Source organism: Ananas comosus, linkage group 3 (genome assembly GCF_001540865.1).
Source record: "Ananas comosus cultivar F153 linkage group 3, ASM154086v1, whole genome shotgun sequence".
Taxonomy (NCBI): Eukaryota; Viridiplantae; Streptophyta; class Magnoliopsida; order Poales; family Bromeliaceae; genus Ananas; species Ananas comosus.
The window spans coordinates 263452-400883 of NC_033623.1; the positions used below are offsets into that span (position 1 = coordinate 263452).

At 37.1% G+C, this 137432-nt stretch overlaps 22 protein-coding genes and 1 long non-coding RNA gene across 35 annotated transcripts; 12 read left to right on the forward strand and 11 right to left on the reverse strand.

The window, feature by feature from the left end:
* Positions 36–1188, forward strand: LOC109708233 (protein SHI RELATED SEQUENCE 1-like). Its single transcript, XM_020229882.1, has 2 exons — positions 36–364; positions 599–1188. The coding sequence occupies exons 1-2, from the start codon at positions 223–225 to the stop codon at positions 958–960; spliced, it is 504 nt and encodes a 167-aa protein (XP_020085471.1). The 5' UTR covers positions 36–222; the 3' UTR covers positions 961–1188.
* Positions 6300–10123, forward strand: LOC109707900 (heat shock protein 83-like). The gene is made up of 4 exons (XM_020229430.1): positions 6300–6603; positions 6724–6865; positions 7440–7720; positions 8274–10123. Exons 1-4 carry the CDS (start codon positions 6466–6468, stop codon positions 9825–9827), a joined length of 2115 nt encoding a protein of 704 aa, XP_020085019.1. The 5' UTR covers positions 6300–6465; the 3' UTR covers positions 9828–10123.
* On the forward strand, positions 10470–14121 carry LOC109707429 (F-box/FBD/LRR-repeat protein At5g22700-like). Of its 2 annotated transcripts, XM_020228671.1 has the most exons (4): positions 10470–11448; positions 11521–11683; positions 13219–13389; positions 13740–14121. In XM_020228671.1, exons 1-4 carry the CDS (start codon positions 10679–10681, stop codon positions 13905–13907), a joined length of 1272 nt encoding a protein of 423 aa, XP_020084260.1. In that variant the 5' UTR covers positions 10470–10678; the 3' UTR covers positions 13908–14121. The 2 variants fall into 2 exon arrangements, with proteins under 2 accessions (XP_020084260.1, XP_020084259.1); XM_020228670.1 differs by having other exon boundaries at positions 10470–11683.
* On the reverse strand, positions 14643–15686 carry LOC109707430. Its single transcript, XM_020228673.1, has one exon. The coding sequence runs from the start codon at positions 15463–15465 to the stop codon at positions 14899–14901; it is 567 nt and encodes a 188-aa protein (XP_020084262.1). The 5' UTR covers positions 15466–15686; the 3' UTR covers positions 14643–14898.
* Positions 15830–19379, forward strand: LOC109707428 (aspartic proteinase CDR1-like). Its single transcript, XM_020228669.1, has 2 exons — positions 15830–18056; positions 18489–19379. Exons 1-2 carry the CDS (start codon positions 17509–17511, stop codon positions 19312–19314), a joined length of 1374 nt encoding a protein of 457 aa, XP_020084258.1. The 5' UTR covers positions 15830–17508; the 3' UTR covers positions 19315–19379.
* LOC109708000 lies at positions 23561–30747 on the reverse strand. Of its 2 annotated transcripts, none has more exons than XR_002215630.1 (2): positions 24163–30747; positions 23561–23832 (listed from the first exon to the last, which is right to left on the reverse strand). It is a non-coding gene; the product is annotated as an uncharacterized LOC109708000 (long non-coding RNA). The 2 variants fall into 2 exon arrangements; XR_002215631.1 differs by having other exon boundaries at positions 23561–23855.
* Positions 39726–41034, reverse strand: LOC109707635 (probable CCR4-associated factor 1 homolog 7). Its single transcript, XM_020229055.1, has one exon. The coding sequence runs from the start codon at positions 40715–40717 to the stop codon at positions 39887–39889; it is 831 nt and encodes a 276-aa protein (XP_020084644.1). The 5' UTR covers positions 40718–41034; the 3' UTR covers positions 39726–39886.
* On the reverse strand, positions 48363–49821 carry LOC109707633 (protein RTF2 homolog). Its single transcript, XM_020229054.1, has one exon. It carries the CDS (start codon positions 49729–49731, stop codon positions 48688–48690), a length of 1044 nt encoding a protein of 347 aa, XP_020084643.1. The 5' UTR covers positions 49732–49821; the 3' UTR covers positions 48363–48687.
* LOC109707656 (DEAD-box ATP-dependent RNA helicase 1-like) lies at positions 50125–54894 on the forward strand. Its single transcript, XM_020229099.1, has 10 exons — positions 50125–50350; positions 50868–51102; positions 51401–51655; positions 52090–52241; positions 52346–52523; positions 52696–52883; positions 53251–53455; positions 53720–53825; positions 53951–54076; positions 54365–54894. The coding sequence occupies exons 1-9, from the start codon at positions 50241–50243 to the stop codon at positions 54061–54063; spliced, it is 1542 nt and encodes a 513-aa protein (XP_020084688.1). The 5' UTR covers positions 50125–50240; the 3' UTR covers positions 54064–54076; positions 54365–54894.
* On the reverse strand, positions 55088–61105 carry LOC109707655 (gamma-tubulin complex component 2-like). Its single transcript, XM_020229097.1, has 21 exons — positions 60962–61105; positions 60806–60864; positions 60685–60730; positions 60467–60601; positions 60241–60372; positions 59632–59715; positions 59447–59545; positions 59145–59236; positions 58702–58774; positions 58464–58616; positions 58238–58357; positions 58102–58155; positions 57725–57808; positions 57544–57618; positions 57054–57176; positions 56836–56961; positions 56375–56482; positions 56232–56294; positions 56065–56139; positions 55701–55903; positions 55088–55590 (listed from the first exon to the last, which is right to left on the reverse strand). The coding sequence occupies exons 1-21, from the start codon at positions 61028–61030 to the stop codon at positions 55464–55466; spliced, it is 2100 nt and encodes a 699-aa protein (XP_020084686.1). The 5' UTR covers positions 61031–61105; the 3' UTR covers positions 55088–55463.
* Positions 62084–63273, forward strand: LOC109707111 (aspartic proteinase nepenthesin-2-like). Its single transcript, XM_020228202.1, has one exon. The coding sequence runs from the start codon at positions 62178–62180 to the stop codon at positions 63036–63038; it is 861 nt and encodes a 286-aa protein (XP_020083791.1). The 5' UTR covers positions 62084–62177; the 3' UTR covers positions 63039–63273.
* LOC109707386 (aspartic proteinase nepenthesin-2-like) lies at positions 64751–66799 on the forward strand. Its single transcript, XM_020228620.1, has 2 exons — positions 64751–65286; positions 65577–66799. Exons 1-2 carry the CDS (start codon positions 64751–64753, stop codon positions 66400–66402), a joined length of 1362 nt encoding a protein of 453 aa, XP_020084209.1. The 3' UTR covers positions 66403–66799.
* LOC109707387 (aspartic proteinase nepenthesin-2-like) lies at positions 68877–70323 on the forward strand. The gene is made up of 2 exons (XM_020228621.1): positions 68877–69076; positions 69489–70323. The coding sequence occupies exons 1-2, from the start codon at positions 68877–68879 to the stop codon at positions 70321–70323; spliced, it is 1035 nt and encodes a 344-aa protein (XP_020084210.1).
* On the forward strand, positions 71989–73660 carry LOC109707392 (aspartic proteinase nepenthesin-2-like). Its single transcript, XM_020228628.1, has 2 exons — positions 71989–72518; positions 72835–73660. Exons 1-2 carry the CDS (start codon positions 71989–71991, stop codon positions 73658–73660), a joined length of 1356 nt encoding a protein of 451 aa, XP_020084217.1.
* On the reverse strand, positions 74178–79301 carry LOC109707110 (probable alkaline/neutral invertase F). The gene is made up of 6 exons (XM_020228200.1): positions 79076–79301; positions 77284–77749; positions 76206–76637; positions 75326–75884; positions 74419–74726; positions 74178–74310 (listed from the first exon to the last, which is right to left on the reverse strand). The coding sequence occupies exons 2-5, from the start codon at positions 77701–77703 to the stop codon at positions 74437–74439; spliced, it is 1701 nt and encodes a 566-aa protein (XP_020083789.1). The 5' UTR covers positions 77704–77749; positions 79076–79301; the 3' UTR covers positions 74178–74310; positions 74419–74436.
* On the reverse strand, positions 80789–83700 carry LOC109707094 (ATP sulfurylase 2-like). 2 transcript variants are annotated; one of them, XM_020228176.1, is made up of 5 exons: positions 83012–83696; positions 82011–82416; positions 81631–81891; positions 81231–81317; positions 80789–81135 (listed from the first exon to the last, which is right to left on the reverse strand). In XM_020228176.1, exons 1-5 carry the CDS (start codon positions 83617–83619, stop codon positions 80998–81000), a joined length of 1500 nt encoding a protein of 499 aa, XP_020083765.1. In that variant the 5' UTR covers positions 83620–83696; the 3' UTR covers positions 80789–80997. The 2 variants fall into 2 exon arrangements, with proteins under 2 accessions (XP_020083765.1, XP_020083766.1); XM_020228177.1 differs by lacking the exon at positions 80789–81135 and adding an exon at positions 81443–81474 and having other exon boundaries at positions 83012–83700.
* On the forward strand, positions 93981–96941 carry LOC109707960 (cytokinin riboside 5'-monophosphate phosphoribohydrolase LOG1-like). Its single transcript, XM_020229505.1, has 7 exons — positions 93981–94305; positions 94664–94761; positions 94835–94865; positions 95299–95398; positions 96032–96102; positions 96333–96476; positions 96748–96941. The coding sequence occupies exons 1-7, from the start codon at positions 94123–94125 to the stop codon at positions 96838–96840; spliced, it is 720 nt and encodes a 239-aa protein (XP_020085094.1). The 5' UTR covers positions 93981–94122; the 3' UTR covers positions 96841–96941.
* LOC109707393 (caldesmon-like) lies at positions 101172–105164 on the reverse strand. The gene is made up of 4 exons (XM_020228629.1): positions 105080–105164; positions 103046–103504; positions 102219–102628; positions 101172–101565 (listed from the first exon to the last, which is right to left on the reverse strand). Exons 2-4 carry the CDS (start codon positions 103493–103495, stop codon positions 101391–101393), a joined length of 1035 nt encoding a protein of 344 aa, XP_020084218.1. The 5' UTR covers positions 103496–103504; positions 105080–105164; the 3' UTR covers positions 101172–101390.
* LOC109708109 (putative HVA22-like protein g) lies at positions 107241–111494 on the forward strand. 3 transcript variants are annotated; one of them, XM_020229710.1, is made up of 7 exons: positions 107241–107462; positions 107796–107853; positions 108382–108480; positions 108599–108655; positions 109038–109101; positions 109172–109393; positions 110625–111494. In XM_020229710.1, exons 2-7 carry the CDS (start codon positions 107822–107824, stop codon positions 110994–110996), a joined length of 846 nt encoding a protein of 281 aa, XP_020085299.1. In that variant the 5' UTR covers positions 107241–107462; positions 107796–107821; the 3' UTR covers positions 110997–111494. The 3 variants fall into 3 exon arrangements, with proteins under 3 accessions (XP_020085299.1, XP_020085298.1, XP_020085300.1); XM_020229709.1 differs by having other exon boundaries at positions 107802–107853; XM_020229711.1 differs by having other exon boundaries at positions 107242–107462; positions 107802–107853; positions 109175–109393.
* LOC109707995 (dirigent protein 1-like) lies at positions 112034–112790 on the reverse strand. Its single transcript, XM_020229549.1, has one exon. The coding sequence runs from the start codon at positions 112775–112777 to the stop codon at positions 112229–112231; it is 549 nt and encodes a 182-aa protein (XP_020085138.1). The 5' UTR covers positions 112778–112790; the 3' UTR covers positions 112034–112228.
* LOC109708302 (transcription factor E2FB-like) lies at positions 114217–120503 on the reverse strand. Of its 7 annotated transcripts, none has more exons than XM_020229988.1 (14): positions 120185–120503; positions 118780–118972; positions 118202–118258; positions 118030–118115; positions 117820–117908; positions 117682–117736; positions 117071–117132; positions 116652–116702; positions 116519–116567; positions 116347–116412; positions 116190–116266; positions 115330–115555; positions 115178–115245; positions 114217–114445 (listed from the first exon to the last, which is right to left on the reverse strand). In XM_020229988.1, exons 1-13 carry the CDS (start codon positions 120401–120403, stop codon positions 115180–115182), a joined length of 1296 nt encoding a protein of 431 aa, XP_020085577.1. In that variant the 5' UTR covers positions 120404–120503; the 3' UTR covers positions 114217–114445; positions 115178–115179. The 7 variants fall into 7 exon arrangements, with proteins under 7 accessions (XP_020085577.1, XP_020085576.1, XP_020085578.1 ...); XM_020229987.1 differs by having other exon boundaries at positions 114217–114448; XM_020229989.1 differs by having other exon boundaries at positions 114217–114454.
* On the forward strand, positions 122056–125869 carry LOC109707764 (protein FAR1-RELATED SEQUENCE 5-like). Its single transcript, XM_020229298.1, has 3 exons — positions 122056–122210; positions 122367–122513; positions 123218–125869. The coding sequence occupies exon 3, from the start codon at positions 123223–123225 to the stop codon at positions 125566–125568; it is 2346 nt and encodes a 781-aa protein (XP_020084887.1). The 5' UTR covers positions 122056–122210; positions 122367–122513; positions 123218–123222; the 3' UTR covers positions 125569–125869.
* On the reverse strand, positions 127972–132606 carry LOC109708285 (tRNA (adenine(58)-N(1))-methyltransferase non-catalytic subunit trm6). 2 transcript variants are annotated; one of them, XM_020229959.1, is made up of 13 exons: positions 132325–132606; positions 132120–132247; positions 131857–131977; positions 131546–131627; positions 131401–131471; positions 130861–130902; positions 130191–130315; positions 129886–129979; positions 129284–129417; positions 129087–129192; positions 128905–129010; positions 128503–128589; positions 127972–128371 (listed from the first exon to the last, which is right to left on the reverse strand). In XM_020229959.1, exons 1-13 carry the CDS (start codon positions 132489–132491, stop codon positions 128261–128263), a joined length of 1374 nt encoding a protein of 457 aa, XP_020085548.1. In that variant the 5' UTR covers positions 132492–132606; the 3' UTR covers positions 127972–128260. The 2 variants fall into 2 exon arrangements, with proteins under 2 accessions (XP_020085548.1, XP_020085549.1); XM_020229960.1 differs by lacking the exon at positions 129886–129979 and having other exon boundaries at positions 129284–129346.

Consider the following 137432-nt stretch of genomic DNA (forward strand, 5'->3'; position numbering starts at 1 on the left):
TCGTCGTCGTCGTTCTCCATTAGCAATCTCTTCCCCTCCTACGCTCCTCCTACTACTAGTAATAGTACTGGTTCTAGTAGTGGTGGCGAGGGAGAGGGATTGTCGTCCTACGTGGACTGCACCCTGTCGCTGGGGACGCCCTCGACGCGCCACGCTGGCGCGGGCCCGGGCTTTGGTGGGCCCGGCCCGGCCCAGCCCCCGTCGAGCTTACAATGGGACGTAATGGGCCGGCCCAATAAGCAACAGTGCTGTGGCGGCGGCGGTGGCAGCGGCGGTGTCGACTCCTCCAAACGGGCGCGCGAGCTGTGCGCTGCGCGTCCCACCGCCATCGTCACCGCCACCGCCACCGCCCTCGCCTCATCGGGTATACCACTATACACATATCTCTAATTTTCCTAAAAATGCGTTTAGAATTATAAAACTTAAAAAACTTCAGTAGGGAGCTCCCCAGTAAGAAACGAGTGCGTATCATTGTTGTTGCAATATTGTTATAATTATTGTTGTTATCTAAAGATTACTCTTTTTTAATTTGTTATGTAATTGATCGATCATGACTATGGGCATTGGAATGTATGCATGTGAATTGCTATATATATAGGTGGAGGAGGGACGGTGGCGGGGAGTTTTCCGTCGGAGGTGAGCTCGGCCGCAGTGTTCCGATGCATACGGGTGAGCCCGATGGACGAGGCGGACGACGAGTTCGCATACCAGACGGCGGTGAACATCGGAGGCCACGTCTTCAAAGGCATACTCTACGACCACGGGCCCGACTCCCACCAATATGGAGGCGAGCCCTCCTCGTCGCCCGCTGCCGCCAACGCAGCCGCCGCACTCGCCATGAGTAGCTCTGCGGCAGCAATGGCTTCGGCCGGGTTGTTGGATCCTTCTGCGGTGTACCCGGCCCCGATAAGCGCATTCATGGCTGGTACTCAGTTCTTTCCTCAGCACCCTAGGCCTTAGGAAGTGTCAAAATAATATTAACATATAATGTTGCATCAAGCAACATGAAGTAGTATATTGAACCACTGGAAAACTAGGGTTCCTCCTTGGCTTTTGATTTCAACTGATCAATTAAATTAACGTGCATCTACCTTTCCACTGCTTATTTTCTCTTCCTTTCGAGTTAAGTTGATCATGATCAAAGAGCGCTCCTAGCTCGCTGAAATGTCGCATAAATTATTGGATCAAGCAATCAAATTTCTTGTCTATGAATTCAATCTAACAAACTATATAATGCAGTGTAGTTTCTCTTGTCATTTGCTTTTCTTCTTTAAGACTCCTTATTTTCTTTCTTTTTTTTTTCAATTTTAGTCGATCGATGATCAAACTGTTTGAAATGTAGCATTAATTATTGGATCAAGCATTCAAATTTCTTGGCTAAGAATTCAATCTAACACACTAATGAAGTGTAGCATCTCTATCTCTTGCTTTTCTTCTTTTAAGACTTTTTTGCAAGCTAGTTAGGCATGCAAGTTTGAAAAGGGCTCAACTTGGTAAGGAGTTAGGCAAAAAAAGACTAAGAAAAGGAAAGCAAGAGGTTGGTTTGTTTAATTTGTTTGACATATATATATATATATATATATATATATATATATATATATATATATACACATGTATGTATGCATGTATGTATGTATGTATGTATGTATGCATGCATGCATACTTTTTGTGATCTTATGTTAAATTATTATAAGCCTTTTCTCTACCAAGTCTTCTTTTTCTTCTCATTTGAACTTCATTAGTACTCCATGCATGGCATTGAGAAAGGAACCCAAGGAAATAAAATATACTCTACAAAGCCTTGAATTTCTCTCCCCTCTACTTGTAGTATTGTTTCTTTTCTTCCATGTATATATGTATACACTGTTATCCTTTTTTGAGGTTTAGTGTAGGAGATGCATATTTTATGGGGTGGGCTATTATGTTTCTTGCTTGGGATTGATGGATGTGACCCCACAAATCGTTTGCTCTGCGTGTTTTGAGGCTGAATATTGGGAGAAGGAAAGGAATTAATGTAAGAATATAGAATGGTTGAGAAAGGATAAGAGTGCTAGATTTGGTGATTTCTTTCTCTCATTAGTCTCTCACCAATCCCAACATTAATGTAGAATAGAAGAGTGCTAATGGTTTAATATTAACCTCTCTCTCTCTCTCTCTCTCTCTATTTCTCTCTCTCTCTCTCTCTCTCTCTCTCTATAACACACAAAATGAGAAAATGCTTCTCTGGTGAACAGTTATATATATATATATGTTTACTAGAGATGACTTATATGTATATATAGTTGGTGTGTTTCTCATTAGTTTTCCTAGCTAGTAGGTGTAAACTAATGTGCTGAAAACATGTAAACACTAATTATAGCTGTGAACTGGAAAAAAGTCTATGGCTAGAGTGCAGCAACTTACATAGGGCAGCAGGAAAGTAATGCACTACTCCAGAGTCCATTTTTAGATGAGAAAGTTATTGTTACTTTTGTAATTCCTCTATGGACTTAGTTAATAGAAGGGACAATAAAAATGAAATGGCCTTAAGAAATGTGCTTAATGAACTGAAATTTATTGATCATATACATTAATATATAATCATATGAAAATGTTTCAGCAGTATGCAGTGATTACCAGTGCAAATAGTAGTAATATTTGCATTTCATTGGTGCTCTTTTTGTTAACTGATTTGTTATCTCCACAAAATATATAACTATTAGCTAATAAGTAGTTCAATCAACTCATTCTAGCAATGAAACTTCGAGCTTGTCCTCAAATTTTACGTAAAAAATGTGTCTTCTGGGTACACACACACACACGCAGATCTAATAAAGAAGGAATTACTGTTAGTTTATTCATTTGTTTTGCAATTTTAGGTCAAAATTTCTCAGCTATACTAAATCTAGCTAGCAAATATTGCCCACGAACTACATTGTGAGATCTTAATTGTCATTTTTTCTCTTTTTTGTTAGCTACTGTTTCTATATTCCGGGACTACTTTGCGAAATATTGCTCTTGAATTTGTTCTCCATAATAAGCTTCTAGCTAGATTTTGCAGAAACCGATTAAAGAACTTACAAGCCAAAATAAATTCAATACTAATGGAAAATATTATGGAGACTGATTTACAGGATTATGATCACTCTTATGGGATTAACTTTGAGTGGCCATTGGTGTTACTTTTTTGGTCTGAAATATTAAATTGTGTTAGTATTTATTTCTTCAATCTGACCTGCTTTGTATTGCGGCATCACAAAATGTACTTAGAGAGAGAAACTGAATTAAAATTTGTTCGGTATTGATGATAAGTTTCTTTCATAATCCTATTGGTTTTTTTGGCTTATGTGTTTTTATAACCTTTTTTGTGACTTTTCACGGTATGCAAGCGTTAGGGGAGAAAATAAGTTTTATATGTTTACATGCATTTAAAGTTGTGATTTTATGCTTTTTTTTCTTTTTCTCTTTCTCATATGTATATGTCATGATCTTCTTCTTCAGTAATCTAGTATACAATAACTTGCTGATGGAAGTTCGAGTTTATAGCCATTAGCTAGGGATGATCATATATACAAAATGCATATAGTATAAGGCGCACTGCGCTTTCATTACTAAGCAATTCATGTTTAATGTTTTTATCAATTATTTGCTCTAGGATCGAAATAATATTGTGTAGCATTTTCTTCTCTCCAAATTATTTCAGTAATGCATTAGTGAAATGATATGCTAGACCTTTTTTAACCCATTACCAAAATGAAATGGTTCTGAAATAATTAATGTGTAATATTTTCTTTGCTCTTGCACTCTACGGGTGCATTAATGAAGCATATGTGTGTGTGCGCGCGCGCGTGCGTGTTCTTGCATGAAATCAACACATAAACAGATTGAAGGAAAAAATAAAAAATAAAAAAACCATTTAGAAGGCGAAAAAATCAAGACCACAACTACTGAGAATTTCTCAATGCAATGCCATTTAATTAATTCTAGTACTCTTAATGTAATAAAAAAAAAAAAACATGTATTCAAACATTAAGCAAGTTCTATGATACAATACACGATTTTCCACAAAATGGTGCTAACTAATATAGATAAACTCCGAATATCATATATCTATTGGAACTCATGCAACTTTATAGGCTAAGAGTGTAGTTTTGCGCCAAACTATATATATATTTTCATCATTGACTTCTCAAATTTTTATTTCATATGAGCATATTCGCACATAAATTTCTACTAACAACGTGACAAACTTATGAAAACTTATGATAAAAGAAAGTTAAACAACCATGATCAACATTATTATATATTCATGCACGATTCATGCATATTAATGTATTGGGTGATTGCTGGTTTTGTTTTCGACCCGGTTGTGGGGTTTAGGAAGTCTCAGTATCCAAAACCAAAACTGATATAGTATAAATTTTATCCGCGTATCATAAGTTAGATATAATTAAAATTTTAAACTCATATTACCTTATTTTCTTAGGATGCTAATAAATTATAACAAAATGTGGAATATATAGTTATATACTAGCTAGCTAGGATTATAATTACTTTGATATATGGGTTGAGGGTTTATGGCTTAGCGTTTAGGGTTCTTAATTGCTGTAATAGCTTTATATATATTTCAAACTAAAATTTAAATAAAAATATATCAATCTGCAATTAATATATATATCAATCTCCTCTCTTCTATGGAACAAATTAATTCTACTGATAGATCTTAAGATATCTTTTTAATTTGAAGGTGAATTAAAAAAAAAAAAAACTTTTCCTTGGAGTCTTGATCATTTGAGTTCTCTGAGTGTATACGTTGAAGCACTGGATATTTACTAAATGTTAGAACTATAAACTCGCAAAATTCAAAAAATTCAACCACATTAATCTAGCTTTCTTAGTTTAGTTTATGGGCATTTTAACTCATGTAGTAGCTTAGAGAATTGTACTGAGTAGGCTAAATTAAGTTTAAAATTCTCATTGTGTTTCCTTTGGTGGAACTGATACTTGTGAACAATATTAATTAAGAAGTTACAATTTATATGATTAATTAATTACAAGGAATAAGCATGTAAATAGGAAATAACTTATTAATACTTATATTTCAGTGCCTAATATATTTTGGGCTCCCAATATTCAAAGTGGCAATAGATAGCTTGGTATTTCATTAATTTGTTATTTATCTTCGCATATTGCTTCCATAAGTATTTCAGTATTAGTCAACTGAATCTGATGTAATTACTATATTTAACAAAATAAGAAAAAGAAAGACCTGGACTCATCTGACCTCTAGTTTGATTTTAAAAGTGCCATTTTAAACTTTGAAACTTTTTATAATTTTCAATTACATGTTAAATCACTTTCATGTGCAATGAATAGCATTATTTAATATTTTCAAATAGTCCTATATATATAGTTCAATTAATGTTCAAGATATTATATGCATGCAATACGACTAAAATTCAGATGTTAGCATCCTTATGTTACGTGACGTTTGGTATTGAAGACCATCTAAAGCTATTACGTAAAACAGAGTTGGCGCAAATTGTATATAGCAATGTGAACCATAACCGACCGTCCCTAGAACAAGTGGCAAAGGACTTGGTGGTTGATACCCGAGACCTAAGTTTGAATCCTAGTTAATTCACATTTTTAGCTAAGTTTATTTCTAAATAAAATAAATGAAGCGGATAGCATGCTACCTTTCTCTCTCTCTCAAAAAAAAAAGCAATGTGAACCATATAAAATATATGGTAATTAACCGACTCATGGAAATTAAACACGCACAATGTACGTACATTATATTAAGTACGAAAACAAACGAAATATTTTTTTTTCATCATACTTATGCACCGGATGTAACGCAATCTCCTCACATGCATTCCCAAAAGAAGTCAAAGAGAACTAGAGTCGAAAGTCGAGTCAACTTTAACTTGTCTCAACCTAATTCAAAATGGACTCAAACTCGGAGGTTGCACCCATTTGGGCCCAATTTGGAAATAAAATGAATTGGGCCTAATAACCCTTTTATTATTTGGGCTAGGCTTTAACGATTATACTTGGTGGGCTGGGCCTCCATAGACTTGGTCCACCGCATCATTTACAGGTCACGTGGCTTCTAAATCTCTTTCTGCTTTGTTATTGGCTGGTGCAATAGACCAGGTCCACGTAATTACAAGGTAGTTTTCCCGCCATCCACAACCTCGGAAGCTTCGGGAGATTCGAAATAAACTTATAATGGTCCCGGACTCCCGGAACTCTCTCGAATAACCCCGACTCCCCTGTTGCGCGACGAAGCCCCTAGAAGCTCCCGGAGCCCCATTCCCCTTCCCCGCGCGCGTCCGCTATAAATACTCGCCCACTCTTCGTCTCCCTCCTCGCTTGCGTTCTCGAAACCCTAATCACGCTCTCTCTACGCTCTCGCGTGCGATTCCCGATTCTCGTCTTCTGATTCCTCTGTGAGATCGCGCGATCGTTCGTGCTCCAACAATGGCGGATGTGGCGATGGGGGAGACGGAGACGTTCGCTTTCCAGGCGGAGATCAACCAGCTCCTCAGCCTCATCATCAACACCTTCTACTCCAACAAGGAGATCTTCCTCCGCGAGCTCATCAGCAACGCATCTGATGTGAGTGTTTTTTGATCGATTTTTTGTTGGGGGGGGATTTTTAAGTGGTTTTTGATGAGAATTTGGATCGGGGGATCTGGATTCGGGGGGTGCTGATGCATGCTTGCGTGTCGTTTGTAGGCGTTGGATAAGATCCGATTCGAGAGCCTCACTGATAAGAGCAAGCTCGATGCGCAACCGGAGTTGTTCATCAGAATCGTACCGGATAAGGTGAACAAGACACTATCAGTGATCGATAGCGGCATCGGCATGACCAAGGCTGGTAAGATAGATCAATCACGCTCTCTCTCTGTTTCTTTTCCTACTAGTTTGGATCATGCTTCTATCGTTCGATTTGGGAGATATGATTGCTATGAAGCTGGCATTGTCCGATTTGATGATCTTAGTTGAAAATTTATGTGATTAGTTTTTGTGATTGGTTTTTGTTTCTAGTTGCAATTTTGTTGTTCATCTGACGCAATTAGATGAGCATGTGTTGATTATATACATTCTGTAATATCTCATCTCTGTATCATGTTGCTACATCTGAATTCTGCTTGTTTATTCTCCTTGAAGATTAAAAAGAAAAGTTTAATGAATCTGTTATACTGAACAAGAATCTTACAGATAAATTGAGTGCAATCTAGAACTATTTGATGTTAAGAAGCACAATATGGTGGTACAGAATTAAGGAACTTATTGGAAACATTAGAAAGGCAGCTTTTACTCGACTCTGATTGTGTGAATAATGAATCGATCTGTAGGGGAGGGAATGACATATCTTTGCTGGTTATCTAGAATGAGATTGAGATTTATTGTACACTTCCTGATGCTGATTTTTTCCCTTTTGTCTTCAGATCTTGTGAACAATTTGGGTACCATTGCAAGATCCGGCACCAAGGAGTTCATGGAGGCACTCCAGGCTGGGGCTGATGTGAGCATGATTGGCCAGTTTGGTGTCGGTTTCTATTCTGCGTACTTGGTTGCCGAGAAGGTCATCGTGACCACAAAGCACAATGATGATGAGCAATACATCTGGGAGTCCCAGGCTGGTGGTTCCTTCACTGTTACTAGAGACACCTCTGGCGAGCAGCTTGGCAGGGGAACCAAGATCACCCTCTACCTCAAGGAAGATCAGGTAAGGTCATTTTGATAAATCGTTTCTTTTCATGTGTGCATTCAATTAAGACATTTAATTTTAGGCGCAGAGCTCTACGAGTTTGAATTTTGACATGTAGCCCTTTGAAATTGCATAAAATTGTCTGTAGTGTATGTATCCATGAAAATTCAATTTTTGCTAGGTTTCATGCAGAAGGGTTTGTCTAAACATGCTGCATATTCTGAAACTCTCTTTCCCTTAAAACTTCGATTTCATATATGCCTTGTGAGTATATTTAAAATTTCTGTAAATGCCTGCTAAAACTTGAAAGCCAATGATATGCTGGATGCTCCTGTTTTACATGCATTTTCATATTATGAACTGTGTTTCAGACGTTTCGATATTTGTAGGTAACTGTTGTTTAACAAGAAAAAACTTGAATTAATTATTGGTGAATTATGTGGAATGGAGTATTATGTTTCGTTCATATATATTAACAAAACTAAAATTTTATTAGAAGCTATACTCTTTAATAACTATTAATGAAAGTTTAGAGAAAGGAAGTGCTAGTGGTGATCTGAATTGTGTGCAGCTGGAATATTTGGAGGAGAGGAGGTTGAAGGATCTTGTAAAGAAGCACTCTGAATTCATCAGCTACCCAATCTATCTCTGGACTGAGAAGACTACTGAAAAGGAAATTAGCGATGATGAAGATGAGGAAGGATCCAAGAAGAAGGAAGAAGAGGGAGATGTAGAAGAGGTCGATGAGGAGAAAGAGACTAAATCCAAGAAGAAGAAGGTCAAGGAAGTCACCCACGAGTGGCAACTCATCAACAAGCAGAAGCCCATCTGGCTTCGGAAGCCTGAAGAAATCACCAAGGAAGAGTATGCTTCCTTCTACAAGAGCTTGACCAATGACTGGGAGGATCACTTGGCCGTGAAACACTTCTCGGTCGAGGGCCAGCTTGAGTTTAAAGCCATTCTTTTCGTCCCGAGAAGGGCTCCTTTCGACCTTTTCGACACGAGGAAGAAGCTTAACAACATTAAGCTCTACGTTCGGAGAGTCTTCATCATGGACAACTGCGAGGAGCTTATGCCTGAGTATCTTGGATTTGTGAAGGGAGTGGTTGATTCTGATGATCTGCCGCTTAACATTTCCCGTGAAATGCTCCAACAGAACAAGATCCTCAAAGTGATGAGGAAGAACCTCGTGAAGAAGTGCATCGAGATGTTCTTCGAGATCGCAGAGAATAAAGAGGACTACAACAAATTCTATGAAGCCTTCTCGAAGAACTTGAAATTGGGTATTCATGAGGATAGCCAGAACAGGGCGAAATTGGCTGATCTCCTCAGATACTACTCAACAAAGAGCGGCGACGAAATGACGAGCCTCAAAGACTATGTGACCAGAATGAAAGAAGGGCAAAAGGATATCTACTACATCACAGGAGAGAGCAAGAAGGCGGTAGAGAACTCCCCCTTCCTCGAAAGGCTAAAGAAGAAGGGATATGAGGTTCTCTTCATGGTGGACGCAATCGATGAATATGCTGTTGGGCAGCTGAAGGAGTACGATGGGAAGAAGCTCGTTTCGGCAACCAAGGAAGGGCTTAAGCTCGAGGAGACAGAAGAGGAGAAGAAGAAAAGGGAAGAGAAAAAAGCTGCTTTCGAGAGCTTATGCAAGACCATGAAGGAAATTTTGGGGGATAAGGTCGAAAAGGTGGTGGTTTCTGATAGAATTGTGGATTCTCCTTGTTGTTTAGTCACCGGAGAGTACGGATGGACAGCTAACATGGAAAGGATCATGAAGGCCCAAGCTTTGAGGGACAGTAGCATGAGCTCTTACATGTCGAGCAAGAAAACTATGGAAATCAACCCCGAGAATGGTATCATGGAGGAGTTGAGGAAGCGGGCAGAGGCCGACAAGAATGACAAGTCTGTGAAGGATTTGGTGATGCTCTTATACGAGACGGCATTACTGACTTCGGGGTTTAGTTTGGACGACCCAAACACATTCGCTGGGAGGATTCACAGGATGTTGAAATTAGGGTTGAACATTGATGAGGATGGGGCTGGCGACGAGGATGCCGACATGCCGCCATTGGAGGACGACGGCAACGAGGAGAGCAAGATGGAGGAGGTTGATTGAAATGACAATTATGCTCGTTTGCAAATACAAGTGTCTTTCTTGTCTCTTCTCTTTCGGTCCATTTGTGTCTCTCTCTCTCTCATCTTGTAGTTGCTGTGTGGGGAGGTTAACATATCTCTTACTTTGTATGTAGTGTCTTGGTCGTGTTATATGAGCAACTGCAGCAAAACTGTTAGTCCTGTTACGAAGCGTGCGTAGTGTGTCGTACTTTTGTGTTACTATACTTAGTGTTATAATGGAACAAGAACATTCTGTGTTCTAAGTCAGTATTCTTTTTGTGTTTTTTTCTCCTCCAATTTTAGTTAAAATTTGCTGTTGATTGCATTTTGAGTCTTTTCACATGGTCTTGGAAGTGTTTAGGCAAGTCATTCAGTTTCATTGCTCTTGGGAGAAAAAGGGAAAAGGTGAAAAAAAAAAAAAATGTTTCTCTATTTTTCTAATTGAATAGAAGAAGCTCTTTTATGCTAAGAAATTACATTCTACAAACAACAAATGATATGACCAAATTTATTTAGATTCTAAAGAGTGAAATTTATTTAATAGGATGATGATACAATTTTAAAATTGTTAGAATTATTGACAATTTATTAACAGTTTCATGTATTTGAGAAACTTATTATCTCCACCAGGCGTACCTGAAACCACGAACAAACGCGCACTCGCATAGTTAATGGATTATAAATTTTGATTTGTGAGATTTTTTTTATCACGTAGGGCTAGGTGCATGGTGTAGAGGGCATATTCCTCTACACATACACCCTAAGCAATCCTCATTTTCACAAGCCCATCTCGTTTGTTCGAGCGCCAATTTTTATGCTCCAAAACAATATGCTTCGTCTCCCTCCATCGCCATGTCGTCGTCCCCAGACCCCACCATCCTCCACTCCGAAACCCTAACCCTACCTCCTCCCCCGTTCATGGCGGACGACGCCACCTCCACCACCGCCACCATCTCGTGGCCGGAGAAGGAGAAGACGACGGCGACGACGGCGACGGAGGAGAAGAAGAGGGATCGTCTCGCGGAGCTCCCGGAGCATCTCCTGCTCCGCATCGTCTCCTTCCTCCCCACCCACGTCGCCGTGCGCCTCTCCCTCCTCGCCCGTCGCTTCCGCGGCCTCTGGGCCTCCTCCCCTTCCCTCTACCTCGATCGCTCCTCCCTCCGCCGCACCCCCCGCTTCGTCCTCCTCGCCGATCGCTTCCTCTCCCTCCGCGACCGCTCTGCGCCGCTCCGGCGCCTCCGCCTCTGCTCCGACTACTCCGCGCGCCACCTCCTCGACCCCCTCGACCCGATCTCCTGGCTCGTCCGCTCCCGCCCCCTCGGCCTCCGCCACCTCCACCTCGACCTCCACCACGAAACCCTAATCTATCTCCTCCCATTCATCCTCGACTTCGAAACCCTAGAGTCCCTCTCCCTCTCCACCTTCTCCAACCCCTATGGCGACAAGGGCATCGTTCTCCCCGACACTATCCGGCTAGATCGCCTAAGAAGGCTCAGCCTTTACCTCCTGCTTGAGCCCCTCTCCCTCTCGCGGCTCGTCGCCAGCGCCCCGGTGCTTGAGGATCTCAATCTGAGGGACGTGAGGGCGAAGCAGGTGGATCTGAATGCTCCCAATCTTAAAAGGTTGAATCTTAATTCGCATTGGCTCCTTGAGGTGCGATTGTGGTGTCCTAAGCTCGAGCTCCTGCGATGCAGCCTCTCGGGGCCGTTGGCGAAGTATGAGGGGTTCATGCCCTCGCTCCGGAGGGCGCGTGTCACATTGTCGGATCTTACGGCCGAGGATGCTGCTGCTGTAGGATGTGTGATTCAGAGTGTTGCCAATGTGTCTGAGCTTAAAATTCGCGTCTCCGCTTGTTGGGTAATCTTCGGACGCTTACATTATCTTGTGATTTTCATCCCAGAAGTAGTGAGAAATATTCCAAAAGAAAACATCTGTTCTAGGCATAATCTCGACTGTGTTTAGCAAGTGAGGATAGCTCCTGAATAATGACTTTAGTGCCCAACCATGAAGTGGGGATATCTAACGCTACCCACAAAGTTCATTTGGTTCATTGACAATTTCTAGGGGAGCAACGTTTCTATTCTCGAGTCATATCACTATTTAAGAAACAATATCAGTTTTGTGTTTGGTTTTTCATAATAGGGACAGCTTTTTTAATTGTAGGAGTAACTAAAGTAGGCGATAACTCGATTCTCGAGTTGGATTTAGTAGTTGTTTAGTGTTTCCTTGGAGGATAGAGTGAGAACAGTGGTATCCTATTTTTCCTTTAATTTTATAGCTCCTTTAGATGCTGATTATTCTTCCCAAGAGTAGGAATTCCACTCAAGATTTATGGCCCAGAATGTTAGTGAGAAGAGCCACCCATGAATCGTTGTAATCATTCTGTATTTCCGGCTGCTAATAAACGGCTGAATGCATACTTTTTCCAGCTTCCTGGAGGTTTCGATAGTACTTCTAATGATTGAGCCAAATTTCATGCATGGTTGTTTACTGAAATAAGGAAGTTGATTTATAGGCTAAGAATCTGTTGCAGTAATCTTGTGGTTTAGTAGACATTCTTTCCATAATGTCTGTTAGTAGTCTCTTGATTGAGAGATTTGCCTTGGTACAGAACCCTTATTTCTTATGCAAATTTTAGCTCTGTGAGATGTTATTTGAAAATATTTTGTTTTTGTTTGTTCTCTGGGCATCGGGAGATTAGCTATCTTGATGTGAACTTTAAGACAGCGTAAGTCGAAGTCTGCATCTTCCCTGTCCGTTTGATACTAAAATCCTGTAATATATGTTAGTCCAATGTATTATATCTTATTCTCACTTATTTCAAAATGTTGCGGAGTAGAAGAACAACATAACAAACAAAAGAATTGAAAGATGACTAGCTCTAGATCAATTTGATGAGACTTTGTGAAATATAGCTCTAGAGCAATAGATGGCTTGCATTTGTATTCTCTTGATTTGCTTTGACAACTTCGTTGTTCTTTAGTTGGTGTTTTGGCCTAACGCCTTGATAAGCTATCATTTGATGGTATCATGCGTTTGGCATGATATATTGTTTTTTCTGTCTAAGCTCTGTAATTTTTTTTTTTTCCTTTGGTTGTGTAGATTGTGTAAAGCGAGTTTGGCTGTCATGCCCTGTGTCTATCCTATAGAGGAAATAGGTACATCAGGTGTAAGCCACCTACTCATAAATTCTTCACAGGGCACACAATAATGTTTAAATTGAAAATTTCCAACGTCTCAAATAAACAATAGTAGTTTAGCACATCCTGCTTATGTTTACTATTATTATTAATATTATTGTTATTTAAAATTTTCATGTATTTCTATCTGCATGTTTCATTGGTGAAAGGATGCCTCTAATTGTGTATAATCTTTTGCATGAAAACATTTAGAGACAGTTACTTCCGGTTCGCCTCTTGGTAGACGAAGAAAGGAGCCTTCCGACTTTTCCTAATCTGAGAAGTTTGTTTGTCTACACATCCTTTCATGAGATAAATATCAGAGACATGATTACTTTGCTTGATCATTCGCCGGTTCTCGATTCTCTCGACTTGTGCCACTCGGTAATGGCACTTAAACTTCAATCCTTCTCTTGTAGAATATTGAGTTTCTACATTATGTGCCTTGTTGTTTGGCCCCGGCTCTGGAACTGCTGTATTCAAGAAGGTAGAAGTTTGTGATGTTTGGCTGACGGATAGTCCAGAGCCGTTGCTGTTACAAGAAGCTAAGATGAGCTTTTGGAGCCCAAAGAGCAGAAACTCCGGTACGAAGTTTCTGCTTCTGCTGGGAGAAAGCTGTGAAGGACAATTTTCAAGAAAAAGCTATCGGTGCTCTTTTGAGACAGCAGTTTTGCAGAAGCGCTCCGTGTAGGCCGCAATGCTTTCAAACTAATTTTTACTCTCTTGTCTTTCAGTCTCCGTATATCAATGATAAGAAGAAGAAGGCAAAAGACTGGCAATCGAAGCTGCCTCGAAATTCTTCTGGCAATTATCAAACTGCATGCTTCACCGATCTTCGAGTAAAGAAGAGGAGGACTGAGGCTGTGAAGCTGCTGTCGAAGAGATTGAAGATAAAAGAGTAACCGTAAATCCGTAAATGCTATAATAACAGAGAGCTTTTGTGAATCCGCTCAACCTCTTTTTGTGATGTTTTCGAGTTTCTTGCGACTCGTTTTGCTGCATATTATCTAATTTATCTCTACATTAGTGTTTTTTCTTGAGTATCTTTTTGATTGCTCAATGAGCCAAAGGACTTTCGGAACTCATTAATCGGATTATTGGTTTTGTGTGCCTCTAGCCTGTTTGGATTCTTCGATATAGCAGCAAGTACACCACTTCATGAGATCTTTTTGTGTTGTAAATGTTTCAGGTTGTGCAGTAGATTGGGCGCGACCACAAAAGAGCACAATTTTCTGGGTAAGGTTTCTTGTACTCTAATCTATCTAATGAGGTTCCTTTCTCAGGCTATTATTCAGCACCTAGCTTTTGTCTCTTATTATTTGTAGTATAATACTAGTAATTTCTTTTTTCTAGGCTTGGATTGGAATTGAACATTGAGCATGCAAAAATCATGACTCTGGTAGAAATTTCACCTCTCTCTCCTTGTTTTTTGCTTCTTCTTTTGTTTGTCCCTACAGTAGAATATGACTCCATCAATTGCAGCAATACTGTCATATTTCTTAGTTGTTATTAGCACTTCAACCATTCCAATAACATCATTGCCATATGAGTGATACACTATTGGATTAGTTGGTTAAGTTAATTAGATTAGATTGTTGAATTTGATTGCAGCAATTTAAAAAATTTGGGCTAAAAAATTCGTAATAATAAATAAAATTAGAGTACTAAAAATTGAGGACAGACAGAACACCTTGTACAATTTAGCCAGCAATAAAAATAAATAAAACACATTACTGCAGTGGATGATGATAAGCAAGGAAGCATCTGTCGTTCCCATTACCAACATAATAATAATAATAGTAAATAGTAAATAGTAAATAGTAAATAAACAAACACGTAATGATGAGTCCATTCGAGCGTGGTGCGGAGGAGGGGTGATGGGGGGGAAGGGGGCTAGTGGGTGAAGGCGTAGAAGACGGTGGAGACGTAGACGGCGAGGGCGACGGAGACGAGGGCGATGAGGGCGGCGGCGGAGCGGACGGCGGGGGGGGCGCCGCAGGAGAGGAGGCCGAGGCGGATCTGGATGACGTCGACCATGGAGAGGAGGAGGAAGACGCAGCCGAGGACGGAGCCGCCGGCGGAGGCGAGCATCCCGAGGCGGAGCAGGCGGGCGTCGATGCGCGCGCGGAAGGCGTCGTGGGGGTCGTTGGCGTTGATGAGGTTCAGCGCCAGCTTCAGCCCCTGCGCCACCAGGCTCGAGAACAGGAAGAAGCTGAACGACACCACCTCGAACGCCAGCAGGTTCCGCGCCACGTCCGCACCCGCGCTGCACCCTCCCCCTTGCCCTGGGCTCGGCGGCCCCGTCAGGGACAGCCCCACGAACACCGCCACCGTGAACAGCGAGTTCACGTTCACCACCCCGTCCAGCGCCGTCACGTGGATGCTCGTCGTCGTCGTCGTCGTCGCCATGGACCCGGAGTGCTCGGGGGGCTTGGGGGAGCTGTGGTCCTCGTCCTCCATGCGTGTACTAGTAGTAGTGCATGATCTCTCGATCGATCGATCGAGAGAGATTTGGGGAAAGTGATGGATTAAGAGAGAGAGAGAGAGAGAGAGAGAGAGAGAGTCTGGAGAGATTTGGGGGAGGAGACGCGTGACGAAGGGGGGAGAAATTAATTAATTATTAATTAGGGTCGTACAGCTCTCCGTAAATATAGTAAATTACAGATATATATTTCTTTAAAGTTGAACTTTTATAAATTATTTTTGTAAAAATTTTAATATTTTTAGATATGTCCATGTCCTTAGAATTCATTAGAAAAATTTAGTTAACCATAGGTTAAATATTTTATTTGAATTAATTTTTAATATTTTTATCCCTCTTGTGTTATACTGTTATAATTTTTAGAGGGACATATTTGTGATGGTAAAATTGAAAAAATAAGCAGTTTTCTAACAGTTCTCTAATGGTAACAAATTAGAAAGATATAACTGAAAATATTAGGATTTTTGTAAAAATAATTTATAAATATTGAATTTTATAGAAATATATCTGTAAGTCATTATGTTTGCAAGAATTTGTATGCAATTAACCCTATTAAGTAAAAAAAAAAGAAAAAAAAAAAAGAATGGGATTGGAGAGGGTAAAAGTGGGAAGGGGTGATGATATGATAGGCTAAGAGCTTGCTTGAGCTTGATGGATAAAAAAAAATAGAGTTAAGACCAGCCCCCAACTATTAAGGAAATTAGAAACTCATCCTTTTGAGTAGCTTAGCTTTCCATTTAGGAAATTTGGAAGGTCCCTGTGGGGCCGTTTCAAAATTCACTATAGTTGAGGGGGTCTCCCTCTCTACATTTTTTTTGTCTTAGGAATCAAATTAAATCATGTGAATTTGGGACGCGTCGTAGTTTAGGTGAGAAAGTCACGGATAGATGTGGACGCGGGCGGTGGGTTAGGGATGACCTCTTTAGTAGGAAATTAATTAAATTAATTTATACTTTATTTTACGTAGTAACCCATAATAATAATAATAATAATAATAATAATAGCTTATATAAGGTGAGAACGACATGAAAGACAAAACAAATATAATTTCTTATCGGGTAAGGCTCCGTTTGGGATAGTATGGAAATTGTATCATACACAATTTAAAAAAATGTATAAAATAATAATTAATTTATTTTTATAAAACAAGATTATATTGTCGGTACCTAAGATATATGTTTTATGGTCATACAAAAAAAAAACAAAAAAAAAACGGAGAAGTAAAATTCTGAATATTTTTATTCCAATTTCGTTTTATTTTATAGTGTTGGGTGTAACTTGTCACAGAACAGTTGGATCATGTAGTTGGGAACAAATTGTATGCGAACAACTTTGCGTTATAAAATATAATTGAAAAAAAATTAAATCGCGTCAATCGAAAACATTCATGTTAGGGGTCTATTTCAAAATTGGCTATAGCTATCGATTGTCCCTAACGCAAGTGGCTACGGATTTAGTGGTTGGCATCCGAGATTCTAAGTTCAAAACCTAGTTGATTCATATTTTTAGCTAAATTTATTTCTAAATGAAATAAACAAAGCGAGTAGTATATTACTTATCTCTCAAAAAAAAAAAAAAAAAGTCTATAGCTGTAGGTCTTGCTAATTTTTTTCCCCACTATTGGTAATAAATGTGCGAAATTTGTTGGTGCACATAGATTGGCATCAGAAGAAAGAAAATAGAAGATCATAGGATCACTTATGTGGCAGATGAATTTTTCAAGTGTGTATGTGTTTATATTATACATATATATATGGGACATGACTTTTAAAATTTCAAGCATGCAGTATCCAATATTTGAGTAGCCCAGAATCTTGTAAAATTATATTCAGGACCACTGATTGGTTACCTATCCACCACATTGCTTTAATCCAAAGAGAGAATCCTTTTGCTCTTTACAAAAGCTAGTTTACTTATTATACATCCCCCAGGGTCTTCACTCACCATTTCTCACTTCCTAAGTTCTTTCAAACTCTCCAACCATAAAAACTCTCTCTCTCTCTCTCTCTCTCATCAACACTATGGCTCAAATGATCCATGGCTTCATCACCCTTTTTGCCTTATCCCTTCTAGTAGTAGCCCTCACAATGAGCCCTACCTTTGCTGAACAACCCGGCAAAAGCGAAGGCGAAGGCGAGGGCGAGGGCGAGGGCCTCACTCTTGAGCTCATTCACAGATACTCCATTCGCTCCCCGTTGTACTCTCCCAACCTCACAACGGTCGAAATGATCAAACAGCTCGTCGAGATTTCCGACCGCCGATACTTTGAGATCGCAATGTCGCTGGCCCACGGGTCTCGCCTGATGGGGGTGCGGCCGATCGTGGCACACGATAAGTGGCTGTACATGGTGAAGCTCGGCATTGGGAATCCGCCGACCTTCACGCGCTTGCACCTTGACACGGGAAGCAACATAATGTGGACACAGTGCGCACCATGTCGGAGTTACTTCCCGCAGCTCCCGCCATTGTACTGGCCGGCCAAGTCGAGAACGTACCGCACACTACCCTGCGACCACCGCCTTTGTGCCGGGTACCCGTGCATCAACAACAAGTGCCACTACGAGATGAAGTACGCTGCCCTACTAAGATTCTCCTTGATCTCTCCGTAAACTTATATCTGAGCGGTTATTTACTGTGTGGTAATGTTTGTTTGGTTTGGTTTGGTTTTCGAAGCTGCTCTTCTGTTCCAAAAGCTGAAGCATTAGACGAACAAAGAGACCACGGTGATAAGAAGTCAAAATTATTTTTCTAGTCTTTGAAAACAATACCAGTTATCCGGCGCAAAAAAGCTCATTTTATGTTGTTGACATAGAAGAACAATTGCTTCTCAAAATGAGAAAAACTTGTACAATAAGATAGGCCGAATGGGCACCCACTACTGGTCTAGTCTATTTTTTCAAATTAAAGTTTCTACTTTTGACTTTAATATAAAGTTATTTAGTAAGCTATTTGTGAAGAAATGATAGATAAGAGTGTGCGTCATCTGATTCGTTCTTGTCAGGTTCTTTGACGGCACCTACACCAAAGGGATTATAGCGGCCGAGCGTTTCACGTTCGCGTCCAACCTCGGCGGCCGCTCCGAGGCTGTCGACGGCGTGGGCTTCGGTTGCTCCAAAGAGAGCAGCTCAGACATGTACCCTAGAACCCAGGCAGTCAGCGGGATTCTCGGCTTGGGTTCCGACGTACGGTCCTTCCTGATGCAGCTCGGAGACCGAGCGAAGGGCCGCTTCTCGTATTGCTTGGTCCCCCTAGAACACACCGGCCAGAGCTATCTTCGATTCGGTACTGACGTCGAGCGAATAAAACATGCGCAAACCACGCCCATCCTACCGAAGCACGAGCTCGAAGTGTATTCTCTTGAGCTGAAGGATCTCAGCGTCGACGGTCGTTTGCTTCGTTTGCCGCCAGATACTTTCAAGGTAAACCGCAATGGCACCGGCGGTTGCATCATAGACTCGGGTTTATCGGTCACTTTCATGATCGGAGAGGCGTTCGATGCTTTGGTTCATTCTTTGGAGGAGTATTTTCAAAACTATGATCTTCGAAAGATCGAGGATCCGAGGGACACGGGCTTGGAACTGTGCTACAAGAAGCCGAGGGGCTTCTCGTCTTACCCGACGGTCGGGTTTCACCTCCGAGGGGCCGTTTTTCGGCCGAAGGCCAAGAGTGTCTTCTTGATCGACGAGGCGCTGGGCACGTTCTGCTTGTTTGTGAGGAAAGGGGAGTTTACGCTCCTCGCGGCCGTTCTGCAGCAGAACTTTCGGATGGTGTTCGATGTTCGAAAGCGCAAGCTAACTTTCGCCGAAGAGAATTGTGCGCGAGATTGAGAGAGTGAACGGTTGCAAAACTTTATAATGAGCTCTAATAAAAGGTAAATGATGTTTCATTCTAATGTGAAGTTTGGAATGAAAACATGTTCATTCAACATCACATTAACTAAGAAGCTTTTTAGACGCGGAAATTAGGCTTGAACATCCTTAATGAGCCCCACAAGTGAAAAAGAACATCTTCAATTATTATCTGATCCATTAATAGAGACTTATTTAAAGTGAAATCTATAGTTTAAATGGAGCTTTTACAAAGTAGTTTGTTAATGCACCTCTCTCTCTAGATATATATATACGAGAATTGTGGTACTAATTGCTTTTAAAATTCTTACACCGCGTAAATTATTGCAAATATCTTGTTTAAAATCCAAAAGTATCCTATAAGAATGCTTATTGAGTGTCCTTTACATTAGTTTCCACCCTAAACTATTTCCAATAGCCTATCACCTAGCACTGCTCCAATGAGTGATCTTAATTGTGTTTTATATGATCTTTTAAGGAGCCAAAATTAAATTTTTTGTTTTAAATTATATAAGAAAATTTTTATATCGAATAAATTATTCTTGAATAAGTTATTTTAACATCCAAACAGGATGATATGGTTAGGCATCAATTTCATTTGATTTCTCAGAAGCAAGCAACAAAGTAAAGGGCCTCTTTTCCTCGGCTTTCATTTAATTTGATTTCAGTTATTTTAGCCAGCTAAATTAGAAAATTTCTTCAAATTAACCATTTTATCAGCTCACTGATAGTTAATTCTAAATTTGGATTTTAAATTGAAAATTTTAGATAATTTTTGATGGCATGAGTTTTTTAAATTAATTTATTTATAAATTTGATTGGTTTCTAAGTATATTACCTTTTATATGTGTTTCACAATATACAATTTTTGTTTTTTTGTGCACACCCAAAATTTAAAATTTTGTCTTGATTCATATGTAGATCCCTGAATCAAACTCACAATTTAAATTTAATTTTGAATTTATTATTAAATTTAAATAATTGTTGATATGGTGAGCCTACTATTAAACCACCCTATTTGCACCCGGTGCACGCGGTACGCTCACCGCTGTGTAATCGTGACCTCGAATTTTTTTCCCCACCAATCCACAACAAAATTTATTTTGGGGCGAATCGGCCCATGTTGTCAAGGCGGTGAGCTCACCGGGAGTGACCAGATCCACACTAGCCCGGTCCGGCTCGGCTCGGCCGGCCCGGCCCGGACCGGAACGGCTAAAAGTTCGGGCCGAGCCCGTGCTGGCCTAGTGTGTTTTTTTAGGTTTTAAATATTTTTTTTCCTTTAAAAAACTAAAAAAAGATTATAAGCAGATTTTTTTAACTATAAAAAAAAAGGCTATTATGGTTTAAAATAATTAAAAATTAAATAAAAGGTTAGAAAAGTTATAAATATTTCAAAAATTATTTAGAAGGAATATAAAAAAATTAAATTGAAAATTTATCTGATTAAAATTAAAAAAAAATTTAAAAATATTTGGATAGTTTTAAAATAAAAACTATATATATATAGAGTAGGGCTACTATACTCTTATGAGCATTGGGCCCTTCATACTCATAAGTTGTTTTCGATGATGGGGCTCTCGAATCGACAATCCATTACGTTAAATATGATCTAGAGTATTTGAAACTTCTAAAAAATAAATTTCGTAATTTTTGGAAATCATAATAAAGTCCATCAAACGGGCATAAAATGAACGGTCAAAATCGAACGACGTCCTAAAAATAGATGATCGGATGCTTCAATTTAAGATCGGAGTTATTGATCATTATCTAGATAGTGAATAGAATTTTCTATCAAAAATTCAACCTATTCCAATTCTTTTATATGGTTAAACTAGCAAGTATTCTATACCGGCCGTTAAAAATTGTCAATTTTGTGAGCTTTTGATCGTAAGGTAAATGATATCGAAAAATTATGAAATTTGATTTCTAGAAGTTTTAAATGCTCTAGATAATGTTTAACTGTATGGATCGTCGATTCGGAAGCTCTATCATCGAAAACAACTTATGAGTACGAGAGCGATCTTACTCATAAGAGTATAGTAGCCGGACTCTCTCTCTCTCTCTCTCTCTCTATATATATATATATATATATATATGGTTAAATGCATTCATGCACTTGCAAATATAGTGAATTGCAAATATATCTCTATAAAGTTCAACTTTCATATGTTGTGTCTATAAAAATTTCTAATATTTTCAAATATATCCATCTGATTTGTTACCGTTATTTATGTTTTAAGTGAAATATCAATTTTACCATCACAAATATATTCCTCCAAAAATTACAATAGTATAATATAAGAGAGTCAAAAATGTCAAGTTATTTCATAAATTAACTAGAGTTAAGCATTTAATCTATGATTAATTAGAGTTTTCTAACGAATTCTAATGGTAGGGATATATTTGAAAATATTAGGATTTTTGTAGGGACAATATATAAAAATTAAATTTTGTAATGATATATTTGTAATTTACTAGCTTGCAGGGACATGTTTATATTTATTAGCATTGAGTTCTATATGTTAATTAATATTTATTTAGTTGCTAATACATTTTTAAAAATTTAGCAAATATAAATAAATATGTATAGGTCGGAGTTAATAATCTTTTACCTAGATAATAAATATAATTTTCTACTACAAATTTAATTAATTATGATTCTTTTACACCGTTAAACTAGCAATAAGGCTGGTTAAACTAACAAGTATTCAATATCAAAAAATTATAACTAATCGTCCCTAATGCAAGTGCCAAAAGGCTTGATAATTAGTACCCGAGGTCCTTAGTTCTAAACGAAATGGGTAACATGTTACCCATCTCTCAAAAAAAAATCAAAAAATTATAAAATTTAAATTTTTCAAATTTTAAATATTCTAAATCATGTTTAACAATATCTACCGTTATTCAAAAGTTCTATCGGGAAAAATAATTTATGAATACAATGAGGATCCTATTCATCAAAGTATATATGCACAAACCTCTGATTGGTTAGCTATCCTCAAATAGATTTCCTTTGGACCTAGTTTACACACACCCTCATTGGTTAGCTATCCTCAAATAGATTCCTTTTTTCCTCTTAAAAGGAGGAATTCTACACTGTCGTACTTGCACCACATCGTCAATAACAAATCAATCACATTTCTTTTTTTCAAACAAAAGTACAATAAAAATATTTTTTTACAATCATGATGAGACATATACCCCTAAAAGAAGACATTTGATTGGTTTGTTACGCTACGTCACTAATATACCCATTGCATTCTAAAATTTTTCCTTAAAAGGACCTATATATATATATATATATATATATATATATATATATATATATATATATGATTGATTTATTATTGATGTTCTGGTAGAACTGTAACATAATAGACTCATCAAGATACAACTAGCTCCACATTATCACCTCTCAAGATCAAGTACATGCATATTACACTATGCTCAGTCTGAGAAAAGAGGGAAATGGGCCAGATTCATAAAATAAGCAAAGCCAAATCAACAAACTAGAGGCCAAAATGCGGAGGAAAACAAAAAGGCCACCTAGGTACTTTTACTAAACAAGAAGTTTAGTTCAACGTAACACTGGGAAAAAATATATATATATTCGGTGAAAAAAAATTTTCGTGGAACAAAAATTTTACATTGGTTCGTAGAAAAGAAAAAATAGTTTTCCAACAATGTTTGTTTGGTTGAAAGGAAAACATGTAGAAAAAACCATTTATATAATATATGTTTCCTATATAGCGTAGAAATAGTATTATACATTTTATTTTATACACATACTATACACATTACTATTACACTGTTGGTGGGAGATCCACAAGAAAAAAAAAATTATTTGTGCACCTCTCGCACACCCATGAACTCACACAACCAGCTTCAAAAGACCACCAATTTATTTCGTACTCCCAATTTAACTACCCAAATTTTAAATTTTAAACAACTGCTGTATACAAAATGGAATAGACATATATTTATAAAAAAATGTTAGATGAAAATAGTGTACATATATGAATACACCAAGTATACAATAATCTCTAGTATTTGTAGGTGCACTTGGTTCAGACATTTGGTTTCTTAGTGGGTGGACCGCATGATCTTTTAATTGCCGTGCACATATACACACCGGTGTTTTTATTTATTTATTTATTTATTTTTTGCAGCAAGAGCTTTTCGTTTTCCACAATACCGCCAAAACGTTTTCCACAATTCCACGAAGTTTTGGCGGAAAACAAAAAGGCCCAGTTATAATAATATGTAAAAAAGTTTTACAAGGAAAACAATTTTACAGCTCAACAAACGAACGAAAACAAATTTTCAGACTGAAAGGAGTTTTCTGACCATTTTTACGAGTAATCAAACACACCCTAAACGAAAATACAGGGGGTATAAACTGAGAATCACCTCATATTTGCCACACTAGATTCAAACACCTCAGCAATCACCATGTTCAAGTGCTTGACCAAAGGCAACAATAACCACAGCAGTTGCCTGCACAGCAACAAGCCATCCAACTGTGGATTAAAATGTGTCGATTTAGTACCCCGTGATTTTATTTCTCTTTTTATTATCCCCCTCTGCTAGATTTTTCGTTAAATCAATAACAAAATTAAAACTAAAAAGTACTTAAATAAATATTCAATAAACCTAGATAGGATATCTAAAGCTTTTTATATATAATTTAACAAAATATTAACAGAGGAGCTGGCGAAAAAAAATAAAAATAAAAATAAAACCACAAGAAACTAAATTGATACATTTTAAAACACAAAATACTAAGTGTAGAAGTGCGAAACTGCAGGAATGATATTTGAAGTTTACCCTATATAAAATCCAGCATACTTTGCATTACTGCTCGCAATATAAGCAACTCAACCAGCAGGTAGCTCACAGCTGACGAGCATAGCAGCCGGCATCACAAAATTTTCATGAGAAAGGGGGGAAAAAATCTACTTTGTAACAATCACACCATAGAGGATCGATAACAATCAAATCAAAACTTCAAAATCAATCAATTCACACCAAGAAAGATAAATAGAAGAAACAGAACAATTGCAATATGTCTTCCAGTTGATAGAAACACAAATGGGGGACGAAAAAAGATCGATGGAGGCTCAGATTTAACGCCGAAAGTAAAATAAATCATATACGCCAGTCTACCAATGGTGAAGTCGCTGCAGGGGTTGCCTGCACGGTGGAAGGCCATCCAACTGCCCAGCGAACATCGCCAAAGAAACAAGCATATCATTGGGTTGTAAACAAATGTGGTGCACCGGATGCAAGAAATATATATATATACACACATATTCAAAGAAAAAGAAAAAAAAAAAAAAGATGAAGAGAGATAATGCATTGCATGTAGCAATTCCAAAAACTACAGATGTTTAGTAGCATTTATCGACTCTGTGATGTGGCGTTTATCATCATTGCCTCCAGAAAGGAAAAGAACAAAAAAAATTGACGAAACCATGCCATTTGGAAGACCCCCTGCTAAAAAGAGTTAGGCATTAAAGAAAGAGAAACATATTCCTACAAAATCATACCACTGCAAAATCTGTAAATTCACATATACTTACTTTGCCCCAGGTGACGAAAAAAGTGCAATTAGATATATGAAACAGTAACTTCTAATTCACCAAATTGAAAATATGCCATACCAGGGAGGAAAATTGAAGTTTATTCAAATAAAAAAATCAATAAATCAAAAGAAAACAAATACAAACCAATAAACAAATAGAATTGAGGAAAAAACATAAAGATAAAGCCACGCTTCAAATTAGTACCTTGATTTCCTTGGAAAAGGGAGAGCAAAGAAGAACAGAGGAAGGGTTTAGGGTTTAGTGTTTACTTTTTAGCTCTCGGATGCCTAGTGTTTAGCAGTGGTAGGTGGAATCATATTGACCCAAGGGCTGAAAAGTTAATAGCAAACAGCCTTCACTTACTATCAACACTATTTCAGATAAACAACACACACACACACACACACACACACAGAGTCCGGCTACAATACTATCAATAGCACCAAGCACTTGGTGCTATCAGGTTTTCCGCTATTAGATCTACCTCTTTAACCATTTCCACCCTTTAGATCATACTATTCCACCAACCACTCAATAAACCCAAGGATCACAATCATGCTAACCGCACATTCGCACATCCCTTTATCCAAGGGGCCGAAAACCTAATAGCACCAATGACTTGGTGCTATTAATAGTATTCTAGCCTAGTTCTATATATATATATATATATACATAGAGAGAGAGAGAGAGAGAGTTACAATATTATTGATAATAGCAAGTTGTTGCTACTATCAATTTTGTGGCCCTTGTATCTATGCATAATGTTGAGAGAGAGAGAGAGAGAGAGAGAGAGAGAGAGAGCGAGACAACAGTCTAACACCACGCCCAAGGGTAGAGAAAACAAGTCATGGGCTGGCAAACAGCAATTGAAGGACTTCTGGAGCATGTCACAAAGATGTCGTGCGTCATTGCCATCATCTTGCACAAAATACCAGTCCAGGTAATATGAGAGAGAGAGAGAGAGAGAGAGAGAGAGAGTGATCATCCGACAAGAGTAACAGATATGGCAGTCTCCTCCATCTCAGGCCAACAACAAGGCATCATTTGTCTCAAGAATAAGGCGAGTAAGGTAAAAATGCATGGAGACCCTCCAAACTGACGCTGCGATTTCCCTGCACCACAGCCCCACGTGTGGATAAATCCTGGGAAGAGCTTCTCTTGCTGAGAAAAATCCCGTAGGCTCTTACGCTGTATCATTATTATTATTATTATTATTGAAAGAAACTTTTGCTCAGTTTCGGTTGTAAAGAATCAGTGAAATTAAGGGGGAAAAATAGAGACCTAATTTTGAAGTTCAACAATATAAAATGATCATCAAAGAATTCACAAGAAACAAATACAAATTAATAAACTGGTAATATCAAGAACAAAAGTTAAAGAATAAGAAAAGCTTCAAATAATAACTTCATTGTCTCAGCAAAAGGAGAGGAAAGAAGAACTGAAGTACAAGTCAAAAACCAATTTGTGTTACAAAGCCAATATCAACATACTAAGAAAATAAATGCAATGAACCAAACCAAAACCCCAAAATAAAATAGAAAAAAGAAAAGCAAACAAGCAAGATGTTTTTATATGGTGAAAGCATACAGACCTTCAATAAACTATTGATCATTTTGAGTTGACTGTCCAATCTTTTAAATTTTGATTTTGCTACCCAACATTTCAATTTGTTTAATTCGAGTCAATCAACAGCACTTCAACTTTAAAATTTGAATGCGTCTTTTATTTTTGCAGGTTTAGCTAGCATACTTCATGCAATTCTCGCGACTATACATTCATTAAAGTAATTAGCTTAAATTTTGAAGTCAAAATATAGTTGACTGACTCAAATCAAACATATTGAAAGGCTAAATAGCAAAATCAAAATTTTGAAAGATTTTGAAAGATTGGGTAGCCAATTCAAAATGGCGCATAATTTAGGCAAGTTCTATACATTTTAACCTTTTCATATAAGAGGGATGAAAAGATCAACCGAGGCTCAGACTTGGTGCAAAGAAACCCACATATATTCCACCCTTATAAATACAATGTAGCTGCAGCAATGGCCTGCAAAACAGAAGGCCATCCAGCTGCCCTGCCAACATCAATAAAGAAAGAATTGACAAGTAAATGGATGACATGGTACATTAAGAGCAGGAAACAATTTTCTGACAGAAGAAAAAGATAAAGAGAGAGAGAGAGAGAGAGAGAGAGAGAGAGAGAGAGAGTCATCACCATTGAAGAGCAGATGCATATTGATAGCATTCTAATCCAGCCAGCAAACATCTAGAGACATGTTTAATTGGAGTTAGCCCACTTAGGCCAGAAGATGTGATTTTCACGAGGCAAAAGGGACAAAATAGTTAAAGAATTATACGTTAAAACATACAGAGACCCCCTCAACTATAGGAGAAATTATTGCATGGAACGCAGTCAATAGACCAGTATTTCCGAAAGTCAATACCCACAACATTTGCAGCCGCGAGGATGTGATCACCTTCATTGCCTCACGGAAAGCAATATACACATACATACAAAACATATACACAAATGGCAGAATTGCCTCTGCAAACTTGAAAAATTACAGAGTTTTATCTTTGACCTCGTTTTCTCAGATACCCCTGCTTTGAGGGTTTATTGAAAAGAATTTGGATTGTTAGAAGGGTACATTTCAGCATACATGTTTTTGAGGGCTATATATGAAAGTAGGAATGTGCTCAGAAGTATATAGGCAATTGTCCCTAAACAAATATACACATATAGGTATAAATATAGATAAATGTAGAGAGAGAGAGAGAGAGAGAGAGAGAGAGAAGAACAAGAACAAGAACAAGAACAAGAACAGAGGGCATTAAGCCGACGGTTAATTCTTTTCGTCGGCCTCAATTATCTCCCTTCGAGCCGAAGGGCTGTCTCGCATCTACTAAGGCGGAGCATTATTTAGAGTACCTCAGAAAGTCACCAGAAACTCGGCTAACAAGTCAAACAATCATATTATCAGTGCCACATATATATAACTCTATTGGAATAAAGTTGCACTGCACAATGTGTACAGAACTCTTCATTTGAGAGAGAGTACTGCTACAGGTCACAAAGAGAGTTGCCCTTACAGGCAGTTGTTTTTTGGCCTATAATATGTGGACATGTAAGAGGTCCATCGAATAAGTACCGAACCATTTCCGAAGTTCATAAATAAGTACCAAAGTGTCACGCGTCTCATAGTTTGAGGACCAAAAGTGTAATTTACCCTTCATTAAACTATTCAATGTGAAAAGGGGGAATCAAATGGAAAAATGGAAAACGAAAAAAAAAAAAAATCAGAGGAAAAACACAACCGAATAATAGAGCAAAATAGAAGAGAAATGTTTTCAACTCCACAAGAAAATTGTAGCACAGGAAGACAAGAAAAGGAGGGGCAGAAGTTCCTCGTCTCCCTTATCACAACTAAAACCTGTGCTGCCAAAGTTGTTAAAGAAGTAACAGAGGAAAGAAAGGTATCTCTATAGCCTCAATCATATTAACTTGGTTTTTCCATATAGTATGTCTGATTGTGCAATCCACACAATCATCATCATGTGCGCTGCTTAGGCATATACGAAGGTTGTATGTCATAGTCTTCATGACCATTCCCTAAGGCTAAGTAGTTTGGGCACGAGTAAGAGGCACATTATTAAATACTAGAGAAAGAGAGGAGAGGAAAAGAGAGACTCAATTGAAACTCGGGAAACAGTTTAAGGACCTCAATACACCAATTAGAAGATTAGGGACTCACTTGAAACTTCGTTGAAACTTCGGTAAAAGGTTAGGAAAGTCCTATGAGATTTACCCCTCAGAAAATTACGAAAAGCTATCTTGAGATTGTTTGAGAGAGAGAGAGAGAGAGCCAGCCCGGAAGAACAGCAGCTCCTACCAAAACCAAAATGAAACTTGACTCGAAGTTTGAGAACTAACAATGCAATTTCCCTCCTAGACAGTAGCTGCAGCTGTTGCCTGCATAGCAGCAGGCCATCCAGTTGCCCCGCCTACTCCTGTCTAAGATATTAAGAACAACAGGTATATATGAGTCCAGGTAATAACTGAGAGAGAGAGAGAGAGAGAGAGAGAGAGAGAGAGAGAGAGAAACTGAAAGAGCAGCTGCTTACTTACCAGGACCAAAATGAAACTTCGGCCAAAAGTTCAAGGACCAACAGTGCAATTTATGCCTTAAGAAAGAGAGTATAGACTTCAATGTTTTCTTTTAAAAACAAAAAATTAATAGAAAAAAGGGTGGGAGGAGAAGAAAATGGACGCTTGTTTGCCAAAATAAACCCCCATGGCTGTCTTTATCAGCAGAAATATAACCAAGACCACCTCTTAGCAAGTAGTTGCAGGTGTTGCCTGCACAGCACCAGGCCATCCACAAGCCCTGTTAACACGGTTGATGTAGTGCACCAGGTGGAAGCAACAAATTTCTTGTAAAGAGTATTCTCTGTCACAGTTATTCCAAATAGAATTGGTATTCGACAGCTAATCCGTTTGACATGATGCCAGGTAACCATTTCTCCCTGAGAGAAAGACCAGGCGAATAAATAGAGGGAGAGGGTCATCGGCCCAGAAGAGCAACAGCTAGTTTGAGGACCAAAATGAAACTTGACTAAAAGTTCAAGAACTCGTAATGTTGATAGAAAAACAATGGAGGTGCAAAAGATTAACGGAGGCTCAGATTTAACACCAAAGGAAAAATTAATCATATACACCAGTCTAACACTGGAGATGTAGCTGCAGCCATTGCCTGCACGGTTGAAGGCCATCCAGCTGCCCAGCCAACATCACCAAAGAAACAAGCATTTCATTGGGTCGTAAACAAATGTGGTGAGCCGGGTGCAAGAAATAGATGTATATATATATATATATATGAATGTGTGTGTGTGTACATGCACACATATGGAAAGAAAAAGAAAGAAAGAAAGAAAGAGAATGGCATTGCATGAGAATAGCATATCTTCTCACAAAATTGCAGTGATGCGGTGTTTATCATCATCGCCTCCAAGAAGGAAAAGAAAGAAAAAAAATTTGTAAGAAAGCATATTTTGTATATAATGTAACAAAATGTTAACGGGGGAGCTGGCAAAAAGAGAAAAATGGAACCACAAGATACTAAATTAATACACTTTAAACCACATAGTACCAAAGTGAGAAAGTGTGAAACCACAGGGATGGTATTTGAAGTTTACCCAAATGAGTAACACATGACAGAAAGAGAATTTATATAGATGTATATATTTATAGTGGGGCTAAAATACTATTGATAGTAGCAAAGTGGTGGCTGCGACCAACTTTTGACCCTTGGATCAATAGGGTCTAGGGTCCAGAGTTTAGGGTTTAGTGGTTGCTACTATTGATAGTAGCTCAACTTTAAACCACATAGTACCAAAGTGAGAAAGTGCGAAACCACAGGGATGGTATTTGAAGTTTACCCAAAAGAGTAACACATAACAGAAAGAAAATTTGTATAGATGTATATATTTATAGTGGGGCGAAAATACTATTGATAGTAGCAAAGTGGTGGCAGCGACCAACTTTTTGACCCTTGGATCAATAGGGTCTAGGGTCCAGAGTTTAGGGTTCAGTGGTTGCTACTATTGATAGTAGCTCAACTATACATGCACATATATATATATATATATATATATATATAGTCGATCTTGGCTGCTTTCAAAAGTGGAGCATGCACTATTCATGTGCTTCAACTCTAGCCCCAATAATATATATATATATATATATATATATATATATATATATATATAGTAGGCTACTATACTATTAATAGCACCAACTCATTGGTGCTATTAGGTTTTCGGCCCTTGAATGAAGGGATGTGCAGTTAGGATGACAATGTCCCCTAGGGTTGAGAGGGTGGTTGGTTGAATAGTATGATCTAACAGATGGGGTAGATCTAACGGCCAAAAACTTAGTAGCACCAAGCGCTTGGTGCTATTGATAGCATAGTAGCCGGACTCTCTCTCTCTCTCTCTCTCTCTCTCTCTCTCTCTCTCTCTCTACATATATATATAGCAAAATCAAATCTATACATATGTACCACTGAAAAATATTTAACTTCACATATACATTTAGTGCCCTGGGTCCACAAAACGTGAAATTAGAAATATGAATCAGTAACTTCCCTTTCACCAATTTATTTATTTATCTACTTATTTTTTGAGTTACGCAATCAGATACAAATATATAATAAATAGAAGAGCGATGCTACCTCTAGAACCACCTTTTGGTTGTAATAAAACCCTTCGATCACACTGAGAGACACTTCCGAAAATGAAGATGAATGTTCGCATATATATATATATATATATATATATATATATATATATATATATATATATATATATATATCCCTGCAGAGTGCGGAACTGCACAAATACCCTTGCAGACTTCTCGTAACAAGCTGCTAAATACAGCAGTCGCTCAGGTTTGGATCAAGGGAATTGGAAAGAAAACAAGAAGAGAAGAACCGCTTAAAGTAACCAAAAAAAAATCAAAGCAAAAGGAAACAAATACAAACCAACAATCAAATAGAAGTGAGAAAAAAAAAAAGAAGATAAAGCTAAGCTTCAAAGAAGTACCTTGGTTTCATTGGAAAAGGGAAAGCAAAGAAGAACAAAAGGGAGGGTCAGATTCGCAGCAATATCGCTCTAACAGCGACGAAAGACAAGCCTTACACTGCAGAAAACAAGGGCAGTATTTTGGCAACAAGTAGCAATACTCTTTTGGCAAAACACCTTCCCAGCTGCACACTTATGGCATGCGTCACAGTCTGACAGGTTTGGTCTACAGACGATACGGTGTATCAAGTTCAAGAATAGAGAAGACATGTAATGGGACAGGCAAACAGCAACTGAAGGACTTTCCGCAGAAAGTCACAATCATGTGGAATTCATTGCCATCACCTTGCACAAAATACCAGTCCAGGCAGTATGAGAGGGAGAGAGAGAGATATTATTTGCAGGGAGCTGTATGAAATTAACCCATATATATATATATATATATATATAGAGAGAGAGAGAGAGAGAGAGAGAGAGAGAGAGAGAGAGAGAGAGAGAGAGTCATCAGCCTAAAAGAGTAGCAGAAATGCCGGTCTACTTCCTCTCTGGCCAAAAACCAGGTAGAATTTGTTCTAGAATAAGGCAATTTAGGTAAAAATGCATGGAGACCCCCTTTACCGGGGCTGCAATTCACCTATCCTCAAGCCCCAGGGGTGGAGAAATTCTGAAAAAGCCCCTCAACTATGGCCATGTCGCAAAGTCTTTTTTTTCAACTTGCCAAAAATGGCCAAAAGGGTAACAGCAGCAACAATAACGATACGGACATGTTCCCTGCCTTTAGTTTTTGAAAAAACTTCTGCTCTCTTCTGCATGTAAAGAATCCATAAAATTACAAAGGTAAGTAAAAATAGAAAATTCTATTTCTAAAGTTTAAGAAAGGCCAATTTGCATAAAAAATCCACCAGTTTTGAGATTTTGCAAGTTCGGTCCCTCTTTTGAGAGAGAGAGAGAGAGAGAGTCATCAGCCTACACGAGTTGCAGAAATTGCAAACTACTTCCTCTCTGGCCAACAACCAGGCAACATTTGGTTAGAGGACAAAGCAATTCAGGCGAAAATGTACAGAGAGCCGCTAAAGTGGCAATGCAATTTCCCTGCCCTGCAGCCCCAGGCATGGAGGAATCCTGGGAAAAAGCCCCTCAACTAAAGTCATGTTAAAAGAAGACCTTTGTTTTTCTTTTCCTGCAGAAAATGGCCAAAGGGAACACATTTGCTCTCTTTTTTTCTCTTTTGTCCTCTTCTTCTTCTTCTTTCTAAGAGAAATCCAGTAGGCACCTTGAATTTTTTTTTTTTTTTTTTTTGCGGATTAACTTTTGCTCAGTTTCAGTGGTAAAGAACCAGTGAATGCAACAAGAGAGAGCAAAAAGTGCAAAAGATTGACGGAGGCTCAGATTTAACACCAAAGGAAAAATTAATCATATACACCAGTCTAACACTGGAGATGTAGCTGCAGCCATTGCCTGCAAGTTGAAGGCCATCCAGCTGCCCAGCCAACATCGCCAAAGAATCAAGCATTTCATTGGGTAGTAAACAAATGTGGTGAACCAGGTCCAAGAAATAGATGTGTATATATATATATATATATATGAACGTGTGTGCGTACATGCACACATATGGAAAGAGAAAAATAATGGCATTGCATGAGAATAGCACATCTTCTCACAAAATTGCAGTGATGCGGTGTTTATCATCATCGCCTCCAAGAAGGAAAAGAAGGGAAAAAATATTTTGAAGAAAGCATATTTTGTATATAATTTAACGAAATGTTAACGGAGGAGCAGGCGAAAAGAGAAAAATGAAACCACAGGATACTAACTTAATACACTTTAATCCACAGGGTTACTAAAGTGAGAAAGTGCGAAACCATAGGGGTGGTATTTGAAGTTTACCCAAAAGAGTAACACATAAGAGAAAGAGAATTCATATAGATGTATAAATTTATTGTGGGGCTAAAATACTATTGATAGTAGCAAAGTGGCGGCCGCGACCAAGTTTTTGACCCATGGATCAATAGGGTCTAGGGTCCAGAGTTTAGGTTTAGTGGTTGCTACTATTGATTGTAGCTCAACTTTACATTCGCATATATATATATATATAGTCGATCACACTGAAGGACTTTCCGCAGAAAGTCACAATCATGTAGCATTCATCACCATCACCTTGCACAAAATACCAGTCCGGGCAATATGATATATATATATATATATATAGAGAGAGAGAGAGAGAGAGAGAGAGAGAGAGTCATCAGCCTACAAGAGTAGCCGAAATGCAGGTCCACTTCCTCTCTGGCCAACAACCAGGCAGAATTTGGTTCTAGAATAAGGCAATTTAGGTAAAAATGCATGGAGACCCCCTTTACCGAGGCTGCAATTCACCTATCCTCGAGCCCCAGGGGTGGAGAAATTCTGAAAATAAGCCCCTCAACTTAGTCCATGTCGCAAAGTCTTTTTTTTTAACTTGCCAAAAATGGGGAAAAGGGTAACGGCTGCGACGATAACGATATGAACATGTTGCCTGCCTTTTAGTTTTTGAAAGAAACTTTTGCTCTCTTCTGCATGTAAAGAATCCATAAAATTACAAAGGTAATTAAAAATAGAAAAGTCTATTTCTAGAGTTGAAGAAAGGCCAATTTGCATAAAAAATCCACCAGTTTTGCGATTTTGCAAGTTCCGTCCCTCATTTTGAGAGAGAGAGAGAGAGAGAGAGAGAGAGAGACATCGGCCTGCAAGAGTTGCAGAAATGGCAAACTACTTCCTCTCTGGCCAACAACCAGGCAGCATTTGGTTCAAGGACAAAGCCATTCAGGCGAAAATGTACAGAGAGCCGCTAAAGTGGCAATGCAATTTCCCTGCCCTGCAGCCCCAGGCAAGGAGGAATCCTGGGAACAAGCCCCTCAACTAAGGTCATGTTGAAAGAAGGCCTTTGTTTTTCTTTTCCTGCAGAAAATGGCCAAAGGGGACACATTTGCTCTCTTTCTTTTTCTTTTTTTTTCTTTTGTCCTCTTCTTCTTCTTCTTCTTCTTTCTAAGAGAAATCCAGCAGGCACCTTGGATTTGTTTTTTTTTTTTTTTTTTGAGGGAAAGAAACTTTTGCTCTGTTTCAGTGGAAAAGAACCAGTGAATGCAACAAGAGAGAGTGGAAAGAAAAAAAAAACCTAATTTCAAAGTTCGAAAAACAAAATGATCATCAAAGAATTCACAAGAAACAAATACAAATTGATAAAATGGTAAAATGGTAATACCAAGAACAAAACGATAACGAATATATGACGAGCTTCCAATAATACCTTCGATTTTCTCAGCAAAAGGGAAGGAAAGAAAACAAAAGCAATGCTCAGATTACCTGGACAAAATGACTATTTTAATGGCCGATGTGGCATGTTCGTAAGTTCAACGATGTAGAACAAAAGCAACGCTCAAAGTAATGCCATCCCTTTTCCCTCACCAAATAAATAGTGAAGAAGAAATTTATCCAACAGAATTGATTTATTGATACTCAAAAAGCTCCAAAAAATAGGGAAAGTATGATTCAAATACTAAATTGTTCATCCAACAATTTGAGTTGAAAAGTCAAAATCAAAATTTTAAGAAAAAATATATGCAATAAATCAAACTGAAACCCCCCAAATAAAACAGAAAAAAGAACAGCAAGTGAGAAAGATGTTAAAGGTAGAGAGATGAAAAGATCAACAGAGATTCCACTCTCGTAACGACTGTGTAGCTGCAGCAAGCCTGCCCAACAGCAGGCCACCCAGCTGCCATGCCAACATCAGTAGAGAGAGAATTGAGCCGTAAATGGAAAATTTGAAGTTTCCGTTTTCCGCTGTTTTTCGGCGGAGAACGAAAACTCTCTGGAGGATGATGGTCTCTTACCCTCTTTATATATATATATATATATATATATATATATATAGAACTAGGCAAGAATACTATTAATAGCACCAAGTTATAGGTACTATCAGTTTTTCGGCTCTTCGATGAAGGATGTGCGGTTATAATGACAGTGATCCCTCTAGAGTTTAGTGAGTGGTTGGTAGAACAATATGATCTAAGGAGTGGAACTAGTCGAAGGGATAGATCTAATGGAGAAAAATTTGGTAACATCAAGTGTTTGGTGCTATTGATAGCACTGTAGCGGGCCTCATATTTATATATTATATCCATGTTATTATATATTATAGAACTAGGCTGGAATACATATAGATGATGATGATGATGATGATTATACTAATATATATAGATATAAATATTAATTATATAAATATAATATGATAATTATTTATATAAATAATGATACATAATATAACAGAACAAAAATATTTAAAATTATTTTTCATTCAAATTTTTTCTTTCAATCAAACAAGCATTGGAAAGCTCCTTTTTTCCCCTACAAATAAAACGTTAAAGAGCGTTTTTTTTTCCATCGAAATTTCTTTTCCACCGAAAATTATCTTTCACAGTTTTACGTTGAACCAAACGGACCCTAAATGGAAAATGAGCTATAAACCACAGGGGAGCAAAAAAGAGTAAAACTTTTGGAATCACGGAGTGGCAAAGTAAAAATGAGCTAAAACACGGGGGGCAATTTGAAGTTTACCCTTTCTTTTTTCATGATCCATTGGGGAAAAAAGAAAATGAATGAAAATTTTTGAAGGATATGTTCATTGTGATGAGGAAAAGAAAGAATAGTGCAACGCTTACATACAATTTCCACAGGATGCGATCCGATTGGCTCGGTCCACGGATGGCGCGGTGGACCAGGTCTAGGATTTGGCTTCAAACCCCTCCCGGTGCGCCGCGGCGGCGCTAGGCCCTCCGGCCACCGCACCCACCGAGGATACTAGGGTTCATAGCAGTAGCTTGTTGCCTCATAGTCGGCGTCGTATGCGGACGCGCGATGAGGTGGACGAGGCGAGGGGTCGCATGGAGACCACGCTCCTCCTCCGCCATTGTTGCGAAAATAGAGAGAGAGAGAGAGAGAGAGAGAGAGAGAGAGAGAGATGAGATGAGATGAGGGATCGCATGGAGAACACGCTCCTCCTCCGCCATTGCTGCTCAAATAGCGAGCGAGAGAGAGAGAGAACGCGCTACCTCCGAATTAGGGTTTCTGGGGAAGAAGAAGACGACGAAGAAGACAAAGAGGTGGGCGTAGGGCTCGTTGGTTTTATTTAGTGTTTTCATGGCGAATCAAAGCCGTTGGATGGGTAACGGAGGGCCGTGATCAAGAATCTAGAATAATCCGACTACACGAATTTCCAAAATTGCCCTTCCCCTCTTTCTCGCTCGTCGTTGTTCGTGCGTGATCAGAAAAGTTACATTGACGGAAATGCCCCTCCTCTCTTCCCCTTTCTTCATCATTGCCCCCAACCGCCTCGGAAATCGTGAAGTGTCAGATTTAATGCTGTACAGTTGCCAATTAATTTTAAACGATTGAGTTAACCATTCATTAAATTAAAATCATAAATAATTTTGTTAAAAATAATGAATTTAAATTATTTAAAGAGCTTAAAATATTATCATCCAATCTGCGAAGTTTTGGCAACCGAAGGAAAAGAAAATGAATGGAGTTCTACAATTGGAAAAAAAAAAAAAAGAAACAGAAAAACAAACAATAGCAACAAATACCTAATAAAGAGGAAATTGAAATAACCAAGTCTTGCAGATACGAAAACAACATCAGCGAAGCGAAAACATGCATGCAATAAAAATAAGGAATCCGAATAACACCAAACAGCAGTGAAAGCCGCTAAATAGTGCGGTCGCCGTGAAGTGAAACACACAAAAAAAAAGAAAAAAAAAGGAAAAATCATGAATATAAAAAAACCCAATACTGCACCAGAAACATCAGATGTTGCAGTACATGAGCCAACTTCTAGACAGGATTCTTTAGTAGCAGCTACATCCACATTCAATGATGCTCATAGACTTATAACAGGCATATAATATGAAGCTATCAGAAGAAGCACTTTGGGCATAAGCCCATGGAAGCAGAAGCAGCAAATACATGATTTTATCCACATGCGAACAAATCTCGAAGGCGAGTACGTATGATAATTACCTCTGCGAAGAAAAGAAGAAAAAATTCAATACCAGCTCACTAGCAAAGTACCATTTTGGCATCAGAAGCAATTGAACTTGCAATTGAGACATCAAATTGTCAGATTTGTCGTCATCCTCTCTTCATTCCAGTAGTCTCACAACAATAAGTGCACAACTTGAAGACAGAAGAAAAACATATTACCAGCCAGAATGTCAACCAAACATCACCTCTCTCTTTAGTCGCAGCGTCAAAGTTCTACCGAAGCAACACCAGGTAATAAAGGGGTGACTTGCGATAAAACTTGCAAGTGATATTAGTAGTTAAATAAACTAAACACACATTAAGGCTTGCACAACTCAGGAGCTATCCTCTAGGAAAGTCTTTAGACAAGGATTAGTTTGCGTACGGAAAAAAGATGATGAAAGCATAATTTAGTGTTGCATCTCCTTTATACTTTACAGTTAAGCAAAAGAACCAAACGAAGCTCAATGTCGAACACTGTAAAAGAACCAAACGAAGCTCAATGTCAAACACTGAATTAATAAGTAACTGATATAGTTACCAGCAGCAGTAGCATCTCCATTAAATGAAAAATCATGCGAAAGTTTTAAATGATACGAAAAGCTCTTGACAAAGATCTATCTCTCACTGGCATGCACAACACAGGTAACAAACATGATGCTCCAAAGTATCAAACTCTCGATAACCTCTTAATAACCATTTCATCTTCAGATCCTTCCCTAAGTGGCTCTTCAAACAGTTACACTTGCAGCAATATTAGATCCTCAATTAAATAGAAAACCATGTAACAGTATCAGGAATTCTATCAACAAAGAAGTTGTCATAGTCCACGGCATAAAAATGAAGCATGACACTTTGAGGACATCACTCTTCATGTTTTCTAGCAAAGTGTACATAACATACTCCCATCCAACTAGCCTAATAATAGTAATCACTGATTGGAATGAGATCCAGGTAATTCAGAATCACTCGCTCCATCTAGTCACTCCTCTTTCAGATTTTCCCGCAGAGACGCACCCACCAATACTTCAATAAATAAGCACGAAAGGGACCATATGTTCAAACATTACAATCAGATATAAGTATGGTTACTCTCACAGAAGACGGACTCCGACCTTCTTCCTAGAATCAAAAACAAGAATCCCAATAAACTAAAAAAAAAACAAAAGAACCCTGAACAACAGAACAAAAGTAACACAGGTTGAGAAGCAAAGTTATACCTTTCTTGCCATTTCAAGCTTGAAATCTATATTTTACAATTAATGCGGCTTAATACTTTGCGATATGCAGCTCTTCCTACGTTGCCTTATTTGGTGACTAAGGAACTTAACGTAGAGAATAACACTAACATTGATAAATCTAGAGTCATCCATTTTTTGATGCAATTGGGAGAAGGTAGACGCCCTCTTGCTTTGCTTAAGATACGCATAAGCACACAAGGATAAAAGTATTGGTCCGAGAATTTAAGATGAGCAACAACAAATTTAAACATGAAATTCTGATGAAATAAAAAATGGATAGCTTCCAAAAGAATCTTAAACTATGAAAGTAAAGATACAACATATTCAGCTGAAACTAAGGAATTCAGTGTGGCACTGTCTCAGAACAGTACCTGGCATTCTATGTCAGGATGCGGAAAAGTAACAGCGAAAGATACAAACATAAAATGCATTCGCCAAGAATTCAAATAACTTAAGCCCGGTTGAAGTACAGCAGAACAACATAAAATTTTTCACTTGGTAAAAAGAAAAAACAATGCAAATTAATCACACACATGCATAATGATGAAAAGCATCAAACAGAGAAAGAGAACATACTTAAAAGTGAAGAAACATAAGCACTCATCATTGCTCTCAAAAAACAAGAAAAAACAAAGACACTCATCATTTACGACCCTAAACAATTGGTTATCCTAAATCCTAAAACAAAAAAAAGCTAAAAAGCTTATTTAAAGAGATCAAATAGAATGAAGTAACAAACTTACCTATAAGGTATACCACTCTGTAAAAGGAAAATATCTGTATGAAATGTTTAACTAATTTATAGTGGCACTAGTGTATTATCTAAACTTAACCAGAATATCCTAGAGAATTGTCATAAAACTCGAACAATTGAACTCGTGAGGATTAATACCTAATTCAGCCCAATAAGAAGTAGACCATAGAATCAATTAAAGCCAATGCCTTTGCGCATCTAATTAACATATCTAAAGCAAATTGCACCAAAACGAACAAATCGACACGGAAATGAGAAATATATTTTCACCAAACAGACTATCTTTTCATTAATTCATATTTTATTAGAATAAAGTTTTCTCCTTTTTTTCCCCACTCAATGAGTGTTCAACCCATTCTCCACACCGAGACCATACAACACGCCGGCGTACTTTTCGGTGGAGCCGTTGAAGAACGACTCCTTCAACTTCCTGAAGGTACAGGACGTGAGCAAGCTATCGGACCCGGCCTGGTGGCAGATCCCGACGCGCTCGACTTCGAGCAATTCGGCGAGCTTGTTGAGGCCCCCGTGGAGGCTGTTGCAGAACTTCATGAGGTGCTTGATGTCGTAGACCATGGGGAAGTAGATCTTGATGAGGGCGAAGAAGCCGGCCTGGGTGTCGGGGAGGTTCTGGCAAGTGAGGAGCTTGAGGAGGTAGCCGAAGTCGTAGCCGCTGTGGAAGGTGACCCAGTGGACGGAGTCGTTGAGCACGATGCCGGACGACATGAGCAGCTCGGCGAAGCGGTGGGCGTCGATGCCCTTCTCGTTGTTCTTCTTGAAGTCGATGCCGCTCTGGCGGAGGAGCTCGATGGAGTCGGAGGCGTAGACGTCGCGGTGGGCGTCGAACTCGCGGAAATTGAACTGCCAGACGCAGCCGCGGCCGGTGCCGCAGGTGGGGAGGTTGCCGGCGGCGTCGGAGAAGGTGAGGCCGAGCTGGATGAGCTTGAGCAGGTCGACGTTGGCCTTGAGGGTGGCGTAGTTGAAGTCGGAGTTGGTCTTGAAGCTCCCCAGGGGGCGGAGGACGATCCCGGGGAACTCCGTGTCCATCGCCACGTACGGGAACTCGTCGACGATGTCGCGGATCAGGGCGAACTCCGACTCGAGGTTCTCGCCCCACACCTCGCGGATCTGCACCGTCTCGTTCTTCGGCAGGATCGCGCTCGACATCTCCGGACCATCCAAAACCTCGCGGAAACCCTAGGAATCGGGGACGGAGAGCACGGATCTAGCGCGGGCGAGGGGGGATTCGGGCACGATCGGCGTGGATCTGGGGAGAGGAAACTAGGGTTTGTGGGGATTTTGAAGGGGGGATGCGCGGGGTCAAAGGGGGTGGGCGATGATGAGGATGCGGAGAACGTCGTCGTCGTTCCCCTGAGCTAGGGTTTACTCGTTTTCAAAATCGCATCGGCGTCGGCGAGAGGAAGGTGAAGCGAAGAAGAGTCGAAAGAGCGATAAAGAGAGAGAGGTGAAATGACGAGGATTGGGGCGGCGAGGAATTAGAAGAGGAGAAGGGGAGGTAAAATTGCGCGGATAAGCCCCTGTACTATTCCTTTATATCAACTCCCTCCCTGGAATTTTCACTTTTTTGTCCCCACTCAAAAACACATGTCCCCACTCAAAAACACAAATAATCGCTATATGTCTTTACACCTCTCGTCCTCTGTTTTGAATTGTGATAAAATTGCGCTACATACGATAAAAAAAAAGAATAAAATTTTAATACTGACTGTTCTCGACGCGAGACTATCATATTTACTATTTTATCACATAAATTAGCACGAATTTCAAAGCAGCTGAACAGTGAATGTGATCGTCTTTCATATTAGTGGGACAATTCTTATCAAAATTTTGTTCAGTCAGATATATGATATTTATTTTGGTACGTAATATTATATTCGGTGTATTGCAATGAGTCGATTACGATATGTAATATATAACTGCATTAAGTGTTAGACTGATTTCAATACCAAATGGGTCGTTAATATTAAAAAAGCGCCAACAATGTTAGATCGAAAGGAGTCGGGATGATAGCATGTGGAAATATAATTTTTTGGTTTCAATAAGACAACAGAAATTACATATTAATAAAAAAAATATGATATGCGTAATATTTCATTACAAAAATAAATAAACAAAAAAGAACCTCTTATCATTTTTTATCATCATATACAATGCATCAAAATACCAATCAAGAATTTAAAAAGTTATAAAGATCATTATTTCAGTTTCTAACATTCATTGCGTTCTATTAAACAGGTCCTTTTTGTAATTCACTGTATTTAATTATTTTCACACCATATATATTTATAACTTAGTAAAAATTTTATCGCAAAAATCATAACAAATAGATCAACATCAAACTTTGACATATACTAATCTTTAATATCTGATCTGTAAATATAATTTAATTCATTCATGAAATAAACTTTTAGACTTTGTTCAAAATTATATATCAAATTAATTTATTTTACAAAAATAGAATGTAAAATGATTATTTTCTCAAGAAAAAGGTAAAATGTTTTTCAACAAGTGTATCAGTGCAGCATTTGTAGCCCTTCACAATTAAAATAAGAATCAAATAAGAATTTAATATATTACAGGGACTTCTCCGTAAATTTTACTTTAGAAAGCAATGGAGAGCACGGGCGAGCAACGGTGCGGTGAACTGCTGGTGTCGGTTACGCCCGATATTTAAAGCCCACGCGTCGCGATCCAACAGGCTGAGCGAGGAGCGTGGGCCCTCGTCGTCTCTCCATTCATAACGCGACACGTGTCCGTTTGGTTTTCGAACGTGGCGGGGCCCGCGGAGAAGGTACCGACTTTGGTCACCTCGAGCCTCGCGAGAGTGACGTGGAGCTTTTTAGTTTATTCAACTTAATTTCAAATTTTAAATTAATTTGCTTTATTAATTTAAACTAATTTGATTATTACTAATTAGGGTGCGTAAAAAAGAAAATGCTAGATCTATAATAAATTGGAACACTTATAATGGACGGTTGTGATTCTACGATAAGAATGATTTGAGTGAGAGTAAATACGGATATGAAAATAAGAAAAAAATTAAAATCATATGAACTAAATTTCAGTTGAGAGCTCGATTCAAATATATAAAAATTAACCTACTCTTATCCGCCTCGAATATGTGACGAATAAAAAAAATATAACTTAAAATTTAATTTAATATTAATTCCAACAAAAATTACCATTGGAAACAGGGATGACAAGGGCGTTGACATATTCGGAATAAAATTTTAAATATTTTTAAAATTCAATATACGATAAATTGTAGAAAAATAAAATGCGAAACACAATATATAATGAATTTATCGTATTTAATTTTTTAAAAAATAAAAAATTGCTACTAAAGTTTGTCAGATCGTTGGCGTTAATTGTTAATCCGAAAAATTCGAGTTGTCAAAAAGATATAAACAATTCACTTTAGCATATAGGTAAAGCGCCAACGGATTTCGATATGCTATTTCGAATTGACTCAGCTCAATTTGACCTTCCGTCATGTCGAACATGTTTCGACTCAATTTGGTTTCTCACCGGCCACCACAGCGCAGGATGCTGGCTCCATTAAACCAACAATCCTCTCCCCGAGCACATACATAAATTCGTAGCGTGCGACAATCGAAACTCTAGCTGTTAAAAAGATACGATCAATTTATTTAAACTATATAAATACGTTGCTTACGGATATCAATTGTAACTTAGTCGAACCAACCTTGCGCCATTTTCGAACACGATTCAGTCCAATCCGACCCCACGTCATTTCGAGCTTATCCTCATTCAATCTGGCCTCTCACTACACAATAGAATGTTGGCTTTTTTTAAACAACAAAATTAATGATGATGGTGCATTGCACCCTTAGAAACACTATTTGTTTGTTTATTTATTTATTAAATTCCTCTCTATCTAATTATTATTTTGTTTTATTATTATTATTATTATAGTTATTATTTTGGGTCCCACATGAGATATTCCATTCCAATGGGCTATGGTTCCTTATGAACATTGGATGGTGTACTCCGAAAAGGACAACAAATATAATTTTTAGAAAAATTGTAAATAAATGATGAGTGGTGGGGTAAAGTGCTAAAATGCGCGTTGGAAAGTGAGACCACGTCCATAGAATCAGAGATATATATATATATATATATATCACAAAATTTTGCAAAATTTGGCGACACACATGATGCACGAGTTCCTATCATATTTTTTACTTTATTATTATTATTATAATATATTTTAAAAAATTATAACTTAATTATTTTTTAAGGCATGGTAAGCAAAAAGGTTAAATATATTTTTTAAAGCATAGGGAGTAAAAATTAAAACATGTTAAATCATATGGGAGCAAATTATAATTTACCTAATATATCCGGAGTGAAGAAGTTTAAATTATTATTGGATATAATATATCTGATTTGGTACTATTAAAAACTGCTCTTGATGTATCAATTACTAATTTTTTTTTGGAGAGGTTTGGTTTTTCGTGCATTAATACTAAAAGAGCACAGCTGAGGATCTGTTTGTTTTCGTTGATCTTAAACATTGAGCTCATGATCGACTTTGAGAAAGTCATAAGTGATGTTGTTTGTTTTCGCAGTAGAATCGCGAGATTAGTCGAACTTCCGCTAACAATTGTACAGTAAATCAGTCATTTGATTTTGATAAAATGAGAAGCGAAGTCGCGCTCACAGAACTCACAATCGGCGTGTACGTGGAGTACTTGAAATTGTACTAGCAAATATTCGCAACCTCTTTTTTTTTTTTTTTTTTTCGCTTCTTCGAAGTTTATGCTTTTCCAGTATCAAAATGTCGTTAAAAAATATTTTAATAATTTCTAAGTAAGCTATAATCAGGCCAAACAATTCTTAAATATGCACAAAACTATCAAACTTTTTTTTTTTTTATTTTTTGTCCTCCTATTCCTATAATTGTTAGGAGACGTACAACACTCAGTAAACTTTCACAGCAACTTGCTTTGTAAAAGCCATAATAATAATAATAATGAAACGGACGCTGCATTTGGACGTGTAGATCCATCATTAATGAGTCAACATGTGTCCTTATCTTAAATTGGAGAAAAAAAGAAAAAAGGTTTGTTAATTAAAACTTTTTAGTTTATTTTATTTTTTAGATTCTTGTTTGTGGTACGCAGAGGAAATGTCCTTGGATCATCAGATCTGGTTCGGACAAAGACATCAGTGCAACACAAGTCCAATTTGAAGTTTCCATGGAAAAGATCATATGGCTTGTCAAAATTAAAAGTAAAATTATGTGTAGTGCTTTATCTCTTTATATCCAAATTATTATTATGTCTAAGTTTAGATTCCTTCAATTATGTGCGCATAGTAAGCTAATGAATATTCGTTTTGAAATTGAGTAATGTTACTTGCACACATACATATCTATATACACTAATAGAGAGAGTCCGGTTACCATATTGCCGATAGTACTAAATGCTTGGTGCTATCAAATTTCCTACCGTTAGATTTATTCTTTTGATCATTTTCATTCATTATATCATATTATTCAACCAACTGCACATTCAATCCTAGAGGATTACTGTTATCCAAATCAGGGACCACTATCATTTTAAATGCACATCTCTTTATTCAAGAGCTGAAAACCTAATAGCATAAAGTGCTTGGTACTATTACAATATAGTAGTGTGTGTATATATATAGACCTAGACGGGAATATTATCAATAGCACCAAATTATTGGTGTTATTAGGTTTTCGACTCTTGAATGAAAAAATGTACGATTAGAATGATGTGGGTCCTCTAGGATTGAGTGAGTTATTGGTTTAATAGTATAATCTAACGGTGAAAATAGTCAAATGGTTAAATCAACGGCAGAAAACTTGATAACACCAAACGCTAGCTTAGTGCTATCGATAGTATCTCAGTCGGACTCTCTCTCTCTCTCTCTCTCTCTCTCTCTCTCTCTCTCTCTATATATATATATATAGCTAGTACTACTATACTCTATGAATATAAACCTTTTTGTACTTATAAGTTTTTGACCGCTATATCTACCTCTTTAACTATTTTCATCTATTAGCTCATATTGTTCAACCAACCATTTACTTAACCCTAAGGGACCACAATTATTCTAATTCGGGACCACTATCATTAACTGCCCAAAACTTATGAGTATAAAAATATCTATACTCATAAGATTATAATAGCCGAACTCTCTATATATAAGGTCTAAAATATTGCAATCACATAGATAATATGGTGTCTTCAACCTATCTTATTTAATTCCTAGAATTCACTTACGCCATCATAATTTTTAGAAAAATATTTATATTGTATTTTTTTTCATAAAAAAATTTAATTGGTTAAAAAATTGGTGACAAAGTGGCTATATAGAAGACTCTCTCTATATATACGGCGTAAATCTTATATCTTAGTCATTTAAAAACTAATATTTACTTACTACTCATATTATTATTTAATACCAAAAATCTCAAAAATTATCTAAACCCTTAACTAGGTTCATGAAAAATTTACACTCTACATATAGAGTGCATATATACTATTTTCTTTTAAAAATTTCACAGATCGCTCTTAGCACGGAAATAATATTTAAGGGCGAGTTTGATTATGATTTACAAATATTATTAAAAAATATAATATAATTAAAGATGCATGATGTTGAAAATACAACAATTATATTTACATTTTTCTCGTTTGGTGGTTGTATATTAGCAAAAGCGATGAGATACACAAATTCGTTTTCTGTCGCCTACGAATTTTATTATTTTAATATATAAAATGATGAAAGTATATTATAAAGATCTATTTTTATGTCTTAAAATCTTATAAGGTAGGTAACATTATCTTCTGTATGTTATTACCCTACAACCGCAGCATTTTCAACTGCTCCTAATTTGAATGCAGCTCGAAATGCAGCAGTTAAATTTTAATTTGCTGGTCTAAATATAACATGTAGATACAACTACAGCAGTTTAATAAAAATTTGAACTTGCTTATAATTGTGCTTGTAACATAGTTTGAGATCCAAAATAACAAAACAATCACTAAAAGGTGTTACAAGGACAAATTAACAACTTATTGGGTGATGAGTATAGTCCATGTGCTTAGTCACTTGGCTTTATATGGGACTCACTTTTCCTTTTTTTTTTTTTTTTTTTTCTGCTTTATTTTTTCTCTGTTTCCTTTTTTTTTCTTTTTTTCTTTTTTTCCCATATTTATCTTTTTGTTTGGTGACTGGTGAGTGAGAACATGGGGACTCGCATGTGCTTGGTCAGCTTTTCCTGATCTTTCAATTATTACAAAAAAAATTATTCCCCCACTTCAGCCATTTTTGAAATTACTTTCTCAAATAGATTTAAAATTGAGATCTAAATATTTTCCCTGGCAAATTCCTCCTCAAAAGAGAAAGGATAACAAAAAAGAGGATAGCTTGATCCATATAGGGTAAAAAGGAACATCCATATTTAATCAACAATCACATACAATGTAGGAAATGCATACAATTATACATGTTGAGCATCAAAGTTAATCATATCTCTCATCTGAATCATTTAAAAGAAGAATCCATCTACATAACAAAGTTGTGAGATCCATTCTACATATAGACTATATTTCTTATAGCATTCATACTGAAGGGGCATTCATGAAACATGACCCTGACCAGGAGCCCACACATCTCAGATAAGATCAAAGTCTAATTTAATCTATCAATAGAAGAACAGGCCACTTTAAATCACACTGGATCAAGCGAACGACTCGAGCGATGCAATAAAAGAATCTACTGCGACGACACAAAGAAAGAAGCATTAAAGATGACAAAGTTATCAAAAGCCTCTCGAGCAAAACATTTTCATCAAAAACACTACCAGCATCATGCATTGTACATGTAAAGCCAAATACAAACTTCATGAATTTCTTCAAGTTCACATGCAAATTGTCAGTCCTCATTTTCCAACTCTAACTACTTTATACTTGCGACAAAATCAAAATGAAGAATTTCACAACTATTTCGGAAACTATCAATCAGTTACTCCTAATTGGTAACGCCGGAAATTATGGATGGATTAGTCCCTAATGGTAACACCAGAAGCTATGGATGTGAACTTCTGGAGGAAAAAAAAGAAGAAAAATCTAAAAAAACTAAAAAATTCTCAATAATGAGAAGAGCAACTCATATTCAAATCAGACAATTATTGAATCACCCATATTGATACGAAGTGATTCAATTAGCTCAGTAATTGAATCAAATGACCAAATTGTGGAGATAATGCTCTATTAATTCAAACCTAGCTTACCCTCACGCAGACTGATACCAATTCGGCAAATTACTAAAATCTTACTGTAAACTAGTCTAAAATGAGTTGGATTGTGTCAATTCACTTCTCAAGCAAATATCTCATTGCCAAATCTCTTGAAAATGTTAGCTAACTTCACCATCCAATAATGTAGTTAACCCCACTCTATGAACAAACTGAATAACTACATATTCAAATCCAAATGATGTCGACCAATTACCAATCCGGTTGAACATAGAACTTCCCTGAGCATATATAGAAGTCTAGCAGACTCAATTGACTCACTAGTAGGATTCAAATGACCCAATTCGGCACCACTATTGCATAACTAAACCAAATCTATCTCCGTCACATCTACAGTTGCACACACCGGACAAACTAAACAAAATAATCTCAATTAGTTTAGGCTGAATATGGGTCACAATGCACAACAACACAAGAAAGTAGAGATTGGATCAGAAGTCACATCAGTAGCATTTCACACCATTTACAAACTGGACAGATTCAAATGTTTAGTAACTAAAAGCATTATTTTTGTGGCTTCATAAACTTGACATTTACATAATATTAGCTCAAGTTTCCTAAAATCTATCATAAACATAAGCAGAAGCAATTGTGCAGCAAATAAGCAGTCCTGATTTGAGTAAATGAATGAACTATCAAAGTACATTTCAGGATCTTTAATGTTCAATTCAAAACACACTCGGCTACACGAAATTTCATATCACAATCTCTACAAAAGTGCAATTTAAGACGGCTATAGTGACCGAGAACATCAAAGCAACCTTTCGAGAGTATGGTACTGCAATATAACATAGTTTTGCCATCAGTTCCTGCCGAGTGGAAGCGACCTGCAAGAAAACGTCTCCTTGAAGTCCGATTTCTTTGACGAAGTGAATATTGACGCGTACACTTCCTTCGTGGCATTAGCCGGTGCGATATCCAGAGCCCTAAATCTCTTCCCATTACTATCTTTCTTCCCATTATCCAATACATCGCCTTTCTCATCGGCAGCATGCTTCGTGCCGCTCAAGCAAGCGCCCGCCTTCTTCTCCTTCCTCTCCTTCACTCTCCCCCTCTCCTCCTCCATCATTGCCCTCAACAGCTTGACCTCCTCGGCGCTCCCGTTGATCACAATCTTATCCGAATCCGAGAACTCCTTATGGCAAACCAAGCAAGACGTCGACTTCACCTCCTTCAGAGCCTTCGCACTCAATACGTGGCCGCAACCCCTGACCGCAAAGAAGCTATACTTCCCATTGAATTCAAGACCGGTAATCGGGCACTGGAATTTAGTTTCGGCATCAGTAGTGGCACCCGGAATAGAATCGAGGTGGATGGGGATGAGGTCCTTGAGCCCGCGGATGTGCTTGAACTCCTTGGGGAGCTTCTTGTGGAGAAGCGCTTCTATGAGGGCCTCCTTGTTGAAGAGGTTGCCGAGGCGATCGACCACGGCGGGGTGGGCGAGGGGCTCGCCGGAGAGCGCGCAGGTGGTCCACTTGGAGAGGCGGGTCTCGTTGGGGTCGACCTTATCGGGCTTCTTCGTGGCGTACATGTTGAGGTAGCAGTCGCGGGACTCGGCGCCGGTGGCGCCGCCATCTCCGCCGCCGCCGCGGAGGCGGAGGCGGAGGGTGAGGTCGAGGACGCCGCCGCCGCCGCCGCCGGCGGCGGAGGCGAGGGTGGAGGAGTCGGGAAGGGGCTTTCCGTTGAGGGAGAAGTAGAGGGAGTCTAGGGCTAGGGTTTGTGGGAGGAGGAGGGAGAGCTTGAGGCGGCGGAGGGTAAAGTCGGGGGCGAGGGTTAGGGCGCGGGAGGGGAGGGAGAGGTCGGGGGATCGGACGAGGACATGGACGGGGGTTAGCGTTTCGTCCATGGCTAGGGTTTCGTTTCCCTTCGATCGGGGGAGAGGTGGGGCGAAGGAGACGAAGAAGAAGAAGGGGCAGCGTTTTGCAAGTTACTGAAGCGGGTAACGGATCTCTATATAATATGCATCGAATACGGAGTCGGAGTGGAACCGCCACAACCCACCGAAGAGATTGGCGGTGACGGGATTCACACTAGTGGGTTTTATGGTTTGGTTCGGACCTACGGAGTCAAAACCGGATCGGGTCGGGTTCGTTTCGGATCTATTCGTGGCTTCTGACTAATGACCTTTTATTTATTTATTGCAAAATTACAGAAGAGAAATATTGTAATATTAAACTTTTATATTGACTAAATTGCAAAAAGCAACCCATTGCCGGATCACGTTGAGATTCGTGCGGATCGTGCATCTGATATCAACGTTCCGATACGCTTCGTTCTCCCGCTTCTTCTCCAATCGCACTCTGCGCCTTAGACCCTAATAAAACCCTAATCGCGAAATCCTAAAGCGAGAGCGCCATGGACGAGTCCAAGAAGCGCGTCCCCCACTTGCCATGGATGCGAAACCCCGTCGACATTGATCTCTTTGACGAGCGTCCCCTCTCGCTTCTTCCTCATCTCGATCGCAGGTGCTCTTCTCCGCCGCTTTTTTTTTTTTTCATGTACTTTTTACCTGAATTTTGTTCTTAGTTTGACGGGATTCTATGATTTTTGTGAGGTGTAGCTGAATACTGTTCTTTTTAGGTTTTTTGTGTAATTTATGCAAATAATTTCATTTAAATGTATTAAATTTAGCTTCTTGTGCATCGATTGGAGGTAATTAACAACGCAGGATATGAATTTCATAACTACATTGGTTTTATAGAATTTTTGTTCAATACGTATGCAATCAACTGTTTTGCTCTTGTTATAAGATTATATATCAGTTTGTTCAAGTAGATGATAGAGTTCTAAGAATGCTTTGGTTTGTAGCTTCCTATTTTTAGCGAAATTACTTTGCAACAAAGTAATTTTTGCATATATGCATGCAAAATCATATGTTTTGTAGTAGTGCTAGCTGATGTTTGCTCATTAAAAGTGTTTGTATCACGTTGCTTTGAAGGAATGATTTTTGTATTCTTTGAAGCTTATCTTTCGTGCATCTAGGTTGGAGGTGGCCTTGCGGAAGATGAATATCGAATCGCTATTTCCTGTACAAGTAGCAGTGTGGCAAGAAACAATTGGGCCTGGTGCTTTTGAACGAGATATTTGCGTCAACTCTCCGACGGGAAGTGGCAAGACTCTATCTTATGCCTTGCCAATCGTGCAAGCGCTAGCGTCTCGGAAAATAAGATGTCTACGTGCGTTAGTAGTTTTGCCCACGCGAGACTTAGCTTTGCAGGTTGGTTTGGGGTTATTTGGTTCTTCCTTTGGGGGAAGAATTTCACTAACAGTACACATCTTTATTCTCTTTAAAAAAAGGATTGTGATCTTTTCTTTCGAACTAGGCAATTGTTTTTATCTTTTCTCTTTGTTGGTCATACCTTTTTTGGTCTTTTGTTAATAGCTAACTTAATTTCAATGAGGCCCAAAGTTCAAAACGGAAACATCAAGTTTGGCAATTCCCAGATGTTTTTGTTCAATAGTCAGTGATATGTCAATAACAAAATCTAATTGTAAGTTTTCCTGTTCCTATTCAGGTTAAAGAAGTTTTTGATGCTATTGCGCCTGCTGTGGGTTTACGTGTGGGCTCAGCAGTGGGCCAAACATCAATTGCAGATGAAATTTCGGAACTCATTCAAAGGCCTAACTTAGAGATTCATGCAACCCTCGATCCTGAATATATACAAATGGAACCACGAACTTCGGTGGATATATTAGTGGCTACTCCTGGAAGGCTGATGGATCATATTAACATGACAAAGGGTTTTAGTCTCGAGCATCTTCGCTATCTGGTAATTTGCCTTCTCGACCAAGGATTTGGCATAGTACAACATGCTGCGTGCCTGCCAAAAAAAATACATGTGTGCCAACATACTATGGCATGAATATCAATTTTCTTTGGCTCCAATATATTCTACTTATTATATATTTTTGTCTAATCTTTTGCACTTGCTGAGGGAACTACTTGCTAATTTTACAGAAAAGAGGGTTTGAACCATGCCATTGACATGGGGGTCGTAGCGTGCCAATGTCTTGTTGGCATTGTACAGTATGTTGTGCACAGCCTGTGCCGATTGGCACTCAAATCCTTGTTCTCGACCATTAGTTCTTGCATGTCGTGCACAACATAGGCCGTGCGCCTGCTAGTGATGCTGCCCATCCCATTTCTTCCATTTCATAAGATGAATTATTGTTGTTTTTCAACATCTTCTATTTGTAATCTCAGGTTGTTGATGAAACAGATCGATTGTTAAGAGAGGCCTATCAGTCCTGGCTGCCAACCGTCATTCAACTTACTTGCTCGACTGATCAAGAAATGCTCAGCCATGAAACTGTTGACCCCGCTTTTCTTGGTTCCTTAATTACCGTTAGGAGATCGTAAGTTTCTGTCTCTTCCTCTCTATATTGTTTAAAGTTTCACTGGAAACTGGTATTTGGAAAATCGGATAAATCCTCTAGTTGTTTTTACTTTTGCCATGTAGAGGTGTCGAACGGGGTTTTAAAGGTAAGCGTTACCCAAGGCTAGTGAAAATGATTTTGTCTGCTACATTGACTCAAGATCCTAGCAAGATTTCTCAACTTGACTTGCATCATCCTCTATTGTTGACAAGCGGAAATAAGCGCTACAGACTACCTGAATTACTGGTTTCTTATAAGCTGGTAAGCTTTCTTCACAATTTATACATGAAGATATCCATTTATCTAGTATTGTAGCAAGTCAGTGTTGTTTTATATGTAAAAGATGTTCTTTTCCAATGGCCTATAATATTTCATTGCATTTAAGTTATCTGACAAAAGATGAGCCACTTACTGTTTTTTGGTATCCCTGCAGATTTGTAATTCAAAACTCAAGCCATTGTACTTAGTTGCTCTCCTTCAAGAGTTGAAAGGGGAGAAGTGCATTGTTTTTACATCCTCTGTCGAATCAACTCACAGGCTGAGCACTTTATTGAAGTTCCTTGGAGAATTACCATTTCAATTTAGCGAATATTCACGCCTGCAGCGTCAATCTGTTCGGAGGTGAGCATCTATAGTTTCCTAACTTAATAGAGTTAGTGTTAGATTATCTGTTTGTGTCGCATTTGTTAAATTCAACTATCTAATTTTATGGTAGCTTTTTGTTTTGTTATTTTTCTGATCATTTTCTAATTGTGTATCTAACACCTTATGCTGTTAATTTATTTTGCTGTTGTTAGGGTGTTTTCTGCATAAGCTTCACTGTCTTTGTGTGTTAATTTGTCTAGAGTTCTTGTCCAAATGAAGTTGTGGCAATGTAGAGTAGCTATGATTCTTGTTAAATGCCGTGTCCACTATTGGAAGGGAGAGTGAAATACCTAACTAACATTCTTTTTTAAAATCATTTACTTCTGTTTTCTTTCTTGCGCAGCAAAACATTGAAGGCCTTTAGAGAAGGGAAGCTAGAAGTGCTTATTGCAACAGATGCAATGACTCGAGGAATGGATGTCGAAGGGATAAGAAATGTCATAAATTATGATATGCCGCCGTATGTGAAGACATACATACACCGAGCAGGCCGCACTGCAAGAGCAGGACAGTCCGGTCGCTGCTTTACTCTGCTAAGAAAACATGAAGTAAGGCTATTTTCCTGCAAATAATGTACTCGTACTTGCGATTGTTACTTTAAGTAGCTCTATACTCTATTCTAGTTCAAATGATAAAGAAACTTGTAATTTTTTGAAAAATACACTTTTCTGATAGTAGCATTCTCTAATTGGGTGTTGCTTTTCAATTTATTTAATGCTCTTTACCCTTTTAATTAATACTTGTCCTACACATTATATGCTTTAAATTTCTCTGCTTAATTAAAAGCCTCAGACATGCTCCTCGTTTCTCAGGTGAAACGTTTTGATTCGATGCTTAAGAAGGCGGATGATAATTCCTGTACTCTTCATTCTCTGCCTGCTGATTCAATAGAAAGCCTTCTTCCTATTTATTCTTCTGGTAGTGATATCGCCCTAATTTTCTTTTATTATTTAACCAAATAGTGTTTCTCCTTACTCTCTTAGCTCCGCATTCTTATATATTCTGCTCTTTTTTTTTTTTTTTTTTCTTCGCGAGTTTAACAGCACTGGAGAAGCTGAAAGAGTTTGTGGAATCGGAAGCGAGGAGGAAATCCAGCATAGGTTTCAAATCTGCAAAAGGAAACAAAAGAAAGAGAACTACCCACAAAGTGGAGTAGATCCAAGTTCGAGGTACAAACCGTTCTTCCTGTTGTTTTCTGGTGCCCTAATCTTTCCTTTGCGTGTTCTCTGAAAACCCTAATGAATGGTCCAGTGGACAGTTACATTCTAATCACAACATGTTCGACATGTTCGACCCTACGCTCGTTATCGCTATCACGTGAAACTCAGCATTAATTTTCCTGTGTTCATTTGTATGGTAGCCCCCTTTGTTAGTCTACACCTGATCTTTTCTTTTAGAAGAGCAACAGTTTTGTATTCTTATTTTTTTATGCTTTAATCTGTCCTCTGCTCTGGCAGGGGGAATTATCAGACTGTTTTTCAAGTGAAACTCCAAGAACCAGTTTCATAAAAGTTAAGCTTGACGCTTTGGTGTCGATGCTGCGTGACACGAGTAAAGAAGTCGAGAATACGTGTCCATAATATCATCGACTCAGGCTACCTGCAGGTTCTCATTATGAGGAACTATTTGGCGTCTACCTGTGGGTTCTCATTTTGATCAACTATTCAACAAATTGAAAGTATTATGGTGAAATTTTTGCCCATTACCTGTTGTTCTTGGTTCAACTAGTTTATCTCAGAGGGATCTCTTCGGAGTTTGCGCGATGCGCTACGCAAGTAGACACGGTTTGTCGGAGTTGGAGTAGCTGATCGACGGCTGAGATTGCATCAATCTTGAAATCACTGGTTACTGTTTATGATTCGAGTGAGTTTTGGCAATTTAATAAAATATCTGGAGTGTAATTATGAGGAATGTTTTCAATGGAGAAGATAGAACATTGATCTACGTAGCAAGCAATATAGAACTGCTTGATGATTATTTTTTGTAATTTTTTTTTTCTAGTAACAGGGATATTTACTCATGCAATACCCAGGAATAAAAAGATGGGAAACCAAATCAAGTAAAAGTTTATTTTGACAATAATCAAGAAATTTTCTCTAAAAACTGGTTTAATATGCTGTTCCACCAAGTTAAATGAAACAGGTACAAATCAGAGTTACGAGCTTCACAATTATCTGCTCTGGCACAATCCAAGAACAACGTGTGTAATAAATACTATCATCTCCAAAATTAATATATACATATGCATACATATACTCTCTACAAACTTCAGCAGTTGTCCCCAACATATAAAAACACGAGTGCCCGCTCGGTGGTACAAACAAGTAAAAAGTTCACTCTGTTGAAAGGCAATTCAGGAGCAATTTGGAACCGGTTTAACTGCACTGAGCTCATTACCAGCTCACGATCCTCGACGAGACGGGGGAATAAAACGACTGGCTCAATCAACACAAGCAAATACAATCACATTTGAAATGTTTCTTACCCTTTTGAGCCAGCCGAAGAAATGTGAGCAAGAACGCCAAACAACGGCACACTGCAAAATCACTAGCGAGCTCACTGATCGGTTCCTACAGCAAGAATGCACTGGGCGAGATGTGTCAGATACGGCTCTGCCTGCGAGCTGTTGCTCAAAATGGGAGCGAGACTCTGAAGCTCGGCATTAAATTCCTTCTCAAATTTCCTGTAGTTTTGGGGTGTAAGTAGTCACAGACATGTAAGATTTGAAAATTGGTTGTTCATTTTTAGTTTTGACTTGTGTCAGTAAGTTTGGTTAATGACGGACTGCCTTACATGATAGAGTCGGAGATTATGATATTCTGAGATGCTAACTTTAGCTGCTCGCCTCTAAACGAAGATCTCTTTGATTTAGACTTTAGCGTTCCAGTAGTAGCAGCATCAAATGCACTATCCGGGTCAGGGACATAGATAGATGGTATCAACAATTGAATGGAAGCCGAATATTGAAGGCATATGGATTTCAGCTTCTCGATTTTCTGCAACAAGTAGATGCAGACATAAGATAAGAAATTTATACTGCTCTGTGAGGTTTCAGGAAACGCATAATGGTGTTTCATCTAATCTACTACTCCGATATGTTTCTGGTAAAAAGGAAAAAAAGAAGGGAAGCATGAATGGAAATATAAATTAGAACGACCTTGAGAAGCTGAGGAGAAAGGAGCAAACATTCTTTCAGACATTTTTGGAGGAAGAAATCATGGAATTGGATGACCTGAATATAAAAGATCAGCAATAAATGACCTCATAAGGTGCTTAGATTTAATAATGCTATCAATTAATGCATCTAGAGCAATTAAATAGAACCTCATCTATGCTTATTGCACTTTGAAGGCGATTACACATCAAATGCCAGTTTGGCTCAAGCACCTGACGACAATATAATGTAAAAGCATTAATTCCAATCAAGTGGAACTTATTTTTGATATAAAAAAAAGAACGCTGATTACCTCAAAAGTTAGATAATGTAAAAGGCTGTTTATAAACTTAAGCATGCTGCGACAGAGAATGGAAGATCGCAATATTGGTGTTCCCAACATGCTGAAGGAACGAAATCCCTGTAACAAAATTATTATCATTCAACAGGAAAGGACATCAGATATATAACTGAGATATTCATATGTTTACCCGGCAAAATTATCTGTTTACGGACATATCCCTGTGCAATATATGCTTTTCCAAAACTTTGTTTGTAACGTGCGTACCCTTGTGCTTACACAAATGATGATTTTAAATACCTTTTAAAAAATAAACCAACTTTCCACCTAAGGATATTTAACTAAACTTCGAGGGCAACATGTGACAGTTTAAAATTTTAGAGGGGTGTATATGTAAATAAATCATGTTGCAGGCATTTCTACATGGATAATTCCCATATAAATTAGGCCTGAGAAACAGAGAAAATCCATGCCTGATGTGCTTGCCACGCCATGCAAAGTTGGCGGCTGACATGCTTGCAATGAAACAGTAGCCGGAAAATCAATTGATATTTTGTTAAAGCCTTCCGCGAAATAACAAGTGATAATGGCCATTGAACCTACAGCATCTCAACATATTAGTAGATTAACATATGCAGCAAGTAAAGCATGATAAAATAGAGAAGCAGATCAGCGTAAGAGCATAAAAGACCTTATAACTCAGGCAGAATGTTTCCAAGCCGGTAATCTGTATTGGCTCAGGCTCATCAGTATTATCAGCGACTCCTTCCAGATCTTTGAGATTGATTAGTCTCTTCAGCAATGAAGTTTTCTCCTGATTAGAATGGATAGGAAATTAGAAAAGGAGAAAAAGGGTCCGCTTATTAGCAACTACTACAAATTAGCAGTAATAATATGCCAACACACCTCCAACTGTAGCTTGTTTGGAAATAGGTCCCTCAACTTAACCTTTTTTGAATTGAAACCCTTAACTAGCATATTTTTTTATTTGAGAATTTTTTGTCACAGCAGCCTTTCAAATTCCTGTAATGGAATCCTTGACCACTACGATAAAAAATGCTCAAACTTTAAAAAAAAAAAGGGTTCAGCAAGGATAAAAGAAGATTTCAATGGGCCATTCCCAAATGAGCAATAATTGGAGTGTCCGCACATCTTTTACAAACCGATTTAAATTTCCTTACCACACAACAAGTCAAGTCTTCATGACATGGATCAGCTGCAGCAGCTGTAGTGCGCAGTGCAAGGTCAAGTAGAGACTGTCTCAACATAAGAAATGCTATGTTATAATAAGCCCTGATAATGGCTGACATCAATCTGTAACAAGAAGAAAAAAATAGGACATAGAAGCAGTAGGAGAGAAACCTGCAGTTTCTCGACTGATATTTCTTCAGGCCTCTTGGTGAGCTCATCTCGAGCAATGTCCATAAAGTGAACCAAAAAGTCACCCTAGGAGACCAAGGATATTGCTATGTATGAACATTTGAATAATCAAACATAGTTATATTTACAAAAAAGATTTGATCTAAATTTTATTGGATTAAGAAAACTCATTAAAAACATCAATTCAGAAACCTTTCCAAGGACAACTGTACATAGATCTGAAACGACAAAAAACATGTGTTGATGCAAATTGGCTGAATATTATAAAAATGAAATACTTATAGAAAACTTAACAGCTGCAAAGAATTTGAGTATTGGATTACTAGCTACTCCTGAAAAGTGGAAATGTGCTGGCATACCTGGTCCAGAAGAAAATAGCGCTTCATAGATCGCAATTTTCCGACAAGGTCATACTGCAAAATCATTATTCTCACATTAGCTTTCGAAAATATATTAAGGGCAATGCAACAATCCTCACTAGAGAATACATTTTACCTTATCTTTAATAAGACTCAAAAGCATACTGCTCGCGAAGTCATAAGCAGCTTTGATGCACTCAAGATAGTGATGATTTGATCCAAAGCTCATCAATTTTGAGTTTTCAGGTAATGGAGCCTAACAAACACAACACTGTAGATAGTTGATAGCATATACAGGATAACAGATCTTACTTCCTATAGGAGTTAATGCTATTTTACACAGTAGGAGATAAAAAATATACCTGAACACTGTGCCCACATTCTCTCATTACATTCAAGTACTTTCCAGTAGTCAAAATTGTCCCTGCAACACCTGTAAGGAAGCTAGGAATGCCTTCTTTTAGGCTGTACCGCTGTTGCCAATACTTCGCATCATAATCTTGTGTGAGGCTCTCCTGCAAAAGTATGTACAATAGGTTTCTGGAATATTTTAGTTGATGACATTAAAAGAGGGCTGCAAAATATAGTTTCCTTGAGTACCTTCTTAAGTGATTTGTTTTCAGCAATGAAAAATTCACCATATGGGTCATCAATAACGCCCTCATATACCCATCTGGAGTTGAGGATTAATTTAAGAAAGATAGTTAGCAAGCGATTTTAAATAGATTCGGATGAAGTTCTTCCACATAAATAAGCCCAGAAACAAACCCTCCATATAGTCAGAACCAAACAGCTAAACCTATATCAGATATAGGAGAATAAACACTGAACAATATTAGAATCATCATCATCACACCAAACCTTTAGCCCAGCAATATGGTATATTCTAGGTAAAAGAGAAAGACGACAAATTTATAATTAAAACTTCAGCTTCCCTAAGTCATACATTAGCAAAGATCTAAATGAAGCACAACTTAATGAATGGAAGATAGCCATTTATAGTCTCATTGGCAATTAGCAAATAGTTTAATAAGAATGAATACCTCTCCAATATGGCTAGGTAAGCAGTACTTGCATGTTCTGTCATCTTCTCAAGCAATGACCGAACTGCATTATCTCCCGCCATAGCCTTGGCCTGTAATGCAAATTAACCGTTATTTCCAGAAATTCCAGCCAAGAATTAACAATCTAAACTCTAAAGTATCTAATTTTTAAATTGTAGAAGATATAACATGAAATGATACATATTATTTAAATGAAAAAGATATAGAGCTAACAACCAGAAATAATTCTAAGCAATTTAAATATTTTATTTCCATATTGGCTTGCCGAATTGGAGAGTTACCTGGCTTTGCAGAAGGTTAAGAGTCGCAGAGCCTGAGAAATTGTTAGAGGAAGCCTTCTCAACGACAATTGCCAAAGCATGCAGTAATCCCATCATTGGCTAAAAGGGGCATAGAAAGGCATGATTATCAAAAGAACTCCACACAGCAGTTGGTTTATGAAGGTAAATATAAGGAATAACCCAACCTGACAGTAGAACCACAACCCTTGAACCGAAAGTCTTCCAATACGGAATTGATGCTCTAGCTGGGCAACCATTGCCTGGTAATCCTGAAGTTAAAAAAGATATTAAATAAATAATAGCTTTAAGATATTTATTCTTATGACACGTTGAAAAGATAGGAGTATTCAGTGGAACTGTGACCACGTAATTGCTTTCTCTAAATAGGAGAAAGCAAAAGAACAAACGTGCATGTTGTTCCTCCTAATGGAGATAACCTAATCAGAACAACATGAAGAAATTCATAATTCTGAACAAAAAAATAACAACAACCAATTTGCAATTAATGACACCAAATCCTAATTGAGGAACAACCGTTAAGCTGACCAAGATTTCCATGTTCCTTTTATGTAGAGAACAGATATTACAAGGCAATTAAAGCCAACATTTTTCAATTAATGCTCATCGACAGTGACTAATGGACTGGAGAGAAAACAATCAAAGAGCCTTAGTATCAACTCACAGAGGCTCAAAAGAAATCCTCTAGACATAATCACTAACAAACATCCACATTAACGTCAAATTATCAATTATTGTAATATTTCATACACAAGTATGCAGGATTTTGTGCATACTATTAGGAATGCATTTAGAGCAGCGGCGAAAGCATGGTTGACCAGGCCATTCTTGAAATGTGACTTGGACTCCACAAACTGACTAACGAGCACAAAGTCCTCACACAGAGGGAAGATCCGCTGTGTCAATTCCTGCGTCAGGTAAAAAGCTAATTAACCCTTGGAAACAAGCTCACATTTCTAACTTATACGGCCAACTTAATATTGATCACTTCTCACAATTCACCTGCAAGGCGAGGTCCATAGACGGATCGATCTGAAACACCACATGCCCGTCCTTCCCCCGCACTCTCTTAATCGAAATGTACCGCCCCTCGATGCCCACCAGTGCCGACAACAAGTCCTCGATCACCAAAAGCTCCTATTTTTCCAAACACATCACAACCCCCAATCCATCACCTCATCGAATTCACCAAATTTCCGAGCTTTACAGTACAATCATACCTGAACGGAGACGGGGTACGATCCAACGACATTTCCGGTGCCCCGACTACCAAACAACAACAAATTTCACAATAACTTCAAGAAATCGACCAATCGATCAACGAAAGGGACGTAAAAGTACCTGAAGGAGTCGATTGCGTAGGGTTTGGCCCCCGAAGTGTGATTCGGGGCTCGGATCTCCTGCAATTTGGGGAATGGAGACGAGGGTTTTGGCGACGGATCAAGAAGAGGAGGAAGGGGGAGAGTAGAGAGAGGGGAAGTGGGGGAGGAGGAGTACCTGGTGGAATCGACCGGTGAGGAAGGGGCGCTCGTGGTTCCACCGAGGGGTGGGCGGGGTCGGATCCATCGCCGGAACCCTAACCCTAGTTTCGATTCGTTCGTACTGTTTTGGTAGAGTGAGCTAAACGCGAAAGAGAGAGAGAGGGAGAAGGGCGGGGTTTATTTTTCTCAAATAAATGTTTTTTTTTTTTTTTTTTTTTTTTTTTTTTTTTTTTTTTTTTTTTTTTTACAATTANATATATATATATATATATATATATATATATAATTGAGCTAGAATACTTTTAGAAGCACCAACCTCTTGGTGCTTCTAAGTTTCTAGCTCTTAGATCTACTCCTTAATTACTAATATTCTTTGAATCAAATATTATTCCACCTACCACCACCTACCACCATTATCTCAATTCTACATCTCTTCATTCAATGGTTAAAAATTCAAAAACACCATCCCCTTGGTGCGTTTGAGAGTATTCTAGCTCAATATATATATATATACACACACACACACCCTGAGGTCTCCACTCACCACTTCTCACTTCTAAGTTCTTTCAACCTCTCCAACCATAAAAACTCTCTCTCTCATCAACTCTATGGCTCAAATGATCCATGGCTTCATCACCCTTTTTGCCTTATCCCTTCTAGTAGTAGCCCTAGAAGGCGAAGGCGAACTCACTCTAGAGCTCGTCCATAGGTACTCCATCCACTCCCCGCTGTACTCCCCCAACCTCACGACGGCCGAAAAGTTCAAACGCCTCGTTGAGATCTCCAACCGACGGTCTCTTGAGATCGGATCGTCGCTGGCCAACGGGCCCCGGGTGATGGCATTGCGGCCCATCCTGGCACGCGACAGGTCGGTGTACATGGTGAAGCTCAGCATCGGGACCCCTCCGACGTCCACCAACTTGGACTTCGACACCGGGAGCAGCTTCTCGTGGACGCAGTGCGCGCCGTGCCTTAGATGCTTTGTGCAGACACCGCGGCTGTACTGGGCGACCCAATCCAGCACATACCGCGCGCTTCCTTGTGACCACCCCCTCTGCGCCGGCCTTCCCTGCATCGATAACCAGTGCCACTACGATCTCATGTATGCGGCCTTTCAAAGAGCCTTCTCTCTCTAAATGTTTGGCTCATTGCTTCGCGGCTAAACAGGCAGTCACAATCCTGTTTGTCTTAGCTTTTCAAATTAGAACTTCTACTTTTTTGACTTTAATTAAATGAAAGCTCGTCTCACCGGATTCATCCTTGTCAGGTACATTGACGGCACCAACACCAAAGGGTATCTAGTGGCAGATCGCTTCACGTTCCCCTCCAATCACGGCAGCCATTCGGAGGTAGTCGACGACGTGGTCTTCGGTTGCTCCAAAGAGAGCAGCCCAAACATGTACCCCTATGAAACGGCAGTTAGTGGGATCATCGGCATGGGCACCGACGCACGGTCCTTCCTGATGCAGCTCGGAGACCGAGCGAAGGGCCGCTTCTCGTACTGCCTAGTCCCTCCCGAACACACCGCCCAGAGCCACCTTCGATTCGGCACCGACGCCGAACATGTGCATCATGCGCATACCACGCCTCTGCTATTGCATCACGACATCGATGGTTTTCTTCTCGACCTTAAGGATCTCAGCGTCAACGGTCATCGGCTTCATCTGCCATCAGATACTTTCAAGATACACCCAGACGGAACAGGCGGTTGCGTCTTAGACACGGGCGCGTGGATCAGTTTCATGGTCGAAAACGCGCTCAACGCTTTGGTTCACTCCTTGGAGCAGCATTTTCAAAGGCATCACCTTAGAAGGGTTGAGGATCCGCATCATGAACATTTCAAACTGTGCTACAAAAAGCCGAGCGGGTTCTCGTCGTACCCAGCCGTCGCGTTCCACTTCCAACGGGCTGTTTTCCAGCCGAAGCCCAAGAGCTTATTCTACGTCGACGAGGAGTCGGATACGCTCTGCTTGGCAATAAAGGAAGCGCAGTGTACGATCATCGGGTCTGTTCCGCAGCAAAACCACCGGATGGTGTTCGATGTTCGAAAGCGCCAGCTAACATTTGCCGAAGAGAATTGTGCTGGGAATTGAGTAAATAAATATCTGCAAGGTTAAACAAAAAAAGCGAAAGGCTCTCTCTCGAATTTCTATTAGAAAACTATTTGTAAAATAATTAATAACATGCTAGTGAATATAATTGCCTCGCATCTACTAAGGACTCGTCTAGATGAGGGAAATTAGCCTTGAACATCACATCTGAGCACCAAGAGACAAAGAACACAAATAAAAGAGACACAAAAGCCAAAAAAAAAAATTCCAAACCACTAAAGGAGTTACGGAAATTATAAAGAAATAAAATGCTTGATGATCATGACTTTCATGGAAATACTTAAACGTAAAAAATAACATGTTAAAGAAAAAAAAAAAAAGAAATCTTGTTTTTTTTATTCACACAAAATTGTATTTTTTTTCCTGCCAAAGGAAAAACAGAGAGATAGAGTGAGAGAAAATGGAAAATTTCCGTCACTGTTTGAAGTGGAAGTTTCATGCTAGTAACAAATTAACCAAAAATCACGTAAAATGTGGCGTATTAGAACTTAAGGTGTCCTATGAATGTTATCATCATTGAAAGAATATATTTTTCCAAACTAAGGCTTTCACTCCTATTCAAAGCTGAAAACAAGCAATCAATTGGTTCGCGAGGCCTACCGTACCAACATGATTTTACGACAACACTACTCACTCCAGAAACAGAAAAGTTTTGCGAAGTAGCAACATGCAGCTCACCTGATAGTAATGCGGTGCTCGACACGAAGACGATCGCTTTAGATGACGCTGTGTCTGCTCGTACTCCTCGAGGGCAATCATTCCTCGTTCGTGCGTCGCACCATCTGAGGCCGCCCCGTCTTGATGCATGCAGCTGTGAATAGCCATAGAAGCACTCTAAGTGAGCAGTGAGATGTAAACATAATATCATGAGGTGATAGTGTAAATATCATGAGGATCCAGTGAGATTAATGATGTGAATGATGATGCGAACAGGTTAAAAGAGCAAAAATCAAAACTCGCATTCAAGCACAGAAGAAAATCTTCATGTCAAAAAAGCTACTCCGACGTCCAAATAGGGCTTTAAAGATTATTAACTCTTCGGACAATATTAGATATGGTTAGCCATCATTTTCATTTGGATTCACAGAAGCAAGCAACAAATGGACTTTTTTTGTCGACACTCAGCTTTCATTTAATTTGATTTTAGTTATTTTACCCAGCTAAATTAGAAATTTTGTTCAAATTAACCATTTTATTAGCTTGTCAATAGTTAAGTAGTACAAAGTTTAAACTACCTTCACCTAAAATTGACGGAACCAATCATTAGTATAGCAAAATTCTCAATTCTTAAATGAAATAAATCAAATCAAAACAGCTAAAAGTTGAGAGAATGTCAATAAAACAGAAGGAAAAACAGATTTACAAACCTATTTGAAAATAGCTTATTGTTAAAGGAGTCTCCATACAATTTAACATACATAATCTTACAAGGGTATATATTTACGTAAAAGACATAGAAGCACCTAAAAGTGTAATTTCCATGCAGTATCCAGCAATGAACAGGTTAGAATCTTGCAAGATACATTCAGCAGCCCCTGATTGGTTAGCTATCCTCAAATAGCTTTAATCCAAATTCCTTTTTCCCTCTTAAACAAAGCTAGTTTATATATACTAAGGTCTCTGCTCACTACAACTCACTTCCAAAGTTTCTCGCAACCTCTCCTACCATCAACTCTTTCTCTCTCATCAACACTATGGCTCAAATGATCCATGGCTTCATCATTCTTTTTGCTTTGTCCCCTCTTGCAATAGCTCTCACAATGAACCCTACCTTTGCTGAACAACCTGGAAAAGGCGAAGGTGAAGGTGAAGGACTCACTCTAGAGCTCATCCATAGGTACTCTGTCCACTCCCCGCTGTACTCCCCCAACCTCACAACGGCCGAAAAGATCAAACAGCTCGTCAAGATCTCCGACCGCAGATCTTTCGAGATCGGATTGTCGCTGGCCAACAGGTCCCGCGTGATGGGGGTGCGGCCCGTCGTGGCGAGCGAAAAGTGGGTGTACATGGTGAAGCTCGGCATCGGGACCCCTCCAACGTTCACCAACTTGGACTTCGACACTGGGACTAGCTTCTCATGGACGCAATGCGCACCGTGTGGCCAGCACTTTGTGCAGACGCCACCGCTGTACTGGGCAACGCGATCCAGCACATATCACGCGCTCCCTTGTGACCACCCCCTCTGTGCTGGCCTTCCCTGCATCAGAAACCAGTGCCGCTATGTTCTCACGTATGCGGCCCTTTAAAGAGCCTTCTCTCTTTTTAGGCCATCTAGATATTTATCAACTATTTGCTCCAAAAGTTGAAGCTCATTTTAGCTTTCTGACACAGCAAAAGTGGTTTCTTTTTGCCAGTTGTATAACAAACTCTCTTACTGGTCAAAAGCTAATTGCTTCGAGGCTAAACAAGCACTCACGATCTTGTTTGGGTTAGCTTTTCGAATTAGCTTTTCGAATCAAAGCTTCTACTTTTCGACTTCAATTCAGTGAAAGTTTGTGTCACCGTATTCATTCTTGTTAGGTACATGGATGCCGCCAAAACCAAAGGGTATCTAGTGGCAGATCGCTTCACTTTCGCGTCCAATCTCGGCAACCGTTCGGAGGCAGTTGACGACGTGGTCTTCGGTTGCTCCAAAGAGAGCAGCCCGGACATGTACCCCCATGGCACGGCAGTTAGTGGGATCATCGGCATGGGCACCCACGCACGATCCTTCCTGATGCAGCTCGGAGGCCGAGCAAAGGGCCGCTTCTCGTACTGCCTAGTCCCTCTAGAACACATTGGCCATAGCTACCTTCGATTCGGCATCGACATCGAACATATACGACATGCGCAAACCACGCCTCTCCTATCATATCACAACCACAGTCATTATCTTCTTGAAGTTAAGGATCTCAGCGTCAACGGTCGGTTGCTTCATCTGCCCTCAGATACATTCAAGATAAACCCCGACGGAACAGGTGGTTGTCTTGTAGACACGGGTTCGTGGATCAACTTCATGGTCGAAAATGCGCTCGACGCTTTGATTCGTTCTTTGGAGGAGCATTTTCAAAGGCATAACCTTCGAAAGGCTGAGGATCCAAATCCTACGAAGTTGAGACTGTGTTACAAAATTCCGAGGGGATTCTCGTCGTACCCAGCCATCAGATTTCACCTCCGAGGGGCTGTTCTTCGGCCGAAGCCCAAGAACTTCTTCTACGTCGATGAGGAGGAGGGTAGGATCTGTTTGGCCATAAAGGAAGCGCAGCATACGATCATCGGGGCTTTTCTGCAGCAAAACCACCGAATGGTGTTCGATGTTCGAAAGCACCAGCTAACATTTGCCGAAGAGAATTGTGCTCGGGATTGAGTAAATAAATATTTGCAATGTGAATAATAAAAATGGAAGGCTCTCTCGAGTTTCTATTAGAAAACTATTAGTAATGAAGTTTCATTATAGTTTCTAACATGATGGTGAGTATACCTATCCGTTGAACCTCGCATCAACTAAGGATTTGGTTAGCTGAGGAAACTAGCCGCGAACATCACATCTGAGCACGAAGAGACAAAGAACACCTAAAAGAGACAAAAGTGATTTTTTTTTTTCCAAACCACTGAAGGAGTTAAAGGAATTATAAAGAAATAAAATGCTCGATGATCATGACATTCGTTGAAATACTTAAAGCGTAAAAAACTTACATGTTAAGGAAAAAGAAAAGGAAAAAATAACCTTGTTTTTTCCCCCACGCAAAATTGCTTGTTTTTTCTTTTTTCTGCGAAAGGGAAAACAGAGAGATAGAGTGAGCGAAAATGGAATTCCATCACTGTTTGAAGTCACGTAAAATGTAACGTATTGGCAGTTAAGGTGTCCTATGAGCATTGGCAGTTAAGGTGTCCTATGAGTTTTATCATCATTGAAAGAATATATTTTTCCAGACTAAGGCATTCACGCCTATTCAAAACTAGAAAAATAAGTAATCAATGGTTAGCGAGGTTTACGTACCAACATGATCTTATGACACTACTCACTTCAGGAAAAAGAAAAGTTTCGAGAAGTAGCAACATACAGCTCACCTGATAGTAACACCGTGCTCAACACGAAGACGATCGCCTAAGACCAGGCTTGTGTCTGCTGCTACTCCTCGAGGGCAATTATTCCTCAATCGCACGTCGCGCCATCTGAGGCTGCCTCGTCTTGATGCACGCGACCATGAATAGCCACAGAAGCACTGTAAGGAAGCAGTGCGAGGCAAAGATAATATCATGAGGAGATAGTGTAAATATCATGAAGGTCCACTGAGATTAATGATGTGAATGATGTGAATGGGTTCAAAAAGTAAAAATCAAACTACTTGTTTCCAAGCACATAAGAAAAGTTTTCTTGCTGAATAAGTTATTTGAACGTCGAACAGGCTTTAAAGATTATAGACTTTTCAAACAACATTGGATACGATTAGCCATTGTTTTCATTTGGTTTCACAGAAGCAAGCAACAAATGGACTAATTTTATGGACACTCCTCAGCTTTTATTTAATTTGATTTTAGTTATTTACCCAGCTAAATTAGAAACTTTGTTCAAATTAACCACTTTGTTAGCTTATTGATAGCTAAGCATTACAAAGTTTAATCTATCTTCACCTAAATTTGACGGAACAAATCATTAGTTTAACAAAATTCTCAATTCTTAAATGAAACAATCAAATCAAAACAGCTAAAAGTTGAGANTTGTTCAAATTAACCACTTTGTTAGCTTATTGATAGCTAAGCATTACAAAGTTTAATCTATCTTCACCTAAATTTGACGGAACAAATCATTAGTTTAACAAAATTCTCAATTCTTAAATGAAACAATCAAATCAAAACAGCTAAAAGTTGAGAGAATGTTATTGAAGTAAAGAGGAAAACAAATTTAGAAACCTCTTTCAAAATATAGCTTATTGGAAAAGGGTTCTCCATACATTTTGACATAGAGAATCTTACTAGGGTATATATGTAGGTAAAAGACATTAGAAGCACCTAATAAAAGTGTAATTTCCATGCAGTATCCAGTAATGAATAGGTTCGAGTCTTGCAAGATATATTCAGCAAGCCCTGATTGGTTAGCTATCCTCAAATAGCTTTATCCCAAAATCCTTTTTCCCTCTTAAAAGAGCCAGTTCATTTATATATATATACCATGAGGTCTCCACTCACCGGATCTCACTTGCTAAGTTCTTTCAACCTCTCCTACCATCAACTCTATCTCTCTCATCAACACTATGGCTCAAATGATCCATGGCTTCATCATTCTTTTTGCTTTGTTCCTTCTAGTCATAGCCGTCACAATGAGCCCTACCTTTGCTGAACAACCTGAAAAAGGTGAAGATGAAGACGAAGGCGAAGGCTGTTAAAGATAATGGATAAGGACAAACCTATTCTACCTGTTTTGAGAAAATATCTCAACCAATTCTATTGAATTGTTATTCAGTTTTTGATGATTTGTTATTCAGTTTTGAATGTAACAAACATAGTCATCACACCTGTATATATGTGCCATAAACTATGAATGAATATCAGTGTGGAGATTTATCTCTAATCCTTCTTAACATGGTATCAGAGCAGGAGGTCCTAAGTTCGAGTCACGCCAGGCTCCTAGCATATTAATTTCCTCCCATTTAATTCAAGCCCACATCATGGGCCGACTAAAAAGTCTCGAGCCCAGACGTGAGGGGGAGTGTTAAATATAAAAATGTTTAAACACCATTCCCTAACATAGAGTACAACGGTTGTTTCACATGGTGCCTCACTCTAGAGCTCATCCATAGGTACTCCATCCACGCCCCGCTATACTCCCCCAACCTCATGATGGCCGAAAAGATCAAACAGCTTGTCAAGATCTCCGACCACCGATCTTTCGAGATCGGATTGTTGCTGGCCAACAGGTCCCGCGTGATGGGGGTGCGGCCCGTTGTGGCGCATGACAGTTGGATGTACATGGTGAAGCTCGGCATCGGGACCCCGCCGACGTTCACCAACTTGGAGTTTGACACTGGGAGCAGCTTATCGTGAACGCAATGCGCGCCGTGTCGCAGGCAATTTGTGCAGACGCCACCGCTGTACTGGGCGACCCGATCCAGCACATGCCGCTCGCTCCCTTGTGACCACCCCCTCTGCACTGGCCTTCCCTGTGTCAAAAAACAGTGCCGCTACGATGTCACGTATGCAGCCCTTCAAAGAGCCTTCTCTCGTCTTAGGCCATCTAAATGTTTATTACCTGCTCGCTCCAAAAATTGAAGCACATTTTAGCTTCTTGACACAGCAAAAGAGGTTTCTTCCATCAACTGTATAAGCCTTTTCTTTCACCAGTCAAAAGCTAATTGCTTCGAGGCTAAACATGCAGTCACAATCTTGTTTGGCTTAACTTTTCGAATCAGAGCTACTTTTTTGCTTCAATTCCGTGAAAGCTCGTGTCACCAGATTCATTCTTGTTAGGTTCATGGATGGCACCAAAACCAAAGGGTTTCTAGTGGTAGATCGCTTCACGTTCGCATCCAATCTCGGCAATCGTTTGGAGGCAGTCGACAACGTGGTCTTCGGTTGCTCCAAAGATACCAGCCCGGACATGTACCACCATGGCACGGTAGTTAGCGGGATCATCGGCATGGGCACCGGCGCACGATCCTTCCTGATGCAGCTCAGAGGCCAAGCAAAGAGCCGCTTCTCGTACTGCCTAGTCCCTCCGGAACGCACTGCCCAGAGCTACCTTCGATTCGGCACCGACATCGAACATATACGACATGCACAAACCACACCTCTCCTATCACATCACGGCAGCGATGAGTATTATCTTGACCTTAAGGATCTCAGCGTTGAAGGTCGATTACTTCATCTGCCATCAGATACTTTCAAGATGAACCCTGACGGAACAGGCGGTTGCGTCATGGACACGGGTACATGGATCAATTTCATGGTTGAAAGTGCGCTCAACGCTTTGGTTCGTTCTTTGGAGGAGCATTTTCAAAGGCATAACCTTAGAAAGGTTGAGGATCCATATAAAGCAGATTTTAAACTGTGCTACGAAAAGCCGAGGGGATTCTCATCTTATCTGGCCATCGGGTTTCACCTCCGAGGGGCCGTTCTTCGGCCGAGGCCCAAGAGCTTCTTCTTCATCAACAAGAATTCATTCTGCTTGTCTATGAAGGAAGATCAGCATACGTTGATCGGGGCTGCTCTGCAGCAAAACCGGCGGATGGTGTTTGACATTCGAAAGCGCCGGCTAACATTTGCCGAAGAGAATTGTGCTCGCGATTGAGTATATAAATATTTGCAGGGTTAACAATAAAGATGAAAGGCTCTCTCTCCTATTTCTATTTGAAAACTATTAGTAATGAAGTTTAATTATAATTTCTAACATAACATAATAGTGATATGATTATCCATCGAACCTTGCATCAACTTAGGACTTGGCTAGATGTGGAAATTAGCCTTGAACATCACATCTGAGCACCAAGAGACAAAGAATGCAAAAAGAGACGAAAAAGCGAGGAAAATTTTCCGAACCACTAAAGAAGTTAAAGAATTTATAAAGAAATAAAATGCTTGATTATGACTTTTCTGAAAATACTAAAACGTAAGAAAGTATATGTTAAAAAAAGAACAAGAAAAAAAAATCTTTTTTTTCTCTTTGCCCAAAAAACGCTAGGGAGATAGAGTGAGAGAAAAATGGAAAGTTTCCATCACTGTTGGAAGCAGAAGTTTCGTACGAGCCAATTGGAACTTAAGGTTTCCTATGAATTTTATTCTCATTGAAAGAATATATTTTTCTGAAACTAAGGTATTCACTCCTATTCAAATCGGAAAACAAGCAATCAATGGTTAGAGAGGCTTACCATACCAACATGATCATATGACACTGCTCACTTCAGGAAACAGAAAAGTTTTGTGAATTAACAACATGCAGCTCACCTGATAGTAATACCATGCTCAACATGAAGATGATCGCCTTAGACAAGGATATATCTGCTGGTAGTCCTCGAGGGCAATCATTCCACGATCGCGTGTCGCGCCATCTGAGGCCACCTCATCCTGATGCACGCAGCCGTGAATAGCCACAGAAGCACTACAAGGAAGCAGTGAGAGGTAAAGATAATATCATGAGGAGATAGGGTAAATATCATGAGGGCCCACAAATATTAATGATGTAAAATAGACTATTCCAAGCACATAAGTAAATCTTCATGTCGAGTAGGTTATTCCAAGCACATAAGGAAATCTTCATGTCGAATAGGTTATTCCAACTTCAAACAAGGCTTTAAAGATTATTAACTTTTCAGACAACATTGGATACGGTTAGCCACACTTTCATTTGGATTCACAGAAGCAAGCAACAAATGGATTATTTTTGTGGACACTCCTCAGCTTTCATTTAATTTGATTTTAGTTATTTTAGCAAGCTGAATTGCCAATTTTGTTCAAATTAACCATTTTATTAGCTATCAATAGTTAATTGTTAGAAAGTTTAAACTTCCTTCACCTAAAATTGACGGAACCAAATCATTAGTTTAGAGAAATCTCCAGTTCTTGAATGAAATAAATCAAATCAAAACAGCTGAAAGTTGAGAGCATATCAATAGAAAGAAGAAGGGAAAACAAATTTAGAAACCTATTTGAAAATAGCTTATTGGAAAAGGGATCTCAATACATTTCAACATAGAGAATCTTACAAGGGGAAAAGCTATCAGAAGCACCTAAAAGTGTAATTTCCATGCAGTATCCTGTAATAAACAGGTTAGAATCTTGCAAGATATATTCAGCAACCCCTGATTGGTTAGCTATCCTCAAATAGCTTTCATGCAGATTCCTTTTCCCCTCTTAAACAAAGCTAGTTTATACACACACACACACACACACAGATACACACCATTCACTCCAAGTTCTTTTACCTTCCTGACCCAACTCTTTCTCCCTTATCAACACTATGGCTCAAATGATCCATGGCTTCATCATTCTTTTTGCTTTGTTCCTTCTAGTCGTAGCCCTCACAATGAGCCCTGCCTTTGCTGAACAACCGGACCAAGGCGAAGGTGAAGGCCTTACTCTAGAGCTCATCCATAGATACTCCATCCACTCCCCACTGTACTCCCCCAATCTCACGACGGCTGAAAAGATCAAACAGCTCATCAAGATCTCCGACCGCCGATCTCTTGAGATCGGTTTGTCGCTGGCCAACAAGTCCCGCATGATGGGGGTGCGGCCCGTCGTGGCGCACAACAACTGGGTGTACATGGTGAAGCTCGGCATAGGGACCCCTCCGACGTTCACCAACTTGGATTTTGACACCGGGAGCAGCTTCATGTGGACGCAGTGCGCGCCGTGCCGCAGGCAGTTTGTGCAGACGCCACCACTGTATCACCCGATCCAATCCAGCACATACCGTGCACTTCCTTGTGACCACTTCTTCTGTACTGGCCTTCCCTGCATCGGTAACCTGTGCCACTATGATCTCTCGTATGTGGCCCTCCAAAGAGCCTTTTCTCTTCTTAGACCATTTAAATGTTTATCAACAATGTTTTTACTTGTTTGATTTGGCTTTTGAGGTTACTGCTTGCCCCACAAGTTGAAGCTCAGTTTAGCTTCTTGACACAGCAGAAGAGTTTTTTTTTTCCCCTCCAATTGTATAACAAATTCTCTTACTGATTCAAAGATAATTGCTTCACGGATAAATAGGCACACAATCTTGTTTGGCCTAGCTTTTCGAATCAAAGCTTCTATTTATTGACTTCAATTCAGTGAAAGTTCGTGTCACCAGATTCATTCTTGTCAGGTACATTGACGGCACCAACACTAAAGGGTACCTAGTGGCAGATCGCTTCACGTTCGCATCCAATCTTGGCAACCGTTCGGAGGTAGTCAACAACGTGGTCTTCGGTTGCTCCAAAGAGAGCAGCCCGGACATGTATCCCCATGGCACGGCAGTTAGTGGGATCATCGGCATGGGCACCGACGCACGGTCCTTCCTGATGCAGCTTGGAGACCGAGCAAAAGGCCGCTTCTCGTACTGCCTAGTCCCTCTAGAACACACTGGCCACAGCTACCTTCGATTTGGAACCGACATCGAACATATAAGACATGCACAAACCACACCTCTCCTATCACATCACAACAGCGATCATTATTTTCTCGACCTTGAGGATCTCAGCGTCAACGGTCGGTTGCTTCATCTGCCCTCAGATACTTTCAAGATAAACCCCGACGGAACAGGCGGTTGCCTCATAGACACGGGTGCGTGGATCAATCTCATGGTCAAGAACGCATTCAACGCTTTGGTTCATTCTTTGGAGGAGCATTTTCAAAGGCATAACCTTAGAAAGGTTAAGGATCCGCATCAAACGAATTTGAGACTGTGTTACAAAAAGCCGAGGGGGTTCTCATCATACCCGGCCATCGGGTTTCACCTCCGAGGATCTGTTCTTCGGCCGAAGCCCAAGAACTTCTTCTACGTCAATGAAGCGGAGGGTAGGTTCTGTTTGTCCATTAAGGAAGCACAGCGTACAATCATCGGGACTTTTCTGCAGCAAAACCACCGGATGGTGTTCGACATTCGAAAGCGCCGGCTAACATTTGCCGAAGAGAATTGTGCTCGGGATTGAGTAAATAAATGTTTGCAAGGTTAATAATAAAAACGAAAGGCTCTTTCGAGTTTCTATTTGAAAACTATTAGTAATAAAAGTTTAATTACAATTTCTAAGTTCTAACATGAAAGTTCAAAAAAAAAAAAAAAATCTGTCGAACCTCACATTAACTAAGGACTGGTCTACATGAGGAAATTAGTCTTCAGCGTCACATTTGAGCACCAAGAGAGAAAGAACAAAAGAAAAAAAAAAAAAAAAAAAAAAAAAAAAAAAAAAGACACAAAAGAGATTTTTTTTTTCCGAACCACTAAAGGAGTTAAAGAAATTGCAAAGAAATAAAATGTGATGATCATGACTTTCCTGGAAATATTTAAATGTAAAAAATTACATGTTAAAGAAAAAGAAAAAGAAATCTTGTTTTTTCCTGCACACAGAATTGTTTTTTTTTTTTTGGCCAAAAAAAAAAAAAAAAACAGAGAGATAGAGTGAAAGAAAATGAAAAAAATTCCATCACATTTGAAGTGGAAGTTTCATACTTGTAACAAATTTACCAAAAGTCACGCAAAATGCAGCATATTGGAACTAAGGGTATCCTATGAATTTTATCATCATTGAAGAATATATTTTTCCGGACTAAGGCACTAAGGCATTCTCACACCTATTCAAAACTGAAAACAAGTACACAATTGTTAGCAAGGCCTATTGTACCAACATGATCTTATGACGCTACTCACTTCAAGAAACAGAAAAATTTCGTATAGTAACATGCAGCTCACCTGAGCATAACGCGGTGCTCAACATGAAGACGATCGCCTCAGACAAGGCTGCGTCTGCTGGTACTCCTCAAGGGCGATCATTCCCAGATGGGTCGGGTCGTCGAGCATCGCCTTGGCCACGAGGTAGCCGGCGATGGACCACGTCTGGAACTTGCGCGCCTGCTTCCCCACGTACCGCCCCAGCTTTCCGTCATAGTACTCGGGCCAGCTGTCCTTCAACATCCTGCTCTCCGCCAGCTCAATCGCACGTCGCGCCATTTGAGGCCGCCCCGTCTTGATGCATGCAGCCGTGAATACCCACAGAAGCACTGTAAGGAAGCAGTGCGAGGTAAAGATAATATCATTAGAGTCCACTGAGATTAATTATGTGCATGAGTTAAAAGTAGCCAATTTGCAAACAGTGCAAAAACTGGATTTTGCACACACATTTTGAAGATAGACCTCAAATGCTGTGTGGCAAAATAATAAGCTCTTTAGCACAATTATTTTGCATTAACTATAACTATTTATATGCCTTTTGTTGAAGAATAAATACAACAGTTGGAATAGGCTTGTCAACGGAACTCAAAAAATGAAGTGCTACCAGCATGGATGCCAAAGATGATCAGCTTCAGTTGGTGTGAATGGTATTTCCTAAATACAAATAATTTTTCACGCTGAAACTTTAGAGTGAATACTTACTCAGCAAGCAGTTTTTTTCTCTGCTTCCTGTATCTCAAATTTCAGAGAGTTACAACCACTTTATCGATAGAACACACGAGCTTTCTCCAAGAAGCACTTAAAATAGGTCATATCAAATATTGTGAATGTTTGTTAGCTATGTTATCAAATTATCAGACTGGTATTTTTATTGATCATTTTTTCCATTTAAAATACTGTGACACTATATAGTTATCGAGACTCTCACCTGGCCAAGAGCCTCCATTATGATAGCTCCACCTAGTATTCTTTGGATCGCACCCAGTGGTGATTTGCCAGTCATGACCTTCTATGGCTGGATAGCAAACTTTCAAAGGCATTTCCCCAATCAACTCTGTCCATCTTGCCTCAAAAAGATCCATTATGGCTGCAGCTTGTTCTGGAGTTGCCAATGAGGATAAAATCGCAAGGCAGTTTCCCAAGCAGAACCAGCGGAAGTCCATTCTGGCAGGACTGACATTCCCAATGAAGTAACCACCCTGATTCGGCATAAAATCGAATACCCATTCAGGGAGAGAATCGGGCATCACATTAAATTTGTTCACGGCAGTGTGAGAGTACTCCTCTGTCTTGTAACGGTAAATGACATTAAGCTGATGAAAGTCAAGCCAGAAGTAAGTTCGTAAGTGATAGCTTAGGGCTTGAAGCCGTTTTGTAATTGGTTCCACAAATAGCTTTCCCTCATTGTCTTGCTTTAGCATAATCAATGCACATCTTAGGGCCATAAAGAATAGAGCTTGTATTTCAATTGGATAACCATAAATTCCCTGCACATACGGATTTCGATCAGCACAGAAGTAAAACACTTAAAGAATTCTCTTCAACAGAATGCGACCCATTTCACATGGTTAGGATCATTTGACAGCAAAGGGATAAACAATGCATGGAAATTAATAAATGTTAAACATCTAAAACAATGCACCGGACACCACAACACCTCATTCTATTTGTCATTTATCAGAACAATGTGCACCAAAATCAATTCAATTTTTCTCCCTCTTCAGGGTCAGTTCATTCTAAACTTAATGTCTAAGCAGACGTTAGGTCTAATTTCTAGTTGTTACTGTTCCAAATATTAAGAGTCTCACCATTCTGCGATCAACCATACAACACCCATCGGCACAAAGCAAGGTAGGAAATGTATCAAATCCATCAGACAGACACAGCATTAGAATAAGTCTCATTCCTCTTTGGCAGTCGGGCATTTCAGCCAAGGATGAGTCCCCAGTAGACTTTGTGTAAGCACGAAGTAATATTATCCACCAAAAAACGGAATCTACCGGCGCAACTCTTCCAATAGCACTACCCCCAAAATCAGCTAATAGCTCTTCACGATGGGTTATAGGATTACGAAGAACTTTGAAACTCGCTGGCATCACGCCTGCACCTAGCTTGAATTTGTCAATCATCTTCTCCCATAATTGGAGGCGGAGAGTCGTTAGGAGAAAGTTCTTGACTATTTCTGGCTCACCATTCATCAGAAACGCCAAGCCGCTAGGAATGAAGTCCCTCACAAAAACCTAGAAGAAGAAATCAAATTAGAACTTCCGTTTCAGGACTCTATTGCAGCTCCTAACCCAAAAAAAAAAGTTAGCCAGACATGGGCGGCCAAGGAAAGGATTAGCTAACTTGTAGAGTAAATATATCACTGCACAAAATGGAAACTTGTGAGCTCCCAGAATCTACCGATGCAAGTTTGTAGAGGACTAATCAAGATGCAAAAACATGCTGTAAATCAGGTTATATCAGCCCTACAGTTCAGATAAATTACCGTGCCGTCCAACACAATAGGCATCAGTCAGGTAGACAGACCAATCAATGTAAAGATTAATGGGATAAAAGTCTGAATACCATGGTGAGAATCCAATGTAATTATTCAAGATACAGTTGATGCATGCCTGTTAATGTTTCTTCACATTCGATTATTCAAAAACAAGCAAGAAAATGATACCCAAATAGGAATGGTGTTCACTCAGCAAAACACATGCAACTGGACAGGTTATACAGGAAGTAAATTAGAAAATAGCTTAAAAGATGCATCTAAACCAATGTAATTGAACTGGAAAAAAAAAAAAAAATAGTTGCTCCATTTCAAATGTGACAGAGAAATATTATCTGAAATTAACAAACTAACTCAATTATTAGTTCAAAAGAAAGCAGCAAAACCTGATTATAATTAAGTGCATCTTCAGAATGGTCCGCCGCAGCAATTGTTCCAACTGGTTGACCTCTATAGTACACCAATGAGCGCTTTAAGGCTTCCCAAGCTTCAGTTCTGATTAAATGTGTGTCAAAGCTATTGAGATTTGGAGTGTTCGAGAAAGATCCCTTGACAGGAGAACCTACATCCTCTGGAACATCCTCAATTCTTACATTCTCAAGGTGCTTGGAAATATAGTGGTGGGATCTACTGGCAAGAGAAATATCAAGAAAGGACTTCGCTTCACAAGATACGTGACGCTCAATGTTAAGCAATCTTGTCCTATCTTCGAATTTTGAGAGAGCGGACTCAGCTACAGATGGTGATGGCTCATCCATTTTGTTGTCACTGATTGGTGGTGAATCCATATTAGCTGAAGGCAGCATTGATGGTTGATATTAAGAGTTCACTACTTTCCAACAATCGAGATGTCTGCATGCTCACAGAGCATGAAAATGATTAGATAAAAAGTGGTAGCATCCACATTGAAAAGCAACAATGCACAAAGAAAAAGGGAACTGCTAAGTTCGTTCATTATACCACATATTTTACTTCAGTGAAACGGTACTGCATGATATTGCATGATTTTCCTAGAAGGAAATAGCTGAAATGGCAAAAGCTACAGTGGTAGTATTAGTATCTACGGTACAGGAATAAGGACTAACAATGTAATTTCCTATTTGGCAAGCCAAGAAGACTCATATACATTACCTTGTTTCAAGCTCAGCAAAATTCTCAAAACTACTTATGTTCCTGCTTGGTTTAAATTCATTGACCACATGATAAATAAAAATTGTGGAAGAAATTCTTATACATAACCTTTTCTTTTTCATCAGTTTAATAACCTTTCGGAGTTGCATCACATGATTTATACCAGAGTAAACATGTAAAAAGAAAATAGCAGGGTGAGTGCAAGTAATTCTTTCCATGATCCATTCTCTTCTGTCTAATTAGGTAAATCCATTGCAGCAGCCTTAATATCAAGGAAATAGTAACCGGTTCACTAAACTGAAATCATATATCGGCAGAGATAATACTTAAAATTCAAAGCATTCATGAACAAGCACTGCAAGAACCTAATATCAATGCAAAATAAATCAGAAGAATCCATAAAATGAAGAATCACCCTTAAGAAACTCTATGCACGATACAACTAGGAAGCAATTGGTATTGAGACACATTCAAGACTACTGAGCTGAAAACAAACAGAGATACTTTGTTTTATTCATGGACAGGAAACCGCTCAACAACAGCATGCAAGTTTATGCCTGAAACGACAAGAGATTAATGCTAATGCAAATTACATTATGAGAATCCAAAATTATAGATAAGAACTACTAAAACGATAAGTTAAGAACCTATATGCATACTAAAATCTAGAGGTCGAGAAGTATTTGAGGACATGAGCTAAAAAGGAAAGATAGAATTCCCGTTTGATTTGTGAACAAGAATCGAACAATAACAACCCTATTTCCATATCCAAATTTGCAAGAAACGATAAGAAACTAATCCGAATGCAGTATGAGCATCCAAAATGAAAGATAAGAACTCCTGAAGAAAGATACTGAAGAACCTTAAAAAAAGAGAACAGAGTCGCCTCATTCGATTTGTGAACAATAACTGACCAACAACAACAACAACAACATCTCGATATCATTCATAATTTGCAAAAAAAAGGGCAAGAAGCCAACACTAATGTAAATTACATTGCAAGAAATCCTTAAATAAACATAAGAACTCCTAAAAAGTTACTAAAACCTAGAGATGACGATCGAAAACTAGGCGCATTCGAGAAAGATGAGCTGAGAATGAGCAGAGTCGCGTAGTTCGAGCGATCCACCTGCGTCGTTGCGATCGGAGACGAGAGCGAGTGCTACGATCGAAGAGAGTGGGAGCTAGGGTTTCGATCGAAACCCTAGAGCGGGGACGGAGACGAGGGGGAGGGGGAGGAGCATCGAGAGGGAGCGAGCTACGTTTGTGTGAACTTTTATAGAGAGAGAGAGAGAGAGAGAGAGAGCGAGCCGGGGAGGGAGAGAGGGAGTGGCAACTTATACGTGAGGGGTGGGAGACCGGCTATAGCCGGTGGATTTGGCGGTGCGGTTACCGGATGTAGCCGGTACGGTTTCTTGGAAAGGTTAAAAAGGCGGGGATTGAGAAATTATTTCGTGCGCTTGGTTCACCGTACCCATCTGTAGACCTCAGAACTATAAACGCTCTTATCAGCATTTTATACGACGGTTCACCAATGATGTGGTGAACAGGGTCCACGGGTTGTTTTCCCTCCGATTGGAATATTGTGGTTCGTCGGATTTACTCGTTGGAGTGCATCGGAGCCGTTCGCTTTCCCGGAACTCTGGTTCGTAATAATTTAAATGCTTCCACACTACAGGGGTAGAATGGTAAATTCGGTCGAATGAGTTGTGCCAAACAACTGTCGCGGAGTGTTGTAGCCTTTGTAAATCGCATTAATTAATTAATAAACTTTTGAACTAATTGCACTTAGTAATGACTAATGAGTATTGAACTACATATTAACTTATGTTTATTATTTAAATATGAAAAAAAAAAAATAAACCACGTATATTAGATGTAGCCCAAATAGTAAAAAAGATCACCCAAATCTGAAAATAAAATTTTCATTAAAATCAAAAACTCTTTTTTTTGCTTAAACCTTGTCCCTATTTACATTAAAAAAAATCCTAATTTTGCTTTAAATGAAATTCTAAGATCTTAGTGAAATTATTTTATTATAAATATGTCTGATTCTAATTTAAAATTTTTAAAATCAAATTCATAATTTTTAATAATTTATTTCACATTAAAAAAATCTACAAAAATAAGAAAAAAATCTCTATAATAAATTAACAAAAATAGTAAATTTAAATGTAAAAAAAAAATTATATATTATATTTTGATTTTTTCGCTGCACCAGATGGAATCCATTTGTGCTTCGCTGGGTGCGAATCTATCCGTCAAATACGTGATTGGGAAACATTTTGTCACAATACTAGAAAAGTGTTACAAAATCCTACTTAATGACACAAAAAAAAAAAAAAAAAAAATCTTCTAGTATACTATAAAAATTCTTTCATTTGTTGTTGTGGTTGAACTTCGTATCATTTCTCGCGATTTACAGTTGGTTCGACACCAAAGTTTTTCAAACACTAATAGATAAAACAGCGATCGAACAAAAATATATAAAAATGTGCTTCTCTGTTCGGATATAGAATCGTAAAAATTATACCGTAATCGTCTAATTTCGATATTTGCAACGTAATATTACATACATAAACTATTCTTTTATCGTAATTTCTCACAACATGTAACGTAATTTCAGCACTTCATTTATCGTAATTTCTCACGACACGTAACGTAATCTCAACACTTCATTACAAAAAGCCATTATTAAGGAAAGTACCAATTGCATACAATATACTATTGAGATAATGCAATGGAACAAAAATAGGGAGAAAGAAGCATGATAAAAGAGCTATTTATTGATGAACAATTGTTGAACAAATGAGTGCATGATTACAACTAAAAAATTTCCTCTCACCTTTATTCTACTCTTTAAGGACCTTTAATTTTGTAAAATAGATTTAACCTGAAAAAAATGATTCGCCTCGAATCAACAATTCTATGTTTTTAGAGTTGTTGATAACTTGTCGCAAACTCGTAGATTAAGCAGCGGTTACGGCCGATTGCTTTCCTGATTCTTCGCCTTGCAAGCTGTTGTAATAGTCGACGAGTACCTTCCACCCTCCGGGGCACATGAAGCCGTCGGGAGGGCTCTCTCCATTTCTTGCATATGTTCTCATCTATTAACATACAAGTTCGAAAAATGTGATGCTTTTAACCTACAGCAGAAGCTACTGAATAAGAAAATGAAGGTGAGTTGCATATATGAGGTTACCTTGGTTCCTGAGATGAAAAGAAAATCTTGAGATCGCGAAGGGTCGAAGAATGCCATCTTCTTTGCCATCAGGTCGTACGCTGCCACCTGCGACGCTTAACAAAGATGGGGATCAAATTTTGCTGTAGACTATCAGAAGAAGATCATGAAGTAACTTATTCTACCGATAGAAGAATCAAGTTTGAATGTGAACGAGTTCAAGAATACGCAACTAATTCCAGTTTCAACAGCGCTTACTCTGTACCTTTCAGACATATAAACTAACGGTGAGATGTAATGATCTATAATTAACCTGGATGCATGAACTAAACCAAGAGAAAGATTAAATTTCAGGAAATAAAAACTGGAAAAAAGAATGGCAAATTTTGAAGTTAGAAGCCAGTGAAGTGAAGCAGTATACCCTGAAGGGCAATATATTCAGCTTCTCTAAACCAGGAGCCATGCTTAAGACTTTTTTCCCGTGATCGGGATCGTACAAGTCCCTCTTCTCAGTCGGATGACTCATCCCAGCAGGATCGCGGCCTACAATATAAAAATTAGCTCCGGCATTAATCCGAGCTTTAGCGTGCCACTGTACTTCCGTCGGGCCCGCGTAATGCATAGGAGAAGGGAATATTGCTACAATTGTAGTCTCAGGATCAAGAACTCCATCTTCCAGAACCTGTTAGCAGACGAAGCTATAACATCTAAAATAGCATGTGAGCTTCAGTTTATAACCTGTATATGTAAATGCGCTTTATAAGAAAAGATCGATAGGAAATGTAAATAAGTAGATGTAACCTTGCTATGCTGCTCCATCCGCACGGGCAAGGGCACATCGTCGGCCTTAGTAAAACCGCCCAAAGGATGAAGTAACAAAATAGGGTTTTTGTAGCCCATTTCCAAAAGACGCCTCCTCGTATCATTCATCAGCAACGCGTGGCCGTTATGTACAGGGTTCCTCAACTGAAAGGCAAATACAGCATCCGCCTTGCGTCTGTCGAATTCCGTTCTAAGTTCTTTTGGCGAGAGCCTGTAGTGATCGAGACCATCGTTATATTTGATTGGTTCCAACACTTCGAGGTCCCCGCCGATCAACCAATCCCCGGCCGGGATTATGAACTCCTCGACATAAGGTAATCCCGGAGCTGTCGTCCCCCATGTTCTAGCTATTCTTTCTTCTTTGTTGTGTTTGTATATTTCAATGCTGCATAAGAGAGTATTGCCTCAGAAGTTTATACTACAGGTGCGTGTAGTTTCGCACAGTATCATCATCAATAGTGCGAGGTGATTTAGCACCAATCTCGAGTTCAGTGGCATATTAATATCCCCAAATTCCTTACGAATACAAAAGAAACTCTTCAACCTGTGTATTGCATCATGTTGCATATTGAGGGGATATTTATTTCACCGAGGGTGAAGTTCAGATTAAAATAGATTTTCGGACGAACTAGAGTTTGAGTTTCGATTGAAGATAAAATTACGGTGAATCAAACAAATTAGCCTTTTACTGTTATTAAACACTACAATCTCCCCTGTTCTTCTCAAACTACCACATTGTATACACATATTTCTCCATCAATTTATACTAATTCCACTAAAAATCTTCCAAAAATTGATCTCCACCAAAATGAATCATCACTACATCTAACTAATAAATAAATAAATAAATCCAAAAATTCATCTTTGTACTTTAAACTCTACTGATTCCGAAATAACCACAACAAATCCAATAATTTAATAAACAAAAAAAAAGAGAGGGAAATTAAATAAATAATTTTTTTTAAAAAAAAAACCCTAACCTCCTTAAGATAGCGAAGATGTTCCCGGAGGGGCCCTGGAGCGCGACGTGGGGGCTGTCGCCGATGGAGAGCTTGACGTCGTCGGCAATGGCGAGGACGATGGGGAGCGACATGTTGACGCGGGGGCCATGGGGGAGGCGCATGGAGTTGAAGTGCAGGGACTCGAGGTACTCGCGCTCCCGCATGAAGCCCCGGAGCGGGCTCGCCCACCCCTCGGCCAACACGTGCGCCCACTCCACGTCCACCGCCCCCGCCGGAACCCTAGGCAGCGCCGCCGCCTCCGCGCGCCGCGCCGCGCGCTCCGCCGCGGGCACCACCAGGTCCACTAGCTCCCCGCCGTCGGGCTCGATCAAGGAGCTCCGCACGCGCGGAGGCGACGACGAAGCCGCCGCCGCCGCCGCCATTGGCGCCCGCGAGGAAGGAGGAGGGTGGAGGAAGGGGACGAAGGGGTTAGAGTTGAGGAGAGGGTTCGACAATGGAGGTGGGTTTCGGGGGAGGAGGGAGAGGGAGGGGCAAAAATGACGCCTTGGGGAGGGAGAAGAGGGGGAGAGTGGGTGGAAGAAGAGGGTACGGTGGTGGGATTTGGGGGTACAAATGGGGTTCGCCATGGGAGGAGGAGGAGAGAGAAAGTGTGAGACGAGGAGAGAGAGAGAGAGAGAGAGATCCTCTTGTGTTGGCTAAAAAATAGGGGGGACGTTTTTGGGTAAGCGTTATTTTTCTATTTTTAAATATCGTTTCATTATGATTATATATTATTTTATTTAAGTATATTAGAATGGTAGGTTTAGGGTGGGGGATATGATTAGGAGAATCTTTCCTTCCTTTTATGGCAAATAATAATTTAAGAAAATTATTTTTTTTGTTGGTTTAGTTATTATGCTTATTATTATTTTATTTTATATGGGATCTTTTGTTATTTTTTTAGTTTTAAATATAAACTCTCCACGTAATTAGATATGCTACTAGATGAACTTTTTTATTATTATTGTTGTTATGATTTGCCAGCAATAAAAAAAAAAATTACTTGCAAAAATTTTATGTGCTTTTAAGCTTTATAATATTTGTAAGATCTACTTTGTAAGAAAATATTAAAAAATAAAATAAAATTTCTTTTTAATTATGTGTGTTGATAAGTAATCTAATATTTTTAATAATTTTAGATTTATTTCTGTCAAGTTTATCTCTTAATATTTTGTTGCTTAGACATAGATAAATTTAAATCTGGTTCAATTATTATTTTTAGGATTTTGATTTATACTTATATATAGACTGTTGTAATTGTATGAAAAATCATCCACCATTGAAATTTAGTACAAAAATATTTAATGAAGTTTTAGTTTTATACTCCTCTCCTTTCAACAAGTGGTATCAGAGCGAGTTGCGGATTTACAAAATTCGGTACCGGGGCGAGTACTAGATTCCTAACAATTAGTATAAGAGAAAATCAAGCTTCCAACAATGTGATTAAATGCTTCAAAAAAAAAAAGAACATTCTTTTATTTTCATTATTGATTAATTTACAAGGTTATTTATTTTTATGGACCCAAATGATGAATTGATTTGTCTTTCTCAGATGTTTGAGAGCTACAGTTTGAATGGTGATACTTAGAATAAAGCTTGATGCTTTTTAGGATTCTACTTTTGACAAAATAGCATCCTTTTTTTTGACTAAATTGCATATGCATGGAATCTAGCTACTACTATTTAAATAGTAATTTTTTTTTCTAAATGAATTCTGATATATAGTTATATACATACTTTTTTATTTGAAATTTATTATTTAGATACTGGATATCTACAATTTATTGCTATTGTTGAATTACTAAGTTAATTTGAGTGAGAAAGTATTGGAAATTAAGATATTGCTAATAGATTTACTTATTTTTTTTAAGTATATATTAATTGTTAATATAAAATAACATCTATTAAATTGGATGTAGTTGTCAATCAGTGACAGGTATATCCACATTTATTTATTCAAACAATTGTATTAACAAACATTATAGCTAATATGCTTAACTCTCGTATATAAATATACTAGTAAAATACCCGCGCGATGCTGCGGATATAAAAATATTTTTATAATAAATTTTAGTTTTTTTAATATTTTTATATAGTTTTATAAATCTAATTATTAATTAAATAAAAGTTATAAAAGTCATTAAAATTGGTATATGCGCAAAGTAAATTTATACAATAGTTTATTTTATAAAAAATTATANATTGGTATATGCGCAAAGTAAATTTATACAATAGTTTATTTTATAAAAAATTATATGAAAAGGATTTGAGATAAATCTATCAAAATAATTTTTAAAAAATCAATAAATAGAAGGAAAATAAAACTGTAGAAGATATTGTTTAATAAAATTAATTATATATACACACATGCACTATATTTTTAAAACTTTACTCCTGAAACTTAAATTCCGTAACTTTTTTATACAATGAAATTTTGTGTGATTAAATTTCATCTATCAAATTAGATTTTATTATGTGATTTATTATGTGTATTATTAATAAAATTATTTAATTATATTATATAAAACTAATTATTAATAAATTTAATTAATTATTTAATTTCATAGAGTTTAGAGATTTAAAATTTTAAACTTTGAAGCTTAAAATTTAGAAATAAATATTATAAGTAAAAAATAAAATTTAAAATTTAAATATAAAATATAAAATTAGAAATTTAAAACTTTAAAATTTTGAAGTTTAGAAAGCTTAAAATTTAGAAATAAATATTATAAGTAAAAATTGAAATTTAAAATTTAAATAAAAAATAAAAAATTAGAAATTTAAAACTTTAAAATTTGGAAGTATCAAAATTTTATATTTTGATATAAAAAATTTAAAACTTTATATATATATATAGAGAGAGAGGGAGAGAGAAGGGGGGTTTGGGGGACACGTGTCACCCTGTGGTCCCCCCAAACCCTCCTTTAATGTAGTTAGATAGATAGATATATATATATATACAGAGAAAGTCCAGTTAGGATACTATCGATAGCACCAAGCGCTTAGTGTTACTAAATTTTATGCCGTTAGATTTATCATTTTCATCATTTCCAACTGTTAGATCATACTATTTAACCGACTACCTATTCAATCCTAGAGAACTACTATCAACCTAACCAGAGATCACTATCATCTTAACTATATATTTTTTTTATTCAAGTACCGAAAACTTAATAGTATCAATGACGTGGTGTTATTAATAATATTTTAGCCAAACAATGTGAGCCATAAAGAAAGGACTCACTGGAATAAATATTATACTTCAAATTATGTGAGCCAAATACAAAAAAAAAAGAAGCAAATTTAAATTTCAAATTACAAATTAATTAACCAAATATTTAATAATTTGAGTGATTGATAGGGAGGTATTTTGGGTGCCCATAACAGGAGTGACCTCCACCTCTTATTAGGGAATGTTGAATGAGAACCTCAGGTTGTAGTGAGGTGATTAGATTGGACAATAAAAAGGTATTGTGGGGTTTCAAAGGAGTATAATATTTGTTCTTTGGAATGAGGGGCCCACTATGACTTGTGTTTGTGAGTTTATTGGGACCATTTCTTTGCCTTGCTCCCTTTTTTTAAAAAAATTATTGAAAAACTTTGTCTTTTAAGTATTTTGTGTACCCAAATGTATTGGAGTTGTTTAATGCTATAAGCAAAAAAAATTTTAAAAAAAAAAAGAAAAGAAAAAGAAAAAGAGCATATAATTATAGATTTTGCTTTTCTGGTGAGATTGTAGAAACTATATTTTTATCTTATCGGCTGTTTGACATGTGCAACTTGTTTTTATTACAGAAATAAATGAAGTATTTTTTTTTAGCATAGTTTTGTTGTACACAATGCATTTTATATGTAATGATGTATAAAGTCTTAGTATAATATATGAGCAGAGAGAGCTCTTGTTTGGTTTGATATAAAACATGTTCCACTCTGCTGTATGATGCAAATTGTGTAATTACTGTTTGAATAGTGTATAAAAAAAAAAAATTATAATAATCTCTCTAACAACTACTCTTTTATCTTCAAAAAACAAAAAAAAAAAAAAAAAAAAAAAAAAACAACTCTTTGCAGTAGGTATGCTTGACTAGTGCTTGTAAAATTCAAATCACATTTCAGTATATTTTACCCCAACATAAATTTAAATTTTTTTATTTCTCATATGCTTTATTATACAGTACTGTCACTTCCAAAAACAAAATTTTAAACTTAAAAAGATATTTAAGTCGAGTAAAAGTTGCACTAACAAACTATATAAACTTGAAAGCTCAATATATATCATTAGTCATTTACAAGCACTAGTCAAAAAAAGGCTCAATTGGGTTGGACATTTGAGATTGGATTTGGACCAGTTACAGGATTGGGTTTAGGCCTAATTCTCTAGCCCAAAACTAAAATATATATAAATTATGAGGAATAGCCTATAGAAAGGTGTGGATAATATTTTTCTTGGCACAATCAAATGAGTCAAATCAAACAAACTAAAATATTAGACAACAAAATTAAAACTTTTAAGGAATTAGTAGTTATTTTGAAATGACTCAAAATTTAAGTCAGTTTTGTGTACTTCTACCAGTATTTTTATTACACATGTATAGTTTTGTATGTTGTCGAAAAATAGTTGAGCTTGCCCTATTTTACAACCTCATCATCCAAGGGCCAATTTTTCTTTATTAATCTTGTTATGCTTTGTTCTTTTAATAGTAAATTTTTTTAAAAAAATCTTTTAAATTGTGGAAGGTATTAGATCGTTGGCGCTAACCATTAATTTCAAAAGCTCGAGCTGTTAGAAATACGCAACCAATTCATTTGAAGTGTACAGATATAGCGCTCTCGGGTCTCGATTGTGACTCGGCCCAACCAGTTTCACGCCACAGGACAGGATACTGGCACATTTAAGCCAACAACCCCCCTCTAGCATCTGCACACATTTGGAGTATGTGGGAATCAAACTCACGACCTCTAGCTCTAATATCACTTGTCGGATTGTTGGCGCTAACCATTAATCCCAAAATCTCGAGCTATTAGAAATACGCAACCAATTCACTTAAAGCCTACAGATACAGCGCCCCCGGGTCTCGATTGTGACTCGGCCCAACCAGCCTCACGCCACTTCAAATATAACTCAGCCTACTCAGCCTTACGCTACTTCGAACATGACTCGGCCGAACATGGCTTCCCGCTACAGAATAAAATGCTGACCCATTTAAGCCAATAGAAAGGAGATTTACGATGGTTATATTAAAGATTGTAATCCTACTATCCTCTTTGGATTATAGACTTAGCATTTTACCTATTTCCACATACTTTTTTTTTTTTTCCTAGTTTTCTACTTCATGTGAAACTTAAATTCCATTTGCTTCTTTTACTTTTTTTTTTTTTTAGAGAAAAAGATAGCAAGCTACCCGCTTCATTCAATAGGAATAGTGAACTTAGCAAGATATATGGAAGCAGCTAGCGCTTCCGAAGGATACAGGAGGTATAAGTGTGAGGAAAACAAACGGAAAAATAGCGAGTAAAAAGAGTTAGCAAAAGAAATGGAAAAGGATAAAGTAAAAAAATGAAAAATGAAAGAAAAACAGTAAGAGGGTCGACGGTCAGTGAATCTCGCTCTAAGAGGCTAGTAGGGCTTTAACTCGCTCCAGCGACCGGGTAGGGTTGCGGGATGACGCGCGAAAAATGATGTTGTTCCTGTCCGTCCAAACGACCTACCATATTGCCGACAAAAGAGTTAATCCTTTTAGCCTCGATACAGAGTCGGTTATGCCAGTAGTTTTGATCCATAGTTCTCGAACCTCGATCGAGTCCTCTAGTATCACGTCCGAACCTTTCGCACATAGGAGCAGGTATCTAACGAACGCACAATTACTATATATATATATATGCAGAGTGGGCTGGTATGCTTCTGGAAGCACGGAGCCCTCCGTGCTTCCAAGTTGTTTTCGATGTTCGGACTTTCGAATCAACGATCGGCTCTGTTAGACTTGATCTAGAGTATTTGAAGTAGCTAGAAAATAAATTTTGTGATTTTTCGATATCATTTGCCTAGTGATCGAAGGGGCTCAAAATCAATAATTTTAATGACCGTGGTGAGCCGTTTGCAAGTTTAACGGTGTAGAAATATCCAAATTACATGAAATTTTGATAGAAAATTCTTTATACCATATAAAACAAGATCAATAACTTTGATCTAAAATTTTAATGTCATATCATCATATTTTGTAAGATTTTTATTTTCAGCTGTTGATTTTGAGCCACTTCGATCACTAGGCAAATGATATCGAAAAATCACAAAATTTATTTTCTAGATACTTCAAATACTCTAGATCAAGTCTAACGGAGCCGATCGTCAATTCGAAAGTCCGAACATCGAAAACAACTTGGAAGCACGAAACGCTCCGTGCTTCCAGAAGCATACGAGACGCACTATATATATATATATATATATATATATATATATATGGATTTGTTTTTTCCTAAAGTAACTAAAAAGACCACATAAAGTATATAATATTCAATGAGCTTTTGATACACCAGCTGAGTACTAAAGTAGCCTCATCTAATGATGCAATATATTGGGTTTGGTGTGCTTTTGAACATGCTTTACTTTTACTTTCCATTCATGGAATTAAATGCATGGTTAAATATTATTAACTCCCATGGCCAGTGTTGTTTGACCAAACAAGGAACCAAGTTTTGGTGGATTTGGATTCATAGAATGTGACAAAAGATTTCTGTTTTTAGTCCACTAAAGCTAAGTTTTCCCTCTTCATTATTCCTTGTTCAGGTAGAAGTATTCCACTTTATTAGTTTGACCAAATGTATAAAAGGATCATATTTTGGATACATTTATCTCTTTTCTCCCAATATTTCTTATTATATATTCTCCATAAGAAAAACTAATACCATGCAAGAAGCTGTTGTTATTACATAAGCTCTATAAAATAACTTAGAAATAATGTCTAACCCATGATAATTTTCAATCTTGGTAGGATAATTATTTTTTGTCCCCATTGGGATTTAGATACCAATTTATTGCTATAGAGAACAATATCAAACACATTGAGATCAGTTAATGTCACCAACTCTCTAACTTAGGGCTTTATTATTGTAGAACTCAACAGATATAGTACAATAATTAATCTCATATTAGATCTCTTTTGTGTGGTTAAGGCTAATTTGTTAAAACTAAAACTCCTTTTGCTATTATCTTGACTTACTTAAGAAATGTCGATCAACGTCTTTGATCTATTAACTAAACCGATTTCCGAGTGCCGAGTCGTCATCTGTCAATTTTTTTTTTTTTTTTTTGAGAGATAGGTAGCACGCTATCCGCTTCGTTTATTTCATTTAGAATTAAACTTAGCTGAAAATATGAATCAATTAGGATTCGAGCTTGGGTCTCGGGTACCAACCAGCAAGCCCTTTACCACTTGCTCTAGGGACGGTCATCTGTCAACATTAAGCTGTGACTAATGCAAATGATTGAGCTTTTTTAAGTTAATGGTGACTTCAATTACAAGCATTGTTAACTTAATCTTTGTTCTTTAGTTTGGTCACAAGCAACCATCAAGCTTCAACAGGTGTCAACAAATTAATGGTGGATTATTCACAGTGATTAATCATTATGCCTCTAAATCCCACTCTGATTAGATCAATTTAAAACCATTTTTTAATTCCATTCAAATATGATAACATATAATAGTACACTATTTTGTCATTATAAAGAGAATATGAGATCCTAGCTCAATAATGTGCCATGGTCCTATAAATAGTACTATAAATAATTGAGAAGTTTAAGATTGCATGCAAATGTACAATGAATGTTGAATTCAGGGCCATGCATCTTGGGTTTTCTTATTTTAACTATTTTTCAATAGGGCTTTGACTAAGACATTATCCCATTTAAATAGGAAAAGAATATTCTCATTTCGGTGAGTGTAACAACACTCTAATTTGGATAATCAAATACGTAACTTGTGATATTATGTAGCTTCTACGAATATGCTGTTTGAGTAAAACTATTAAAATTAAACGAGCGCTAATAATTTTTTATAATGAACTTTTTTTAGGCATATATACCCTTGCAAGCATGCTATGTAAAATTATATAAATAAATTATAATATCCTTCGATATTATCAATTATTTGCTCATTAATTTACCTCTATTACACTAAGTATAATTTATGGGCGAGAACATAAATTGTCACGCCCCGAATTACTCGTTTTCAGGGCGCGCCGACAAATCCGCCGTATACAAAAAAATTTTCTCTGTATACGAAGCGATAGCTGTACCTGTAAATCATATAATACTACAAACAGTAGTATAGAGCTGCTAGAAGAATCAGTAGAAAACTAAACTAAGTTTCATATACATACGCCAAAATCTAAGATACCAACTACTCGCACTGGCGAGTTAAGGATAGGTATGTACATGAACTCCAACAAAACACTACCTGCAGTAGGGCACTTCTAACTCGGCTCGTCGGGTAGGGCTCTAACTCGCGACGTCTTTGCCTCGATCCTGATCAGGAATAGCAGCAGCCGAAGACGATGGCTCTGCAAAAATATGCAACAACAGGGCGTGGGAACTACTCAAATACTAACTTAATTAGACATATGTGCAATAATCAATTCTCGCAATCTTATTTGGGTTTTTTCCTACGGCAAATACTTTTTACATTTTTTTTTTGGTCAAACACATGCTTATTTTTTTATGAATTAATGCACAAATAATTCTGCTATTCCGAAGCCGAATTCAATGCGCAAAATAAGTGTTAGTAAATTATAATAGTTTTATTAATTAATAGTTTCTTTTTTGTCCTTTGGTTTGGGGTGGGGGAGGACCAGTACTGCATAAATAATGGTCATAAATAGAAGTAGGGTTTAATTGCAGTACTTATTAATCTTCCAATAATTAACCCAACATTAAAAGATTCCTTCTCAGTATTTGTAGGGTCACACTACTAAAGAAAAACAATAAATAAAAATAAAAATAAAATAATAATAATAATAATAATATTCTCGCGATTTATTAAAGAGATCATTCGCAATGATCTTTGAATAGCCAACACCAACAATTTAAATACCCATTTCCCCGTGTCGACAACATATCGACAAGATATAATCTGGTACATATAAAATGCCCCAAACTCTCTTTTTTGTTAAATAGTTAGAGCATTTATTTATATGTCTCTTGTTGCTATTAAAAATTTTTGAATATATTCACCTCTCAACACCCAAATTTTTTTCTAAAATCTAATTCCATTAATAAACCGTAGAGGAAAAGACAATATTTGAAGAAATTATTTAATATCGATAAGGTTATTTTGCTCATCCAGAAATAAATAAGATATTTTTAAAATTTTAGAAGGCATATTAAATATTATTCCTACATAACTACAATAATAAAGTACCAAAAAATTGATAAAAAGTATATATGAAAAGTAATTAGTGCAAATTGGTACTAAAAATAATGATTATAATAATAGAATATAAAAAAAATATGTTAATAGTAAATATCAGTACGGCACGACACGCATCATTCGATACTTTGTCGGCGAAAATTGGCCCCGCAGAGATTAATGTTATGCATATAAACAGTGTTTCATGTACATGCAAATTAACTAAGTCTCAATGCGAGGGATCACATGGCAAATAATTAACAGTTTTCAAATTTAATATATATAGGTTAAAATATATGGAAAATTTTAAAGTGTGTTTTTTTTTTCGAAATCGAGCGATTTAGTATATTAAATTAGAAATTTTATTTATTACATCAAGCAGTAACTTTATCACGTTCAATTATTATAATCAGTATTAATTAAATAAGTCAATAGTTGATAAAACTATTGAATTTAGTAAAGTTTTTTAGTGAAGTAATTAAAAACCATAATTAAAAGATTAAAGTTTAAGAGAATGTTTCTATACAATTATTTTTATTATCGAGAGAATTACTTAATTTTGATTAATATTTATTTGCGAGAATTTTGATGCACTGATGAAAGGAGGGATCACTATCGAAAACGACTTGTTTTGTCCACTAGAAGAACGCCACGTGGTATTATTGAATAGTTCTTTTCAACTTCGTATTGGGCCACGTGGATGAGATGCATCGTCTAATCGCTTCAACCTTAAATAATAAAAATAAAATAAAACTCTCTTATTATTAATTAGCATCAAAATTGTCTAAGGAGCATTTAAACCTAAACAATTTAAATATAAAAAAAAATTAGGAATTAGAGATTGAAACAAAAGGCCAAATTTTATTTTATTTTTTTAAGAAAAAAATAGTAAACTATCCGCTTTATTAGGTCCTCGGTAACAAAGTTGGAGTAAAATTTTCTAAATATTACTCACATTTTTTTTATTTTTTTTCAAAAAATAAAAGAAAAAAGACATACAAAAAGTCTTCTTTTTTTTTCTATAATAAAAGAGCATTAGATGGCCCCACCTTCTCCCCCTCTGGGACGTCAGCGAGTCGGATTTGGGTGGGATTTTTAAAAATTCGAATCCGAATTTGATGAATTTTAAAAATTTATATTCAAATTCGAACCCAACCCTCCAAAGTCCGAAATCCGAATCCAAATACGAAAATCCTAGCCCGAAACAATTATTTTTCTTTACCATGTTTAAAAACATATTATATTAAATTTAGCTTTTTTAAGATATAAATTCAAATACATCATCAAATATTTATATACATATTTTATATAAAATATAAAATCAATACGGATTTGAATCGGATATTGACAAAATTCATAATTGAATTCAAATTCGTTAGATTTTCGTTTTTTGTATTCGCATCCGAAATCATATTTGTTCAGTATTGAATAAAACTACTGCGTTCGGATTCGGATTTAAATAAAAATATGAATATTCATATCTATTGATATCCCTATCCCCCTCCCCTCCCCCCTCACTTATACCCCTCCACTTGAGAACAAGAACAAGTAAGAATAAGAAGAAGAAACCAAACACATAAACACACACACACAAAACTTATTGAGAGAGAGAGAGAGAGAGAGAGAGCTAGAGAGAGAGAGCTTACATAGATTTGGATAATTCCCTTGTTTCTTATTTGTTTTAGTGTAATGGAATACCAAGAAGAAGCAGCAGTAGCACCACCACCACCACCACAACCCACCACCTCTCCCTCCTCCTCTGTCGCCGCCGCCGCCTCCTCGCGCTTCAAACGGATCTGCGTATTCTGCGGCAGCAGCTCCGGAAACAAGCCCAGCTACCAAATCGCCGCGACGCAACTCGGACATGAATTGGTTCTCTCTCTCTTCCTCTCCTCTCATTTGTAATGTCTTAATATGATTCATTAACTTGTTTGCATGTTACAAATAAAAAATATGGTTTTTTTTATTTTTTTTGATGTGTTTTTGTTGTTTGGTTCGTTTAAACATTTATATATATAAACATCGTTCTCTACCAGGTTAAACTTTTAGAGTACAACGGTTATTTCATATTTTTATATTTAACAGGTTCACACCCCTCCCTCTTCTCCTATTCCTCTTTTAGTTGTAGAATGTCATAGTAGTGCTCATACAATGCTTTGATTATGATTCATATTTTATAAAAAGATGATTAATTTGTTATTTGTTTTTTTTTCTTTTTTTTTGTGTGTAGGTGGAGAGGAACATAGATTTGGTGTACGGTGGGGGGAGTGTTGGGCTCATGGGACTTGTTTCTCAAGCTGTTTACAATGGTGGAGGCCATGTTTTAGGGTAATTAATATGATAAAATTTCTAAATTTCTCTCTCTCTCTCTCTCTCTCTCTCTCTCTACTCTTTTTTGCAGGGTTGTTCCAAGGACTCTAATGCCTAAAGAGGTATGTGTGAATATATAGCTTGTCACTATATTATTTGAATACTGGGATTTAGTTCTTATACTTTCACTTAAACATTTTAATTGTCTCACGCATTTCAATTCGAAGATCATATGACTACTTGCCATTTCCAGTGTCATTTTTCTTCGGTTAGGGATAAAATTGCAATATGTGAAAAAGTTCATGCACTGAAACTTTTATACGAAAATTATAGTTTTTTTTTTTTTTTGAGAGATGAAAATTATAGTTTTAGTGTTATTCTTTTGGTGTTATTCTTTTGGTAACACCAAAAGAATAGTTTTAGTGTTATTCTTTTGGTGTTATGTATGTGCACAGGAATACTTTCCTTTTATGGAACTTATAGTTCTAGTGTACATAAATAGTACCAAATTTGGTACTAAAAATGTTCCTTACATTTGATTTTGGGGAGTTTCAGATAAGAGGAGAGACGGTAGGCGAGGTGAGAGCCGTCTCCGGCATGCACCAACGGAAGGCCGAGATGACCCGCCGTGCCGACGCCTTCGTCGCCTTGCCCGGTAACGCTATATCATACTGTGAGACCCCAGATAGTTCTATATATAAGATATAATAGGATTAAAATTTTTGACCCAACTTAAGCATTCTGAATGATGGCTAAGCCCAGGAGACTTGATTCTTTGAGAAGTTGGGACGTCACACACATTGTCACACATCATTACATTACTCTATTTTTTGAAACATTAAGTACACAGTAATATAAGCTAGATCTTCATGAATTGGATTTTAGATATTAATTAAAAAGTGGAAATAGCCATGAAAAGTTTCATTCTAAGTCATTGTTGAGACTCCATCAAGAGCATGTGAGTCAACAGGACAACCTGTGATGATATTAATTTTTGTACTATAAGCTATTCCATTTCGAGCAATATTACTGTACACCTAAATATCAGATATAAATTTTACACTTCACTCATCCAAAGGTCGCGTTATCTCTCCACCAGCCTTTTCAATTTCATTTTTAATACTAAAAAATTTTAAAAAATTTGTGAACTCTAAAGATGATTGAGGTGTAAAATTTTGTACGTATATATAAATATACAGGTAGCATTTTTTTTTTTCTTTTATATCTTTTTGACTTATATGCATGTCTATGGTAAATATCAAGTTTATTTATTCGTCTACTTGATTAGGTGGCTATGGAACTTTGGAGGGTCTCCTTGAAGTGATAACTTGGGCTCAACTAGGGATTCATGACAAACCAGTAAAGCCATTCATACCCCTTTTTCGCATACTTTGTCTCTAAATTTGTTACCATAAAAAGTTTAAGATATAACAAACAGAATATTTACATAAAAAAATTATATATTCTTACAAACTATGCTAGCAATCATCTATCAAATCATCCTTAACTTGAAAGATGTATTTATACGGTCGTCAGTATACGTAGTTGAGTATCTAGGTGTAAGATATACTATACATCTTCGAGTATAGGTGGGTTTGTTGAATGTCGATGGCTACTACAACTCTCTGCTGTCGTTCATCGACAAGGCGGTCGACGAAGGATTCATCACGCCGGCCGCCCGACGTATCATCGTTTCCGCACAAAGTGCTCGCGAGTTGTTGTCGAAACTCGAGGTACTAGATTTTGTTACTCTTTGTCCCCATTTTCGTATTTCTCTTATGTATTTTTCGCACCGCACCGTACTCCACCTTAGTAGCTTTTTTCTACAAATTTAAGCTTTAATTCGATACAGAAATTGTTTACGAGGATCTCGCAATTACTTGTCATTTTTTCATATCTAAGCAAAACTAAACTATATATATAAAGTGCATTGTAGTTGATTCACTCAATTGTTAACTAAAACAAAAGAAAAGTGAGATTAAGTTTTGATTTGTTTAATTGCAGGATTATGTTCCAATGCATGATGAATCCGAGCTTGTTCTAAGTTGGGGGATGGAGCAGATATGTCACTCGCCGAAATCGGAAATTTTTCGTTGATTTTACGAACTCCTTTGTTAATTAATTTTGCATCAACAAATTAATGTAGCCTCTATCTAATCTTCTTGTGCTAATCATTAGTGTAGTTAATTTCTTCTCAATCTCTTCTTTCTCTCTCTGTTTTTTTTTTTCCTTCTTTTTCTTTTTCTTTTTCTAAGCTTGTCACATCTAAGTTTATAGGATTAAACGTTGAAGGAGAAATGTTAAGAAAAAAAAAAAAAAAACTAGAATTCTATAATTAGATGTCCTTTTTTTTAGATAGAAAGATTAGCAAGCTTATTTTTTTCTTTTTTTTTAGAAATAAACTTAAATAGAAATATAAAGCGACTATGTTGTATTGCATTAATGTTGCTTTGTGATCAATCGGGTCGATTGCTATTGTGTCTCACCGAGTCACATATATATATATATATATATATATATATAGAGAGAGAGAGAGAGAGAGAGAGAGAGAGAGAGAGAGAGAGAGAGAGAGAGAGTTGAGCTAGAATACTATCGATAGCAAACGGACTATTTTGCCACCCATTTGTTTTCGATGATGGAACTTCCAAATCGACGATCGGTACCGTTGAACATGATCTATACCACTAGAAGTGTTTAGAAATCAAATTTCAAATCTTTTCGACATCATTTGCCTAATGATCAAAGGGTTTCAAAATTTGTAATTTTAATGGTCGATATGAGACGTTTTTTCGTTTAACGGCGTAAAGATATCCAAATCAATTGAATTTTTGTTAGAAAATTCTTTAAACTATTTAAAACAAGATCTATACTCTTGATCTTGATTACAAGACTCCTATCATCATTTTTTAAAGAATATTCATTTTCAGCCGTTCATTTTTGTGTCCACTCGATGGATAAGAAAACAATATCGAAAACGTATGAAATTTGATTTCTAAACACTTCAAGTGGTATAGATCATGTTCAACAGTGCCGATCGTCCATTTGGTGGCTCCATCATCGAAACAAATGGGTGGCAACGGAGTCCGTTTGCTATCGATAGCATTCTAGCTCAACTCTATATATATATATATATATATGTGTGTGTGTGTGTGTGTGTGTGTGTGTGTGTGTGTGTCACATTGAAACTCGGAATCATTCGAGTTTGCGGGAATTGAGAAAAGTTTTAAATTCAGGGCGTATCAAAAAAAAGGAAAATCTCACTTAAATGGAATGATCAAAACCGACCCTACTGAGGTTTTAAATTGAACACGACTAAATTCACTCACTGAACCCCACCAACCCCGCTTGCTCTGCAGTCACGACCTCCGAAGCATTCAAATCATTATGCCGGTCCTTTTCTCTGACATTATTTTCTCGTATTATTCTGTCCAATCAAATTCTAATGTCAAACGAACTATTATTATTTATATTAATTAATGGAGACATATAAGCAAATAATAATAATAATAATAAATAACAAGGGGAGTTGGTTCCACTATATATGAATTTGTCCTGTCCATAATCCATATTCCATTTTGGGCGGGTTGACTTTTTGACCCTAGACCCACAAAAAACATAACAGTGGAGTGTGTCTCACAAAAGTCAACCCCAAAAAAATCACTGTAGATGCCTTCATGGAATCGCATGGATTCTGTCCCCTCCTCCCTGTCGGCAAACACTTTGTTTTTTTTTTTTTTTTAAATGTTATATTATTTTATTTTATTTCTTTTTTTTCTTTTTTCTTTTTTGGATAAAATACTTAGATAAAAGATAAGATACAGTGAGAGATAGTCCCAATAAATATTTTGATACTGTGTGATGGACTCTCTAATTTACACTTAAATATTTTGATTTTTGAATTTTTGGTATATTACATACTTTACTACTCTCTTAATGCTAAAATAGTTTAATTTTTTAAAACTGATATTGACACGATATTTTATAGAAGAGATAAAACAGTCATTTCATCATAAAATCAGGTGTACTGAAATTAAAATATTATATTAAAATTTACCGAACAAAATAAAAGGTATATTGACCAAATTTTAAATTGAATTTTAAATTTCCTTTTAAAATTTGCTCTTTTTTTAATAATTTTTAATAAAAATTTGCTGTTGACTGTTGTGCCCTGAGGACTTTATAAATGCACCTGCAGGGGAACAGTTGGTGGACCCACCAATGAGATGTCGTATTCAAGGATGGGGCCCGCAGCTTTGGACACGTGTAAGAAGGGGGATGGGTTGGTGATTTGAATAGCGCAAGTGAGAGGTGGTGGTGAAACGTGTCGAGGGGTATTGACATATAAGGAAAGGATAAATAAAAAAAAGCATAAATTTTAAATAATATTGCTGTGATTTCGTATTTTCTCATTTTAATATTCTGTGATTTAAAATGTATAAGTTAGTATTCTGTAATTTTATTTTTATCTTTTTGTCAGCTTTTTTATTAATGTTTTATTAAATTATATACAAAAAAAAACTTCAGACACTTCTACTAGGTTTATTGAATATTCACTTTAGTACCCCTTAGTTTTAACTTTATCAGTAATTTAATAAAAAAAATTAGTGAAATTGATAATAAAAAAAAATAAAACCACATAGTACTAAATTGATATACTTTAAACTATAGAGTACTAAAGTGAGAAAAATGTAAAACTACAAGATTGGTATTTGAAAAAGAAAAATTTAAAATGGAAAGGTTAAGCCATCCTCACAAGTTAAAGTTTCAGTGGGTGAGGGTTCAGTGGTTCTCACCTAAATTTGGCAGGTGATATAAGATTCCATTCTATCAACAACAACAGGTCATATTCAGTCAATAAATAATAATCTATAAATTTATTTATCTACATCAAAAAAAAAGTATTTGATGATAACTTTACGCCGAAATGAACGAAAAAAACATATCCAAACCACATATTTTCTGTTCAATCTCCAGAGCATCAATAATGCGCTGGCAGTATAACGCGATCTCGCATGAATCATCTGATTATCAAATATCAGCACGCTTCGAGAAAACCAATAGAAATGCCCAAATATGTTTGTTTTTTTTTTCCCTCTTTTTTTTTTTTTTGGAGAAAGCAAAATGTGTCAGAGGACAATATGATGAATAGTGGGAATGTTCTGAACAGTGAACAATGTCCATTTATTTGAAGGATATAGAATATGTGTGGATGGACAAAAGGCAATACAGGGAAATTGTCAGAGTCAAACCCTTACCACATCCTTTTGTGCCCTCCCTTGCTGTATTTTAATGGAGAAAGGACCAAAATGGCTCTCACATTGTGCTCTGTCTCTTTTTGTTTCACATCCTCAGCAATAGCAACAACCATCTCAGAATTGAAAGAGGGGAATTGCACTAATAACAGGGTAAATTTTACTGAAAAAAGCCAGATTCAGATACAAAAAGACAAACAGATATAATGATGAGCCACTCTGTCAATAGTAAAAATATAGCTTGTTACTAGACCACCCTAGTTAAAAAGAAAGATATTTATATCTTTGTTACATGGTATGTCAATAGTAACAATATAGCTTGTTACTAGACCACCCTAGTTAAAAGGAAAGAAAGATATTTATATCTTTGTTACATGGTATCAAAGCAGGTAAGGTTCATTAGTCTAATCAATAAGCATTGGGAGTCCAAAAAGGCGTCGACAGACAAAAATCAAACTCCTAATTTTCAATCACAAAAGAAAATCACGGTGCAATACAAGTAAGGCCATAAATCCCTACACTAAAATTTGAATAAGAGATTAAATCATCATTTCTTACCTTACCTGCGAATTCCCTGTGCCTCTTCCTTTAACAGATTATCTCCCAGGTAATTAATAAGGCAAGATCATTTTATTCCTCTCAGGTTCTCTCTCAATTTCTCTCTCAATTAGGCATTAAAAAATCAGGCCAGTTTTGAAATATTGCTTGTGCTAAGGGGAATAAACATCTCGCTTTTGTAGCAATTGAAGCAGACTAAGCAAAAAATTACATAATTTGAAGTGATTAGCAATGATAATTGCATGCAGAAATAGAATGTTATACGAAATCCCACTGGACTGCTTTTGAGAGTGACTCACAGCCCAATTTTTTGCTCGATTATGGCACTGTGCCGAATTGAACAAAAGATAGAAGTACAATAAAGAGCATCACTCATTACTCATGTATTTTAGAGGCATCCACAGCTTACAAATGATCAAAGATATAACAATGATGTACATACAACTAGACAAAAAAAATGCGACTACTCAGATGCATCAAGAAAAGCAGAACAAGCATAGCGCAGATAGAGGGCTTCAGTTATATAGTATCAAATCAAGAGCAGTTAAGCTTTTTGAAAATATCACTAGAATAAGACTTTAAAAGTAGAGTTTCAGGATCAAAAGCATAAAGCAAGGGTTTGGTAATGCATATTCAACACCTTTTTTGTCTTATACTGCAAATCCTTGCATGTCTTACTATCTATAATATTAACCTCCTAAAGAATTCACTAACCTCTCCCTATACTACAACAATTCATTCCGTAATTCCTAGAGAAACTAAAGAATAACAAATCAGTAAAAAGAAATACTCACAATAAAACGCAAAATGGTTTCAGATGCTAAAGCAAGAGTAAAACTACTTGTCACGTTCGCTCAATGAGGTGAGCTTCAACTGCTCATTCAAGGCTACCAATTGCGCCTCTTTCTGATCAACCAATGACTGGAGCCTTACATTTTCATTCATGAGCTCCTGAACTTTGTCCTCCTTCAAAGCTTTCTCGTCATGCAGTTGCAAAGTCTTGGAGATCAACCTAGAACACCATGGCAAAATGCGAGAAAGTAGAAGTTATAAAAAGCACAGTAGGTTAAAAGTGACCAGGCTAATTTAGCTCTGCCTTTACTTCTACTTTTAATTGCAGCCATCAAAAGATGCCGCTTCGTAATATAAAAGTATGGAGCTTCAATTTTAGTTGAAAGAAGAAATGAAACTCCAAGTGTCAAAAGTTGAAGGCTTGAAGCTCATATATGGAGATTTTGATTTAATTTGCTGCTGAGAGAAGCATTATGGATTTTCTAAAATACTACTCCTCTAAGCATCACTCGAAATTAAGCAACGCTGTAAACATACAAAGACCTTTTTTTATTTCCCGTCTTTTGCATATATACCCCTGCATATATTCAAAATTGTGCAAATATCCCTGCAAAGTTGGTATTTCCTCGCATACTTTACTTTTTTGTCCGTGTGCCCCTACTAGGGGGTCATCTATGCAAAACAATCTCTGCATATATTAATGCAAATAAATATAGTTTCCGGGGCAAATGCCTACGCGCCAAATTTCAGGGTTCTTGCACTTTCGCATATTTGTAGTGATACGTATGCAAAAGACCATATGATTAAAAAAAAAAACGAACATGCTCAATTCAACTGAAAATGAAAACGAAAAACCAATATATAGATAGATACTTTTCCTTTCTTTGCTCCAGTGATGAGGCTAAGGCCTCTATCCTTCTAAACACAAGTTGGGCTTCGGATTTGAAAGCTGCGAATTTCTGCTTTAATAGAAAAAGCTCTCGCGCTGATTCAGTTGCTCGTTTTCTCTGCATAGCAGCTTCTTGCTCATGTTCATTGGCTCGTTCTCTCTGCATAGCAGCTTCTTGCGCGCATTCAGTGGCTCGTGCTCTCTGTATGGCAGCTTCTTGCTCATAATCAGTGGCTCGTTCTCTCTGTACAGCAGCTTCTTGCTCAAAATTGTTCAACTGCTCCGCCAACTTATTTATAGTATTCAATGCCAACTTTACGGATATTTCCATCTCATCGATTTTGGTTGTCACTCTCTCGACTGCAAGTGTCATCTCCTTCGTTAAATTTGTTAAATATAAAAATGTTTAAACACCGTTCTCTAACAGCTTAAGCTTTTAGAGTACAACGATTGTTTCACATGGTATCAGAGCAGGAGGTCCTGAGTTCGAGTCACGCCAGGCTCCTAGCATATTAATTTCCTCCCATTTAATTCAAGCCCACGTCATGGGCCGATTAAAAAGTTTGCGTGACTCGAACTCAGGACCTCCTGCTCTGATACCATGTGAAACAACCGTTGCCTCACGTCTGGGCTCGAAACTTTTTAATCGGCCCATGACGTGGGCTTGAATTAAATGGGAGGAAATTAATATGCTAGGAGCCTGGCGTGACTCGAACTCAGGACCTCCTGCTCTGATACCATGTGAAACAACCGTTGTACTCTAAAAGCTTAAGCTGTTAGAGAACGGTGTTTAAACATTTTTATATTTAACAAAATTAGCTTTCTCTTTCTCAATAGAAGCTTCTGACTCCGCCATTAGAACCCTCTTAACGAGATACTCCGTCACACAGGTTATCATCCGCACCAAACTGAAAATGTCTGCAGCATACCAATCATCATTTGCCTCTGCTGCTTCTTCAGCAGAACTTTCAAATTCAGAGATATTGGCATTTTTAGACCATTTTGATAACGGCATGCTGTGACCGTCGACAAAACCGACGCCCTCTTGATGCTTTATCCGAAAGAAAGCACAGGCCATATTTAGATCAGCTGAAGCTTTTGCCTGTATTTTCAAGTAGCGAAATAATGTGAAAGCAGCTTTGAACCTCTGTTGAAGACATTCCAACTCCCTTTTAGTACGTTCCTCGGAACATTGGCAAGTAGCCTTATTGACCGCAAGCTTTTCCTGCAATTCTTCAGCCAGAGATTGAGCCTTCTCCATTTGTAGTTACTGAAATGCAAATGCACAACTTAACCGTCAACACGCAAAGGGGCGTGAATACGAAACAACAAAAGAAAGAGATAAAGAACAACTAAATTCTATCCGCAGCATGTTTTTTGATTGAAAAAAGCACAAATTCTGTTACTCGTCTAAAGAAATCCTATGGAGCGTGTCCAAAGTAAAATTGAAAAAGAATACCATAACAAGTATTATAAGAAATTTTATTGTGCATGGAGCCAACGAACAATATTAATTTGAGGGATCTTCAACTAATTGCTCATTGTTGTCATGAAGTTTCTCAATCATATAGCTTCAAAATATGATGACTTTAGAAGAGAAAAAAGAGCAAAATTCATATAAGATGGAATCAGTTGAGCATTCCAAGCGTGGTCATCTCATACGACATCAAATCTCGAGTCTCTTTTTGCCTACTTTTATCACCACTTTCTTCTGAAAAATTGATGAGAAATACCCAATTCCTACAACACAATTACCAACTACAAAAAGGGTACTCCAAAAGCTACCAACTTCACCCGATTATCATTTTATGGCCTCAGAATTATCAAGTGCAATCATCAGAAACAAACAAAAACCGGCAAGGAAACAAGGAGCAAAACTTAAGTAAGAGGCTCAAGTTGACAAAAAAAAGCTAAAATCCTTGTGATGATTTCTTTTGCGTGGCATCTAAATCCTCTTAACAATGTAACCCTTTCTCATAGTTCCCTTATTTAGTAGGCTTTGGTTGTTGAGAAATTTTATAATTCAAAATTTGATTGTTTCGGGACATGTTCTTATTTCAAATAAATATTAGGTAAAAGTTCAACTACTCTCCTACGATTTAGAGCATTTTCACTTTCTCACCGTCTGGTTTGAAAAACATCACTATACTACCTGTGATTTTGTTTTGTTTTAGTAAGAACGTGCCGTTAAATAGGATAGTAAAATTATTTACATTTACACAAGATAGTAAAGTTCTACACTTTATAACCACGGGGTGTTAAAATACAATATATTACTAGCCAATGCTTTTCACTTCACTACCTTGTAATTTGTAAATTGTACTTTTTTACTATCCTATTTAACAACAGATTCATAAATCAACAAAGTCGTCGCTTTTTAAACCACATGATAGCAAAATAAAAAATATATATATGCTACACCAAAGCAAGGCTAATTATAGTTTTACCCAAGTTATGTAATGAAGTTGGATTATTGATGAACAAAAAGAAGAAGAAAAAAAAAAAAAAAAAAACTCCCCTTTCCACCATCCTATTCATATTTTTTCTCTCTCCTCCCTCCACTCTCCCTCTACAAAGCCTCTAGTCTCTTAATTTCCTCAAATTTGGATTAGTTTAAACCTAAGGATCAAAGTACATGAACACGTGAACCAACTTTAGCTACTCTTTTTCATCTCCTAATCTCTTAATTTCGCTCGAAATTGCTACAAAACCCTAATGCAATCAATTTGCAACAAACAACAACGATTTTACTAAAATAACATGCAATTAAACAATCACTACAACTGAGGAGAGGAGAAAAACACAAAACACAAGAGAATTAGAAACCCTAGCCCTAATTTCATACAAAGAGCGAGGAAGCGATCGTCGTGATGAGGTTGGATCGCAAAAAGCTCGATTTTTTTTCGTCCCCCGCGGCGTAGCTCTCTCTGTTTATATTTTTTTAAAAAAATTATTTTTTAAGGTGAGTTATCTCTCTTAAAATTATTATTATACTAATCCATTTATGTAAAATTTAAAAACTTGTAGATATATCTCTAAATTATTAAAAAATATATATATATACATATTTTATTTAAAGAGATTATTTTGCTCTAATATTTTTGTTCGTTATTATTAAACCAGAGATCAAAAAATTGTAAAAAAGAATTTAAATAATTGTAGCATTTTTGATTTGTGATAAAAAATAATTTTGATATATGTTTTCAAGATTTTAAAACAACAAAAAAATATATATATAATATTTTAAAGTTTAGAAAAATAAATATAATATTATATTTTTCTAATTTTATGGGTGAGAACTTTTAATTGAGTAAATTTTATTTGGATTTGAAAATTTTACCTAAACTCTAATATCACATTAGTTTAGCCCAACTAAAAAATTAAATTTATAAATAAAAATTTTTTATATTATATACAGATCGAAATTTTAATTTGTATCCAAAGTGTGAATGATATTTTTAACAACAATTAAAGCAATCATACAAAATCCGTACACCCATAAACTTTAACTAATAAACAAATCAAAGCAATAAAAACAAAGAGTCAAAAATTTTGAAATTTAAAGAACATTTTTTATTTTTATAATGCGTGGCCTAAACAAACCTAAGGTGAAGGGAACTTTTTTTAATTTTATATTTCTATTTAAATATGGAGTTGCTCACTAAATTCTAAGAGGCTTTTGTCATTCATAAAAAAGTTGAGTAATTAATTGAAAAATTAACTAATTAATCAACTTAATGTAACAAAAAAAATGATTAAAAATATTAGCAATAAGATGTTTATTAATTATTACTTTATTAACATGTGTTGAGTAGATCCATACCAATGAGTTTTGATTCGGTTTCTGATTACAAATTTGTTTCGATCTGTCGAATTTAGTTCGAACATTTAATCTGAGTGTTGATATTAATAGATCTAAAATTATTAGTGATAAATAGATTTAGTAAATCTTATCAAACTTTGTTTCTGATTAAATTTGATTAAATTCAAATAAAAATTTAATTTGATCACTGAAATTTTGTGGTTCAAAAAAATAATAATAATAATAAACCAGAATATGATGCTTATCCATTTCACTATTTTTGTGGGCCAATTAGCTGGAACCAAATCATTTTAATTAATTCAGTTTGAATTTATCAATAATTCTACTAAATTTAATGAAAACAAAAATTTAAATAAATTCAAAATAAATTAATCATATAAATGTTAGTTTGATGTTGCAGAGGGGGACTACTTAGCTTTGCTGTAAGGCGCAGAATTATTAGATAAAATAAAATATTATCCAAATAATGTTTTTTTAAAAAAATATTATATATATACAATGTACTCAATAATTTTATTTTTTTTTTTTCTGTGGTAGAGCTAAAAAACACCAAAATTTGACATTAAAAATTTTTAATTTTTTGTTGTAGCAAAAAATTACTATATTTTTTTATTTGCTAAACACCAAAAGTAAAAGCAAAAGTGGGACCAATTTGTCTCCTAAAATTTTATATATAAGGTTCATTATATTTTATCTCTTACATAGTAATAATTGATCCGTAATAAAATGTATAGAACTTATTTGAACTATAAATGATTTTAAATTTACCGTCCAATTTTTTAAAATTTTAATTAATTTTACTATCCATTATTTCATTTGTTTGATTTGAGCTAGTAAACATTACTTTAACTTCAAAATTAAGCTAATTTCTTACTTTAATAAATTCATAGTTATGAAAATTTGTATGAAGTGTACTAATTAAACTTGTAAAAATAAACGACGCATTTAAATATTTTTTTTAAAAAATTGCAGTTGGTTTTGATAGTAAAATTAATACTTTTAAAAGTTAAATAATTTATTCAAAATTATTCATAGTTTATAGTTTATGTAAGTTTTGTACGTTTTTATCTAATTTGCTCCCTATGGAAACGAACCCGGTTCGGTTCATTCCCATGTTTAACTCGACCCGGTGAAAAAAACCACCGGTCTAAGGAACCAAACTTTAAACCAAACCGAATCGGGTAAGAGAGAGAGAGAGAGAACGAGAGTGAAGAGCTCACCTCTCTCTCTCCCCTCTCTCTCTCTTCTTTCTCTCTCTAGGAATCTTAGAGAGAGGGAGAGAACCCTAGCGCCATTAACGTAAGCTCGAAGACACGTTGAGCTCCATTGATCCCTTCCTTGTTCCCTCATTCTCCCCCTCGTAGTATTTGGATCTCTCTCTCTCTTTCTCTCTCTCATCTCGAAGGTATGCTGCTTCGATTCTTAGCTTAATCTCCCCGATCTTATCCAGTAACAACTTCGTGATTTGTTTCCTTTTAATTTTTGTAGCTTTATCTTTTTTGCTTCTTTTTTTTTTTCTTCTTTGTATTAAAGTGTAAAAGATGCTTCTTTTTTGCACAATGCAATGAGCTCTTGCTTTCTCGATTCCTTTCTTTGTGCACATTTTTTTTTTACACTTTTTTTTTCACTTTTGCTTTTCGTTTTTGTTATTAAATGTGGATTTATTGCGCTTAATTTGTCGCGTTATAAATTAAAGTAGTTCATATTTGGTGTATCGTACTGTAATTTTTGGGTTTAGTTGCAGATCTTTGTGGAGGCTCAGAGATGGTGGGAAGTTTCCTTACGAGAGGCCTCGTGTAAGTGCTCCTTGATCTCAACCTAGGGCTTGTTTGGGATCTGCAGTAGAGTGTAGGGTGTAGTTGCTTCTTTGGGAATCAGTGTTTAAGTGGTGCTAGTAGGAGAAACACTATGAATCAGTTTGCGGTGCACGGCAAATCGGAAATGTATAGAGCTTTTGCTGTAGAGGGAAGCAAAAATGTGATTCTGACTCTACTGCAGAGAGAAGCTGCTGGGGGAATTTACTAGATGCTTCTTGTAGAAGCACTTTGCCAAACAACAATACATCCTATGGGGGCGAACGGGCCCTCTAGCGAAATCTTTCAAACGACTTTTCTCTGCTGTAGAATCAGAAGCGCCAAATTGGAACTTCCGCTTTTCAGGTTCAGAATCTCAATTCTACTCCTGATGCTGCGGAAGCTCCAGAATTTTTCTATTTCGCAGGCATTCTGTAAGATATGACTGTTGCTAAAAGGAGAAGCCGGACATGCTATTACTCTCTATTTAGCCAAATTGAGGCAGAATCTATAACAACTTCTGTTCGGCAGATTGATATTCGGCTATGCTTATCCAGCATATGAATGTTACAAAACTGTGGAGTTGAACAGGCCGGAGATCGAACAGCTTATCTTTTGGTGTCAGTATTGGTATGTCCTTGTTGCTTCCTTACTGGATACTCGAATTCTTTTTTCAGTTATATTTATTATTAAGCTTGAAATGAACCGTTTATTATTATTAATTCTTTTTGTTTTTTTCCTTTTTCAGGATATTAGTTGCTGCTGTGACTGTCCTGGAGAGGCTTGGGGATGCTTTTGTTTCGTGGTAAGGTTAAACAACTATGTCAATCTTATTGGGTATATTGTGTTAGGGGTCCCCACCCGTTCAGTTGTTACAATTCAATTTGTAATCTTTCCATACCATTACGATCTTGTCCTTCTTATTAATTTCTACATTAGATGAAACCTAAATGCCTTAATTAAGAAGTTCAAAAGTGGCTTTTATGGCAGTTAGAGTGGCTATTTCTACCCATTTTGATGGAGTGATTCAACCAAAATGGTGGGATGTGAGCTGCAATGATTAGGGACCCAACTGTAAAACTATGCTAAAAATTTGAGGATCTCTGGTGCATTCATTTCGCCATTTAATCCCATCTATTCTCTTTTTATTGTTTCAAAACCTTTCTCATCTATCAGCGTTCTTGCAGGATACCAATGTATAATGAAGCAAAACTAGCACTCTTTGTTTATCTGTGGTATCCAAAGACAAAGGTAAAATTTGCATCATTGTTGACTCCACAATGTTCTCATTTTATTCTAGTTGTATAAATGAGTTCAATAGCAGGGCACAAAATATATCTACGAGACCTTCTTCCGTCCATATATTGCGAAGCATGAGAATGAAATTGATCGTAGCTTACAAGAGCTAAGAGCAAGGGCAGGGGATATTGCTGTCTTCCATTGGGAGAAAGTTGCTAGTTTTGTACAGACAACAACTTATCAAATCTTACAGTATATTGCTTCTCAATCACCTTCTCAGTCATCAAGATCGCGTCCTGTTCAGGTGCTATTTGATCATTGGTTGATCTTCTCACTGCTCTTGTTATTTAAGTTGTGCAAAAATGCAACCAAATAGATTACCTATTCTAAGAAACTTATACTTTACTACTCCATTTCGTGCTAGTATAGCAGCTCGTTTCTCTCGAAGTTGCGAATTAACCTAGAAATGAAAAGATGTTGGGAACAAATTTTTAACTGATTTCAGGTGTTCTCAATTCTATGTTCAATCACTAGGTTGATCAAGTGCCTTATTCTCATTATAGCTAAAAATTTCTTTGCATTGAAACCCTCATTTCTTTTCCTTTCTTGTCACCTTATTCTTTTCTGTCAGAACGAAAACAGAGGTAGTTAATTATTTAGTGGCATGCATTAAGACATTGGAAATAGTATCCCCGATATAACCAGCAACTTCAGTGTTAAACATAATTTTGTGCCCTTATTTGTGGGTCAACCTGACGTTTGACCTGGAAGGTGGGTTAAGGGCTCCTCCTGAGCCTCATCAGTAGTTTAAAAGCTTGGGTTCAACTTCGCAATTCTATATTTGAGATTACAAGTTCATATTTTTCAGCTGCAATTTTCCTACTGTTCATTGGGCTGAATCTTGTTCTTCATCTTCAAAGGAGATGTGACCATAAATGTTATACTTTTCTAAGTTTTCTTCGATCTAAAAGTTTTGTCAAAAGGAGTCTAATCTTGAGCTCCAGGGTTGATGTTGTACCATGAGGCCACATTCTTTAAGTATGATTGAAGAGGAAATCCTTTTTCTCCCTTTCTTTTTTGGCTTTGAGTAGTACTTCTAACTCTAAATATATATTTGACTCAGATTTTAGACTAGCCTGACAACGGTTTGCTTGATAAACAAAAGAGAATGCTGGCAAAAGGGGAGAACGAGTATTATGGGTCCACAGTTTCAAACAGTTCTTTTATCATTCTCCTTTGATTCTCGATAATAAAAAAAAAAATCATTATCTATATAATCTAGATCGCCTGCAAGCGTCCTATAGCCACTGATTCACAGCTATTGCTCCGGACTTGGTTTTGACACACGAAATTTGCTATCCATGGAATTTGGAATATTAGCCTCAGGGGAATCTGTAGTGTGAACTTGATGTTTCCTGTTGAATCATCTGATTACATCTTGATGCTCTCTTTATCAAGCAACATTTTCCTTTTTTTTTTCTTTTTTGAAAATATGTTCAACTTTACTAATATGTATTCAAACTGACACTCGGCAGCGGCAGCAACAACAGCAAACAAGCCGAACATCTTCGGTGACTAAACAGCAACCAGTGGTCCCGCAACAGCCTTCGAACCCTAAGATCCATCGGCAACAATCCACAAACACCAGCCCACCAGAGCGACCCATCCAGGCGCAAGAGCCCACGAAGTCTGGCGCACCAACGCCTCCAGCTTCTCCCAAGCCACCTCCGGTCTCCACAGCACTCGCCACTGTACCTGGGGAGGGCGAAATGCTAAAGAATGTCGATGTGGCCAACGGCATTGATAAAGAGGACCCAATTCCGTCCCTACAAGAGACCCCTGTGGAGGACGCGATCCGTGTGATGCGTTCTAGATTGAGAAAGCGAGTCGCTCCGTCGAGTGGTTAGTGATGCATTTTAACAGAACTGTTTCTTGGGGGAGGGTAGGGGAGAACTTTGCGTGATTGGGTTGGAGGAGATCATTCTGATCTGCCTCATTGTATGTAAATATAGGGATTATGTTGATAACATTTGATGTGGTTAGACTTAGTTAATTAGCTAGTTCTTTGATGATCAGTTTTCAGGTTGAATAATAGCTTAGTTTCTTCTTTAAAGAAGATGGAAATGTCCTGACCGCAACTTTCGTGCTATTAATATGTGCAATATTGAATAGTTGCTATTGGATTTCCCACGGGGCCGAGAGAAGTTAGATGGGTTTCGTCTGAGCTGTAACGACGAGGATGAGAAAGGAAAAGATTAGGTTAAAATTAGGTTTAAGGGCTTTCATAATTAGTATTTTTGACCTTTTTGGTTGTTGGTAGTGTTGTGTCGATATCTCCGTCAGTTGCAGTACTTGCAGTATGATTTGATTTGTTGAAGTTGCTTTACGATGTCTATCATCGAGAACGATTCAGTTGCAGTTCTAGAAAGAATCTATGAAATGCGAGCTGACGACAGTTAAATTGCGCGACGAAAGTCCCATCTTAACTGAAAGATGTGTGAATCCTCTTTTCGATTGCATTCGCGCACCAAATTGTTGCCTATGTCTTTTCATTCTTTGTTCAGTCATGCCGTGACTTTGGTTGTCGCCGATCGCCGCTACGCCTCTTTGGCATTAGCAGTTCATGCGAAGGCGATACGGCGATATTGGAGGCGGCCACACAAGTTGAATCAGATGTGGGTTGCTGTTTATATATAATTCAGTTTCTGATCAACTGATTTGCTGATGAAGTGGGGGTGTGTGGTGTTAATAAACTTATTCTACACTGATCTATGATGTATTTTATCTTTGCATGATTTTATGATTTATGTCAGTTATTTTGTAACATTTTTGAGCCTATTTATATGTCCGAACATGTTAATTATTCAATGATAATGATATATATATTTTTTATTTTTATCATTTATTCTTTTTAAATATTCGGAGCATAGCATCATCAGATCCGTAATAGGAAAAGCCCGCGAATAATGTATTTTATTAATTATACAGAACCCATTTTATTGCACCACTTAATTTTATTAAGCATTATAAGGGCATTACACACAAGTCAACACACAATAAGTCAAACGAGGTCCAAACCTTTGACCCATTCATTCACTCATGAAGAGAAGGCTCGCCATTGGATCAAAAGTCAAACAATTTAGTACTTTTGATCGGTCGTCGCCGTCGTCGCGTAGACGTCGAGCTCCAGAATCGCGTTCCTGGACGTCAAGTTGACGAAGTGCGTCCGCCACAGCACGTACCCACGCGCCATGCGGAACGCGCCGCTCCCGCCGACCACCGACAGCTCCCGCACTCGCTCCGTTATGTCGTTCCGCCCGGATATCGATATCGTGCTGCCGTTGTACGGCCCGTCCTCGGAGAGGACTGCCTCGAGCGACACGAGAAGCACGGGCCTGTTGTGGGACACCGTGATGTAGAACCCTTGGATTCGTCCGACGCCCCTCGACTTCGGGTCAGGGCCCTCCGTCAGGGGGTCGTCGGCCACGACGACGTCACCGAAGTAAGCCCAGAAGCCGGGTATGGCCCCTTTGCCCTTGACCAGGCGGAAGGCGGACGGGGAACGCCCGCTGAGCGTGTCGTGCATGTAGAAGTGCAGGTGCGTCGCGCCGGTCCCAACGCTCGTAAGAACATAAAAAGCGAAGAAGCAGAGAAGGATGGTGCAGGAGTTGGCACCAGAGCAAGCCATTTTAAGGTCCAGAATAGATTTAATTTTGTGTGTGTACTTGTGTGGCTGGAGCAATTTATAGAAACCCCCCGGGACGTGTTTGGTTTGCTGTAAAAGTAAGCGGAAAAGTGTTTTTATTAGAAAAACAAGTTTCCGAGCGTTTGGTCACCTGTAAAGTTATTTTCACGTAGCGTGAAATTTGTTTATAGATTTTGCTAAAATATGGACCACATTTTGTTTTCCACTCTAAAGCGCCGGAAAACGACCATAATATATGCATAATATATATCCAGTGTCCTTGAATTGATTAATCAATGCTATATAGCTGATATAGATCTACAAAATAATATTCACTTGACTAATTTTACTTGGCACAGAAACAGTCCACGATGGAGAGTCCCAATTTTCAGCACCAATGTTAGTACAAAAGGTAGAGTACGTACTTCTGGTTGTTCATTACATTGTGGTTATCTAAGCTTTATTAAATTAAAGACTCCACTGCAGTTACCAAATTTTCTATATATTGCTTGATAATTGTATAAGGATACATACAAAGAATTAAAGTGTACGTCTATTGCTTTTCTCCTCTTTTCTTTTCTTTTTGTTAGAGAGGAAGTACACACACACACACACACACACACACACACACACACACATATATATATATATATATATATATATATATATATATATATATATATATATATATATATATAATTGTTTAGAGCAGGTGGTTGGCAAACCAAGCTATTTATATGTTTGATTTGATTTGATTTGAATCCTACTTTGGGTGAATAACGTGTGCATGCGTTGCGTAATTAATGCCTAGCACACCTCTTTAGAAAGAAAGAAAGAAAAACAAAAAAAAAAGATGATGCAGGTTTAGATGCTACGTTTTGGGTCAAAAAAAACAAAAAAAGATGATACAGGTTTAAATCACAAAAAAAATATCAAAACGAAATCCGCAGGGTCAAAGTTCATTTCCTGTTCTGATGCTACGTTTTGGGTTGATCGGCTTTGTTCATCATCAGAGATTAATTTTCCAAAAGAGAAATGCTAATTAAGGCGTGCACCGTGTTACTTATGTTTGAATGGAATTAATTAGTCACCAGATTAAATTCATGCGATATGACTAATGTGGACCCTAAACTTTAATTTATTACATTACGAGCATAAAGTATCAACTAATTCAATCTTAATTCCGACATTAATTTGCATATCTAAAAAAAGATTAAAATCGAAAAATCTGATGTGATGTGATGTGCCCAATCAGTGGAACTCTACATTCTTAATTGAAAAAGTTTATGTATCAAAATTTCCGAAGAAGGATTGAAACAGGTTTCACAGTTCAAGTCCCATAAATCAAAGTATGAAGCAATAGTTTAGGGTCTATTTCAAAATAGATTATAATTGAAAGGTCTCCATACATTTTAACTGAAACAAGAGAGGAAAAAGAGAGATGTTTGAAAGAAATTTGAACCCTTTATTAGACACAGAATTAATAGGAATAACTGTACGAATTTACAAATATACATTTTCGAGGGAGCCGGACGGGAAAACGCCAGTTCGGTCCCCCCCGCACTTTTCCTCGACCGCGCGTAGCTTTTTTTGTACTGTAAAATGAACATTGCTAAAAGCCTACTTTCGTCGATTCGGAGCGACAGGTACATGATCTTCCTTCTATGATCTCTGCTGCAACTCCCGAGTTTTCAGAGTCAAGAGAAAACAATAATGGCATTTCTGCAATACTTACCATCAAAATAATGAAGCTTAAGTGATTGTTTTCAAACAAATTTATGATTGGTGTTTAGATTGCGCAAACAGTTCTCTTGTTAATAAAAATAACAGCAGGAATTACAAGAGTAGGCGGGGCTGCAGGGCGACAACAGCATGAACCCTGGTATTATCGAAACATTTATCCCAAGACGACTGCAGTAATTTGTCGGATAAGGGGGATAATAGTTGTTATCTGCATATCCACTATCATCCTCAAACTTTAAGAAACATGCATGGCTGCAGAAAAATAATGCACTTGCCTAAGCCTCTATATGTGTGTATACCTAAAACCATTCATATATACATATATGCCTGGTATAATATCATCCATTTGCTAAAACACGAATTAAAACCCAAGAAAATGCATGTGTTTTTATGAATGCATACATGCATGCGCCACTACACATCGAGGTTGTACCCACAACTGCTTTACATGCATGTCAAACTAACCAATCCAATAAATGGACAGGTGAGACACATGGAGGTTCCGCACCACCATTTCAACGAAACACAACACCGTTAGGTTTAACATACATGTCATAGGGTGTTGATACACCGTTTCTCTGCAAGCATACATGTATGCATATATGTGTGTATTTACTTACGCAATGTAATGTGTGCCTTCATACTATAATAAAAGGATACGATTAGGTTCCCCATGTATCAGTAGCGCTAACTCCAACATCCGATGAAAGCCAGTAATCAGCACCCATCTGAAATCACAAAAACCCCCAGTAACCATCTCTCGGTGGCCTCTTAGTAACTAAAATGTTCTCAGAGAGCATATAAACACTTACGTCAATATCCGAGGGGGCGATTCGCAAAATGCCGGCGGTGTTATCTTGCGAGATGAATGAATCTGGAGAGCTCTTGCATTCCCCGTCATCTTCTTCACCCTTTTCTGACGTCCCACTGGAAACATTTTCTGTTGACTGTCTTGCAGCTCCGTGCTGGTTCTGATTTGACACATCGTGTTTCTCTTCATGATCACTGGCACCAAATGAACAACCTGGATCGACATTTCTTTCCAAAAGAAAAGACATCATAGTCCATGTTTTTGCAAAGTTCGTGTTTTCTGTTATTGTTTTCTCCCCAAGTTACATATGTGGTTAAAGTCACCATGGACGTGTACAATTTTGCTATTGGAGTCTTAGCTTGCAAAGTCTTTTTTTTATTTCAAAATAAAGAAACAAAAAACTTAGGCCCTGATTAGTACTACCACCCTTTCTATGTTTTTTTTCTTTTCTTTTCTTTTTTTTTGCTTTTTGAAACTCAAATTCTAAGCGAATAGACGTCCCGACGAACAGACTTCTCCATTATTATTTCTGAAGAAAAGAAACTGCTAAAATTTTGTGTTTTGTTGCCAAGCAGCCATAGATGAATGGATTACAGAAAATACCATCTGCCTACATAACCAATCACATAAACTCTACGTGTAAGAGAAAAAAGCAACATATGAACAACATATGGTTTTTTTCTTTTCTGTTGCTCTTTTACCAGGCAATCCAAATAATAAAGAATCAAAGAATATCATCTCTAAGTGCTTTACACCATATAAAATTTAAGAACAAGAAAAAATGAAAAATGTAAGCAATGCCGAACAAGGCCATCTCAATGGAACCTTTGTCTTTCATTATGATCAAAAGCCAGAGATTACCTTATTAAGTAGCAATCGATGGGACCCATTGAGCTTCTCAAGAGAATTTGGTAGTGCCTTTGTGGAAAACCAACACCCTAGTCAGTACAAGTAGCATTAGTAAGACAATATTCATCTAATAGTCTTCAAAACTTATTAGCTTATGCCTCTTACCCACCTCATTAGGATCTGGAACTTCAAGACTAGTTCCATGAGGAGCTTTAATTGCAATAAGAGTAGAATCCTGTAACAAACATGATTGATATTGCTATATCTATATTAAATTTTCACTTTATGAATTCAAAAGAGGCAACTTAACTGAAATTACCAGTGCCAAGAAAAGCCCAAACCTGAAAGGCCGGAATATTGGTAATATCTTCCTTGGTGAGAAAGAGCCAACTAAACAAATAGATATCCATTATGTCAATTACCAAGCCGGAATACTTTAATGGTGATTGGAATAACAAGACAATATGTGCTTACTTTTGAACATTTTCATCTGCAGCCAAAGCGTGTAGATCCTCTTGTATGTCTCTGGAAACATCACCAAATATTGATTAAGAAAAGTCACGAAAACAGAATATCTCATCCTTATATCTTAAGGCTTTTACATATATTCAGATATATACCAATATAAAAACTGAATTTTCATGTATACCCCTCGAAAGTGTAGTTTCTTGCTAAAATACTCTCTGGGGATAATATCCCATTCACGGGGAGAGGTTGGTCCTAAAACAAGTTTCTTCAAGTGTGATACTTTTGTAGCAATAGGATAGATGTGTAAGAGATTAAGTTTCAAAAAGGCGTCCTAGAAAATTTAGATTTTACAAGTATAAATGTAAATGAATGATTTTGCAGTGATATAACTGTGTACATCTCATTTGTTTTTTCTGAGAACCCACCTTATCATATTATCCAGCTTACAATCTTCAGCATAGAGAGATTCAAGCTCAGCCTGCGAAAGCTTTAGGGGAAATAGCTAAGTATTAGAAGATATTACAGACTAAACTGACTAACAATGTTCTAAATGTTCCACTATTAAATTATACCAGCTCTTCAAGTCTTTCACTTGCATAGATCTATAGACGATTCAGTTATTCGTGTTTGCGAGATTTTACAGCATAACAGGGGAAATGTAAAGTATCAGTGCCGAAACAACAACTATTGAAAACTTGCAACAGAAGAACTAACAATCTAAGATGTAATGTTAAAAACATATAGCAGAAATCTAATAATGTGAGATGCAGGAAAAGCTGAAAGCGTAGGAGAGAAATCTTACAACAGAAAAATAGACATATCCACTAGTCTTTACTTAAACAATGAAAAGACCTATAAAAAATCTTCCTATCAAGATGTATTAAAATGGTGGCACATGCTTGCGAGCTTTCTTAATATCAGATAAGCTGTAGGATATAAAATCTTACAATAATGTGACGAAAAGTTAATTTATAAGATCAAAGAGGATTTCATGCTGACCAAAAAAGAAGAGAAAAAATTTGAAGTATAACCGCACCTTTAACAAAGCAATTTGATCATCTACCTCCTTTGGTCTTGAAACATCAATTCCCCTTCTCACACATTATTTACAGATAATTAGTCAAGAAACTACATTCAATCAAAGAACAAAAATATTGAGGGTTAAGGCAATTACTTCCAGCGAATCCTATTCTTCAACTTTTTCTCAATCAATCCAACTCCTTCAAGAACATTTGTTATATCATATATCCTCCTCTTTTGAACCTGTCAAAGAACCAAAAAAAGAGCAGTAAGGAGAAGATATCAATACTCCACTTATAGAAAAGATTAAATAGTCAGTCATATAAGATAAAAGAGAAACATTGCTCCATGGTTTGAGCGATACCTCGAGAACATCGGCCGCTCTATTCAAGTCGAGGGTCCCATCCTCTGCTTGCTGAAGTAGTCTGATGAATTTCTTTGTCAACAAGCCTTTAAAGTTAAAGCAACCACAAGTTAGACACAGGAAGGCTACACAAGAACTCAAGAAGAGAACTTCAAAGGTTTGCAGGCTTTACCTAGAGAACTGTCATAGCGGCAATTGCTAGCTGACAGCAAAGAATTTCCAGGCACTCCTGAAAATACAAGGCATCATCAGGCACTACCACAATTTACTTTGGTGTAAAATGCACCAGGAGTTCCCAAACACATTAGGAGGTTTCAGTTTGGCCCCCAACCTGCCAATTGTTACCATTAGGTCCCTAAACGTATGCACTCTGTTGCAATATTTCCCTTTCCATTAAATTCCTCTGTTCAATTGGACAGAAATATCCACATAATCAATACATAATAAGTCCAAAGGCACCTAAATGGCAATTATTACACAGACATTTTGTCAAATTTGATGGAGGATCTTAATGGAAATGGTAAAATTGCAATGTAATGCACAGTTGAGAAATCTAATTATAAGTTATAACAATATAAAGGTTAATGATCAAACTGACTAAAAGGCTGAAGAGCCCTGCTGCAATTTACTCTTATATCATTAGAGCACAACCCGTTTGAACCTATTCTAATTAAGAAACCTCGTAACCAAACCGTTTATATAGATTAGACATATTCTATGCAAGAGATAGCATGAAATATGGATGCTCACCCTCGGTTGTTCCAGGAGTTTCTTGCATGGCTCCTTTTTGTCTTGAAGCCTTTGTTTTCCTTGAACGCTTAGAACCTACTCCTGATCCAGTTGAAAGAATTCGAGTGCTGAATTCCTCCTTACCCTCTCGTTCGACTGCTCCTTCATCATGCTCAACTTTTATATTTTCTGTTCCATTTGTTTGTTTTCTTATCTACAAAAAGGTATAGCGCGTACTCCAGTGAAAAAAAAAATGATGTAATTCTGCAAATAAAAGATTATTATAAAGTCTATGCTGAGCGTTATAAAATATTACAAGTTATATATGCATGCAGAACTGAAATGAACTAGTAATAGATGTTTAATCATAGCAAGAAAGGAGAAACAGTAATCCAGAAAGTTGTATGATGAAAACCTAAAAAGCTGTCAAGCAAAGAGAGCAATGAATAGTAAAACACAGATGTTTGGACATGTGAAATGATCTATCCACATGAATCACACTCCATGTGGGAGGGACTTGAAAAGCATAGAGTGACATATTAGTAGTCACGATTCAGAAATCAACATGTTAGCCAAAAACCCAACTTAAACCAAGTGTTCACAAGATAAGTAACAAAAATTGAATTAAACTACTCTATGTTCAACTTAAGTAACAGAACTAGAATTAAATTATCATATTCTGAAACCAAACTGTAAAATCTACATTAAAAAGTTATTGTTTAGCCTAGCTTCTGAAGCAGCAGCCAGATATTTGGAAAACAAAAGTCCAGAATGTTTGTTGTGGCTTTTGCTGTTGTGGAAAGCTAAAATGATCTCACATCCCCCGAATTAGAAGTTCTGATTCGAAGCTTCCAACTTTGCAAAAGCAGAAAGCTGTTGAGGAGACTTCTAGTGAAAAACAGATTTTTTTTAAAAAATGCCAGTTCATTTTCAAACTACTCAGCTATACTGCTTCATTTCCAGGATAGGCAATTCAATAATTCTTACTTACAAAAGTGTGACTCTTTTACTTTTGTTTACATTGTGAGGATTAAAACAAAAAAAAAGCACAATTAAACAAAAATTAGACACTAACCAACCAACTAGAGACCAACTAGAGAAGTCAAAAACCCTCTTGTTCAACTACCGCAGCTGCCTAACTTTATCCAAGTCCTTCCTTTTTAAGCTATAAATTTCATAAGAACCCAATAAGATCACATAAATATGTAATGCCAAAAATTTAATTACCACCAGAACAAGTATTCCAATCATGACTCCTTAAATGAGATGCAAAAATGACACCTTTCTACACAATTTCCTAAAATTTCCGTTATTTCTTTGACTTTTCTCAATTGTCACGCCGTTTTCCTAAGAAACTGAATAGAAAAAGATCAAAACAGAGGACATTAGATCATCACCAAATCAAGCGAGAACACCGCCGACTCACCGAAGTCCCCGGCGGAGGTTTGCGATCCTCGGCGGCGAAGCATCGTGGCTCGGCCGCAGCGGCGGAGGTGGAGGCGGGTCCCAAATGAGCGGATAAGGGGAAGCGCCGTGCGTTGGCGCCAGCGGCGGCGGCGGCTTGCGGCGGCGCTCGGTGGAGCTGCGGCGGTGGGAAGCGGCGCGGGGGCGCGGCCGGGAAGGGCGATCCATCGGCGCTCGACATAGCGACGGTGGAGAGAGAGCGAGAGGGAAGAGAGAGAGAGAGAGAGAGAGGGGGGAGGGGGGTAGGGTTTTGAAGAGGACGAAGAGAGAGGGAAAAGAGAAAAGGGGCGGAGAAGGGAGGGAGAGAGGGGGAGAGAGAGGGAAAATATAAAGGTGGTGCTGACGTCATAAATACGTTATTTTTTCTTCTATTTTATTTATTTATTTATGCCTTTGTAAGAGTGGTTGGTTTGTTTATTTTCTTATTTTAATTTTTTAATAATAATTTTGTAAAAACTAGGGAAATTATAAAATGAAAATATGTAATGCAATACTATAATTAGAGAGGACAAAAAATTAACTTTTCTAGGTAGAGAAGAAAAAAAAAAAAATACATCAGTTATATTATTAATGTGATATTACCGACCAATCAAATTATTTTTCTTTTGTTAATTCATCCCATCATAATTATTAAAAAAATATAAAAAATATTTTTTTTACCAAATCGAAAGATATGATTGACTGATTATAAATAATAATAGTTTTTTTTTTTTTAGAAAAGAGCTTCCTTTGTTAAGTATAATCAAGTTACTACCTAAAATAATATTTTTAAAATTATTTTAAAAAAACTAGTTTATTTGTATATTGTATAAAACTAATATTAATGAATTAAAAAAATAAAAACTTTAAATAATTATTTTGAAGTGCAACTCAACATGACCTGACCCAACCTAAACTAATTTGATCTAAATCTAGTGCTAAGCCGAGAATCTAAAGAGTCAATTCGATACATATTGTTCTTCATATCATGTTGTGCTATTTTTATTTTTATTTTTATTTTTTTCCGTAATGTACATATTTGCTCATAGATTTTTCGAATACTGTAAAATAAATTTGGTAAACTTTTGAAAGTTAAAATATATATGCAGTATATTAGTTTTTAATTTTTGAAGCATTTTTTATAGCATCTTAGAAAAATTAGTTTATAGTTAATTAGATCTACGTAGTAATTTTTAGTCATAAAAATTTGAACAAGTGCCAAATCCTATTAAACCAAAAAGTCCTCTTTATTTTATAGTAGAATTAATTTCATACATATCCCTACAAATATAGTGAATAATAAATATATTCTTACAAAATTTAATATTTATATATTGTTTATATAAAAATTCTGATGTTTTCAAATATGTCCTTACCGTTATAAATCTATTAAAAAAATTTAGTTAAACATAAATTAAATACTTAATCATAATTAGTTTTTGACATTTTTACTTCTTTTAAATTATATTGTTATGATTTTTGGAGGAACATATTTGTGATGGCAAAATTACAAATATAAATAGATTTTTAATAATTTTCTAACGGTAACAAACCAGAGAGATATATTTGAAAATATTAAAACTTTTGTAGGGACAATATATAAAAATAAAATTTTATAGGGATATATTTTTATATTTGAAAATGTATGTTGTTCTTATATACTTATACTATTATCATTAAAAAGTTTAAATATTAGAATAATTCGGAAAAATTAGGAATAATAAAATAGTAAATATACTATATTTTCATTAAGGATGAAAATGATAAAAAACATAAACTGAGGGGTTTTCGCGAGAAAGTTGCGTCTTTTCTTCTTGCACATACTTTCTAAATTTCCCCCTTCTTTTACTCCTCTCTCTCTCTCTCTCTCTCTCTCTCTCTCACCTAAAAATTTCGTTTTTTTTTCCACGGAGATATTATCCATTTGCGTGGGAAAGAGAGGCACGGAGCTCGCCGCCGCCGCCTCCTCCGCCGCCGCCGCAGCCGCCGCAGGAGCAGCAGCATCTAGGGTTTTCTTTTTTCCCCAATTAATCCCGTCGATTTTCTCGGATTAGTCCTTGTTGCTTCCTATATCTCTAGATGTGAAATTTTACCTAACCCTAGTCTCTTCTTCCCCTGAAGAGGACGAAGAATCGATTCTGATGCGAAAGTTTTAATTTCTACAGTTGTATTGATCAGCTCGGATTCGAATTTCGGTTTATGAAGAAAAGGGGGTTTTGGAGATGGGTTAAAGATGAGACTTTTCGATGTGGAATGAGGTTCTTGGCCGTGGATTGAGGTGTTCCCTGTGTTTTTTTAAACCTCATTTTAAGGTATTTAATGCGTTTCTTAATTAATTTTTTGTGCAACTTTCTTGAACATTTTAGTGATTTATTGCTGCAATTTTGTAACAAAACTAGGGTTTTTTTAAGTATTTTTAATTGTTGAACTAAAACCATGTATGGGGAAAAAGTAGAAATTTGTCCTACTGAAAAAGGAAATTTTGTCATATACTCTACCCTGTGTAGTTTAGCAGGGTGGGGATTGTATAAAGAAACAAAAGCATAAGAATGAGTTTGTTTTCTATTGTTGTCGGTAGTGTCGTTTGTTTAGTTGGTAATTTGGTTCAAGAAAAGTAGTCTAATTCTTGGCATTACTTGGTAACTCAATAAGTGTAGTAAAATTTTGATTTTGATGAAAATATAGTTATGTGTTTGTGCTTGATTGTTTTTGGGTTTGTCGTTTGTTTAATCGGCAATTTGGTTTAAGAAAGCTAATCTAATTCTCGGCATCACTAAGCAAGGAAGGAAAAAGTGTACTAAAATTTTGATTGTCTTATTTATAAATTTTGTAGCCAATGAAGTGTGAATTTTATAACGCACTCGGATAATGAAATTTGTGTAGTAAATTAAGTAGTCTTAACAATTTTATTGCAATAGCCTAATTAGCATTTGGTGGTAGAAGTTGTCACTTTAGCAAATGTGGAATACTTTGCATATTGTTCTTCGAAACAATTTGATCTGTTTTTGCTCATTAGGTTGAATGGCTCAGTCGACTGGAGACCAGGTATTGGATGAGAAAAACAATAATGAAGACACTTGCGAGGTAATAAATCTAGATGACTCAGATGAACAAATTGAAGTGGGTGTAAAAGTGGGTTCCGAAGATGAAGCGTACGATCTGTACAACCAGCACGCCTTGAGGAAGGGCTTTAGCATACGAAAAGGGAATAGGCGATTCATCGATGGTGCTTTAAGGCAACGAGAATATGTGTGCTCCAAAGCAGGTTTTCGTGAATTTAGAGATCGTAGTGTGAAAAAAATTAATCGAATAGAGACCAGGACGGGTTGCAATGCAAGAATTAGGTTCACTATAACGGATGGTACGTGGGAAGTCACTCTTTTCAACGATGATCATAACCATGAGTTTGCGAGCCAAGAAGAAAAGCATAATTTAAGATCTGGAAGGAGAAAAAGAGATACACATATAGATAGCCCTGTAGTAACTGAAGGCACAAAACCTGGAAAAGCATACATGTATTTGACCAAACAGCTTGGTAGGGTGAAAAATGTTGGGTCCGCAAAGAAAAATTGTCTTAATTACTTGCAAACCACGAGAAAAGCGACGATTGAAGCAGGTGATGTACAAGGTATTATCGATTATTTCAAGTATAAGCAAGTTGAGGATCCTTTATTTTTCTATTCAGTGCAAGTTGACCAAGAGAATCGAATGACGAATTTCTTTTGGAGGGATGGAAGATCAAAGTTGGATTATGATGCCTTTGGAGATGTCGTAATCTTCGATACCGCATATAGAATTGAAAAATATAATTTGATCTGTGCTCCTTTGGTGGGTATCAATCATCATTGGAGGAACGTGTTATTTGGCTGTGCTTTTTTATTAGATGAGACTGCAGAATCGTACATTTGGTTGCTTGAGACGTTTCTAGAAGCTATGGGAGGTCGCCACCCTAAAAGTATCTTTACTGATCACGATCAAGCAATCTCCAAAGCCATTGAAATTGTACTTCCCGAGTCTCGCCATCGGCTAGGTTTGTGGAATATCTTGGTTAATGCGAAGAAAAATCTCGGTGGAATTTATAGCAATCCAAACTTCATTTCCATATTTAGCATATGCCTTGACGGGTGTTTAGATGAAATCAAATTTCAGTCTACTTGGGAAAACATGATCAAAACATTCAATCTTGAAGAAAATGAATGGCTCAATAGATTGCATGAGACTCGAGCGAATTGGTGTACTGCTTTTGGCATTGATTTGTTTTCAGCTAAAATGAAATCCACCCAAAGAAGTGAGAGCACTAACAGTATTTTTCACCAACTTTTGGGTACAACATTACCTCCAATCAAAGTCATCGAATTTTATGAACTAAAGTCAGAAGAGATGCGCCAAGTGGAGCAAGATGAAAATTTGCTCTGCAATGAAGGTTCCTTTGGAAATGTATTTACTCATGGTATATTGGGGCATGCGGCTAGTGTATACACACGTAGGCTTTTCGAGATGTTCAAAGAAGAGTTTCACGAGGGCTTGTGGATGAGTTGCATTGAGGCCGGCTGTGAGGGAAGTGTAGTTATGTATGAACTCAATAAGTCCGGCGAGAAAAAAGTGCTTTTGGTAAAGTTTGACAAAGCTGATTCCACTATCTTTTGTAGCTGCAAATTATTTGAAACTGTGGGGTTATTTTGCTCTCATGCTTTGAGAGTGCTTCTTGTGAATAATGTTAATGAGATACCGCTTCACTATATAATGCACAGATGGACCAAGGATGCGAGGAAAAGGGCGATAATGTCTTTTTCTACTGAATCATTAAGTAAGGAAGGAAAATCGGCTCGGGCTTTGCGGCTCAGTGAGTTGAACCATATTGGGCATTATGTTTTCGATAAAGGCTCATTAACTGCTAGAGGGGAGAGAATTGTGAAGGAAAGGTTAATAGAGGCCTTGGATTTAATTGAGAAGGAATTTGGAGGTTTGCATTTGGTTGAAAATGGTAATGGAAAATTAGTTGAAAACAATGAGATAAGTTGCTCGGATGTGAATGTGGCGGGAAACGACCCCCCTCCTGCGAGGAAGAAAGGGTCGAATAACAATAAGAAAAAGACGAAAGCTTTGCCTCCTACTACTCCTCAAATGCCACAAATCCTTCTTAATCAGATGCTTCAGTCATCTTCAGATCAACTGTCGCAAACTGGATCAATTCAAATGCCTCATCAGCCCGGTCTGGTACAGATGCTACCGCGCCCGCTTCCTTTTCAAACACCGCAATTTAGTCCAACTCAAGTGCCACCCCTTGCCCCTCCTCAAATGTTACAGTCAGCCCTCTTTCAAATGCAGCAGTCTAGTTCTTTAATGTTTGGTAAGTCAGCTAGTTGATTAGTTCTCTATTACAACTCTGTCTATAGCTTTAGGAAGATCGGCCTGTTTGTTGGGAAGGTGGTCTTGCTATTCTAGTATGTATAAGGCTGTAAGCTCAATGTGAAAACTAAACCTGATGACTTTTAAAACCAAACCTGGTGTAAATGACTGGGATAGAGTTTTTTTCAAAATATTTTTCAACTGTCCATGCTGGGTACTCTTTCAAATGTGGAAATACCAAGTCTGGCTTTGGTTTCGAGTCCTCTAGGCTTGGGCAAATGTGGTAATCCGAGAGAACTGACTCAAGCAGGTTTTTGAAGTTAAATAGTCTTATTGTGGTTGTCCAGCTTTCTCCTTTAGAGTATATTCGCAACGTCTCTTACCGTGGGTCTGTTTGACCTAACTGCAGCTTTTGTGGAAAAAACCTATTCGAAGAACTCTTGTTGGCTTTTGCCTTTAATACTCTTCCAGTGGAGTCCTTTTAGTACAAATGCTTCTGTATGAGACAAAACTCAGGCTTTGGATCATGATCGGCACAACTGTGATGCAGTCGGGCCGTCATCCTCTATTGCAACACTCTTTTAGGTCATTAGATGGGAAAAATGGAAGGTCGTGAATGTTCTGTTGTACATAGAGCCAGAAATAGAATTTATAAGCTTTGGTTTTTGAGGCCTAAAAACTCATTTTAGTTTTCTTCTCTAGTCAGAGGATATAGACTTTCAGTTTTTCAAGTGCTTGGCTTCTGCTTTTTTATTAAAGATTCTCGAAGTCGGGCCAAACAGTATATTTCCACAAGCAGCCAAGCTGAACTAATTAATGATTTATAAGCATCAAACTTTCAGTACCGGTTCTCTAATTGTTTCATGAAATGCATGTTATGTTCTAATCATAGAAAAAGCTCATAATCATGGGTTGTTGGTTAGAACTCTCTTGAATTAGCTGTTTATCATTTATAAATTGATTCCCTTCTAGAAACTGTTTTAGTGGAAATATATCATTCCTGGGGCCAATGGACCTTCGTCTTGTCAAATTTCACGGATCTCCTTGTACTTATTTGCATTGTGGAGAAACATTAATTGCTTTTAGTTTTCTTTTTCTTTTCTTCCCCTGAGAAAATTAGATGCTAAATCTACTTTTGTTCGTACTTTTTCTTATTTTCACTGTCCTAAAAACAAACAGAGATGCAGTTACATTTCTATTTTCTTGTTTATATATGAGCCCAAAGCAGTATTTGATGTCGGAGTAGTTAATATATTGCAGCTAAATCTGCTTACTGTAGATGTTCGTGTTTTTATGGATATCGTTTCATTTTGTGCTTTGACTGCGCCCCTGCTAAATGTCAATCAATTTACTGATTCCAAGATTTGGCATTTATGATGCTTTTACTACTGCTATTTCACTCAATCTTGATTTATGTTGTAGTAAACCAATGTACTGAAAACTGGTTAAGGCGAAGGCCTACAATTTGATTCGTTTTCATTCAACCGTTTCGTTCATTGGATCGGTTAGATGAGATTTAGGACATTTGAGTAATTTGAAGTGCAAAAGCATAAATGAGAATTTGTTATTTGATGTGATTAAATATCTTTTGAGTTTGTTCTTTTCTTTGTGGGGAACTATTATGCATGTTTTCTCTGCAATTTTTTTATTTTTATTTTTTAAAATGAACAATGTTTTTTCTTATTTATCTTCTGGCACAGCTCATCCTAAAATTATTTTTTTCTCTTTCCAAGATGTTAATGTCTTCTTGTAAGGCTCCTGTATTCATGCATTGAACACCAATTAGTAAGTGTTTGTTTGGCCGAGATTCAACTTCTTTATAAGTGCTATTTGAGTAGTGCTGTTTAACCAAGTAAATGCGTAACTTGGTATTTGCTTGACCCGGCAATGTAATGTAGTTTCAAGCGAACTAGAGCTTATACACGAAGATTATTTTTCTTCTATTTGTTTGTTTATTCAGAGTGAAATTGAAGTTTTTTAGATCTATTATTCGTCAATTTTATTATTGTTTCACTCTTGGTTTTTTTTCCGTAATTGACTTTTGGCCTCCAAGTCGAAGTCAATTACGGTATTTTTAAAAATCAGAGTTCCAAGCAAAGGTGAAATTATGATAAATCAAACAACGAAAAGTAGACATTTAGAGTCGAAAATGACTTCACCTCTCTCTGCTTTTGTAAAACAAACACCCTTTTAGCGACTGTAACCGGTGTACAAAAACTGAAATGAGCTCCTAATTTAGCTAAAGAACTAAAAGGTCTAATTTATTTATTTATTTTTCATTTGATGAAAAAGTGGTTAGTATGTTGTTTTGAATATTTCCATATACTAAAATAGCACCTCAGCACCAAAGTCGAAACAAGCAAAGCAGGTCGTCGCATAAATTGATGAAGTGAAATAACTCTTTTTTTCACTAAAAGATTATAATAGCAAGCAGAGAACAATGTTTTAATCATTTATCGCGGATTATCTCCCTTGTATATTGGCGAATTTTGATACAATCAACAAGCGGGATTTAGAAATAATAAATGTAAAAAAAAGAAAAAAAACGAAACTAGTCAAACAAGTAAGAATTATGAATTTAACCATGGAAATAACAATATAATAATGTTATAAAATTGCTACATAAAAGGGCATAGAATGTGAATGCCCTTATCTCGCATCGGCGAAACGAGGTCCCCCTCATCTTCTTGTTCCATGGATTTTGAGATGGTCACTTCTTGATTCCATCAAAAGCCTCACTGCTACAAATTCTAGTCCCACTCAAGATGTAACCACCAAATGCATTCATTTGCATATGCGGATGAGTGCGCGATGGAAGAATCTGCAAGATCATTCAGGAAAAAAAAAAAAAAAAAAAAAAAAAAAAAACACTTTATTACCTGACACCTTACTTGACTATTCGTTTCTCGAACATGTAGCGCATCATTATTTCACCAAATGACAGGACAATACCTGGTATTCACGGAGCCATGGCTCAGATATTTGCAAGCCAACAGCCATTCTTGAAGTCTGCAGTTTGTGCATGCATGTTGCAAGAGGCTGCAGATTTCAGCACAAAAAGATTAAGATCTCTAGTTTGTTTAGCATAGCCTTACAGTGACCGGATAACAACAAGAACAGCTTTATGGAGGAATGTCTGATGACGGCAATGATTGCTGGTATTTTCCAATAAAAGGAATACAGCTTAGACAGTTTGTTTTCTAAATTAGACGCCAGACTATGATGAAGTATATGAGAGATCAATGAATATAACACAAAGATGTTACGTGACAGAGTGCAATAGGTAATGAGCTGCATTAAGCAGAACTGCTTATGATTAAAAAAGGAAGATGTTAGAAGTGTTTCCAAAATCACCTGAAGATATTGATGATAAATTGCAAACGGTGCAGAATATGCTAATAGCGGGAGTAGATCGGTAACTAATTTTCCGACTTTCGATTCAGGAGCAGCAACTATCAAACTGCACAAGAATGAGGGAAGACTACCAATAAGAACAAGATATTGTTATTTTGACATTCAAACTATAGTTCTTTTACCTGGAAAAGCCATTTTCTTTCCAATATTTTATGGTTTCTGGTGATGGTTGCTTTCCGGGTTTAATTGACTTCTGAATGGCCGGAATGTTGTCCTCATCTCCACATTCTACAACACTAACAGTAAATAGCCAAGAAATCTAAAAACTACTACTGGAGACAAAAGCAATAAGTTCCTCTAGTATTGATCAATTTCTTACCTAACAAAGAATCTTCTTCTTGAACAAAGGGTTCGTTTGAGGAAGCACGATCAGCTTTCTCATCTGATTTAATGGTGAGCTCGTCAGTAGTACTTTGCGAAGAGCAGAGATCATTAAATGGTGCTTGAACAACCCTATATTGTTGGAATGACATGCAATACAACTGTAAAACTTAACCAACTGTTTCTTAAATGCAGTTTGACCAACTCATTGAATGTGGTGGAACCTATTTTTCACTGCAATGTGGCTCACAAAGTAATTTGGTGCTAAGAATTTAATATCCAATGGCAGTAAGTCTGATTTGATGCAAACAACTAAAATTAGTCCACTAAATTTGATTTGATACAAAATACTCGCATTATGTTAGACGGTTCACAAGGCCCTTGCACCACACTAATGTTAGCGGGGCAAATTGCAATGCCAGCAAAAGCTAATCGATATTTCAGGCAAACTAAAAGTTGGTGGTGCAGTTAGGAAAAACAGAGAAAGTTTCAACATTTTCAAGAAAAATTTAAGCTTCCCATTAAGCGAGTAGAGAAAATCATTCAACCCATCCTCCCTACTACTCTTCTAATGAGTGCAGAGTTAAAACACAATTATACCTGCTACACACTCCACTGCTGAAATTGAACATTTTGACTATGTCTATAGGGTTTGGCACTGATCCAAAATAAGTGCTACAAACATATCCAGTACCTGTCATATAAACAACAGACTACACCTTTATTCTGTAAAATAACTCTTACTTATAACACCAATTCAGAAAAAATAATAAAACATGTCTCGAGTATCTACTGCAACAGTAGAACAACTGAAAAAGAGAGTCAGTGGATGTCATTCTTTACCCTTTCTCTTGGAAGCTTCAATTTAATAGAATTTTCAAAGTGTGAAAGCAATAGATGGTTACCTCCTAAACGTTCTGCTATGGCCCCAGTAAGTAAACCTCCAACCATATCAACCACAAGGACATCTGAATATGCACCCACATTAGCCATGGACAACAAGAGAGATAGTGTATCAACGCGCAAAAACCTAGGCATCATAGAAAGAGTGGGATTAAATAGAATAGTCATGCCTAAAAATAAAACATTCCTAGACCTAATCAAACAGTTGTCTATTCAAAGAAGCATGTGATATTATATGAGATAGTTATAACAAATGAATACCACACTGCTGATTAACACACATAATGTGCTTCTGATTCAAGTGTATGCAGATTAGATAACAGTGATCACCCCCTTCCTAATGATGTGGAACTGTCCATCAAAGTGTACTCAAACTAAAAGTAACACAAAGAGCTTCCCCTCCATAAATAGAAATTGAGAGTTGAGACATGTAGCTAAAGATAAGTGATTACCCAACAGAAATACCAGAAGTGACTATTTTGGTTTTGAATACAAGGCCAACTATCTCATATTAGAAAAAGGGACAAAAGCAAGTAGCTAATTCAAAGCAAAGGCGGAAAGATCTGTTTGAAAAGGACGAAAAAGAAGAAACCAAATGGTGAATTCCTTATGCCATATTGGTTACAAGCCAGAGGACCAGAATAATCTAGAAAAGTTTTCAAAAATAATTACCCTGTTCGCGCCGGATGTTTCTTGAAATAAGTCTCGCATATGCTGTAAAACAAGAAACACGCTGAGGTTAATGGCTAATATATATTCAACAAAATAAAACGTAATGCACTCTGCTAACTTCTGTCAAAAATCATGAAACAGTTTATTGTCTTCCTTAAAACCATAAAACCATTTCCAACATTTACAAGAAAAAAACAAACTGAAGATTTTAAACTCATAATCATATTGATCAATATGAAGACTCCCTTCACAATCATGACTTTCTCTCTCATAAGAAATATGGTCTAAATCAACCTAAAAGAAGAAAATTGTTCAAACTCAAGCACAAAGCCAAGTGGACTAGTGCATTTAGTCACAGCAAAAGTATCGATTTCTCAGTAATAAGTGCAGAATAAACAAAACACAATGTTTTCTAATACATATAAAACTTTCAGTGGTTATCTAAAATAGATATTACCACAATAATATTCCTTGATAAGTATGTACAATTAATTGTAATTTCAATATAGCAAATATGAAGAAGGACTCAAAATGAGTTACCTTCGAGTAGATGGGCGCCTCAAAAGTACTTTAGGTGCGTATTTCTTCTGTTTCTTTATCTTGTATTTCTCCTGATAAGAAAATCCTCAATCAGCAATTAAGCGAAAGACAGAAAGAGCCTATGAATGTTTTTCATTACACTCACTTGTGAAAAGGCAGTCTTCTTTCCAAACGTCGAGCTGTTAGCAATAAGAGCTTCAATAATTTTGTCACCAGTCGCACCTTCTCTGCACCAGAAAAATGAGTTGTATTGCCATATTAATGCATCATCACACCAAGGAGATGAGACATATTCTCGATAACTAATAAAGTTTATCTTTTTTGATTTATAATAAAAGATGCCGACTTGAAATCAGATATACAACATATGAAAGCGGTATGAAATGCCACTTTGATATGTGAAAACATTACACAATCCCTATTGTTTTCACAAGGAGAAAATAAATTCAATCCAACCTCCGCATTGTATCTATGTCATCACTAGATAGGCTTTGGGCCGTGTTATTGTCGACCAACGATCTATTGTCTTTTTGATCATCTGTCAACTGCCCATCAGCAATGTCCTGCGCGCAATTATCTGAATGCACAAAAACAAATGCTTTACTGATAGAGTTTGATAAAGTTTCATATTTATGCCTATATATTTGTCATCTCCAGGATTCCAACTGCGCTTTATTGGTGAGTACGATACAAATTCTAGTATAAAACACAAATCATACCGAGTGTAGAAGGGACGAAGCGATCGAGAAATGGTCCGTTGGGGCCGCTCTCGACGCGGAACGACGATCCGAAGGGGCATCCAACGAGCGGCGCGAGGGAGCACTTCTTGTTCCCGATCTTCAGCGTCCTGCGTGATTCACACAACCCCTAACGATCACCTCAGAATCCAAATTTTCTCAGAGAGAGAGAGAGAGAGAGAGAGACGCGGCGGGGGAGAGGCGGGCAAAGACGAGGCGGTCGCCGTCGTTGGCGTCGAGGAGGACGCTGCACCCCTCCCACGCGAGCCTCGGTATCGGGGAAGCCGCAGCGGCGGCGGCGGAGGTGGCGGCGGAGGCGGTGGCGGATGTGGCGGTGGAGGCGTCTTCGGCCATGGGGAGTGGGTCGGAGAAGGGCGAGGGTTTTGGAGCGACGGAGAGAGAGAGAGAGAGAGAGAGAGAGAGAGACACTAGGGTTTTGGAAGAGAGAGAGAGAGACTAGGGTTTTGGAAGAGAGAGAGAGTGAGGATTTTAGTTTTTTTTCTTTTCTTTTTTTCAAATAATATTTTTACAGTTCGGAGCAGGCCTTGATGGGCCGTTAATGGGCCCATTGGGTCGATTTGCATTGGGCTTATAGATAAATTGTAGAGCTGTACTGCTTATAAGGTCCGTCGGCCTTAACCCGGCCCAATAACGGTCCAATAACGGTTGAGGTTGAATAGAATGTGGGGATGAATAATCACTAATTAACTCAGTGGTTTAAACTTTAAACTGGTGTTTAATTTGTTACAAGCAATTATATGCAAAGCTAATTGAGATATTAAAAATACTCATTCCATGTAATAGAAATTATATATTTATTGACATTTTATTTTAGTCGGTGTAAAATAGTTTTTTCTAGTAAAATTGTATTTTTGCGCTAAAACTACATTTTATGCAAAACCAGATATTTGATGCACATTAAGTTAGCGCGCATTTTGAAGCGTTCAAAGGGCCTACAATTGTGAAGGTGTTGATATATCATCATGCTTATTTCATATTCTACCTAATTAACCACAGTATATTAACATGAGGATTAATTATATATCAAGTACTTTTAGCTAAATCTAATTTAGTTAATTTGAATTCTACTAAAGCAGAGTTCTCATAGAATAAATAATTAATTCTCTTCTAATATTTAAATCACCATGCCATTATTAAAACAAGCACATGTTTAATCACTACATCTACACTAACAAAAAGAACCTCACATGCCTTGTATGCTTCCACACATGGCATCCAACCTCACAAATCATTTTTCATTAAAGAAAACCAAACACACCTTATCACACCTCTTCATAAAATTTAGGGCACTTAAAATTGGTTCTCTTTTGTATTATTCCTCAAATAATGGAGTGTTTGTCATGTCCCCCATATACAAGGAGAGAACATGCAAGATATAATATTTGAGAAGATACCCAACATTTCCAAAATGATATGATCACCTCTCTTTGAACATCCTCCTTTTATGAAGTTTGTTGTAAGAAACTAGGATCTTATCAAGCTTCATAGCCCACATCTGAGTTAACTATTTATTAAGACTATTCCTGAGTTGTTTTATAAGATATATCGATCATTTCAGTAACATAGTATAATAGTAAATAGAGTACAGCTATTGAACTATTCTTAAAAAGAGTTGATAAATTGGGCTTTTGTATAATTTGCAAGATACAGATCTAGAGCTTTTTCACCAAAAACTCATATACAAGATCACATCCATAGAAATTACCCGGTGCGATAAAAAACGTGTGGAAATTGGTTCTCCCTATGTCATTTTATATCTCCATTATTGTTCTCATTTTAGCTATAATATTGCATGTTAGGAGGTTTCACTCGAAAATTCATACTAGAAAATGAAACTAACATTATCAAACGCTCATTTTCTCTTCTCTTCTCTTATGTGCATGCGAAAAAGTAGAAGAGAAAGCCGTGTTTATGCTATTTTTTTTTCCTTTTTTCCTGGCCTCTCTTTTTATTTATTTATTTATTTATTTCTGTTCTCTCCTATTTATCTTAGTACATGGCTAGTGAAGTTTCATAAGGCTTGTGGGTCCATCAAAGAATAATGCACTTCCTCTCTACTGTGGATTCCATACTGTAGTAGCTTTTGGTATTTAGTGGATAGAAATGTATACATAAGTATCTTAGATCTCCAATAGTGAGAGGAGACAAAGAAGAAGCTATTGCACTTTGTACTGTTTCTATACCTAAAAACTATTTAAAAGCTCTAGGAGAAAATGTGTAAGGAGTACTCCATGCATACCTTTTCTTTTATTTGAGGTGATGAAAAGTTATATATAGAGCTTTACAGCTAAGTGAGAGGGCTCTCTCTTGAGTGTAAACAAATGTTTGTTGATATGACACATCTTATTTTTATTGTTTAAATAGGGACCACTTTATCTTCATTGATTAAAACTTCTAGTTGAATCCAAATTAAACATCCTAGGGGTTGAGGTCAAATTTTTGTGCTTATGGTAGAATCCAACCACAACCATGATCTATTCTTATTTCTACAAGATCTAGGCATGGAAGTTTGAAGAGTAATGCACCAATTGCGCTCCACCAGCACTAATAACTCATTCATCCAAACTACTGCTCGAACTACTTATACTCAGTTATTAATTCTAGTATATTCATCACATATAAGTTCCTCAAACTCTCTCACATATTATTCGATATAGAACTTGTGAGGTGTCATAGTCTAAGATTACTGAACTTCTGACTAGTTACTACAACAGAATTAGGTTATAGCGACATATATTTGGAACACTTTTGTATAAGTGTCCCATTTATGCCAAAACTTAAAAAAAAAAACCTACTAACGCCTAAATATAAAGTCCAATCCAACCAAAAATAAAAGGTTACTCTACTCAACCCACCCCATCGAGTCCATTCGGCCCGATTACAAACAGAAAAGAAAAAAAAAAGAAAAAGAAAAATCGATTACCATCTTCCCTTTGCCCCTCACTCAATCCACTGAAATCCTAGACGAAGAGCCCTTTCCTCTCCTCATCCTCCGCCACCGCAGCCAACGAGCTAGAGTTCCGGCGGTTGCTAAATGCTTAAATAAGTTTTAGTAAATTAGCAGCACTCCTTTTAGGTTATACCGACACTCTTTAACTGCCACTATATACCTAGCGACCCCACATATAACAACACTTTTTAAAAGTGTCGGTAACTTAGCCAGCAGCATTTTTTTTGACCTATACCGGTATTTAAAAGTGTCGCTATAAACCGTTTTTGTTGTAGTGAGTGAACTGGCTATGATACAAATCAACTGTAGCAGTACAATTCACTAAAATTAAATAACTGAGTTTAAACATTTTCGAGTTAAATAGATCTTTATAAGTTGATTGATTTGCCATTTGATGTTAGAATTAAGCGAGAAATATCCAATTCAGTACAGGTGAATAGGTGATGATTCCCTCAGCCCTTGTCCGTAAGTTCTCCTTGTACAAACGTAGGAAAATGTTTCAATCAAGGGAGACATGTAAAAATACATAAACTGTGTGATTATTTACGGATAGTGAAAGTTTCACAATGGGACGACATTTACGACAAGTCCCATCATTATCGATTCTGCTAATAAAACAATTTTCTCTTCTTAAAAATGTTCCTCGAACAGCAAAAAAAATCTAATATTTTATTAATAATAGAGAAATTAATATTTGCTATTTATTTTTACTATTCGAAGGTATAGAATTTACTATTCTATAAATATTGTTCATCTACTATCAAATAGTATGCAATCAAAATAATATATATATATATATAAAGAAAAATAAAAATATATAATTTTTTTGAGAGAAAGATAGCATACTATTCATTTCGTTTATAGGAACTAAAAATTAGACAGAAAATACTCCTTATCTATTATTAATAGTAGCATAAATGGACTTTTATTATATATTTATATATATAGTTTTTTAAGATTTTTGTATTACAAAAAAAATTTTGACAAGACTAGGATATAAAACTTGGTCTTTAAATACTAAAATTGTAGGATTACAAGCATTTTTGAATTGTAAATCAAAAATTACTTTTTAAACTTCTGTATGTTTTCGAATGGGTGAATTACAAATTTACAACACTGGTTGCGAAAATTAAGTACTATATGTATATTTGTCAGTTTCATTAATTACACACAAGTGTAGCTTATATATATTTGCACCTAATATATGCCTCTAATATATGTGCATGTGAATTAATTACTCACCTTAGCTCATTTAGTGGCCCACGAGACTCATTTGGTGTGGATTAAATCCTCATTAGGTGACCATAATTAGAATTGCTTTTATTTATATATTTTACTCACTTAATTTTTTTTTTCCTACTTTTCATATTTTTTTTATATTTTTTTTGGTGTGGAGGAGTTCACCCTCCATGGCCCTTAGGAAACAAACAGAGCACAACCCAACAAACACATAGAAAAGAATCACACCCTCCCACCCCCACCTTCTCCCAGACCTTTTTCTCTCTCTCTCTCTCTCTCTCTCTAAATATTATTTTTTTTATTATTAGATAAAATCTATGCATGGATACAAGCCTCTCTCTCTATATATTTATATTGAGCTAGGCTGGTATACTATCGGTAGTACAGAGACCTCCGTACTACCAAGTTGTTTTCAATGATACTACTTCCAAATTGATGATCGGCTCCGTTAGACTTGATCTATACTATTGAAAATATTTGGAAATTAAATTTCATAATTTTTCGATATTATTTACCTATCAAACAAGTAGTCTAAAAATGAATGGCTGAAAATAAAAATATCATAAAAAATGATGATAAAAGACTTAAATTTAAGATTAGAAATACTGATCTTACTCTAAATAGTAAAAAAATATTTCTATAAAAATTTCATCTGATTTGAATTGTTTTATACTGTTAAATTTACAAATGCATCACATCTGCCATTAAAATTGTCAATTTTGAGACATTTTGATCACTAGTCAAATGATGTTGAAAAATTATAAAATTTAGTTTCCAAATATTTTTAATAGTGTAGATCAAGTCTAACAGAGCCGATTGTCGATTTTGAAGCCGCATTATTAAAAACAATTTTATAGTACGGAGGCCTCCGTACTACCGATAGTATACCGGCCTATCTCTCTCTCTCGCTCTCTATATATATATAATTAGAGTAAAATGTATGCATGGATAGGCCTTGTACTATCCTATAATGCAACTTGGTCCTCATGCTATTGACTTAAACATTTGAGTTTAGCTTCTTTAATTTTGTATGTTATACTCTATTCCTCAAGTTTCAAAATAAAAATTATATTTTTTTCTTATGA

Excerpts from the sequence above, each read along its gene's own strand:
- LOC109707429 (XM_020228670.1), top strand. The coding sequence starts at position 10,679 with ATGTCGTCGTCCCCAGACCCCACCATCCTCCACTCCGAAACCCTAACC. Across the intron at positions 11,684-13,218 it reads TTCGCGTCTCCGCTTGTTGG|AGACAGTTACTTCCGGTTCG; the intron begins GTAATCTTCGGA and ends GAAAACATTTAG. Across the intron at positions 13,390-13,739 it reads CTCTCGACTTGTGCCACTCG|TCTCCGTATATCAATGATAA; the intron begins GTAATGGCACTT and ends CTTGTCTTTCAG.
- LOC109707995 (XM_020229549.1), bottom strand. The coding sequence starts at position 112,777 with ATGGCTTGCTCTGGTGCCAACTCCTGCACCATCCTTCTCTGCTTCTTC.
- LOC109708233 (XM_020229882.1), top strand. The coding sequence starts at position 223 with ATGGGCCGGCCCAATAAGCAACAGTGCTGTGGCGGCGGCGGTGGCAGC. Across the intron at positions 365-598 it reads CACCGCCCTCGCCTCATCGG|GTGGAGGAGGGACGGTGGCG; the intron begins GTATACCACTAT and ends CTATATATATAG.
- LOC109707633 (XM_020229054.1), bottom strand. The coding sequence starts at position 49,731 with ATGGACGAAACGCTAACCCCCGTCCATGTCCTCGTCCGATCCCCCGAC.
- LOC109707764 (XM_020229298.1), top strand. The coding sequence starts at position 123,223 with ATGGCTCAGTCGACTGGAGACCAGGTATTGGATGAGAAAAACAATAAT.
- LOC109707386 (XM_020228620.1), top strand. The coding sequence starts at position 64,751 with ATGGCTCAAATGATCCATGGCTTCATCATTCTTTTTGCTTTGTCCCCT. Across the intron at positions 65,287-65,576 it reads CAGTGCCGCTATGTTCTCAC|GTACATGGATGCCGCCAAAA; the intron begins GTATGCGGCCCT and ends CATTCTTGTTAG.
- LOC109707387 (XM_020228621.1), top strand. The coding sequence starts at position 68,877 with ATGGCCGAAAAGATCAAACAGCTTGTCAAGATCTCCGACCACCGATCT. Across the intron at positions 69,077-69,488 it reads GACACTGGGAGCAGCTTATC|ATTCATTCTTGTTAGGTTCA; the intron begins GTGAACGCAATG and ends TCGTGTCACCAG.
- LOC109707900 (XM_020229430.1), top strand. The coding sequence starts at position 6,466 with ATGGCGGATGTGGCGATGGGGGAGACGGAGACGTTCGCTTTCCAGGCG. Across the intron at positions 6,604-6,723 it reads TCATCAGCAACGCATCTGAT|GCGTTGGATAAGATCCGATT; the intron begins GTGAGTGTTTTT and ends TGTCGTTTGTAG. Across the intron at positions 7,721-8,273 it reads TCTACCTCAAGGAAGATCAG|CTGGAATATTTGGAGGAGAG; the intron begins GTAAGGTCATTT and ends AATTGTGTGCAG.
- LOC109707656 (XM_020229099.1), top strand. The coding sequence starts at position 50,241 with ATGGACGAGTCCAAGAAGCGCGTCCCCCACTTGCCATGGATGCGAAAC. Across the intron at positions 51,103-51,400 it reads CGCGAGACTTAGCTTTGCAG|GTTAAAGAAGTTTTTGATGC; the intron begins GTTGGTTTGGGG and ends GTTCCTATTCAG. Across the intron at positions 51,656-52,089 it reads TCGAGCATCTTCGCTATCTG|GTTGTTGATGAAACAGATCG; the intron begins GTAATTTGCCTT and ends TTGTAATCTCAG.
- LOC109707428 (XM_020228669.1), top strand. The coding sequence starts at position 17,509 with ATGGCTCAAATGATCCATGGCTTCATCACCCTTTTTGCCTTATCCCTT. Across the intron at positions 18,057-18,488 it reads AAGTGCCACTACGAGATGAA|GTTCTTTGACGGCACCTACA; the intron begins GTACGCTGCCCT and ends CGTTCTTGTCAG.
- LOC109707110 (XM_020228200.1), bottom strand. The coding sequence starts at position 77,703 with ATGCTGCCTTCAGCTAATATGGATTCACCACCAATCAGTGACAACAAA. Across the intron at positions 76,638-77,283 it reads ATGCACTTAATTATAATCAG|GTTTTTGTGAGGGACTTCAT; the intron begins GTTTTGCTGCTT and ends TTCTTCTTCTAG. Across the intron at positions 75,885-76,205 it reads GTATGGTTGATCGCAGAATG|GGAATTTATGGTTATCCAAT; the intron begins GTGAGACTCTTA and ends CCGTATGTGCAG.
- LOC109707094 (XM_020228176.1), bottom strand. The coding sequence starts at position 83,619 with ATGGCGAACCCCATTTGTACCCCCAAATCCCACCACCGTACCCTCTTC. Across the intron at positions 81,892-82,010 it reads GGATGGAGCAGCATAGCAAG|GTTCTGGAAGATGGAGTTCT; the intron begins GTTACATCTACT and ends GTCTGCTAACAG. Across the intron at positions 81,318-81,630 it reads TGAATATATTGCCCTTCAGG|GTGGCAGCGTACGACCTGAT; the intron begins GTATACTGCTTC and ends TAAGCGTCGCAG.
- LOC109707392 (XM_020228628.1), top strand. The coding sequence starts at position 71,989 with ATGGCTCAAATGATCCATGGCTTCATCATTCTTTTTGCTTTGTTCCTT. Across the intron at positions 72,519-72,834 it reads CTGTGCCACTATGATCTCTC|GTACATTGACGGCACCAACA; the intron begins GTATGTGGCCCT and ends CATTCTTGTCAG.
- LOC109707393 (XM_020228629.1), bottom strand. The coding sequence starts at position 103,495 with ATGGAGAAGGCTCAATCTCTGGCTGAAGAATTGCAGGAAAAGCTTGCG. Across the intron at positions 102,629-103,045 it reads AGAAAGAGAAAGCTAATTTT|TTAACAAATTTAACGAAGGA; the intron begins GTTAAATATAAA and ends ACATTTTTATAT. Across the intron at positions 101,566-102,218 it reads CTGGAGCAAAGAAAGGAAAA|GTTGATCTCCAAGACTTTGC; the intron begins GTATCTATCTAT and ends ATGGTGTTCTAG.
- LOC109707635 (XM_020229055.1), bottom strand. The coding sequence starts at position 40,717 with ATGTCGAGCGCGATCCTGCCGAAGAACGAGACGGTGCAGATCCGCGAG.
- LOC109707655 (XM_020229097.1), bottom strand. The coding sequence starts at position 61,030 with ATGGATCCGACCCCGCCCACCCCTCGGTGGAACCACGAGCGCCCCTTC. Across the intron at positions 58,358-58,463 it reads AATGTGGGCACAGTGTTCAG|GCTCCATTACCTGAAAACTC; the intron begins GTATATTTTTTA and ends TGTGTTTGTTAG. Across the intron at positions 55,904-56,064 it reads TTTCTCCTCAGCTTCTCAAG|AAAATCGAGAAGCTGAAATC; the intron begins GTCGTTCTAATT and ends TACTTGTTGCAG.
- LOC109707960 (XM_020229505.1), top strand. The coding sequence starts at position 94,123 with ATGGAATACCAAGAAGAAGCAGCAGTAGCACCACCACCACCACCACAA. Across the intron at positions 94,762-94,834 it reads GGTGGAGGCCATGTTTTAGG|GGTTGTTCCAAGGACTCTAA; the intron begins GTAATTAATATG and ends TCTTTTTTGCAG. Across the intron at positions 95,399-96,031 it reads CGCCTTCGTCGCCTTGCCCG|GTGGCTATGGAACTTTGGAG; the intron begins GTAACGCTATAT and ends CTACTTGATTAG.
- LOC109708285 (XM_020229959.1), bottom strand. The coding sequence starts at position 132,491 with ATGGCCGAAGACGCCTCCACCGCCACATCCGCCACCGCCTCCGCCGCC. Across the intron at positions 128,590-128,904 it reads TTTATCATCAATATCTTCAG|CCTCTTGCAACATGCATGCA; the intron begins GTGATTTTGGAA and ends TGAAATCTGCAG. Across the intron at positions 128,372-128,502 it reads CATGGCTCCGTGAATACCAG|ATTCTTCCATCGCGCACTCA; the intron begins GTATTGTCCTGT and ends ATGATCTTGCAG.
- LOC109707111 (XM_020228202.1), top strand. The coding sequence starts at position 62,178 with ATGAAAGCTCGTCTCACCGGATTCATCCTTGTCAGGTACATTGACGGC.
- LOC109708109 (XM_020229710.1), top strand. The coding sequence starts at position 107,822 with ATGGTGGGAAGTTTCCTTACGAGAGGCCTCGT. Across the intron at positions 108,656-109,037 it reads GGGGATGCTTTTGTTTCGTG|GATACCAATGTATAATGAAG; the intron begins GTAAGGTTAAAC and ends GCGTTCTTGCAG. Across the intron at positions 109,394-110,624 it reads CAAGATCGCGTCCTGTTCAG|CGGCAGCAACAACAGCAAAC; the intron begins GTGCTATTTGAT and ends GACACTCGGCAG.
- LOC109708302 (XM_020229988.1), bottom strand. The coding sequence starts at position 120,403 with ATGTCGAGCGCCGATGGATCGCCCTTCCCGGCCGCGCCCCCGCGCCGC. Across the intron at positions 118,973-120,184 it reads AACCTCCGCCGGGGACTTCG|ATAAGAAAACAAACAAATGG; the intron begins GTGAGTCGGCGG and ends ACCTTTTTGTAG. Across the intron at positions 117,737-117,819 it reads AAGAATAGGATTCGCTGGAA|GGGAATTGATGTTTCAAGAC; the intron begins GTAATTGCCTTA and ends ATGTGTGAGAAG.
- LOC109707430 (XM_020228673.1), bottom strand. The coding sequence starts at position 15,465 with ATGGAGGACGAGGACCACAGCTCCCCCAAGCCCCCCGAGCACTCCGGG.